Raw genomic sequence first — 109,170 nt, 5'->3', positions numbered from 1 at the left:
ATATTTCTTCATAACAATCTTGACAGAGTTTACGGCAGTTTGGGGCCAAATTGTTTCCCTGAGTGCTGAAAAAAACCCAACAATAAATAATAGTTGCAGTAAACTGCTTTTCCATCCAACCAAAACCACAACACCCCCATCTTTATAAGGTAGAGCTGTTACTCTGTGAGTGCAGGTGAAGCTTTGCAATTGGGCCCCGTGGGCTCTGCTATGTATTGCTGTTCTACTGTTAAATTCACATGTACTTCAAGCTGGGTGAATTAGGAGGGGTCTAAAGAGGACTTGATGGTGAGATTGTATGGTGGGAAGGGGGGTGAACCCTGTAATAGGGCAGCCAAATCATGTATTACTATATAATACCAAATATTATGTCCCTATAGCACTGCTGGAAACCCAACCAGTTGGATTTAAAGTTTAAATGTTGAATTGCAAACGGTGCCTTTTCTGCACACTATCTGCAGACAATCCTAATCCCTTCTTATCTGTCTTCGGATACAAATATTAACAGGCTCTCCCACTCTGGGCAGAGCACCAATTGCACCATTGCATGAAGCTATCGTCCCCCTGCTGACCAGATCATTGCTAGGGTAGCTGTCATTCAGAGATAACGGGATCTCTAACATTGTAGATCCTGGCTCATCTGTGTTCAACTTGTTCAACTCACACTTGTTTAAATTATGGCCAAGACAAAATATGTTTTCAAGACATCGTCATAGCAGTGAGCATTGTGTCAGAAAGTCAATTCATGGAGGCCATCCTCACATATAAAGAGTAGTTGGCTGTAAATGGACATTTGTCAACCTTGAATCATTATTTGAATTTAAAAGCTTTCAGATCAACAACAAAAAAAGTCTCCTACTAAACTTTTTTATGACTTTATTATGACACAAATACTATGACATTTTTATGAAATACTATACCATGAGTTTTGATTACTTACTCTTCTGTGACATTTTAGTGACATACTATACAATGACTATTTTTTACTGTTTATGATATACTAGAGTTTGACTTTTTATGAAATTCTATACTGTGACTTTTTTATGGCTTATTAAAAAATACAATGCTATGACAGTTTTATTACTATCTATACAATTACATTTTTAAGGCAAACTATACTGACGTTTTATAATTTTTTTCATGATATACTATACTAAGACATTTTTATAATTTTATTATGGCATACATATAAAACATTTTATGACATAATATTGTCGGGTAACAGAAGTTCAGACTGGGCCAGTTGATGAAGCCCAAATTACTGCTCCAACTCTTTTACTGATGAAAACACTGGAAACAGGCAGACAGAGTTCGATGCAATAGAGTTTATTCTTTAAGCAAAGAAATAAACCCGAGTTGGCTCCGGAACTGATTTGCTTCCTCCCTGTTTTCTTTGATCTGCAGGTGCAAGCTATCTATCTTTTTTAATTGGTTTGGAAAGTCCCTGACCGAAACTTGAACTTTTCTATGCATATTATTCTCTTGCATGATGTCATTTCATATAGGTTGAATTTTGTATTGCTAGTACCAAATGTATGCTAGTTTGTATTGCTAGTAGTCATTCTCATAGGCTGAAGTTTTGTTAGGCCTTATCTTTTTTTCCTTCCTCTCGTAATTTTGGAAAGCTGAACTTTGTGTGTCTGTGTCACACAGTTCTACTCTTCCCTGCATGTCGTATGCTGACGTGTGTTTGTGTGTGTGTGTGTGTGTGTGTGTGTGTGTGTGTGTGTGTGTGTGTGTGTGTGTTTTTCAACAGCTCTTAGTCTTTTACTAAATAAAACAAGTTATATCTTAAACCATGCAAATCACTCTATATTCACACCCATTTCAGTATGCAGATGCCCTATATATATACGTTTCAAACATTTAGGTAATCGATAGTGATAGTCTATTATGATTAAATCAAACTCCAACAATATACTATGTCAATGACCTACTACTCTATGACATTTTTAACAAACAATAAACTATATCTTTTTAAGAATTCTCATAGTCATAATTTACTTAATTTTTTGTTAATTATTTTTCATATATACTATACTATAACATCTTCAAGACTTTTAAAAAATATAACATGATTTTTTATGACACACTTAACTGAATATATACCTTTTTTGGCATACTAAGCTTTGACCTTTTACAAGATTTTTAACATTCTATTACTTTGAAATACTATACTATGCCGTATGAGGTACTGTGGTTATTTTATGTGTTTTGAGGAGGCAGACACAAAACTTTGTCCAGAGAACAAAAGCTGTTTATTTACAAAAGTGACCCTGCTACACATGTAACATATATAAACATATATATATAGTTCATATATATATATATTTATTATATATATATATATATATATATATAACCACTGACATAGGCATGTCAGTGTGTGTCAGTGTGTAAGTGTGTAGCTGTGGGTTAGGTTAGGTTAGGGTTTCTGTTTCTTTGTATATATATATATATATATATATATATATATATATATATATATATATATATATTATATTTGGCTATATATACAAATAAAAGAAACAGAAACCCTAACCTAACCTAACCTAACCTAACCTAACCTAACCTAACCTAACCCACAGCTACACACTGCTTGACACACACTGACATGCCTCCTCTTGTAAGTGCCAAAGGCCTCTGCTTAAATAGAGCCTTCCATTAGCAGGATCTGTTCGTACCATGACTGCAGGTGAAACTTTGTTACCTCCTCAAACAGGTAAGTGACAATGGCTTTTCCTTACTACAAACCTTCTGATAGAACCCACTTTTAGATAATTCACCATATATACAGTTATACAGTTGCAACCATGCATAAGAGAACATCTAAACTAAATACATACCTATACATCATCTACTCCCCCCTACTTGGTTTAACCCCATGACATCACTGCTGATGTCATCCAGTGTATAAATAGAGGAAATGTTTGGGCACTTCCTCCTGTTAGACTCTGGAACACATGGTGGGTATGGTAAACATAGATGATTAGCTATTTAACTGCAGAACTGAATCAATAAACATTACCTAAACCGTACAATACATGTCTGTGTTTTACTTTAACCAGTGTTCTGTAATTTAATAAAATACAAAAACACAAACAAACCTGGGATAGTTACTGTCTGCAATTACAGATCTTGATGGACTATGGCTAAACAAACAATTGACAAGCATGGTTGGATTTGATACAACATGGCAGTTAAATATCCCTAAATAATGGGGACAAATGATGCGTTCAATGACACTTTGTCACACAATGCTATGACTATTTTCCCACACTATACTATGGCCTTTTTATGATTTTTATCAACGTATACACCATGACTTTTTTTCAACAAATTTATGACTTTTTTTTTTTTTTCATCATAACAAACTTACTTTAATTACTTTTTTGAGATGCTAAACAATGAGTTTTGAATTACTAAATTATGGCTTTTCCATTTTTACAAATTTAGGCCTGTATCACTGACTTTTTTGAAACAAGATTATTTATCCCAAGACTTTTCTCAATAAGCTATACTATGACTTTTTTGACATTCTATACTAGGACTTTTTTTGGACATACTGTAGTATGATTTTTTTCCAACATACTGTACTATGACTTCTTGGCTTTTCAGGAGATACTAATGACTTTATTTCGAAATAATATACTATGACTTCTTTGCTTTTGTGGACATACTATACTATGACTCTTTACGTAATACCCTAATTTGACATACTACACTATAACTTTTTCGACATACTATACTATGACTTCTTTCGACATACTATACTATGACTTCTTTCGTCATACTATACTCAGATTTTTTTTTCCGACATACTATATTTCTACTATACTGACTTTTTTTTTTTAACTTTTCAACATAAATACTATACTATAAAAATTTTTTACACTTCCTTCGACGTGCTATACTATGACATTTTCAACATTATTATACTATTACTTTTTCACGTTTTGGACATTTTATACCATGGTCCTTTTTAAATAATATACTATGGCTTCTTTGCTTTTTTCGACATACTATACTATGACTGTTTTCGACATATTATACTATGACTTTTTTCGACATACTATACTATGATTTCTTTTCCCCGACATACTATACTGTGATTTTTTTTTTTCGACATACTATACTATGACTTTTTTCTTCTTCTGTCAGTTGTCATTTTAGCACAATTAAGATGCGACCCTCCTCAACCCCAGTCACCTCCAGTCGTCAGCACAGTCATGCTCTTCATGCATCATGAGGAATTCAGGAACTCCCTTCACCACCACCACCACCAGTGTCTGGATTCGAGGGGGATTGTGCCTTGCTGACCTCAGCGTTGCTGCTCCTCTGTTATACGGCTTCGCTATGTCCAATCGCCAAATACTTTGTATTCATTTTAATGCATCTGTAATAAATTATTGGGGAACTTTATTAGTCACTCCTGATTAAAATACTATGACTTTTTAAAACCGTTTTTGAGATACTATGACGTATTCACTCATTCCTCCACATGCTAATACTATTACTTTTTTCACTTTTTTGGACATTCTATTTTTCAACATTATATACAATGACTTACTTGCTTTTTTCTACATACTATACTATGATTTTTTTCCTCCACATAGTATACTATAACTTCATGACTTTTTTTCAACATACTATACGACTTTTTTTGACAAACAATACTATGACTTTTTTTTTACATACTATACTATGACTTTTTACGACATACTATACTATGACTTTTTTGGACATACTATACTATGACTTTTTACGACATACTATACTATGACTTTTTTGACATACTATATCTATGACTTTTTTGGACATACTATATCATGACTTTTTTGGACATGCTATACTATGACTTTTTTCGACATACTAAACTATGACTTTTTTTTTTCACTTTTTTGTGACAAATTTACTATGATGTATTCAATTTTTTTTCAACATTATTTTTACTTTATTCTCTGACATACTATACTTTGATTTTTTTCCACATTACTATACTTTGATGTATTCAAATTTATCCGACATACTATATTATGAGTTTTTGGGACATACTTTACAATAACTGAAAAGATTATATTTAAAATGATATTTAAAAACTCCATATGTTTCTTGATGTGATTTCATATATTGATGAAAAAAAAGGTAAATGAGATGTAAAGAAACCAATACTGTCATTTGAAGCATTGTTCCATCAAATAAAAGTTTGATTATCTAAACTAGCTTGACATGTAAAAAAGGAAAGACTCATAGTCATTGTTTGTTTTTCACATTGACATTTTATTTTGCATCAAAGGATTGAAAAATGGCCCAACTTTATGTGGCTGCGTATTCCTGAGGGCAAACCAATCTGGCAGGTATAGATTCATCAAAGGGCGAGCCATTACCAGAACAATGAACAGAACAAAACCATTCAAATAAGTGCGTAGACAATGCATTGTGAATCTCGTTGGCAGAAAATACTAATTGGCTGCATTATGAAACTGAAAAAGGTTTTCAAAATATCTTCAAATTTGGCAGTTGGTCAAGTCTATACATCTTTGTTAGGTGACAGTGTAAATCCATAACCATTCAAAACTAATGCATAAGAAAAAATCTAGTCTCATCGTGTTCTCAGGGGACAACAGGACATCGTGGACTGGACATTACCCTTTACTGTCATACTGACTTTTAAATATTGCACTAGTCACTATCTCACTGTATGTAATTGGAAAATAATTACCATTTTCTCTTTGTTTTTTGTGAATGGTAGGGAAGAGACACAAAACTATATCTCTATGTCTTTGCTTTGGATATCACAACTGATGTGTTGCTTTGTTACCATAAAACAATGTTTTGGTAACCCTTTGCTTAGAACCACTGTTAGTATTATGCATAATAGGATTTCAAGCAAGTAGTGTGATACACAGTTACTTACATTGGCATATTACAAGTATTAGCATGTGTTTTTTCCTTGTAACTCTCAATATCTTAGTGTTTCTCAAAACAATGATAGCACAGCCAAGTATATATATGTTCTGTTTAGGTTCTGTTTAACATAGACGTCCCTCTTTGCCATTATGATTCTCTGCCTCAGCTCAGCTGACAATGGGCTTGTGCTTATTTTCACCAAAACGCTCTGTGCAAAGTACAACGATACAGTAGCTTCATCAAAATAAGCTAACAGTTTGAGCAGTAATGAAAAAATCATTCACAGTAATAAATCACAAAAGAAACAACATTAGGTTTGGCTTGCATAGCAAAGCAAAGGAAAGAAAAACATTAAAAAATATATTTACAAATTATGCAAGTCCTTTTCATATTAATTTGTCATTTTGCTGTGATTTATCTTCTTCATCTCCACTGTGTGAATTTTAGTACACCATGTGACAGGAAAAAGAAGCGGACATATAACATACTGTTTACTCTTTTGAAGAGGGGATGAAAATAACACTGTGAGACTGGTGTCTGTGTCTGTACATGACATTTACAACTCTGCATTTTATCTTGCACTCTTTCCTTTGTCTTCATTCTGTGTCCTCTCCATCTTCCAAACATCATTCTGTGTCCCTCGCAGAGAGGAAATCTCATAGCGCTTACAAACAAGGTGTCCTGGGACAGGAAGCAACTGCAGGAAATGATGCTTCACAAAGACTCTGGAAGAGCAGACACACCAAAAACAACAATGTAAAATCTGCATCTCCATTCACAATCCCAAAATGCATCTCAGTTTGGAAAATAAACTTGTGGGATTCTACACTGTTCCTTCTTATTGAAAATAGTGGAGCATAATTCTTCCATATCTAGACTTTTAAATCTCTATTGAGTGGTATACAATGTGATGGTGTCACAACTGACTACAAGAGGAAAATCTGAGTTGTATTGTCTTTATTTTACAAATTGATAAGAAGTGACAGCCAACATTTACAAATGATTATGTGCTAATAAAACTATAAAATGGATTATACAAATGTCAAGAAAGTTTCAGTCAAGCCTGTTTATTATTTCTCTCTGTAATTCATTATGTTTAATGTGCATTCAAATATGTCCTCATGAGGATTAACACCTACAGTGTTCCCTTTTCTCTGTGCTGCTTGTTGAAAGATGCCCGTTGTGGGTGGGATCTGTGCCAGGTCTCTTGTGGGAACCCCTACTCAGGGTGGCCCTGTTGGATGTTGTTGTGCCGCTCCAGGAAGCCATATGCTGCCGCTCTAGCGTCGACACGGTCACCATGCACTCCTCAGAGGGGTCTGAGGCCGCAGCTGCCCATGAGCTGTGCATGCGGGAACCCAGGCTGTGCAGGGCCGGTGTGTGGGCTGCTGAGTGGATGGTAGTTTAGGGTATTTGGCAAAGGATATAAATGAGACATCATGATAGAGGCACCTGCCGTTGAATTGACTGTATTAGAGGATTCTCTGGCAAGTAATAGCTGGGAGTGTAAAAGACTTACCTTCATTGTTGGTGTCTCTCCGTCTGGGCAGAGTCCCGACCTTGCCCGTCTGCGGTTTGAGGCCAGTCAGTGTTGCCCTCTTGTGGCCAAGGCTATGTGTGCCCTGTGCACCATGGTCTGCTGAGCCAGAGCTGTCTGAGCGACACTGCTGGGAGCCTTTACCTACAGAGAGGGAGTTAATGATGATAAATATTTGGCTAAGCTCGCCTGAACAAGTATTTGGCTCACACGCAGTGGATCGAGCTAAACAGCAAAGAGTGATGTGGATGTACAAAAGTTATCATCCAGTGTCAAAATAAAAAATAAATAAATAAAGGAATCAGATGAATTATAAGTTATTGTGTTAAACTTGTGTAAATTATACAAGTGTACATGTCATGTCTTTACAGGAGGTTTAAATATGATTCAAATTTTACTTTTTTTGACTTATTTGCTAACTGTCCTGGCTCTGTCAGAGGAGTCTATTTTAAATATTTTCTGGTATTGCTCAGCTATAACACCTTTTGGGAATATATCATTCAGATTCTTGGACTTGTAACAAATCATTAATCTAGTCAAAGCACTTCCCAGCTGCCCTGCTCTTTTTCTGATTGGTTACAGCCCAATTTATTGTTATAATTTAAGGAGAAACGGATAATATTAGCGGTCTCAACTGCTGCTAAGAAAACTATTATCAAGAGCAAAATAAGTGAACACAAAAAGGTGATTCAGACACTGTTTCTATCACATAGTATATTTGTGGAAACATACAACTATAACTCCTTCATGCTTACTTCTTAGGGTACATTCTTAGAGAACAGTATTACTGAATGCTTAAATCAAAAGGCCTAAAAACTATTTTTCTTTGTAGATATATAAGCAACCCGTTGTTCAAAACCTAGATGAGCGTTTAAATTTTTTATTTAAATCAGACATGAAATTATTTATCAACAAACGTAACATTTAAAGCATCTTACTACAATATGGAAACCCCTGTGGAAATACTGCCACCACAATGGCTTTGTTCATGATTTGTTTCACCGGACTAAAGATGTTTTCTCAATCTGCCTGTTGGTTCTTCTAATACTAACAACATCAATATGTGACAGCTAAACATAACACGATAAAATGTTTGCATTTTAAATGCTTGTAAATATTTTTAGCCACAGTGACCTGTATTTCGCCCTGCAAAGGGTTATTAAAAGTGTTGAAAACACATATTCTCAATTCACAAGTCAATCTCTTAACCTGTCAAACAATGGAGTCTATAAATGGTACAGTTATGTCCCTGTGGGAGGAGACTTCAAGTTTCGCTATAAAGAAAGGCTTTCAGACAGAACCCTATTTATAAATGCATCAAATCCTAAATGCTAGACATGTGGCTTTTAAATAGAGCACTTCTAAAGGTTTTTGAAACATTCTATGTTATGGTTTTGATGTCTATGCAAGAATTGCTTCAAGTCACTTTTCACAGACTGTGAGAATATTTCTTTGAAAAAGAATACTTGCAAAAAAAGAATACCTTTGATTAAGACTAGGATATCTAACTAAAATGGAAGGAGTTTTTATCTATGTATGTTCTCCGATTTTATTTTTTACTTCACACCTTTGAGTGTCAATCTCTGTCCCAGTTGGCTACATAGACATGTTCCTGATCTACTAGGAAATGTTCTAAAACACAACCACCAGACAAGTGTGTGTTGGGGCTTGTATGCATGTGATCAAATGGGCTGTTGTTGTTCTTGGACTTTGTTTGAGCAATGTGTCTGTAGGTGATACTTCAGCCAGACAAAAAACTGCAAAGCGTTTGCTTCCTCAGTGTCCAAACTCTATTGGCAGACAAGAACTTTGATATTGGACAATTCTGCGAAACCTGTGCATGGCAACTAAAAGGCTTTGTTAGGGAAAGCATGTAGTCATGGTAAAAAAATAGCCAACATTGTTGGGCAGACACACGTCCACAACCCTGACCTCCACACACCACACACACACACACACACACACACACACACACACACACACACACACACACACACACACACACACACACACACACACACACACACACACACCTTGCCTTGCTACATTAGGAAGACGCTTATTCCTGCACTGGCACTGGACATTGCCATGGGAGTTAAACCGTTTACTGTAAAATCTCCTTATATTGATGAAATTTCTAAGCGCCAAAGAGCTGCAGTCTCATCAACTTCATATAGAAGGGGGAAAAAGCAATCTGTCTGCACCTTAAATCCACAGCTATTTGACTTATTGACATTTGGGTAGATAGCCATGTTCCTAAATGTGGTGCACCTTTAATAACAATAAATCAAATACCAGCTAAAAACAGTGTGGTATTTTACCTTAAGTTAAACTCATACTTCTGTCATACACAAAATGTTTCATATACATATAATATATTTACACATGCTCATATCTTGTATGTTTGCTCTATCATGTTATCTATGTACTTACGATTTATCTATATTAGGTTGCAGCTGCATTGGCCAAATACTCTTTATCATATTTTGTGCAGAAGAACATTTTTACTGGTGGTCTACTGATTTAAAGCAATGACTTCAGTCAAACTTGTTTCAACATATGTTAAACATACCTGAGCCCTCAAGGTTGTCTACGCTGTGACCGGGAGTGTATTCAAAGCCACACAAATTCTTTGACACCATAGCGTATCTTTCCTCCTCCTCCAAATCCTCATCTTCTTCAGAAAGGAGAGTTGCTCCCAAATCAGAGCCCAGCGTACTGGACATGAAGTCCACAGGAGGGATGGGGGTGGTGGACACGTTTGGACTACCCTTCATGTGCCTAATTATATGTGGAGAAATACTGTATATTAGTGAACAAAATACATTTTAAAAAAAGCAAAGGAGGTCAGATAATGAGCATAAATACTGCAAAACAAGTTTGTAGAATAATTTAGAATCAGTGCATATTCAGAAAGGTAGAGATGCTATGTGCAGAGGCTATGAATGCCTGCAGTGATTTCACTGATTACTTTCTCAGCGCTTGTGTGTGTTGTGCTAACACAATGGAGTTGTAATTGGGCTGGATAAAGGATATCTGGATGGGCAGGGCTGTCACCAACATGCCTGTTATCTCCCCCACAGCTGTCCTCCATGATGGCTCACATCCCGCCATAGAAGAGATGCATGCATAATTACCAACTCTATTTACTGATGTCAGAACAGCATGTTAGACTAAACCTAGTCATTACCCTCCAACACGTGTCGTCTCTGCCTTGTCAAGTTACCCAATGCTCCATCAAAGGTGCAACCAATTGAGAGCTGTTTCTATGGCTCGCAAGAAACATGGTCCGCAGGATTTGGGTGACACACGTAAATACCAGTATTATAAGGCGCTCAAAATTGGCCATTGATATGCAAAATCCTAAACTATCAACAGAATGAAATGAATAAAATTACAGGTATCTCTCCTAGAGTGCAAAGCAAACATATTTGAAGAAAATTGTAATGCATGGGCACATTATAAAGCTTTGAAAGGATCTAACAGTCACACAGGTATTTTTGAATAACCAAATAAAGGCATTAAATTATATAAGGAATGTGATCTCAAATGTAGTTAACTGGAGCTTTAGAAATTCCATACCATGCTTGCTTGGCCACCTCGTATTGGTAAGCTCTGGTCAGCTCATCCAAGTGGGCCTGCAAAATGGATTGCATTTCCTCATGGTGGGCAGAGCTGAGAGAGGAAGATGAGGGCTGGCTGAAGGAAGATGCTGCCGGCGAGGAGGATCTTCCTCTCAGGGGAGGAGTGGGACCTCTCTCTTCCTCTGCCTCATTATCCAAACTCTGGTGGCGGTAGGTCTGGAGAGACATTGGTGGGGCCCAACTGTTGCTGTCATATCTGGCATATGGACAAATGTTTTAAATATTAATCATCACATTGACTTTGCTGAACAGTTGATTTCCAAATAGTTGAAGAGGACAGGAAATATGTAAGGATTTCAAAGGAAAATATGCCACCTCTTATGTAGATGTTAAGTTAGTGTTGATGGTAAATCTACTCCATCAAAGCATTAAAATGCTCAGTGCGTGCTATATTGCATTCCCCTGCTTGTGGAGTTATGCCAGCGTTGCCTACATCTACCAGGATGCATTGTAAGTGAGCTCTTGATGCCTCAAAGTCGGCCGACCACTGCTTAGGCCTCTGTAAATTGTATATCTTGAGCCATATAGTCTGGCTCGAATAAATACAGCTCAATATCTGAGTCAGCTAAAACACACTAAAATGAATCCTCGTCCATAACATCCTCTGCACTCATGCTATTTTCGCTGTTGGAAACTTAGGAAGTTTTCTTTTTGAGCAGCATCTAAAGCATGCCCCCTCTTTACTCAGAGGCAGAGGCCAGAAATCAAAGCTGAAAGAGCCTGCCTTTTAGTTCTTCCTTGCATCCAACTGTCAACCAACCACTGTCACAACAAATCACAGCGCTGGATGTGCACTTATTTCAGTCAATATAGCAACAATGACAAATGTATTACTTCAATCGACTACATTTTCCATCAACACTGACTTCCACATCCACTTAAAAGGTGGCAAATTTTCCCTAAAAAGATATTCCAAAATTGATCAGTTTAATCAGTTTTTCTTCTATTGGCAAGTTTAATGTGTATAACAGCTCAATAAAATCCAAATTATGTTTTTTTTCTAAATCAGGAAAATAGGCAGCTATGAGTCTATTTTGTGAACTATGTGAAGCTGTTCTCAAAGCTCTCTGATGGAAAACACAGACATACACACACACACACACACACACACACACACACACACACACACACACACACACACACACACACACACACACACACACACACACACACACACACTCTGGGCACAGGTGCAACACATTGTGACCCACGTGTTTGCATGCGTTTCTTCTGTTGACGTGTGTTTTTGTGTTTGTGTGCATCTGTTCCGAGGCAGAGACTGATGAGATATGAATGCATCTTACCCTCCTCCGTGGTTTTCCTGAGGGTAACGGTCAAGGTCAACCTCAGTACCAGGGAGTGGGTGCATGGGTGGTGGAGGCAGGGGCATGTTAGCCCAGCACGTCCCATTTGATTTAGAGGCCTTCGTTCCACCCTTCACCTTCTTTTTCTTCCCAACCTTTGCACCTGGAGGGAAGGTAGAGATGAAAGGAAGTTGAGTCCTCTCTATACAATGCTAAGAAATCTCTGCACAAATAAACATTATTCTACACTGAATTCACACACGCTAACACATACCATGAAAGCTATCTTCTATCTTTCTCTGCAATCTGAACTTTTTCAAACCTGTCTCCTACCCAGTGTTCATTATTTTTCTTTTTGTGTGCTGACAGCGCATTAAGACTTTTTTCTAAATGTTGACATTTCTTAAAGAGGTTCCAAAACCTGCGGCGAACCACTTTATGTTGCCTCCCCACTTGCTCTACTATCTCTGGTAAGCCTGACATTTAGCTGAGCACACAGGCTATTGTGCAAAGCTACCAAAGTACAGACAAAAATGCCTCCATGACTTTACTAAATGTACATTGCATAAATAACTCAGAACACTGAGCGATTTTCCGCCATCGCTAATCACGTTAACCCAAAGAAATGCGTCATGATTGGGTGACATTTCTGGGCTAGATGAGCTCCTGGGGAAGAATTGTGATGAACACAGAAGAGTAATTAAGAACATTATCCTAGGGGTCCATATTCAGATAATATGTAAATAAATTCCCTCCTTTTCATTTTGCTCTTTCTCTGGTTTAGTTTTCCAACTCCCTTGTAGTAATTTCAGAGAAAAAACAACAACAACTACCTGTCATTTTATTGCAAAATGGGGCTTTTACTGGGCTTTCAAACACTGCTGCAATCAATAGAGACGCACAATACATACACATGAGTGCAAACATCACAACACAACATTTAAAAAAACCCAACAACTCATAATTGAGCTTTGTCTTCTAATGGGCCCGTACCACTGCCAGGGCGTCTGTCAGTTAGCGAGTAGCCCAGGTTTGCTATTTCCTGCTGGGCTTGAAGAGAAGCCTTCCAGCGGGGATCTGGCCTGTCCACAGCCAGCTCGTGGAAACTGTTGGACTGGAGTATCTGAGTGGTGGCATAGGGGGTGGGCTGACTGCCTCGTGCCGGGCTGCTGTAGCCTGCCTTCCCCATAAAGTCAATACTGCTGTAGATGGCACCATCAGACAGCATGGTGCCCGTCTTCTCCACTGCTGCGGACGGTAAAACATCTGAGACAAAAGAGGATGGTGACAAAGCAAGGAGGGAAGGGGAAAAAGGGATCATGGGGAGATAAGTTGACATGAAGTTAACGATCTTTAAGGTCATTAACACTCCCTGCTGCTCTGGCACTCTGTATTAGTTAAATACAGGTCTCAAATGGACTTGATATAAATGAAAGTGATAATCTACTACCACAATTAGCATGCAACATGCTGTGGAAGCCCGGTAGATTGTTCACATGAGGGATATTCAAACAGCGCTAACCTTCAGCCCTACTGTCTGGCTCACATAAAGCCTGCAGCTCAACATGGTTCCAATAAGCTGAGAGAACATGCATACACACAAATGCACAATAAACACATATACTTTAACTATCAATCTTATACAATCTCGAAAAAAGGCACAATGGCAGGGCATTAGAAAGAACGAAAATAGAAGTCAAATATCAGGCTTGTCTAATCAAATTAGCAAAGCATAGCCCCCAAAGGCTCTTTTAATTTGCGTGTATGTGTTTGTTTGTGTGTGCATGCTTCTGTGTGATGTCCTGTCACTGCGCTTCCCAATGGATGAGCATCAAAACTGTCTGACCAGGCATTGCTAAAACTGCATTTCCCAACACCCGGGCACAGCCTGTTTATGTTTCTTACCTCCTCGGCCAAAGTTGCTGCCGCCCTTCGGACTCCCTAAGCCGCCGTTAGCTGGGAGGCTCGTGGAGGGCCAGGAGTCAGCCAACCAGGGGAGGCCTTGGTCACCCGACTTCAACAGTCCTGGACGGCTGTGAGAGGATGTTTGTAACGAGAGACAAAGAGATGAGAGGGGGTAAGACACAGAACTGTTGACATAGTTAAATATCCACAAGCTGCAGCGAAACAGCATTGCTCATTTTCCTCCTGCTGCATCAACAACAAATTGATGTGAAAACTCATTCAGCATATTCTCGCCTGTGGAGCAGCCTCGCACACAGGCGACAATAAACAACAAAGAGACATAAAATGGCAAGTCTATAAATCAGCCTTCTTTCTCCCCTTCACTCCACCACCCCTAATTCTCCCTGGAGAAACAAGGCAGGCCTAAACACACACTAAATCCACTTTAGAGCCTTAGCACAACAGAAATTTACATTTTAAATTGAGAATCATGGACAGCCTCTGGCAAATCGGCTACACTGGTGCACCGTCTCCATGGCAACAGAGACAGCAGAAGCCCATTAGGTGGTTTAGGACAGCTACCGTGTCATTTTGTCTTAGTGAAATACAACGGTCATGAATACAGGCTTTGACTTCAAGGTAGGAAAGTTGTGGGCAGCAATTCAGGGACAAAAAAAGGAAAATTTACAACCACTTTGTATCAGCGGCTGTAAAAATGGCAAAACATTCACATGCCTCGTGCACCCTGTTCACATATGTTTGCTTAATGTGTGGGTACACCGTGAATATTCCACTGACGCTGTTTAGCCAAGTGCCAAGGGAATTGTTCACAGCTGACTTGGTGATGGCTCAAAGGTGTTCAAACAATTACTTCAATAATTTCCATTTCAGAATACACAAGCACATACATAGATTTACATACATTTGCTGAGAAACACGTGCCAAACACTGACACAATAACACATACGTGAGTATACAATGCGGCGAAGCGCACTCATACAAACAAAAGGGTTAGGCAAGAATTTTTTTATTTTTAGTCCATTTGCTCTGGGCTTATCTGCTTGCTTAGGTGTGACAAAACGGAAAGAAGGAACAAGGAAGAATAAAGAAGACGAGGACGTTCATTCTTTCACTTTCTGCAAAGCAAACCGCCCCCTTCTGTTATACACCTTGATTTTTGGTGGATACAAAGGTAAACTTCACTTTGTGCATTTTGAGCTCACAGGAAATTCTCACAGCTGCTGAGTGGAGTCTCAAGGTCCAGTCCTTTTGTTGTTCCATCCCCACATGCGACCTATCAGAGTGTACTGTACGCTTAGCATTTTCAAACAGCATATTCATCACCTCTCCCCTCCTCCCACGACCTCTCGCTCTAACAACCTCAGACGAGCTGAGAGAGAGCCAGTGAATAAAGCCCTCACCTGCATTAATTGGTAGCACTCACTTCAAAGGAGTGATTAATGATTTAATCAAAAGTACATCAGTGCAAATCCCACACTGAAATGAGTAAGCAGCAGGAATATTGGAAGAAATTCCGTTCATCGAGAAATAATTCTTCATTACAGGTATTGCAATAGGTTCTTGTCACTAAGAAGGCAGTCTAAGCAATTTGCTGCGTAGCATTAAAATGTCAGTGGTAAAGCTCTAGCTGAAGGGTTTCTTGGTTTTATAAGTTCATTTAGATTCTTACCTTCCATTTCTGATCAGGCCTCTGTCTCTTTGGAATGTAACTTGTAGAGAAAAGATGGAGGACAGGGGGAAATAATTGCAATTATTTTGTGTAAAAATGTACAGCACCACCATCAATTCGAATTTAGGCAGCTTAATGGGGATATTTTAATAAATAATGCATAATGTAAAGACATACCTGCACGCGTAAAGGTGAAGGATTGAACTGCAATTCAAAACGAAGAAGAAAGTGGATAAAGTGTGATGAATCATACGTAAATATGAAAAAAAGATTCAGCCATATTCTCATTCTCCAAAACATTTATGTTTCCAAAACATTTAGGTGTGGAACTATGAAATCATTTCATCTTCGCTTTGCTTGTTCATTTGTCAATTATGGTATGCCTGCTCTAACCATTTTTGATGAAACTAGGGGCGCTAATGCATCTAGCCATTGCATTCCAGCTTTTTCTGAATTATGCTGATTGCCCTGAGGGAATCACTTCAAATGAAAGTGACACATTTGACCCGTTTTGCCCTGGGGCATCTTCATCATCATCATTTTATTTAGTAATTTTTTTTCAGAATACAAATTGGAACCTCTTTAAAAGAGAGAGGAACAAGAAAATATCAATAAAATCAAACCGAGTTAAAACATATTTAATATTCAACATCATAGAATATTTTAATTCTTAACCAATCCTGTAAAACTTTGCAATATTTTCAGTAAACTGAAATGTGATGTTTTGGTGTTCAACTCAATTTGTTTTGAGAGAAGGGATCAGAGAAGCAGCACTCAATCTTGTAAATCCCTATTGAATTAGGAAATCACAGCACTCTCTCCCCAAGTCACTGCAATGAAAGCTGCAATACACATTACGATAATGGCACACAGCTATATGCTTGACTCACAGAGGGATAAAATAATATTTCATACGTAAACCTAGACGCGCCTCCTAATGTGCAAACAACACCAGCCATGGTCTGATAATGGAAGGGGATGTTAAATTACTTATTTCGCATGAATGTATTAGACCGCTGAGGTGCGGTGCTGATGGAACTCAGCACAGTTGATGCACATCAGTGCACAGTGAATTAAAGTAAATAGGGCCTATTTCCATTTGTGCTGAATACATTTCCTTTGTTCTGCATTTTAGCCAACTCAAATGGAGTCACATCGCTGATGACATCAGCTTTTGTTGGGGAGAGAGACCTGGTGTGCTTTGAGATTCTGTCTTGGTGCAGAACCATGTAAATTGATTTTTTTTTTTTTTTTTTTTTTTTTTTTTTTTTTTTTTTTTTTTTTTTACCTGCATAGTTGCTAAGTCCCTTCCTCTTTTTTCTCCTCCAGTACAACCAGGCACTGAAGCCCATGAGAACAATCCAGCAGGCCCCTCCCAAACCAGCAATGAAGGCCGGCTGCTTCACCACGTCCGAGATGCTATTGTTGCCCTCCGATCCCGTCATCTCGTCCCTCAGTTCTGCACCTGGAGGCACACAAATGACACACACAAACACACAAAAGATACCAAATCAACCACGTATTATGTTTTAATAGTTGCTGTGTTTGAAAATCATTTGGGAAAAAAATGAAATCAATTCCATTTCCACTGTGGTCCATAACATGCCTTTTTTGGTATAACTCAGTAGACAACAAATAAAACAAATAAATAGATGTTTTCAATAAAAGCAAAAGATACATTGTTCAGGTAATATTATGCAATTCAAAAGGAAAATACAGAGAGCATATATTAAAAACACATGGACCACTGGAAAAGCTAAAAGCTGAATTCATGAATAAATGAAAAAAAGAAAAGACTACGCGGAGGGGGCAACTGTGGTAAAACCACAAAAAAATCCTACAACAAAAAAAAAGGCATCAGTGCATCCAATATGTAGGGAGAGTAAATCAATTCAGCAGTGCACTTATCAACTTGAGCTGCAAGACACAAGATTGACAGAGCAGCTCTGACAGAGTTTGATTTTCTGCTGCAGCTACTGTGCTGTGAAATTAGATTCACAGTCTCCAGCAGGAACTCCCCCCCATCATTAAGCTTCAGTCCACACGCCTGTGTTTCCCTTTCTCTGTGCGTTAAGGGTGTTATTATATATCAGTCAAAAGTCACAGATGAAGAGCATCTGGCCTGGGCTCCGATATTGATTCTGGGCTTATATACTCTGGGCATCCTTTAGCTATTTGATAAGATGTGATAGGCTGATAAGCTCCAACAAAAACACTGTTGACTTTGTTAGCGCCAGCTGGCCACATATTGAAGAGTATTATTGATATGGCTAACAGTACTGGCACAGTGTTACCAGACAATGCACTTATTAATGAACCGCAATTGATTTCTCAGTAGGTGTCTGCGTTGTAAAGTGCAATCTTCTTTCTTCAAGTCTAATAAATTGATAAATCATTTTTACAGACCCCAAGTCTGTGATGGAGACCGAGGTACCCCATTATGAGGTCATTTGATTTGACTCCAAATTTGGTGTGTGTGTGTGTGTTTGTGTGTGAGCAGATTACCCAAGATGATGAGCTGGGGTTTGCTCTTGACCCCCACCCCTGCACTGGTGCCTGCAGCCACCTCCACATGGTACTGCACTCCAGTCTGCAGCCCCCCAACAACCACTGAACGGATGGTTGCATCGACAGACTTATTGACATGAAAGCGGGTTTCGTTGGCCAGACACCAGATCTGACAGAGACAGACAGGCCAGACAGAATTCATTATAAGGGCACAGCACATTACTAAAATATTAAATTTGGTACAGCTGATCGGTTGCAGAGTTTGATCCCACCTTGTACTCCTGGATGATGCCATTCTGTTGGTCCGAGGCAGGAGGGTCCCATGACACGCTGATGGACGTGCTGTTATGGCTGCCTACTGTCAACACTGTCACTTGCTGTGGAGGCGCACCAGGTGCTGATGGGTCAAGGGGGGATCAAAAGAATAAAGAAACAAAGGAAATACATAAAAGAGTGAGATGATTTAGCACACTGTTTTTTACAGAAATGTGTGCCTGTTTTTTTTTATCATCTCAAAGGAGAATTTGTCTCATCCACTACCTCAACTCATATACAGCAAGCCATACAACAGAGTCTTTTCTAAGCCAGTGTGGCAGATGGCTACCAGAGCACTTAATCTCAATTTCCTATCTTAATGATAGGATATTTTGGGGGGGATGCACTGGAACATAAAACAATGGACAATTCTTCAATTATACCAAATTTAAGATTCTATAATCTTACTGGCGTCATAAGTTATACACACAAAGTATTTGAGGTCCAAATTGCGCTCGACTAATTGCACATACGATAACCATTCCAACAAAAACATTCCATTCCAGCAAGTTCAGATATGAGCGGAAGTCTTTCGGCAAAGGAAAAATGGCTGAGCCTAGTGGTTAACATTATTCCCATAATGCACTAGCACCATTATGACCATAAGTAAATGCCTGCAAAGTAGCTGTATTCAATTTTGCATATCTTATCTTAATGAAAATGGTCAGTCATGCCCACTAACGAGGATTCTGAGACGGCTTGTCAACAGAAACGTGGCGCTATGCCTCATGGTGCAAAATTCGAAGTCTCTGTCTAATGGGTGTTTTTTTTTTCAAATGTACCAAACTGGCCTGATAACCTGCATGGACAGATTGGCAATTTGAACTGAAGAGACTGCAGGCAGCAGGAGGCAAACACCATGTCTATGCAACTGAGCAAATCAGCATCTCTCACTCAACGGACTACACAACCACTTTGGGTACACAGTTTCTCATGATTCCCATTAAAACTATCATTATGTTCTGACTGAATGAATAAAATAACTACTCTGAACCCAATTAAAGAACCGAAAAAAATAATACAATCTGCAGTGGGTTCATGTAAGCAAGGCGCTGAGTGCCACAGCAGTGCAGAAAAGCCAAAGCAGGTGGGCCATGACGGGATTGTCTTGTTTGCCACCTGGCCAGAGAGCAACATTACTTCTCCAGATGGGATAAGTTCTGGAAATGCAATGAACATGTGCACATTGCCACAGTGAAAACAAACAGTGATTGTATTGGTAGATCAGAGAAATAAAGCCAAACCATATTAGGAGTATAAGAAAAACTGTCTCTGCCAGTCTTCTGACATCTGGGAAGCTCTCAACATCTGGTTCAGTAAACTCATATAATAAATGATGGCAATACAATGGGTGTTTTTTAAGTTGAAAGATGAAACAAATCTTCCCAAATGATTTAACTTGTGCTTAAAAGAGAGGCTCTAAACAGATATGGCATGTCGGCAAAATATTTGACAGCTTGGCAGTACAAAATAATTAAATCTGCCATATGAGAGGCACTTTATTTCTATTACATTCAACAAATTGACTGCGCCCAGTTTGAGGATATCTATATTCAGCCATTTGGACTGTATTGACTTTCTGAGGTAATTGCTGTTAAACCGACTCATGTGGATGTACTGTCACACTATAGCGATGATTCTACTGTTCAGAAAGTAAAGTTACTAATTTATGACAGCCAAATGAAAATTTCTACACTTATAGTATATATTTATGCTGAGAAATCATCAGGCATGGACACAAATAATCTGTGCTTTAAACAAACTGCAGGATGCAGGTTGTCTGTAGTAAAAAAAAAAATGAGGCGAACTGCCACCAGTCTGAGAGCATTCTCCAGTCCACAAAGCTTAAGCCAGGAGATCTATCATTTGTCATTTTGATTTGATTTTCCCAAAAATGAATACAGAGATACAACACTGTTAAGCTGTTGGAATTTGCTTTGGAGATATGAGTTCAGTTTCACACAGATCTAACTAAAATCATGCTAAAGAGGAGAATTTTTAGGGGAGAACTTTAACTATACATATTTTGGTAAGCAGATGTGAGTGCACCATCTAGCAAATAAGCTCCTGTTTTCCAAATGTCGTTCAGTGGTGCTGTTTCCGCAAACTGATGGATCTTGCCCAGTCTGTCAAAGGTTTACATTAGGGGAAGACAGGAAGCATTAAGTGTAGTTCTGCAATTTCCGTATGTACAAGAACAATCCCTGAGGATGAATAATGGCTACCATACCAGTAATGACTCAGGATAACATTACAATAAATGGCCAGAAGAGCGGAAAAGGTCAAAGAGTATGCTTTTAAAAATGTGACTTATACTTATATTAAGACGATGATGAACACAGCACCTAGAGAGTTATTCAAAGCAATTAATACTTCCGATGTCTCAGGGAACATTTCAGTTTTTACTCACAGCTGCACAATTAAACAAAAGGCACATAAGCTGCTTAATGTCCTGCTATACAGGGTGTAAAATAGTAAACATAACCTGCTATGCAAATTAGTGCATCAGTTAAGCAAATTGATTCATGAATGAGCAAACATTTCTATGTCAACATAACTGTCCTCATATAACAAATGTGTATTGTAAACTAAAGTCCATCTAGTATAGGACCAGGGAGTTCTATTCCACACAGGATGGCGTTGTCTTTTCCCTTCATTTACCCTCTTGCTCATAATATCAATATCTCCTCATCTTAACAGTAACTGCCTCATTCTTAAGCACACCACCCTTGATTTGCTATCGGCAATGGTGGAACCCCTGAAGATACAATGGATGATAGTAATGACTGTGATGTCACAGAGCCAACATCCACTGGCCACATTGCTCACACCAACAACTTATCGAAGGGATGTGAGAATCATTAATCTTAATGTTTTTCCGCTGTATTCCGTTGGAGACATCAGCTGTTTTAACCTCAGAGACCCTTAAGACGCCCTCTGCTAGCATTTCACAAAGACAGTAGCACATTCCCAATCTGCCTTTGATGGATAGAGTGTATGCTCATAATTCTGCCGAACAGCACATTTCTGGTCTCAAGAGTATCAATATATCAAGCCAATATTCTGTACCACAACGGCTTGTTTCAAGGATCCCAAGTAACAAGAATATGTGCCCGAGTCCACAAAGACCTCTAGTGATCCTGTGTGGCTATTTTAATTGGGCTACAGTGAGGTGAATTTTCCTTTTACAGCCCCTGTTCATAGCCATCCTTATCCTCCTGCGAGAAAGATGCATTAATGACCATATAATGACTTGTTCTCAGTTCAGTACGCCATGTTTCGTGCAGTCCAGCTTGTGGGGCACATGAATGCAATAAACTTCATGAAGAGTTCCCCATGCCCATCTAGCAGGCAGAAAAAAAGTGTTTATGAAGTACAGAATGCATGTTTATTCTTGACCTTGAAAATGGTAGTTTGAGAATCCCATCTCAAGGGCCAGCTTTTTCTTGAGTTTTCAACCTTGGTCGTCATCGGTGGATGGAGTTTGTTCGGTTTTATGAGTGTTGCTATAGTGACATCCAATAGCTCCATTAGGACTTAGAAAAAAGCTATTGCAAGGACTCTTTTCTCTCTTTATTGAAGGCTTTCTTTTAATCAAATTTGAGACCCATTTTTATTTGTTGACATTTTGCAAACTGGCACCATTAATGGTATGCCAAAATAGCAATTTGCAGTTCCTGTTTCCAATGTAGCCATGAACATAGAAATAACTATCACTGGTTTACATTGATACTAAATACAATTAAGAATAATTGATGATTCTCAGGCAAGTCCTAGAATCTAATATAATGAAAAGGACTGTAGTACTGTATCACGTCATGTGTATAGATTTGATTGAGCTGTGACTCAATGTAAGCTATGTCGCTGTGTGACAAGGCTAAAATGAGTTAATCAAATTATACTACAAATTGTCCATTTTGCAAATCAAGTATGCAATCAGTGATTTTATGTTGAAGTCATTTGTGCAACAAACAGTCAACCTAAGAAGAACCAGTAGCAGATCATTTGACTGCATGATAGGAGGACAAGGAGAACCCCAAGAAGTGTTATCACCAATAAATTGGAGTTTGAAACTATGTGTGTGTGTGTGTTTGGGTTGGTAAAGGGGCGTCATGTCATGCAGCTCTGGTTGGTGTGTGACGGAGACATGGCAGCAGGGGTCCGCTGAGGAGCAGAGAGAGAGTTGAGCTTATGTCAAAGGAGACAGTTTATGCCCTCCCCTTCTGCCCAACAACCCACAGAGGCCCAGGCTTGTCACAGACCCCCACTGCGCTGTCTGGGAGACCTGTTTTCACACATAGGGGACATAGCACTGCAGCAGTGTGCGTGTGTGGGCGGGTGTACTTGAAATGCCATTATCCATTACTATTTGGCCATGAAGCCATTACTAGCAGCAACTAAATATAAAAGTAGGTAGAACCATCCAAGAGCGTCTGCTCATGCATAAGTAACTAAATCTTGTATTTCTTTGCAACATAAAGTCGGCAGAGAAATTGATTTCTGTCAGAAATGTGAATTAAATTGTCGCTTACCTTCTTCCATGGTGCGTGCTGTCATGGATTCACTGTCTGCACCCTGGAACTCATTGAAGTATGGCCGCACTTTAATCTCATAGACGATGCCTTTCTTCAAACCGGAGAGAGTTATGTCCCTCTCTGAGGCGACCTTCAAGTCCTGCATCTGCCATGGCCCTGGGGAGGGCAGGCCTGACGTCTGCCGGTACAGAACACGGTAGCCTTGAATAAACTGGGATGGATTCTCCACCTGAAAGGAGAGGAGAAGGAGAGAGAGTGGAATGAAGACAAGCTGTACGGTAATGATGTGGGAGGTGGCGTACATCTGTGCGTAAACTGCTCTGGAGCTGTGGATTAGCATTCAGTTACTGTCCTCTGTCAGTGACAATGCATGCTTAGTTAATCATACAGTTTAATTAGCGGCAGAGGAGCAAGAAACCACATGAAGAGGGTTGTAGTCTATTTGCCAAAGCTTAACAGCACCCCTGAGTCAGACCTTCAGCACAATTTGGACTCAAAATACTGGATCAAAACAGTTCGACCTTCTTTTTTTCTTTTCTTGCTGGTCCGTTTCAGGAGAGGAGTAAAATATGTAACATACAACTCATAGTAATGGCTTGTTAACAAGGGCAGAAGCAAGGAAAGGCTTTTACAAGTGATTTAAAGCAGCTGTTTATCATCAGACCAGTCAAAATATATTAGGATGGATCTCTTTTCTTCTCTCTGTCCCTACCTCTCTGTAGCCTCAGTCAGCATGTCATTAACAGAATGATTTGATAATCTGAAAGCCTTATACACATACGATGTAGTGCCACTCATGGGTTGTTCATCTCTGCTACTGGAAAAAAAAATGATGTGGTTAAGGCCATAAATCAAAATAAATTACCCTCTTCTTTGTTCACTTTCCTATAGTCCAAGAAGATAGCCACTTTGTGAATCAAGATGTGGTCTGGAATAAGGGGTTATGGTTCCAACTTGTGACACTTTGTTTAGCATCTTTGTTTTGTCATCTGACATTTAGTTGAGTAGTAGATTATCCAATTAAAGTTCACTGAAATATGAAATTTAAAACAGGAAAAGCACATTTGTGCAAACTTTTCCCACAGGACATGCACAGGGCAAAAAAGTATTGGGAACATATCCAACAGTGCACAGAAACCACTTTAAGACAGACACTTTAAGTTTCTCGCAAATGGAGCCAGGTTGAATAACATCCTCAGACTTGTTCGAATGGACCACAAAGGCAGGTTTTTTCCTGTCACTATGTCAGTCTGCAAGCAGCATACATGGTTCACGTTCAGCAAGCACGAAATAGCAGACTAGTGTAAGCCCAACCTAGGTGTGTCATTAACCTACAGCAGCAGATACTAGGGACACCTTGCTAACAGACAAAAACAACATTTGCCAGATAAAGGGCCGACTTTAAACTGCCTCCAGAAGTGACACATGTAGCACCTAATGGTGATGTATTTGTCCTGAATAGAAACATTAGTCTCGATACCAGCATCACCTCAAACCATTTTAAATTGATGGAGCACCAGCTGCTCAGACTATGAATGTGTAGCCATCCCTCAAACAATTTACTCTGTACGTTTGCAAACTAAACCAAATGTAGGGACATGCCAAGTATAAAGTTCCCAAAATAAGCCTAGGCAAGATTTGTTTTGCTGCTCTGAAGGTAAAACTACTATAATGTAAAAGAAAAAAAGATATATAAGTACTCACAGTCCATGTGACCTGCACTGAAGTAGAGCTAAGGACCACGGGGTTATGCATGCTGACCACCACATCTCCCAACTCCTTCTGCACGCGACGATGGTCCACTCCCTGTGCTGTGGGACTAATGTCTGGGAGACAGAAAGAAATGCAGGCATGTAGAGTGGAATACTGATGCGTATATCAAATAATTCTTTACAACACGTTCGTATTGTTTTACCTTGAGTCCGGACTGGCTCAGACATGGGGCTGGGGTCCCCAAGCCCTTGAGCATTGACTGCCCTGATGATGAACAGGTAGACAGTATTGGGTCGTAGGTCCTTGACTGTGAACTCAGTGGTCTTCACATGGTCTGCCACTGTCTGCCAGCTGTTACTCACTGACTGACTGTAAAAAGAGCATGATTAAATTGAATTCATTTGGAAAAATCTTATTGTTACTATAGAAGTAATCTAGACAGTTTATTTAGGGCAAAACTGATAGGACGTGTTTTTAGAGACTGGAAGCAAAAATCACATTTCACACAATAATAACATGCCGTACTCAGTTGTGAAATCTTTAGAAAAACTTCCTGTCATCCTCAAAAAGAATAATCAGGGTAACAATCATGACAAACGCTAAGCCTTTGTAGTCTTTTCTTTTAGTCAACTATTTGGTAAGAGAAGAACAAAAGCTATTTCTCACGTGCCAATCATTTTCTGATTGAACTTAGCTTTTATTTGCAATATAATCAATTCGCAGAACATTTTTTACTCTTTTAAAAAGAATTGTAAGCGATTCAGAATATTCTGCTTGAAACTGCCCAGGCTAGATTGAACGCCCACAGATACACCCAGCAATGTTACTGCCTTGAAATTTTGGGGTCACTAAATGTATCTGGAGGCCATAGGTCACAGACATACCCAAAGGCCTCGATGACATAGGAAGACACTGGGGAGCCCGCCTCTGGCCCCGGTTCCCATGACAACGAGATACTGCTCTTGGTAACATCAGTGACCTCTGGCTTGGAGGGCGGCCCTGAGAGGGCCGTTGCATTGTGAGGCATGAAGTCCACGAGGTCAGTGGAGTCTGACAAAGACGGAAACGTAGAGAGAGAGAGACAAAATGAATACCTGCAACAGCAAAGAACATCAAGCAATTTCATGCTTGATATGCATTTGTATGAATTATTTGTTCTGAAGCAGACCTCTGACATCCAAGTAGGCACTCCATGATGTTTCTCCACTGGAGCTGGTGGCAACACAGGTGTACAACCCCAGATCAGACAGCTAAGGAAGACAGATTATGATATTATCATAAAACAAGCCTCCATTGGCATCGGCATCATTACAACTTTACCATTTTTAACAGAAGCCACATTCAAAACTAAAAACCAAAGAATTAGGTGGTGCTGTCTCTTTGAACTTGACCCATAAAGATTTTCTCCTCAATGCAGATTAAACTGTTTTCTCAAATGTTATAGTTTTCATTCTGTGCTTGGTTGCTGAGTCCAATAGTCTGTAAGTCTGATCCCAGATGCTTTCTACCAGCTCTTACGTCACTCTGGGCTTTTGAAGGAGGTTCACAGCTAGTAGTACAGTAAAAATGCATTAACCTCCACTGGCCTGCACTTGGCTCGAGAAAAGCCGGAGAGTGGATGAGGAAACTTTAACACCGGCCAATGAAAAAAGAGCCCAGTAAGAGCTTACATTAATTTTCTTAATTGATTTCCTTCCAATAATAGTCACCCCCTATTCCCAGACCATCAACATTATCATCATCAGTGCTGACGCGGGGAATAAGAGATATGACATTTATTGTATATTGGAAATGCCTTAGGAACCACTCACAACTATGCTATCTCTCAAGAGAGAGCAGAGGAGAGAGTGACACAGGATGAGCACTTTGACACTGTGACAGGACAGTGTATATGGCACTTCCTCCATTATATAAGCCCACTCACTTGTCCCTGTCCTTGAGTCCTTGAGTCTAACTGCTGCTGAAGAGATTCAGACTAAATAGCAGCATTTAACAAGTTATAAAAATCAATACAAAATCTTGCTATTCATCTTTTAAAAGCAACCTGACTGCACTTGTCCATTAGAATTACATTCAGCTGACATCAGCTGGCAGATGAGAGTTTTTCTTTTGTCATTCACATGCAATAGAAGAACAAACGTAACGTGTGTGTGTGTGTGTGAGATTTTTGTTTGTATTTTTATCTATGTATGTACAATGTAGCTATTACCCTTTTAAAAGCTGTTTCTATTGACAGTACAGTGAAAGGTAGGTCATTAAAAATAATAAAACATAAATAGACCCCTTCCAATTAAAAAAGGGAAATTGAATTGCACTGTATACATGTACAACTTGCAGGTAGGTAAATGCACAGGGTGATTATTTGCAGGCAGACTTCGGGGTGAATCATTTTCTGGAAGAGAAAATCATAATCCTTTGTTTTTACTAATTAATCCTCGGGTCCTGATAGAAACATTGCCCGTGAAACATGATTGCTAAAGGCCACTTCAGGCATAGCAAAAAAGGCGGAAATATAAACTTAAGCTTCACTGTGGTAACGTCGACGTGTTCCAGGTTCTAACCAATATTTTAACATAAGCAATTAATGAAATAAATTACAAAAATAGGACCCAAATGGCCATACCCTGGAATTATCCTGGAACTATCTACAGTATATAAAAGTTTTAGGCCATTTTGCCACGTGATGCTACATGTACAATGCTGCATGCTAACTTCTATGTCCATCCATTTCTCTGTAACCCACTATAACCCACCCTGGTACTCTGGATCTGAAGGCTGCCATGCTCCAGCAGGGAAAATCGTGGGTCCTTTCCAAGCAGATTGACGCCATTCTTTCGCCAGGTGACCGTGGGCTCTGGGTCCCCTGATGCCTGACACTTTAGTAGGGACACACCTCCCAACGCCTGCGTTTGGTTGGATGGGCCTTGTCGGATGATGGGTGGAGGGCGATCCTTCAGGGCTAAGGATAATAATCAAGGAACAGGTGTTATTTTTTTCCAATGCACATTCCTAACACTGTAATTTTGATGTCACGGTCTAGGCATGTAGCACTGACTCTCTATTCTTACTCGTTAGATTTTGTCTGATTTGTGGGGGAAAAAAACGTGACCTTATCACAAGGTGTTAATTTGTGATTGCAGTAATTGCATTAGTGACTGCAGGCCCAAGATGTTAGGGTTCAATCTGATGGATTTGTTGTGAGAGGAAGTGACTGTTTTGTGAGCCTTTTCCACAGTAAGGCAGTGCGCTCATGGCACTGCATCACACCTTTGAGCTTTAATTACTAGGTGAGGATTAACGATGCTTCACCCGTGGTGCTAATTACCATACCTTCTTTATAACACCCCTCAACACATTCATGCCTGTCCTCTCTCTTCCTACTCTCTGACTCATGGCTGTACCTCCAGCCTCTTGCCATCTCCCCCCCCGCCACGCACACCCATACACACACCTATGTACACACACACACACAAAACTTAACTCTGAATTAGCATGCTATGCAGAACAACAATACATCTATTTTAAAGCTTTTTAAAGCATATCATCCAGAAAACAGCCTCTGCACTCTGCAACAGTAATTTCTGCAGTGTTAAAGCTCTTTAGGCCTTGTAACTACCCTCCGCTTCCAATTTCCTCACTGCTGCTCTCCACTGTTATCAGGTCTGTCTCCAGTTGTACAAGTGTTTACAGCAGCTTCCCCATGCCTAATCTTTCATCACACCTCCTTCAGCACAATGGAAAACGGCACTTCAAGCAACTGGGTGAAGGTACAGTTAGCAGAACCACATGTGATATGCCAATGATTACTGTACAGAGGCTGAATTGGTTGCATTTATTTGGCAATACAAACATCATCTACATGGTGTTGCTGACAAGCATTTATTAGGATTTTTCACAGAAATAAATGCTTCAATAATGAGCCTTCATGGGGAACTTCAGTTGAGCATTATTCTTTATATTGGCTAAAGAAGAACAGTCTAGCATTTCATTTTCAGGAAAACATCTACTGTATATGAAGCTATAATTACCCCCCCAAGCGATTACAGAGCCAACAACAACAACATCATATTGCTGTTCCTTATTTAGCTGTAGTCCAGTAAGAAATGCAATCATACAGACCAGGCTTTAGTGACAAAACTGATAATAAAATGTTGCTTTTCGAGTTTTTCTTAATCCCTGCTGCAAAACTAAATTGTTTTACAGTAAGTTTGCAGATAACGGGATGCTGGGAGAATTAACTAATGGTTGTATGCCTGCTGCTGAGTGAATGTTGGTAAGTAAATCATTGATAAGATGAGTGTATCTAATCCAACCATCAATTTCTATAAAAAAGCCATTACACCATTGCTTAAGACTAGAGTTGAGAGGTAACTATCAAGGTCCTGGTTTGTACTCTTTGATCAAGCATCATACAAGTGGCCACTTAAGCCTTCAGGCATCCTCAGAGTCCGTAGGAGTCAGTTGGACAGGTTGAAGCGATACTACACACAAAATATTCTAATATCAGATATCCATCCCCTGTAGTCTTGAAATATAGCTTTGAAGAGAGTGTAGCTTGCTCCTATGCAAACTAGCATATGCAGTAGTGTGTGTACATTAGGGTACATGGCTGCTGTTCTTATAGTGGTCAGGTGAACTGCCCTGTACTCACCTATTCTGACCAAAAATCACTACAGCATGTACCATTGTCAAAGGTGTGACCGGATATTTAATAAACCTGTCAGTCACACATCTGCATTAACGCCCAGAGTGGAGCAATATACGGACCTTCAGAAAATGTACATTCAGTGCAGGACCCTCTTGGACACCCCTCATCTTGAGTAATGTTAGAAACATTAATTACATTTGGTATCACAGCAACTCTCCATTTACAGCCATAAATAAACTGCATTTCTCTCTTCCCTCATGCTCTAAACCAAACATTTTGATATTGATCCATCTCCTCTGAGTGACAGAACAGGAGTCATTTCCTCTCCAAAAACACTTCAACAGATGTCAATTTAATAATGTGTGGTAGAAAAAACCAAGAAACAAATGGAGAGAAGGGCATAAACAGGTCCCAGCTGGCGGCGGCACAGCACTTAATGTTGACATTAAAGCTTTGTCAAACGAAAAAAAATGTTAAAGTGTCTCTCCATCAAGGAGGCAGTTTTATTTTTACACAGTTTTAGTCTTTTCAAACCATTCACATTTATCACAGCGAGGTGATAATGAAACAGATGATTGTGTGGGCTACTGGCTTTTAGAACATACTGTAAGATGCATCTTTGCCGATCTGTGTGTGGGCAGACAAGTGCTTGATATTCACTGTTTTATTAGGTCTGGACAATGCTGCAATCTTATGTGTGTGCTTTTTTTTTTTCTTTCCATAAAAGCCCAGTATGAATCAAAACGAAAAAGCATCAAATACAAATGCAGAATGCTATTGACAGAGCCATTACATTGTAATGCGTGTTGTTAGTACCCTACACCAACAACATTGCTAAAACAAACCTGTGACTTCAGGAAGCAAGGAATAATATATGTGATGGTTCCACAGCCTGAAGTTAGAATAATGTAATCATAGGAACATGAAGATACATTGGCTTTTGAGAGCAGTTGTGACTATTAATGTATGTCATTGCAAGTTTATAATTTGTCCCTAACTTTTAGAAATCATTGTTAACCCTTATATAGCACATGTCATCAAAAATATGCATGTGCATGTTAACAACAAAAGTAGTGTTTTGCCCCAGCCATCCAGACGAGATGTTCGGTTGTAAGAATCGATATTCTAACTGCAGACTCAAGTTCTACAGAATTCAGTCAGGATTACGACTGTTTCAGAGCAACAAGTGTGTCAATAAGGGACGTGTTAACTGGTGACTTATGTTATGTTATGTATTTTAAACTTACTGAGGCTTTTACCAGGACAACTACATGTTCTGGTCATGTTTTCAACAGCTGTAACAAGGTTTATCCACCAAATACATGTATTCATCTGGCCACCATATATTGGCCCACTGGTTTATGTATTGGATCCACTCACATATAGCACACGGTTCTGGCAAGTCAATTTGTTTAGGTTGCATTTGCGATCTTTGGTGATTGATGCCCTTGCATAGCTCGACAAGCACTCTGCTGTACTTCCATTGCAAAAGAGCATGTGAACACTTACATTCGTCATTATTGTTTACAAACCGTAAAAGGGCATATATAAAGCAGTGATGTTTCTGTCACCTTGCAGCCATTAGGAGTAATCCCTCAATATGATACCATATAAGGGAAAAGTAATGCTCCATTTTGGGGAAATTACCTGTATATTGAGCATTGCAGTCATTCAATAATGTTTTGTATTCACAATACCATGTATGTTGTTTTCTGTGCATAGAGTAATTAGCTTAACAGGTCGTAACAATAGAATGTTGGTTCAAAACATTTAAATATAATTACTATTAGTGCATGTTGGTGCTGTTAAATTACATCCTTTAACAAAATAAAATTAGCTCTTATAGTCATTACGTGTGTCCAGTCTTACCGTCTGCTACCTCAAGCTGGGCCTTGGCCAGGATGCTGCCAGCTACAGTGAGGGCCTGGCATATATAATACCCTGCATCAGAGCGTTGCACTGATGAAATAGTCAACTCTCCATTCACTGACACAGAAACACGGCTATCTCCCTGTTTTGGCTGGTTGGGGAACAGAAGATCCTACAGGGAGAAAAAGAGGGAAGCAAGTAAATAAAACTGGATGGCATACTTGCTTTTATAGCCCAAAGGTATAACATTCCTTTAAAAATTAATTTCATATTGACAAGCATATTATCCATTTGAAGGTGACATATTCTGTAAAAATTCAGTATTGAGTTGTTTTGGGCAGATTCTGTATCTTTACAAACCCTCATGAAGTAGATATTGTTTGTCACATAAACTTCTACACCGCTTTTAATACATTTTTTTGACTATTATTGCAAATGTCCTTCAGATTGTCAGAAGCTCTCTTGGTAAAACACAAGAACTACAATTGCTTGCTAACTCCTGACTAGTTTAAATCATATCTTTCTGACCAGGTTATGCTCATTTGTGTTGTACCCAAAGTGTCAATTTTGAGACCCATGTTTTTCTCAATTTAAATGTTCACCCTTGGTAATTCACATATATTATTTTTTTCATTTTATGACGATGATATCTATTTCTATCTTCCTGTCACTGATAGTGACTTTAACTATTCCAAGTAATCCCTTCCCCAGATTAAGTGTTGGCTGTTTTAACATTTTTCCAATGGGGAAATAGACAAAATCAGGCGAAATTGAAAACATTTTAATTATCTGCGGGTAAATTTCCATGGTGTCAGTCTGAACCTGTCAGTAGCAAAAACAAGCACTTTTAGTGGACGTAAAGTGACGGTGAGAATTTGCCCTAAGAGATTACATTACAGTCTATTTAGCGACTGCCAACTCAATACTGGGCTAATTTTAAAAATTGTGGTCCCCACAGAAAAAACATGGGGAAATAGGGCCCAGGTTAACAAATACCAAAGTTACCCTTTAGTGTATTTTATGCTTTTCAACTTAAAACATCTAGGAAACAAAACTGACTTCAAAGTAAACGCTGCTGTATTCAAGGCATGTCTTAAATTTGCTTACATATTCCAACAATTACGATGATTCAATTGGAAAAAGTGGGTCAATGTCTTTTTCCTACTAGATCTGAATGGCAGTTTACCCCCCGAGAGTGATAATCCTGCTGTAATAACCTGCAGTCATGTTCATGAAATTGAGGCATCAGCTTTGTCCATTTCTGCACCCCAAGCAGACAAGCTGATGGGCAGGAAAGGACATTAGCCTGCTTTCATTATGTCTAATGACTCTAATGCTGCATATGACATTGTTTCTTGCTAAGTGAATTGGCCAGTCAGACTTGGGTAGATTGGTGATTAATGACCATTCATTATCTGTATATGGAACAGAACCACACTGCGCTTTCTGTTTTGATCCTTTTAGTTAAACCCGTGGCCATTTCTTTTTACATTTTAGATACTTAAATCTGGACGCTGCTGCAGAATTTATAATTATTTTATTCTAAGTTGTTATAGCAAGGTTGGCCTATAGGATATATTATTAATTCCCCATCATGCACACATATATACAGCTACAATTAAACAAACACATTTTTCCAAAATCAGTATCCTCACCTGGCTACCATCTCGCTGCCAAAAGACAGTGGGCTGAGGTTTACCTCTGGTCTCACATGGAAAGGTAGCTGTTCGTCCTTGTGCCACAATCTGGTCACGGGGTCGCACCACAAACTGGGGTGCCTCTGAGGATAAAGATGAAATAAACCATAACACGATGGCAACACAATTGCACAGACTTCCATATTGCGTATGATAGAAGGACTAGTTTAAAAGGAAAATGCTTGGACTGAAGGTCCAGTTACAATCTAAAAAGTTCATGCAGTAGGTCTTTGTGATTTCTTTAAGAACTATTTCTTGACTATGCCAATCACACAAGTCATTCATCCAGCTGCCAGAACATCAGAATGAATGATATCAACTAATTAGCAGGGTGCCATAACGTCCTTTTCATTTCAAGTTTTGGAATTGGGGGGATGAATCATACTGTATCTGGACCCCTTAAATAAAGTGAGGTGGTAAATCCAAACTGCCAGGAAATGTCAAAGGTTGATAGCAACAATGTGGATATGCATGTACATTATTAGTTCGATGAATGTTTGTGGAATGCCACATCAATCCATGCATACGTGTGTGATCAAAAACAGAAACAACGAAGAAGAGCAACGCATGCATAATGGGATCAGCTCTTACTTACCAACAGGGCGAGCTGGTGACACAACAATGGTGTGAGTGAGATTAACACACAACACAGAGAGAAGGAAAGCAGGAGTAGAACAGAGGGACAGAAAAAAAGAATGAAAATCAGAAATGAATGAGATGGAGTTTGGTTCTAACTTACACAAGCTCTTCCCTTTACTGGATTCTATGGGTAATACTCTCCTCCAATCACGAACATGCATTTGGTCACTGAAAATTTGCATATGCATAGCCTGCCAATCTGGACATGCTTCCTGAACACACACTGACCAAACAGAACAAAAGGCAGCACAAACCCTGCCGTCTGCCCTCATTTATCTATTCAGCGAATGAAGATTTTCCCACTCACAGCTCATCTCAATGTCTGTTATCACTGCTTCAAGAACCTCAAAAGTAGGTATTTGGGTGGGCACGTCTTGATTGGCCAGCTAGGCTTATGCAAATTTCCAGTGGACGAATGCAATCTGAGAACTGTATTACCCATAGAGACCAATAGAGGGCTCTGCTGGTGCTTATAGAACTAGGGTTACAATATCGTAACCTTCGTTTCCATCCATGAGGTTCAGGTGGGGAGGAGAGTTGAGCTCAGTCACCAAAAGCAGGTGATGGCATGGGCCTCAAGAAAATGGCACCTTGGCAATAATCGAGAGAAGGGTAACCATTGCCAAAAAAAAACACTGGCTGAACTATTTTTCTGCAACCCATGTCACCTGAAGAGCACATTCATACACTTAACAGATCTGTTTGTTGTCAAGTGTTTCATGTAAGTGAAACAGACCTTTGACAAGGACAGGTTTAAAATATATTACATTTAAGGGACTGAATAGCAAAATATCATTATTACAAAATTCATGATTTACTTTTGTTGCACCAACAGCCCAATATAAACTTAAATTAGTAAAAATAATTAAAAACATATAGCAAATATAAGAACATGAGCACCTAAGGTGAAACATCCTTTTAACGATTATTTTAATTGAATTAATTATGATTGATAATTTCTTCTTTCTTCTTGTCTTTCTGAAAATATTCAGACCAGTGTTTACTGCTTTAGTGAAGCTTTTGTATTAGTGGTCTGTGTTAACTCACCAAACATGTCTAATACCATTTTACCCAAGCACAAATCTGGCTTAACATAAGGGATATATTGGTCAAAATAAGTCTTGTTTGTTCACACCATCTTAAGATTGGGTCGGGACATCTTTCAGGGTGTAAAACAAGTCATGCCTGAGTCAAATGAACAACAACAATAATCCAATATAAAAATATATAAAGTAATAAAGAAGGAATGAAAAGTTAATGTAATGAAATCTGTAATGTAAAGTGTGAATTATGATGTATGGAGTACTCATCCACGGGTTACGATTATGTTATGGGTTGGTGCCAAGTCAAGTGTTACTTCTCTCTGTCTGTCTTCTATCTCAAACAATGTTTTCAGGCTTTTATAGTGCCAATGTAAAGGACAGAAAGCAGAGGGGGTCCAATTTGCCATAAAGAAATATATTATTTTTAATTGTTGCAATTTCAACATTTAATATGAAATAGCTTCCTCGGAGTGATATGGTGTAAGTATGGAGTGAGTGGGCTGGATGGAGAATGAGCCCCCCAGGAGAAGTCATAACAGTTCACTTAAAGCTGGTTAGATTGTTCATATCTGGAGCCTGGCTGGAGATCTGGAGCAATCAACTACATCAGCCCTGCTATATGAAAGAAAAGCTGAGGCCAGGCCCAGCCTTTTCAGCAGGGGGGCAATAACGCTTGTAAAGTGGGCAATAAAGGACTGATTGTCCTGTGGCCTGCTTTGGGAGACACAAAAAAATATCATGGATGGGTTATGAGCTTTGCTTCAAGTGAGTCCACAAGCAGTTACCCACCTCTGATAGTCAGGTAGCCAGAGGCCTCCAGTTTACCCACACGGTTCTCTGCTACACAGGTGAAGGTTCCTTGATCACTGACTGATGCTTTCTTTATCCTGAGCAGGAAGTCCTCTTTTTCATATCTGATGTCATACCTGGAGACAGTGACATCAAGTCAAGTGAAGGGATCATAGGTCAATTTCCTAAAACAGGAAGATCAATGACAGTTATGCAAATATATCAAAATGTTCATTCAAATAACATAAATACAATCAGCAAACACTCAAATTGAATCAAGGTTGCGTATGCTTTTGTGATGTTTTAGATGGAAGCTTTTTTTTTAGGTTGAGTCATTTTTGATAGAATAAAGAGACACTTTCTTAGACAATTAAAGACTCCCTGCTGCACACACTTTGCCACAGAAGCAGAAAAAACGGGAGCAATTATGCTGAGATGAAGGCATGGCAAAATGAAAGGTGCTTTCAGCTGGAACCCTGACTGTTCCACTATTTCAATATTTATAAAGACGAGCCACCCACTGTGGTGTGGGCTGTGCAGTATGCTATACTATGTGTGTGTGTGTGTGTGTGTGTGTGTGTGTGTGTGTGTGTGTGTGTGTGTGTGTGTGTGTGTGTGTGTGTGTGTGTGTGTGTGTGTGTGTGTGTGTGTGTGAGTGCATCCGTGGGAGAGAGCAAGGAAAAGAGAGTGAGACGGAGACAGAAGGAGAGATAGACAAACAGTCTGGGAGTAAGGGAGTGGCACAGTCTGACAAACTGAATTTGATGAATGAGCCGAGCAGTAGGAAATGACTAATTCATGGATGTGTTCCATGCATCAGTGTGCATCTACCAGTGCAGCATACTGCAAGGCAGCAGTAGTGCAGTTAAGAGTGGGAAAAACATCTCAGCTAACAGAGTTTAGATAAGCGCCTCAGAGGGGCTACAGACAGAAAGAGTAGAAGAGCAAGGAGTTGGGTTCTCCCTCTCTGGGGGCCCTTTTGGCGTTAGAGATCCTGTGAAATTGTCCAGCCAGCCATACTGATTCAGAGATGGGAGACAAGTCAGGCAGAGAAATGGCACAAGGGGTGAGAAAAAGTCACATTTGAAAGAGATGTTCTAAAGGGTGTGGGCAGAATATCGATGGAGGTTGTGGGGTCTGTCCAGAGTCTGCTGAGGACTCCATTCACAGCACATCTCTGACCCAGATACAGACTTCCCAGGAGGCTGACGGGTTTACTAAAAGAATGAAAGCAGTGGAAGGAGGGAAGTGAGGCGAGGCAGGTCTGAAAGTGGGACATGTTTCTAGAGTCAAGGGGTGCTGAGGTAGAGGGCACAACACAGGTGGGCAGACATACTGCCAGACAGAGAGACAGGCAGTTGCCCAGTAAAGGCTTGTAACAAGTGTTGGTTTAACTTGTTGCACATGTTAATGTTTCTCTTTGTATAGGGGCTGACCTTTTTTTAGTAGTCCTTTCAAATAAATCCTCAATTTAACATTTGCAGATTCCATGTAAACTCAAGTTTTATCTTTATAACTTGAATTTGATTTACTTGGTGCTTGATAGCAATTCTAGTAGTGATTAAATAAAAAAAGAAATTCAAAATACTTAATTAGTTTTAGTTGACACAATTTTCATCAATCTAAAGCATAAGGCAAGAGAACAGCTGATGAATAAAACAGTCAAACTGATTATAAGGAAATACACTGCAACAGTATAGTACCAAGTATTGTACCTAGTCTGATTTAATATGAAATTATTTATGCATCTTGAATAAATAGCCACTTGTCTGTGTTTTGGGATAAAATTGAAGTGTTTGTTACTGTTTGCTTTGTTATTTGTTAAAAAAAATTGGATTCATTGCTCAAGTCAATTTAGTTGTAAAAACATTTTAAGTCCAGCAGAAATCTCCTTTTGTCATCCCCTTTTACAGCCTTAAATAATGGCAACATGTTTAAAATGTCATGTTAATCGTTTTATATTATCAAAAGCAAAGAAAAAGGGTCTTAAACTTATACTCAGACCTCAGCAAAGGAATTAAAAGGTTTTGATGGATGGCCAGATTGCATAACGAGACATACTGTAATTAAAAGTATAAAGCGCTGAGCAGTAACTATTAAGACCCACATGACAGGCCGATTATGACTTAAAAAACAAGTGCTCTAATGGGACTGCAAGGCAATTAATATGTTTTTATGATGTGGGTATACAAGGGTGAACCAAACCACAGGAACACCTTTGAATATGATGCAATCCATTACAACAGCATCACAAACTACCAAAGAAATAAATCAACCCCTTTTTCCAACTGATTGAACATGACAGCTTCACATAGGTACTATTTCTTGTAGGACTTCTTTAATGGATTGTTTTCTATTATATATATGCTCTTCTGCACATTTTAGTGTCTCATGTTCACACACATGAAGTGCAGGGGTACTTGAAAATGAGAATTAGTCAAAAGCAGCCAATGGACATGCTTTCATCTAGTAGTTCAAATAGCAAATAATGAGATTCTCTGAGTCTAATAAATGATTTTTGCCACACTAATGAAAGTCTTCCATGTGTATTATGTTGAATCTTTTCTTTTTTTCGAGTGGGACTCTTTTATCTATTATGCCTTTTACTGCATACATATGCACACAAATATGCATGCATCCATATACATATGCACCGCATAAATTCACACGAATCCCTCACCTGCCGCGGGGAATGTCCACGTCCTCCTTTTTCCAACGCAGTGTAGGAGGCGGGTCACCATGAACCTGACACCTGAACTCCACAGTCTCGTCAACTAAGACCACCTGGTTCACAGGCCGTTGCACAAACACTGGTCTTTCTGGATGTGGGCAGTACACATAACATGGATGCTAAATATACTTTTGACAGTGTGGTAAATACTGCATATGCTAGTGTTCAGTAAATACCGTAGGGGAAAAAAGTCATGCTTTATTGCTTTCTGAGCCAGGCAAAGAGTGTGTATTAGAGTTCTTACCAAACACTGAGAGCTGAGCTTTTTCACTCTCTCTCTCCCCAACCATGTTGGCTGCCACACACACATATATCCCCACATCACTCTTCTTGGTATTTGAGATGGTTAGCTTTCCTCCACGAACCTGAGAAAAAAAAGGCATGTTAGTACAATGAACAAGTTCAGGGATAAGTGCTTTCATTGGTAACAGCTCCAGGTAAATGTGAACAGGTGAATCATTGAGCATGTGATTCAGAGTATAAGGGTAAGTAAAAGATGTTCCCTGAGGAGTTACCCACCGTGATTCTGTCATCTTTGAGTTCAAGGCGAGCATTATCTTTCCTCCAGAAGGTGGTGGGTTCAGGATGCCCGCGTGGAGGCTGACACTCGAGAATGGCGGTCTCCCCGACCGACACCACCACATCCTGTGGGTTCTGCCTGAAGTCGTCCCGTAACACTACGGGATAAGAGGGAGCAAAAGCGGTTACTCCAACTGTAAAAGTGGCTCATACAGTTGATTTGTTTGAAGTTTATTAAGATTCTATTATGTCAAACAGAAAGTCGCTCTAGGACTGAGCTTTCTTGGGCTTACCGACCTCTTCCACCTTTTTTCTAATGTGAGAGTAAAAAATAATAAAATCGAGAAGACTGCCTCACAGGACCCTCAGCAATCTCTGTCTTTAATAATACAGCTGTCCCCCTGAGGATATAAGCACAGGCTCTTCTTTGATCTCAGTTGCTAAGTGTAAGAGTGCGTAAAGCCAGGTAGGATTAACAGAACAATATGGGAAGGCATATAGCAGAAGAGCAAGACACATTAAAGGAAAGTAAGACTTAAAAGTAACCCAAAAAGGGATGTCTATAAATCAACACTGAATTTCTACAGCCCTATAGCGGCTTCCTAACACAAATCTCCGTACATCCCACATAGGGAAGGTGTTGGATAGAACAAATGACACTGTTCTTAAAACACAATTAATCACAAGTGCATATTGTTGTTGTTTTTTGTAAACCAACAAGTGGTGACAACAATGGACATGTTGGGGAAGGCGGGTATACAATTTGACCTTAAGCAGTCCATTATGGAGTCCATAATGAAATAGGTTGATCCTCTGGGGAGTGTGAATGAGCTCAGTCCATTAAAGTTAAAGTAGTTTCTTGTGTACGAGTACCAGAAGTTAATGATATAGCTATTGCCCCGATAATTGTGCAAGAAGGAAAGTCAGAGGGTCACCAAATCATTCAAAATTCATCCTCTGGGAACCTGGAATAGCCTCAGAGAATTTTAAAACATATAAATGCAATCCAATGATCAATATAATCTAAGTATCAAAGGCTGCAGTTTGGGCTCTAAAAGATCACATTTTTTAAGTTATTATTTTACCTTATAAAATACACCAGTTTGAAGGAGAATTTTTTTTTTTAAACCTTGGATGAAAACAGCATTTTTGGGATTTGTGGGTGTACTTGTCACAGGCACAGGGTCAGATCTTTGTTATTTGAAAAAGAGGCTGAATCACCCCGATGTACAAATTGGAATCACCAGTGACCAGGGATATTGACTGAATCACTCCTTTATAAATCCTGATCAAATGACAAGGGATCAGGTGCAAGGTCTTATTTAGGTCCAGGGGTAAATGGTTTCAGAATATCTCTAAAAAATATCTATCTATAAAAACAGCAATTGTTACTGTTTCTTTTAAAAATGTTGTTCACCAAACTTTTCAGTAGAAGAATCATTATTTAAGCTAGAAGACGGGCAGCAATTCTATGATACTGAAAAAAGCCTGAATTTATGACAGCTACTTTAAATACAGTTGGTGAAATATACCCAAAATAGCTGTTTTTTCTTATCTTGAACGTACACACCTTTAGCTCATTAGAATTCCATTTCTGGGTAGTTTTTTTCTGCATTCTTCCACTGTTGGACAACCGTTTCATTTTATCAATGGCAAGGATGTCTGTACTTGAGTTTGAGTGTTCAAAGGAGCAAGAACATCAAGAATTGTCAAGCAATGCCATACTCATGCATTTTGAACAGAGCTATGAGCCATCTGCTGCTAAGTTAAAAGGTTACAGCTTCAATATTCCCTGATTCTGTCACAACTGTTATCCCAAATATCAATTTAAAAGCTACTGCTTTAAGTAGCTACAGGAATGAGTGTACTGTAAATCATCACTGGAATTAGGTTTAAAAATAGAGATTGAGATTTGGATCCAGCAATGAGTTGCGCAGCTTTGCATTAATACCTTATGACATGTTGTTTTTGTAAAATGTCTAACTGTAGGCCAATTTTTAACAGTTAAAATACAGTGTGAAAAATAAAAGAAATGGTTAAAGAATAAAAAGATTTTGTGTCAAAGAAAATCTTGTGAATGAATATTAGCTTCTTAGTGTCATTTCGGATTTTAGATATAAGGAGTGACTAATAAAATAAGGGAACCTAATTATCTCTTGCTGGATAACAATTACTATTTAGGATATTTTACAGTTTTGTATGTATTTATATACACCAACTATTAAAATTGTAGTACGAGTAAGTGGTGTGATTGGTTTTCCTAGAAAGTTCTAATGTATATCAAAAACATGGTGCATAACTAAACAAAGTGATTTTATTTTGTATAACTCAGAGCAGCACAGAACGGAAACACTGGCTCGGTGCTCAGTTTGCTTTTCATCCTCATTACAGCCATAAGCTGTTCTGCTGATATACTGTAGCATGGATTCCAAGTCCCAGAGGACACCTCTAGTGGAAAAGAAAATCAGGAAGGAGCCAAAGGCCCTTCGGCCCAGCTGTCAATCACATCCAGTCTGTGCGGGAGTAAATGAGGCTCAGTTGCAGACACTACCTTGGCACAGACATATGCACGATACGCTTAGTGACCCATTCCATGCAGAAAGCATTCATCCAGTCACACAACTACCTTCCTGTTCCTGTGTTGTCACATTAAAGATGTTTCTGTAACAGCAAAGCTTGTCCCAAGAGACTGTGAAACCCAGACACACAAGGAAAAACAGGATAATTCAAGACAAGTGAAAACCCAATTATACAAAAGTAAGGCAGAGAATGGACATTGTGTCATATCAAATTGTGCAGATAGTTTAACTGAACAATAGAGGCTATGTAACTGTGACATAAATCTAAAAAAAACTGTGCTAACAAAAGAGACAAATACTAGTATGTTATCTACGGAGGTATTATTGTTCAAGGTCTCAGTCTTGTAAATTATTTCTATCTCATTTAAAAGTCCCCAAATTCTTCATTTCCCCTGTACGTTTTACTTATTGTTTCAATTTCAGGGGATATTTCCAATTTCCCCCCAATATTATAAAAATAGGGTATTCATTTGTTTTATGATTGATGGTGTACATAATAAATCATGTCTAAATAAATTGGAAGTGACTTACTAATTATATACAATCTCTTGGTAATAGCTACTGCGAATTTGAAAGGGTAGGGGGTGGGGTCTTTGTCCAAATACATAAATACTGTCGGTTCTGTGGTTGTGATTTATTCATTCTCGACAGTATGCATTACCCTGCTGCAGTGGCAGCTATCCCACACCCCGAACACTGCTGTGGGTGTCCCCTTTCCTTTTCTGTTCTCACTGAGAGGCCTCTGCAGGTTTCCGTAAGTGGTGTTCGTCAAGGCATGTGAGATGCGCAGTGGGTGTTGCGGGTGGTGTGGTTCTAATCTACTGGTCCCAAATGTGGAGTCCCTGTGGAGGCAGCACCCATGTGTAGTCTGTTGTCTGGTGGTAATTATTTCAGATGGCGGGGCCGCCACCACTGCCTAATGTTGTCTGATTGAGTACTGCTCAATTATTCAAACAAGCCATTCAGCGGGCTCACTCATTCACCAGTTTAATATATCAAATCTGATTAATTTATCAAATGATTTGTAAATGGGCTTCATTTGATGGCACAATGGGTGCTAAAATAATGTGAATGTAAGGTGGAAGTATCTGAATGCAAATAACTATACAGGGACTCATTATATGATTAATAAGAAAAATAGGGGGGAGGGGGAGAGTTGTGTGGTTGTCAGAAATGTTTAGATATTACATCTTAGCATCCTGATTTCTTGAGACCCTCTTCAGCTAACACACATATTTCATTACACCATATTCACCATCAGATCCATGAAGATCCCACTTGAGATCTTGATGAATGTTGCTCAGAGCAAAAGCCCCCGACGTCATTTAAATACAGAATATCAACCCTATTTGGTGACAAATACATGGATTCAAAGCCGCCTGTTTATCCCTACACAGGGGATGGAAAACATTGCAGTGCATTTATCAGACAACGCATTTATTATCTTGTCTGGTACACTTTATGTCTCATGTATCCATTAAGCTTGCATACATTCACAACAGTGTCTTTTTCCAAGGATGCAAGTCAGAGTTGCTGAGTGTTATGACTATCACACAGCAATAACAGGAAAAGTTTGTAACAATGCAATTTTTTTTGCCATAGCTGAGGGATGACAATGTTGGGCTGTGGTTCCACCACTTTGGCCCAGGGTGTAGTGCAATGCCATGAAATTCGATTCAGACATTGAAGGTCATGACCTCTACCTCTCCCTCAGACCCTATCACCCACAATATATTTGTTTTAAGCCAAGCTAGTGGCATGGCCTTAGGGGTGTCAATGTCAGTCTGTCGGTCAGTCAGTCCATCTCTTTAGGTCTATAACTATTCAAGTGTGCTAGAGTGGAAATCCTACTGACTTTGTTGATCCCCTAACTTTTCCTCTAGGTTGATTTTTGTGTTGTTGTCTGTTTTTAGGGACATGTCTTGACAACTACTGGATGGATGGCTTATTGTCATGAAGTTTGGTACTCACATTTATAGCTTCCTCAGGATGAATAACAATAATTTTGGTCTCCCACCGTTTTTAAACGCCATCACCAATAGTTTGGTTTACTACCAAAAACTACAATTCCATCATCCTCAACAGCATTTTGTATTTACTGCCTTTAAGCACATGCTAGCATGTTAATTTGCTAAACTAAGATTTGTTAGCATTTGGCTCAAAGTGTCAGTGGGCTTTTGTAGACTCCTAAACTTGTGTTAATATAAATATTTTTAACTAGCAAGCGTCTCATGTGTGACTCTTTGGAGTTCACCGCCATCAAGGTGAAGTTTAATAACAACCAGGTTTATCACTATCCCTACTATAATTGAATTTGTTGTGTGGTGTATAATGTACACGACAGCCTCACAGGAGCGCCATTAAAAATCCATTGGTATGGTATCAGCGTATTAATACGCAGAGGTAGTAATCTGCCTCTGCACTATACTTTTGCTCTGGCTTATGCTTTGAGATGCTTGTTTAAGAAAGGAGATGCACTTATGACTTCTGGTGACTAGTAGTTCTCTTGAATACCTATGTTGAATACACTTCCTGTAAGTCGCTTTGGATAAAAGCGTCTGCTAAATGACTGTAATGTAATGTAATGTAATATTGAAAGGTAAACTGTATAATGCAAAGTTGATACAATTTGGCCAAGAAAGCATTTACATTTAATTTCACCAAATATTGTAAATGTTTCACCACAATTATTTTAAGTGTAGTACAACCAAAATACTAAATACCAAACTAGTTATTTCCCCCAGTGTATCCATTTAGTGCATTTGTGAAAGAAACAGGAGATGGTGAGATGTGATTAATCATTTTTTACCTATTAAATTAGCACTAATAGAGTCAGTTCTGAGCATCAATTAATACACTTTCACTTCATCATACAATCTGGTAAATAAACAAGGTGTGACAGATGATGATGGGTGACAAACTTACAACCCAATTAACTCATGCAGCATTTTGTTTGCTTTGAAGCTATATGCTTGTTTGCTTGTGCATGCTTGTGTGTGCCTTTGTGTGCTAGCAGGTTGATGTTCCAGCAGGGGAATATATAACCCCACCCAAAAGAAAACTGCTGTGGTGTAGTACTGTAGGGCAACACTGCAGAGGCAAAAATAAACAGAATTTCATATGAGGAAAGATGAAGACACTAACACCTTGCGAGTTGTTGCGTGTAACAGATGGCTGTATTTCCATTCGGGAATCACAGATGCAATGAAGAATTTATGAGCTGCATGTGGACAAAGCTCGCCACATAGCAGGTTTAAACAGCAATCAGGTGGTATTATTTTGTATATATTTATTTTTATATCTTTATATGCAATGTGCCTGAGTCTTATGTCCAATATTGTGACGCTGAAATAGTCATGAAACTATAGTAAAGCTTCATACAGTTAGTGATCCAGTGTCCCAAAATGCAAAACAACAGCTAAGTGATTTCTCATGACAGTGGACTGCTAAATTGTATTTTTGAGTTTGCTGAAGATTCTTTTTGAACACGATAGCCTGTAGGGGTGCGTCACTTTCTCAACTGCGTCAAGGATGTCCCATATCTGTCACATGCATAAAACGGACACTGACGCATTAACACACACACACACACACACACACACACACACACACACACACACACACACACACACACACACACACACACACACACACACACACACACACACACACACATGCATAAACAGAAAAAAAACAGCTGCCCTGTTCTTATATCACCAACTTTGCTGATGACCACAACATATCATCCCTGCTCAAGAGACAGACACAAAATGCACGACAGATATGCCGACACACAATCGGGGATGGGAGGATAAATATAGAGTCAAGAGAGCTATGTACATTGGGGATTTTTTGAATAAATAAACAACTTAACATGTCTCTGCCCTAAAAAAGTCATCAGCAATCAGTCAGGACTGCGATCAGCGGGGAGATGGGGAGCGTTTACACAATGTCCCCCGAGGCTACGAGTCCAGCACAGATGTACATTACCTATTATAATCCTGTATTACGATCGGAAGGACACAACATGAGTAAAGCAAGGAACGTTTTCACAGAAAGAATATGGTGCCAGCATGTAGACTACATTTCAGTTGTTGGCATCTATTTAGGGTATGATTTTTGGGACAATATGCTTATGGAGAAAAACACAAAGGGCACAAAAGGTAAATCAATATTGGGTATGAATGCATAAATTGATTTTCGTTATAACTCATTAGTTGTAGGAATTAATTTCTAACTCTAATTTGCATTACTGGGCACTGCTTAAGTGTGAATATGGGTAAAATGTTTTTTTATTTTATTCACAACATATTTCTAAGCGATTGGTACAGCACATGGACCAAATATGACCTGAGTTCATTTCCATTTTTGAAACCAAACTCAAAGTGTTATCTCTAAGACACCGTGTGGAATTCCATGGTAACCGAAGTCAGCAGTGTCCAAAATTATAAACAGGCAGCTAGAAAACCTAGCACCGCTTCCCTTTGCTTTTTTGGCATCATTAGTGTCGAGTCCAATTAGCGTCAATATGAAGGTTTGAAATAGATGCGCAGTAAAGAGGAGGCAAGCCTCTGGCAACAGAAAATTTAGCAGAGTTTTAGATGCAATAGTTGCTATAAAGCCCCGCTGTTTATTTTAGAATTATTCTCTTTATCTTTGGTCCTAAACACGGATATGGCTTTTTTTTTTCTTTCCATCCAATTTTGTACCACACACAACAATAGGGGCCATTTTATGCATATCTTTATTCATAACCCTTTACATGAGATCATTTTATGGGAATTTACACTTTGGGGTAGACTAAAACACATTTTTTATGCATTCTTTGGCCTTTGATTTAGGAGTCAGTCAACCACCATGAAGGGTTAACAATAAACGCCCTACCATTGTCATGTTTAATTAACCTCCATTCTCCTGTCATGTAATGCAAATTGAAGTTGTGGATGGTATAGGAGGAGGGTCCCTCCCCCAACTTCCACCTCCGCCATCTCCATTCCCTCATCTCTCACTTGCCATGCCTCTAGTTACAGAAACAGCATTCCCTCAGACCACATTTCCACATCTATAATTAATTACTCCTGTCTCTGTGCATTTCTTCACTAGAACACATTCTTCTTTCTCTCAGACTAACCTTTGTAAATCTTACTGCCCCCTCTACTATCTCGCATCTACTTACAATTGCGAATCCGGATGCATATTTCTGTAAAATGGCATTATGCAAACATTTGTACATGCCCTTAGTTCACGATTTTGCATTTAGGGATGTTAAATTCCTCATTAGTTGTGACGTTTTGTCTTACTATCTTCTTGAGCATTTAAAGGAACCTTTCCCAAGTCTGCTTGGGCTGGGAGGCACATATGACCCGTGTTCATAAACCTGGATACTGCTCTGGCTCTTACTGGATGAATATATACAGCGGGTAAAATAAGTATTGAACACGTCACCATTTTTCTCAGTAAATATATTTCTAAAGGTGCTATTGACATGAACTTTTCACCAGATGTCAGTAACAACCCACGTAATCCATACATACAAAGAAAACCAAACAAATAAGTTCAGAAATTAAGTTATGTGTAATAAAATGGAATGACACAGGGAAAAAGTATTGAACACATGAAGAAAGGGAGGTGCAAAAAGGCATGGGAAGCCAAGACACCAGCTGAAATCTATCAGTAATTAGAAAGCAATCCTGCCCCTTGTCAGTGCAAATTAATATCAGCTGGTTCAGTCCCAACTGATGGCCTATAAAAAGGTGTCTCATTACCAAGGTGTCACACAAGAAACATCTCATGATGGGTAAAAGCAAAGAGCTCTCTCAAGACCTTTGCAACCTTATTGTTTGCAAAACATACTGATGGCATTGGTTACAGAAGGATTTATAAACTTCTGAATGTTCCAGTGAGCACTTCCGGCCATAATCCGGAAGTGGAAAGAACATCATTTCACCATAAACCGGCCACGACCAGGTGCTCCTCGCAAGATTTCTGACAGAGGAGTGAAAATAATTATCAGAAGAGTTGTCCAAGAGCCAAGGACCACTTGTGGAGAGCTTCAGAAAGACCTGGAATTAGCAGGTACAATTGTTTCAAAGAAAACAATAAGTAATGCACTCAACCTCCGTGGCCTGTATGCACGCTCACCACGCAAGACTCCATTGCTGAAGAAAAAGCATGTTGAAGCTCGTTTAAAGTTTGCTGCACAACATTTAGATAAGCCTGTGAAATACTGGGAGAATATAGTCTGGTAAGATGAGACCAAAATTGAACTCTTTGGATGCCATAATACACACCATGTTTGGTGGTCAAATGACACTGCACATCACCCCAAAAACACCATACCAACAGTGAAGTTTGGAGGCGGGAACATCATGGTGTGGGGCTGTTTTTCAGCATATGGCACTGGCAAACTTCATATAATTGAAGGAAGGATGAAATGGAATGGAAAAATGTACTCTACCAGGATGATGAATATGAAACGTGGGTGGACATTTCAGAAAGACAATGATCCCAAACACACAGCCAAGGAAACTCTCAATTGGTTTCAGTGAAAGACAATAAAGCTGCTAGAATGGCCCAGCCAATCACCTGACTTGAATCCAATAGAAAATCTATGAAAAGAACTAAAGATCAGAGTTCAAAGAAGAGGCCCACGGAACCTTCAAGATTTGAAGACTGAGCAATGCATGCGACTAGTTTCTCCATACAGGAGGCGTCTTGAAGCTGTCATTACCAACAAAGGCTTTTGTACGAAATATTAAATAAATTTCAGTAAGCGTATTCAATACTTTTTCCCTGTGTCATTCCATTTTATTACACATAACTTAATTTCTGAACTTATTTGTTTTGTTTTCTTTGTATGTATGGATTACTTGGGTTGTTTTCGACATCTGGTGACAATTTCATGTCAATAGCACCTTTACAAATATATTTACTGAGAAAAATGGTGGCGTGTTCAATACTTATTTTACCCGCTGTATAAGAGTAAGGAGTGGGATAAAATGGCAGAAAGCAAAATATAGAAAAAGACGATCACATTATTTCTCCTCAAAGACCATGGATATCATAGACCCTTACAGCAATATTGCGGAGATGTACAACATGAACTGGGAAATGAGTAAGGGATCAGAATCTATCCTTTTATCCGCCTTGTTTCACTAAAGCAGTGGTCACCCAGAGAGAGGGAGCTTTCTTACATGCACTCGTCTTCTCTAACTGAAATTATGCACGCTGCTGTGTTTCACAGTCATCATCGTCATCATCACAATGGAATGAACTGGACAAAAAAAAAAAAAACTAAATGCATTCTCGCTCAGACCTTTAAAGGTTAAAAAGGCACAATCTATTTTTTTTTCTGCGCCTATCCAATAAATCTCTATAGGCTATATCATATTTCCCCATCGGCTTGGCTTTTGTGGAATCTAATGGAAGAAAGTGATGTTGAGAAAGCAAAATAATCTGTGCGTCTGCACCATCCTGCATGATCAAACAAATCTCATGATGGCCACCAGAGATGGTAGTACTAAGCTGTGTTTGCCACAACATCCTGGTTATATCCTTCTTTGCATGGGTACATACAGATGGGCCACAATATGTGCATGTTTGGATAGTATATAGATATGTGTGAAAGCATTTGAATAAATGCTTGGAGCTATGAAGCAGGGCGCTGCACCCCCACTACTGCTGACATTCGGCACAAAAGAAAACTAATTAATATGGTAATGCCATGCTACCACATCAACTGATAATGTATGGTACATTTGTTTGCACTGATTTGACCTTTGATCTCTAAATGAGAAAATGGACCGAAATGTTCAAATACGAGTGTAGTGCACAAGGTTCATGCCGCTCTGGAGGTGAGGGCATTCAAAGACACAGACACAATCCCCCACCCCCCAAGACCCATGCACCATGTTACACACAGGACCAACAGACTGGCATCAGGAAGTATCAATATAAAATCTGATTTTGTTCGGACACTGATGTCAATGTTGGAGAGTATAAAATATCTGATAATGATATGTCAGACAATATTTTTCTTTATATAATTAAAATGCAGTTTTGACCGAGTAATGTCCTGAGTTGGACATTTTACAGTTAAAAAATAAACTTGTGGGTTTCTCTGGTGGATGAACTATGTGATGTCAGCAAACAAAAAAGTTTTTTTGCACCCCAATTTCTGGTTACTTATTGATCGACATAAATCAGCAAGCTAAGGATCGATTATCCATGATGCTGATTTATCGGTGGGGTCCTATTCAAACATTCAAAATCCACAAGTCGCCTTTCCACAGGCAGGATCCGAGTCCAGGTATACGTCTCAGTAGCCCTAAGCTTCTCCCATCTCCACCCCAGCCCCCATCACCACTGCTCCACTGAGCGGCTTAGAAGATTATTCACCCCAAATCTCTGTTAATCACATCTATGCACACACCCCTGGTAAACCCAAGGCCACCCAGCTCCAGTACGTACATACGGAGCAGCTGCCACCTACCTGCTGCTCTCCAACATCGTCCCAGGATCTCTTTCTACCTCTTCCATCACATAAAGTGTCTACGCAGATTAAAATGCACTATTTATCAGAAGGAAGCCTGTGGTGCCACTTCAGAAAATGGCAAACATTTTTTATATATGGCATCTCCATAGATAGACAGTCCAATTTTCCAGTGATGGCCCATCATTGGGTGATCAGTCTCTGCTGAGAGAGCATGTCGTTCGCCTTGTGAACACACATGCATATTCATGCGCTTGCCGGTGAAGGTAAGCACTGACACACACACACACACACAGAGGGAAGTGCGTGTGCAAACACAATCACACACAACATACCTTTCTAAAGCTGCTCAATCCATCAACATCATAATGCTGCAGAAATTCAGGTTGGAAGTTAACCATCATTTTTTTCATCCCCCTTTTTTACACCCACACACCCCTTTCATAGTACATTTTGGGAAACAAAGGAGGGTGCTTATTCCAACTCTATTTATCCAAAAGTATTAGTCTATAATCTACCCTGTAAATCTCCACCACACTGCATCTCTCAATCCATCTCTACCTAAAGACGAAAATATATGCAGTGAATTTCAGAGTGAATCTAAAGCCATGGTCCAAGTAAAATAAAAACAGGAATTCAAATATTGCAGTTCATTATTTGAGTAGAGCGTGCGGTGAAGTGGTTGACAAAATAACTGTAAATACTGACATGGCTAATCTCAGCACAGCTGTTAGTATTAGGTCCTTTAATCCTGGTCCAGATCGGTGATGTGCTCACACTGGCTTGGGGACAGATGAGCAATAGCCACCAGGCTGCCAAGTGGGCTAAAGGCAGCAGACTGGCCTGACGCTCACTTTTAGACATGATAAGCTGTGAAGCTGTGGGTCCTGGAGAGCAGCTCCAAACAGTACAGTCTTTTTGTTGCATCATACAGCATTTTGACTTAATGTGATTCTGCAGCAATCTCACACCAAAAGTCAGGAAGCCCATAAATTAAGAAAAATAGGGGTGGCTGACAAAAAGCACTCTGCACTATTTTAAAGAAAGGAGACAATTTGATTCTTAAAAAATAACACAAATCCATTTATTTTCTGATACAATAAGCAATAAATTTGCAGAATTACAGATGAGATTCTGGCATTTTTTAAATTTGCAAAAATAAAACGTCTAATGTTGTGACACAACAAACTATTAGTTTTACTACTAGTAGTCACACCATTTTCAATAAAATGGATCCTGCAAACATTCTCATTTTCTTTAATTTGTTTATAACGTGTGCACTATTTTGATGAAATATCGCTATATGTCTTGAGTCAAGTCGTATCATAAAAGTGAACCAGTGCTATGATTGATCACCCACTTTTCTTTGTCTCTTTCTTACTCTCTTTATATTTGGATCACTTTATTCAAACACAGACAGAAACAGCACACAGCACCTCAAGCAAAACACACATATTATGTGTATCAATGCAGTTTGCTCAGATGTTCTTTATACAAAGAGGGCTCTGGCTCATTTGATTTTCTAACCCCATGCTTTATCTGATTTCATCAGAATCAAATCATATTTGTTGACGCTTTCATAACCTGCCAATCAGAGTTCTAACTGACATGCTATCCCTCATCACAGACAGCTCCCCCTGATGAAATACAGTGCACAACACAGGGATGTTTCTTTTTTTCCTGGAGGCAATGTAATAACCCTTTAAATCATTTTAAGAACGACTGCTGTGAGAGGCTGACTCTGCAGTATGAAGTGCTGCACTTCTCTGTTGCTGACACACTGGAGCCAGTCTGCACTGACTTTACTGTCTGATCTGCATACGACGCCATGTGCCAAACCCAATCCCAGTCTGTGGTCAGGTGAACAAGAGAGAAAACATCTGTGTAGTGTATCGGAGAGATGAAAGGTCAGAAGTGTAAGACATGTAAAAAATGAGTGACAGATGCAAGCACATACATGGATGCCAAGAGATATTCTCTAGGTGCAAGGCGTTTGGAAACAGACGATCCAGTTTTAATCTTCTGGATAAGAAAAATCAACCAACACTCCCACAGCATACAAACAGACTGTGCAAACAAAGTATACCCATTTGGCTTCCACAGCCGTCTTTCAACTCACTATTGAAATTCAAAGATAACTTATTATATTTAAACTATTTAATATAATCATGGTGTCAAAACTTGAAAATAAAAATAAATTCCTGCCAACTAAGAGTGTCCTTTATTTACCTTAAGTTAGGTTCATGTCACTGAGCAGAGATTATACAAGAAAATCTGCAAATATGAAATGGGATGACATTGACTAACCCATTGCTGGCTTTCAATAAACCTAAATGGTATGTGCAGGCACCAAAATGACTAAATGATTAATAGATTGATAGAACAGAAAGTTCTGAAAACGCAAAAAACTAATTAACAGATTGTTTTCCTTTCCCTGCTTATTATTATATCTTCTCATCTTCTATTTTAGCACCCAGATCGTTTCAAATGCATACTAAAAGGGACTAGAATGTGAGGATATTTTCTACTCATTATAATGTCCTTCTTAGATGGTCAGGGTTGTTTTTCAGTGTGAAGTACAAAAACCCAGAAGCTCTAAGATGTGAAAAGAGGAAAATTATGGAGGCATGAATAAGGGGTCAATCAATAAAAGTTGGCTTTTCATAGTTAATAAAGCTGTATTCGGCCTGTGCTCCCTACACTACAAAGACTGCACTTATGATTGTTAAGTTGCTCCAATTACTGGCTGGCAGAGGCGTTTGAGAAAAGCACCATTAACCTCGGCATCCGAAGAAACAGAAAACAGCCGGGTGTTTTCTCTCAGGGAATGTAATTGATGAGACACTGTAGAACAACACACCCACTGGAGCATCCAGTCCCATGGCAAATTATTACTTGGCTTACAGTACGTGTGGAGTCTGCAATACCTGGTTGCTGTTTTCATGATATTAGGTGCCTGACTATAGCATATTGAGAACCAGAGATGTCAAATGAATACAGTACATTCAATGTCACAAATATACTTCAATTAAACAACAACTTTGTGTTCCTTTTGTATAAGACTATCAAATTGAATAATAATAATTAGTAATAATTAACATTTCAGAGTTCAAGATTAACATTTAAAAAAATGTATGTGCATTTCGGCATTTCACTTGTCATGGCAGCAGCAATGTGCGTAAACACAGCTGCATTCAAAGTGTAGACAGCCTAATCCACACAGCAGCAGAGGAATCATCCTTCAGACTGACAGACCGTGTCTAACGCCCCCACACACTATTAAAGCCTTTTTTCCCCCAAATTCTCTGAATCCAAGTCTATGTAAAGAAACGATTTCTGTATTAAATATGTATATTGAAGTTTATTTTAGAATGAAATCAACAGGGTGAGCGATGTGAAAAGTTTACTCTGCTTAAAGACCTGTTAGGGCAGCAGATGCACTAAATGGTAAACACTGTCACCAAACAGCAAGAAGATCTTGGATTGCAAGTTCCCCCCGGTCTCCTCTGGTTGCTCTGGGTTTTCCTAGTCCAAAGTCATGCAGGTTGAATTGGAAACCATAAATGGCCAGTAGGTGTGAATGTGCTTGTCAGTCCATATGTGTGAAAGACTGACGACCTGTCCAGAGTGAAGCCTACCCCTTACCCAATGTGCGCAAGGATAGACTCCATCCTCTTTAATTTATCAAATGAAACATCTACTGGGAGGATTGGCACAAAATGTTGTAAGAAATGGATTTTCCTGAGAGGCCAAATCCTATTCCTTCTGATGATTTTTGGCAAAGTAGTAAAATGTCTCAACATATATTGGATAGACTGCCATGTGGTGCAGACAGTCATCCCTTGACCTTTCATCTAACGCCATCATCAGGTCAAAGTATTCATTTGTAGAACACTTTGGTTAAAGACCAACTATTTGCAAAAAGCATAATTGATATTCAGCCTCACCTGTACCTACTCTGGGTTTGTGCTAAATACCGAATCCTATCATGCAAACATAGTACACATACTTGTAAACATCAGCATGGCAAAAATGTCATTGTGATCATGTTAGGTTGCCGATGTTAGCATTTATCCCAAATCACAGCTGAGCCCAAAATACAGCTTCATAGGGTACATGATGTGTTTAAAATACACATATCCTGCGAGTTTGTACAAATTTCACTTGTGTCATGCTTGTTTGTCATAATGACATTGGCTTCGTAGGGGTAGAAACAGGCTAGAACTATGTGCTAACTTCGGTAAAAACAGACTCACGGAGGTGTCTTGGCAGGAAATGAGCTGTGGAGTAGTATGAAGCATTGAGAGGGTATTTTGTCACAATCTCTGTTGCATTGCTTCTAAAGAATAGTTGAGGAGACGGCAGCTTTATGTGGATAGAAGGCCAAAACAGAGTTCTCAAACTAGTGAGTGTGACACATTGTAGAGCCCCATAATGATGTGTGTTTTCACCCTAAATAAACAAACAACTATTGCCATTTTCTTTTACCCTAGTCAAATGACCACTGCAAAAAGGTTCAATATCCATTCTACTCCTATTCCATTTCTATTGGTGACTCTGTATAAAGCGTTCTTTTGGAAGTTAACAACATTTTATCAGTGAAATTCAGGTGCAAGCTATTCATGGATATGCTGGGGTCCTGCAAGATTACTGTGGAGCTTAAAAATCTGCAATATCCGGAATCACAACTCTGCCCTCATTGGCTAAATGGACTAAATGGGAGCCTTCGCTCCTGTGTTACTCTGCTGCACCACCTCTGGCTCGACAAATGCAAAAAATATTACAGTATAAAGGTGAGAGGACTCCACATTCCCTTCAAAAGTTTCTAAAGGCTATGATTTATCCTGTAAGAGTGAGAGTTTTCTTTCAGAGCCTGCTTAAGAGCTTGTGGAATCTCATCCACCTCGTCAGCCATTTGGTGTAGGTATTAACCCCCCCATCATAATCTCTATGCTGGGAGATATGGGCAAAACATAATCAGCTCAGATAACTAGGCTATCACAGAGGTGTAGGCTGCAATATCCATCATTTCTGCGTTATATTTCTCTAAAACGAACACTTTTTTCACTGTAACATTTTCACTTAGCTAATTTGTCGTCATCCTATGGAGGCTGTCAAGCAAACAGGATTTCTTTGTTTCTTTATCATTTAATTGATCAGCAGAACCATCTGTAATAATGAATTGTTTCGGAGCAAATTCCTAAATTACAGAGCGCTGCGTGTAGTAACAACTTCATTAGCTGCGGCTTGAGGTTTCGATCAGAATGAAACGTTCATTATAGTGTAAGCTTCAAGTTTCAATCTGCGATAGGGATGTCAAAATTAGAGCAATATTTCATAAAAATCAACATATTCTTTTTTGAGCAAATACAGCTGAGTAAATTCACCCTATACTGTTTTTACTCTTAAGTCTTTGTTTGAGGAGTATGTATGAATTAGTAATAAGACCAGGGATCCCCTTGCTACTAAATAGGTTAGAGGAAAGAATACATAATTGTGTTCTGTATGAGGGAAGATGGGGGAAGATGGGGGATGTGAGAGACAGATCTACAGATGGAAAACAGAATGCCAGGTAGCAAGATATTGAGGGGGATACAATGTAGAGAGAGAGAATGTTTATTCTGGATGGGTAGCTGTATAGTTTCATCCTTGGTGGGTGTGCTGTTGAGCACTGCATGGCTGAGTTGAGCTGCGGTGCAACTCGCTGTGGCTCACTCTCCAAACCCTCACCCACAGAGAGTTCCCCAACTGTCACATGCCACTGAACCACGGTAAACAACACACACACACACACACACACACACACACACACACACACACACACACACACACACACACACACACACACACACACACACACACACACACACACACACACACACACACACAGCAGAGCCATTTTCATTAACAGAACCACTGGCACACTCAGCCCAGCTGGTCCCTGAGTCGACACTGGAACTGCACATCTGGTGTCATTGCTCTGTTAGAGGGAGGCCATCTGGTTGGATGGAAGAAGGGGGAGACAGGAACACAGACGGGAGAGTCAAAAGAGATTGGGGGAGGCAGCGAAAAGAGTACTCTCATCGATACTGTGCCATTCAACGCTTCCAAAGAAAAAAATAGATCTGATTGTTGGATGTACTGTATACTCTGCGTGCATTAGTCCTCTTCCGAGTAAGAGGATTAGTTGTCAAAGTCAGGTTTGCACTCTGAGCATTTGGAGCTAATGGCAATGAACAGATAGCATGTTTAATGGCTCTCAGCAAAACACACGTCTTCTCAACATGAATTATGCGGCCTCTGTATTGTGTCCTTTGGCTTCCACGGGGAACTTAATATTACATAATACATAGAAACATTAATAATTGTTAGCTGTTTCGGTGTGACGTTGCAGTACATTTCAACTTCCCTGTTCTTCTTGCTGTAATGTATTATGTTATTCAGTGTTGCAATGCCTACCATTCTGTTTGTATTAGAAGACTGGCTGTTGAAGGCATGCACATATAGAATCGGGGCAACGCTCCAATTAACTCCGTTGAGCTGCGTTTATACTTCACTGGAAACTATGCATGCAGAGCTGTGCAGCGGCTGATTGTGCATGGTGTTTGACAGTGTCGCAGAGATGCTCCATCTACGGCTGCAAGCATGAAGCCAATGTGTAGACGCAAGAACAAGCCATGGCAAAATATTCTTTTTTTTTAACTATTGATGCACTATGGCACAAGCTCAAGAAAAGTGAGGGCCTTGAAGTGGTTTGTTACCACACAGACGACAGGTGCAAAAGCAGAAAAATACCTCTGCCCCTTATTAATGACTCATGATATCTTCTTATTAATTTGTACAGACCACAGTTTTACCCTGGCAGAGACATGTGACGCACATTTAGGTCTCACATTTCTGTCATTGTGAGGCAAAAAGTGAGAAACCCTTGAATGCACCACCAGAAGCAATGCACTTATACTTTACGTTAAGGTCCATATACACACGTGCCTGCAAACACACACACACACACACACACACACACACACACACACACACACACACACACACACACACACACACACACACACACACACACACACACACACACACACACACACACACACACACACAAAGTGCCTCCTGCCGCCAGTGGCTGACTGAATCATGCTCTTATTAAACCTTGATCGGAATTCGAGCTCGGGCATTATCCACTTACAGTTATTAATGCTGCAGCTCTCCTGGGAGGGCAGAGCAGGCAGTGAGGGAGGGACGCACGCCACACATACAGATGCTGGCATAAAATCTCTATAACTGGAGGTAGGATTGTTTACGTTACATGCATGGATGAGGTTCGCATTGTTGCAATGACTAGAAAAATGCCGCTCCTGTAAGGTAAAGAATGCACATGCACTATGAAAAAATAAATAAAAAGGCAGCCAGCCAAATGTAATCCTTTAACAGACACATTATCATCAAACCAATCAGTAAAGTGGCGAGTTGAAATGATAACCCTGCACTAGATGCTTGATGAGATATAACAAAATTGCTCCTAAAATCCTTGCCTCAAGGGAGACAAAGAAATGGAGATTCTCATTTTACTTTTCCAGTATACTTAAACCTCAGCCCCTGTTAATTAGAAATCCAACGACATCACTTCTTTTGAAAAAGTTAATTAAAAATGTGCACACTTCACCACTGCTAAGAAGAGGTATGTTGAAAGAAACATAAGACTAAGAGGAGAGTGAATGAGAGGGGAAAGGAAGGGAAATGAATGGAGAGTTCTTGTTGTATGTACATTAATGGCAGATAGAGAGGCAATTAGAAGATGTTAAGTTCTGTGAAGAAAAAATGGACTTATGCAACATGTATGTATGTTGCCATGGTAAGGGACTGAGATGAATTGTTTCCAGGTATATGAGCTAAAAGCTTTGTCCACAAAACAGAACAGGTGCAGAAGAAAAATACTTTCAGTCTGTTTTTGTGTAGACTGGGGAAATTGTTGCTTGGAGTAATAATCAATAGCCTCAAATCTTAACTTGCTTTCTTTTGAAAAAAGATGTAATCCTTTTGTGTGTCCATGGGCATGTTGGTCTTAAAATGAGATGTAGTCAGGCCGATTGTTGGCGCATTGAACTATTGACCACAAAAACCTGGTTTGAAGTTGTGTGCAGTTTTCCTGTTATTTAAAGGCCGCATGATTAAGAACGTAAGATGCGCCTACATAGACGGATAAACAACGCACATTCGCTCTGCTTGTTACAGCAGCACCCCTTCGCTTCAGTAAATAGACTATGGTGCATTTGCTCATATTCAGTAAAATGGAATTGTTGATGGGACAGAAGAGTGGGAGAAGGTGGACACAGACGGTCTGCTGCTCCCGTAGCTGGTTTGCTTGCACGCTTTCATTTTGCATGCCAGCAGAAAGCATTGCGTCAGGTCACCTGGCTTTTAAAGGGAATGGGAGAATACCTGGCGATTGGTTTAATTCATGTTGTGCCTAAAACACACCTCTGATTTATGCGCCAGATTATGCGTGGTTAAAAAAGTGGAAATGGACACACCCAGAATGCACTTGCTCCATTATCTTTAACGGCTTATCCTGTTCAGGGTATATGACATATATGGGCAGACAACCATTAACCCTCACATCCACAGCTACGGGCAATGTTAGAGTCATCAATCAACCTAAACTGAACGTCTCGGCACTTGAGGAGGAAGCCGGAGAACCCACGCTGACACGGGGATAACATGCAAACTCCACACAGAAGACTGTCTGTACCTGGAATTTAACTTGTGCCCATCTTGCTGTAAAGCAACAGTGCTCCACACCAATGTGAGATGACAGTGCTCCACACCAATGGACATTCGCCAATGCACTATAGATTGTTTAAATTGGGCCCTTTATTTTGGATAATCGATTCATCACGATTTTCTGGATCTTTGAAGAAGAAAGAAGCACTTTGAAGATATCAACTGCATTAAAACATAGTGATGGTACATTTTACAGACCAAACAATGTATTGAAAAATAATCAATAGATTATTTGATAGTTGTAGCCCTATTTGACACCACTGCGTATGCCAAAGTCACCTTGTGTACTAAAATAGGAAACTCCTGCCTGGCTATTAGAGAAGATTTAAAGAAAAACACTTACAATATCTTAAGATGTATTTTTGTTTGGCATTTTGTTGAGATGAGTTTCTTCTCTTTGTTGTTCAGATTTAGATTTGTGGCTTTAATTAAAGTTCCTCTAAACTGCATTGCCGTTTATGAGGGAATCTGTTTACAATGGAGGACAAAGGCTGACTGGAAACTAATTGAAATTGTGGCCACCTACACAGATGCCTTTTAATTAGATAGGACTGATAATGGTGGTGTGTTTGTTGTTGTTTAGGGAAAAACACATTTCCCGAATTTACTGTAATGTGCACAAGGGTCATTAGTGTTCACATAATAACAACCACAATCATAAAATGGCTTGGATTTGATAGAACTTACTGTGAGACCCATAGCCAATGAATGGGGCCAAAATAAATATCCTTCTAAGCTTATTCGCTATTACTTCAGTCAGCGTATGTAGGAGGTATTGCACATCAGATACCTGTGACTTTGTTAGCTTAAACATGTGATTTGTACCTGTAGTTGGCAGAAAAATATCCTTCCCTACTGTGCTAACTAACTTTAGGATTTGTGCTTCACTTTGTAGTCCTTTCTAATCCTTAATAGGGCTTCCAAGAGACACAGCACCTGTGCCTACATCCGCCAAGCCGCATTATTTTTTTTCCACCGAGGGATGGTATGATACCAGCAAGGTCTTACTGCCTGGACAACACAGTGATACAATGGGAGTGGTGGCTGTTGAACGCGAGCCAGACCAGTTAGACAGGGGGAGGGGAATGCATGCTGGGAAAGGGAAGCGACAACTGTGGCTGGATCTGGCTTTGATGAGGAGGCATGAGAAGAGGGGAGGCTCAGTCTTCGAGGGAAGCAGGTGTGTGAGGAGGTGATAAGAACGCTATGGCAGGCACTACACACAAACACACACACACACACACACACACACACACACACACACACACACACACACACACACACACACACACACACACACACACACACACACACACACACACACACATACATGCGTGCAGGCAAACAAATAACAATATTCCTGCAAATACAACTTGCTGAAACCATTCATTCAACTTCAACACTAAATTTAAATGGCACCCCTTCAGAAAACCTAAGCTTGCACTGGTGCAGTGCCTAACTCCCTGTTTGCTCGCTTCATAAAAAGACAGAGAATTATGGTGTAAGAAAAGAAAAATCACAGAGTGAGATGAAGGTGATGAGAAAGGGAAAAGTGGGAGAGAGGTTGATTTAAGGAGCTAATATTGTGGTAAACGCTTATTTTCAGGAGGAGAGGATGTGTGCGTTATTTGGTCCTACTGTACAGTGAGTGGTTGCGCACATACACCACACACATATACATTAATGTGCGAGAGTTGGGGAGTTCTTTGTATCAATGTGTGGTACGAAACAGAGAAAAGTAATTTATGGATACAGTTATTTTTCTTTTTTTCTGGCTGCCGTTTTTCAGAATCCATTAAGATTAATTAAGTGTTGCTAAATGTGGTGCTATAGAGTTCAGGATTCAGATGCATTCTAATCATTAGCTCACAGTTTATTCAGCCAGCTTAACAGCTGCTAATAGCCTGAGTGAAGCCAGACCAGAGTGTTTTAATGGTTGGAGAACCGCAAGCACCGCTATTGGCATGGTTGGCGGTGAATTAGTGATTGACAGTGTCTATTGCAGCGTTAATGTATAAACCATGGTGTGTGAATGTATATCCCACCCCCAAACACATCAATATAGTATGCACCTGTCCGTGCTTGCTAATCAAAGGCAGCGAGCGAGTAAGTGAGACAGAAAGAAGGCAATTAGACACTCTGTCATCAAATATTTGATTTGTTTGGCAGGAAGATTGCATTAAACAGTGAAGTGTACACAGCCAAGCACGTTCAGCCTACTTCATAGCCACTGTTGTTTCAGAGAGACCTTCCACGAGCAATTAGCTCCAATCAGGGATTAATTGAGCTGACACAGAAGGAGAAGGGTGGTTTTGGAACTGTTCTGCTTTAGCATTCGCCCTAAGTCCAATTAAAACATAATTTCATTGATTGCTGGTCTGTTCACTATAACTGTGTCTGGATTTGTCAGCATACACATGTTTAAATGTGTGTGTTTGTGTGTGTGTTTCATTTGTGCATATATGCCTTCAATCTCGACAATCTTTTTTTACTCGGAACAAAGCGAGTTGGTGGACCTCGAGTTGAGATTGTCAACTGCCTTCTCCAAGGTCAAGAATTTGAATAAGGTCATGATTGCAGTGCATACAGTAGTGTTTTCACTGTTCTTTTTGTTTTTGTGGGAGGTGTAACAACCAGACAACAGCCAACAAAGGTGATTTCCAACATATACAAAACAATAACAAAAAGAAAATGTATTTGAGTGAGATGAAGTAAGGATAATTAACTAAGCAATCTAAGTTTCCTTAGGCAAGGCATTCCTTAAAGGATACTGATGGCAACAGACCTGATAACCTCTGATTATTAAACCTGACATCAGAATGGACATCAGAGCTGTGCTTGACAAAATCAGACTGCTTTAATAAGTTGTTCAAATCTGAAAAAGCCTTTAAAACTATTAATAAAATCAGGTCAGACACTCACCCACATGATGAGCAACGACATAAATTGTCTTAATAATCCACTCTTCTGCATGGAAGTTAATAAATTCAAAGACGCCTACATAAGTTAAAGTAAATTTGTCAAGCGATAAGAATTATTTTGGATATTTATAATAGTTCCTTGTACTGAGCCTGGACAAGATTATAAATTAATCCATTTTAAGAACAGAACTAAATATTTACAAACCTTTCTCTTTTTGTGGCACTCAACAAATTCAGTCTGGTAATAAAAAAATCTAATATTGTAAATACTTAATGAAAACATGAATTAATTCCATAAATCATGCAGAACAGACAAGATAAATGTCCATATTTGATGGTGAAAAACGTCCTGTGTGGATGACTGCACAGGATGGATTTATGTTATCTGAGGCAATCTGAACCAAGCTGGGAGAGAATGTGCTCTCACACAAACTTGTTCCCTGAATTGCAAATTATATGAAATTAATACAGTCTGTACCACTTAAGCCATTTTTTTTTCTGGACACATTGAGCTCTTTATATTAGTCATGTCAATTCATCAGTGGGCTATAATTATGGTATGTTAATGTTGATAATGGGGACCCATGCGTCATGATCACCCGTTACGTCATCTTTGTTTGGAACAGAGGAGGGAGCTAAGTGAGGAATCGAGCTGGATGTGGGCTGTATTAAGCAGTAAACAAAGGGACTTATAATTGGTACTTTCAGTTACTCAAAAGAAAGCCTTAACTTAGTAGAGAAAGTGACCATTACATTACCAGGATAAACAATTTGTCCCCACATATCAAATTAAATCAGCACAATCAGGATCTTGGTTGGATCTTTGATTGAAAAAAATATATTTTTTACATTAATAGCTACAAATGATGGCATGTCTGCTGTGACTAAAATCACATCTCCCTACATAACCATCCTGTATTGTAACAGATAAATCATTAAGTATCATGACGTCCTATGTAGTACGTATCCTTATTAATCTTTTTCTTTACCAAAAGCTTATTTTTTCACTACAACATGTATTGAGGTAGAATCATTGGCTCTAGTTGATTTCTGAACAAACAACTATGAAATCCAGGTGAAAAGAACAAACCTGCACTTTATGTCCTACAATAATGAAAAGAAGATCAGTCAAACTTTTTTGAAATATGAAGGAATTTCATAGGCCCTCATGTACAGTGAGAGAAACAAAAAATTATCAAGATTAAGTTTTGTATATAAAGCCATTTTGCCTGGCAGAGAATTTACCCAATTAAGAACAAAACACACTTTTTGTCGAAATGTTGCCCCATTAACAACTGACTGAACATAAACGCCTAGAGATCCACATCCATTTCCTCACAGATAAAACAGAGATATTGTAGATTTGATTTGCTTTGCAATTAAAAGGCTGAAAAGTCAACCTTCATCTTCAGTCTACCTAATTTCCTCCTGTCCTTTTCCGTTAGCCATTGGCATTTTTACCACACAAGCGGGTTACTAAGCACACCACTTAAATCCACACAAACAGTGCTTTTAGGCTAAGCAAATGACATGAATGGAGTTATTTTGTTAATCTTCTCATCCATTTTCCACTAAACAAGTGACACACCTTAAACTACAAATTAATTATGTTAAAAGCCCCCAAAAACTGTGTGCCTGTGTTCTTTCGATGTCATGGATTTGCAAAAATGGCATCTAAACATGGATAGTAAATTAAATTATTTTTAAAAAAATACCAAAAAGCAGCAGCACTTAAAATTCTGACTCTAATAATAATTAAAGGTACTACAAGGACATTTCATTTTGCAGTGGTTTTGGTGGTCCCTGTGGACAAAACTGGTAGTGTTCCCCAGCACCAGGTTCCATTTAGAAAACCTCTCATTGTACCTCAGATGGGACGGACAGTTCTGGTTCTGGTTCTCAACAGCCTCCTGCCTTTTGTTGTAAATCGTTTTATAAAGGAATCTGACCATGATGACAGGGATTAACGCAAGACACCAGAAGCAAAAAACATTGATTTTCATGCACTCTTCGATTTTGAAATGTTGGAATTTTCTTTCAGACTAGTGGGGAGAAAAACGTTTTTGTCTACAAATTTCTCTTTAATTCACCAAAAGTTAGCATTAGATAATGTTTCAATTGCACATTTAACCATAACATTTAAGAAAACTTGTAAATAATCATCTTAATGTAATTAATCAACTGGGGAAAGTTCGTGGTGATTAGCTACTTTTTAACCCTACCCACTTTTAAAATTAGGAATTCTTACAATACAGATCTTATAAGGCCGTTTCCTCGAAATTTTGTTTTTCTTATATTCTGAGCAAGAAATCTCCACTTCAGTATACTTACTTTCCAATGCCATTCCTATATATATTCTGAAGGTTATTACAATGGTTTGTTCAAATATAAATAAAAACATGGCCAAAATTCACTTTTCCACAGCTGTTGACAGTATTTCGTAATTTAGTCATACGAAGAGATATCCAAAATTACTTTATAAAAACTTTAAAATGTAAGCAAAATGAAACAATAACTTTAAACCTGACTTTGTCCAATTTCAGATTTCTGTTCAGGAAATGTATGCAAATCAGCACAAATTTACATATTTAAACATAATTTCCTTGCAATACAACAAATAACTGCCTTAATGTCAGTTATCAACTGGGGAAGTTTCACAGTGATATCTAGTAGTGAAAATTGAAAATTTTACACATACATTCATCTTAACTAAATCACAATCAATCAGGTCTTGATTCACACATTCAAGCCACAAGATTTTACTGACACTAAGGTTGTATATTGAATGAGACATGTTTTTCTTCCATGTCAACCAAAGAAGTAGCCCTCCAGATCCAAACATATTTAGATTAGAAACACCATCCATTATCAGGATTAATTGGTAAAATCGGTCATGAAATACTGCTGCAAAGAGAAATTACAACTCGATTATTTGACACTCACTGTGGGAATGGGTAATCCATCGCTGCAAGCAAAAGCTGTGGAAATGATGCATGCAAAACTGTTTGAGCATATTGCTTAGCAGACTCTACGTAAATTAGGTGAGTGTGTTCGATTCAAGTTTGGACAGTTCTTCAAAACAGCTTTTACAAACTGTTGACTGTATGACCTGAATTTACTCCAGTAGATATTTCCATGAGAATTGTTTGCATCAGCTCTAGCAGTAACAGTGCGTGAAAGAGGTTTAATAAAATGTCTGTCATCCATTTGTCATTGGTATTTGTGTAAGATCTCGATCAAAACTATAGTATATGGCAAGGCTAAAAGAACACTACCCACCATGATTTGCTTCATCTGTTAGCTACACTACGGAAGTGTGTGCCACCCAACAGGCAGAGGATGCGGGGAGGCAACACAAGCCAACAACCTGATTGTTCCATGGGCTTCATGACCCCTTGTGACAACTGCTTCCCCACAAAACATCCATCATGGGAAATTATGAGGTCTATGTTTGTCTCTACTTTATATGCATTTCTGCACTCTCTGACAGAAAGCTGTCAGCTGTGGGGCTGGAGTGATTTTCCACTGGCATCCATGGAGAAAATCCTGGCTGGATTCAGAGCTAGCTTTTCTGATGTGTAAGAGTGCTGGAGACAGGCCTAGCAGGTTTAAGCAGATTAATTAGGGTGTAGCAAAGACTGTGAAGAAATCTCTCTTCCATAGATGCTATATCCACTGACACAGCTTTGCATACCGACAAGTCCCTGAAATGTGCACACTACCCCCCGCATCTCGCTCGAACTTTCTCATTGACACACAGATATACTGCACACACACACAGGAGACACTGTTGGAGGGCAAAAAGTCTGCCATGGCCCCCACTCATCCTCCCTCCCTCCAGGGTTAGTCCGATAATCATACCCCTCTTACCCCTCCCTCTTTCCCTGAATGTGTTTATCCCTCCTGTTTCCCCCTAACTCTGTTTTTGCTAAGAACACATTTCCCCTTGTTAGCGCACTTGCAAGAAAAATTCTATTCTATTAGGGATGATTTTCACTCCCTCTCTTCCGCGGAACATGGTGTTCATGTAAACATGGTTGCCGATGAGGTGAAAAAAAACAAAAACAAAACATTCAATGTGAGAAGCAAACAGACAACGAAGGGATTAGCAGCTTTGGAAAGTGGTGCAGTTTAAAATTAAAAAACTGATGCAACGCCGACAACAATGGAAGTTGCTTCTTTAAGTAGCAGACTAGTGTTGCTCTAGAGATATTGAGAGTGAAAACACAAAACTTGTTATTCCTTCTCCACTTTCTGCGAACACACATTATCTTCCATCTTATCTCACAGCACTGATTGATATTGAAGAAAAGACAAGGGCAGAAAATAGAAGCACCCCCCCCACCCCTCCCTGAATCCTCATCACCATCATCATTTTCATCATTACATGAAATATGACCGAGAGCATAATCCCACAATGCCGTGCAAATGTCGACGTGAGTTAGCATCAAGAAGACACAAGAGATATGCATGCATCATCTGGCCAGGAGAACATCACTTGTGGGGAGACAGCCAGAGGCCCTAAGGAGAAGAAGTGGAGAGGAGGGGGAGAGTGAAAGGGGGAGAGTGAAGGGGGAGAGCGAAGTGGAGAGGAGGGGGAGAGTGAAAGGGGGAGAGTGAAGAGGGGAGAGTGAAAGAGAATAGTAGAAGGAGAAGGAATAAAGGGTGCAGAACAACAGAAGGGGAATTGAGAGGAAAGTGAAAAGAAAATGAGGTTCAATATTAGGGAGGAAAAAATTGGATGAAATGAGCGGGATATTCACCGTAGCACAAGCGAGGGAAATAATACAGAGGCAATCAGAGAAAATGGAGGCATAATATCCCAGCGCCTCATAATCTCCACAGATTCAAGCATAATGCATAATCTCCACAGGTCCAACAATACACCATGTGCCCTAATTCTGAGCCAATTACAAAGTGAGTGCTGTTTGGTTGCTTTGCATGTGTACAGTGCATGGGTATGGATTTGACTGGGAGGAGCTTGAATGTGGATTTGAAGGTGGGTGTCCTCTGAAGGGTGCAGACAGCTGGGGTCCCCATGCATGCACCATCCCTCCCCTTTGCCTTCTATATTCTCTAATGCCCTTCACTGACCAGATTAAAGCCCAAATGACAAACGCACAAAGGCTGGAAACATCTGTTCCGGAACACACTGTCCATCCCTCCCCATGCTGAGCTCTGTTGGTCACTCCTTAGTTCCAGTCCCCATGCGGACAACATCTGCAGCAATGGACTAGTGCACATTACCTACTGGAGCATGAGACCAAGCTAACCTAGTAACAATGAGAGCACCATCCTTTGCACAGGAAAACAAGTGCTTTATAAAACTGCTTTCCACATTGTTGCTTTATGTATAATCAAATGGATGTTACCTGTATACTTTAAACTAAAATGCCGATCTTTACTTTTACAATACTGCTATGGTAACCATTTAAGTACAGTCAAATATTGGGTTGCTACGAGGAAAAGGTAAAAAGAGAAAAGGGCAAAGTGTTGTGGCCCCTACAATCTACCACATGCTGATATTGTGCAACATCCACTTAGCCTTTTTGTGTCTGCTTCACATTTACACAGAATTCCGCATTCAAAAACCCTTTTCCTGCCGTGTATAGCAACGGCGACATTCTCATACGAGACAAAAATACACTGGTTGGGAACGAAAGAGCCTTTGAGTCTTTGCCAAAAAAAAAAAGTCTCACTTCTACAACAAACGCAATTACATGGCATGCCATTCCTCATTGTGAACTAGTGTAAAGTGTCTTAAAGTTTGAAGTTAAGCCAGTATAGGCCCTACAGCTCACGACGTGTGCCTTCTATCACTTTTAATTCAGATAAGGGATTTTTGCAGCTGCAGCTAAGGACTTAAGAGTCCTCACAGCATACAGTAAATGGAGCATGGTGGCAGTGCAGGAATTTTCATGAGCTGGAAGGCATCAGATCCATACTAACAACCTAGAAACAAAATGGGTTTGTAAATTCCACAAATACTAAGCTAAGGGGGTCACAGATCAACAAGTCTGTGGGTTGAGAAAAATTGAGGTCACCGAATGACATGCTGTTTTGAATGTTGGAGATGAGGCAGTAACGTAAGGAGGGGAGTTGTGAGGGATGCATGCAATGGACTTAGTCAGAAAAGGCCGATCTATGTTTGTCAATGAGCGATCCAAACTGATTATTTGCTGTTAAAGACAGAAATTTAAGGCATGCGTTGCAGTAGCTCAGATAGAGAACCTTGGTACGCTGGGTCTGAATCTGCCATCCAGCCCACCACTCTGCCCTCACAACATCGACAGTAACTATTGCATGCTTTACACAAACACATGTAAGGTGTGGATGGAAGCTGCCTTGTTGCAGTTATATCCTGTACAACAGTGGAGAATGAATTGACACACATTGAGGTGCAGGTATAAAAGGCAGTGACAGGCCATTGAACGGTGCTCTGTCTTGTATGGAGCACTTATTTATGAAATAACCATGCCCAGGTAGAAAGCATGCAGAAACATATGCTTTAGTGTGTGCACTTGGACATAATAAAGACACTACGTTAGGTGGATTTCATGAATTAATCAAGCTTCCGGATATTTCCTATTCCTCTTTACTCACTGAGGTGTACACTGGGAAAGTTTGATGTCATTTATTTTTGCTTCGCCCTGGCACTCTCCACTTCTTGTGAATCAGAGGATACGATGGATGGAGTTGTTGACGATATCTGCGCAAACTGATGTGGTGGAGGTGAATAAATGGGCGAACGGAAGTATGGAAGGTGACACTTAGCAGATATAACAGCGCTTTGGCCTAGATTGGGGGAATGTTGGGTGGGCCACATAAATAATAAACCAACTACAGAGTCCCACTTGCTGGCTGGTGATTCTCTTCTCTCTCATCACCCCTCTGCCAGACTGGAGACCACTGAAGGGAGTAGATATTAACTTACTCAAATCAGTGGCATAACACCATGAAAAGACAAGATATTTCAACTCAATGACTAGCTTCCAGTCCAGCTTAATACACCAGAAAAGATGAAGATACAACATTATAATACTAGTGCTTGTGAATGTGCCAATGTCCTTGGGTCTTTTCTTTTTTCATTAGAAGCAAATCTGCCTGAAGATACCCTCTTAGCCATGTACCAAGTCAACTCTTTATGCAGAGATTGCACATCAATCAGTGCACAGCAACCATTATGAACCATTATAATTTTGCTGAGAAACACATGACTTAGCTTTGTCACACTCACATGCACACACAGTATCACACACGAGTAAAAGCACTCACAACACACACATACATGTGGTATGAGCACATGGGCATACTAGGGGTCAGTTTGAATGTTACTAATGCAATTTTACTTATAATCCGATCTGTTCATCCTAATAATGATACCTGGTATAATGGTTATAAAACACGACTGGATGTAGCTTTCAGAAAACAGAAAGGCAACACCCAGCCGCAGTGTCCATAGATGACAGCCGCAGTAAGTTACAGCTGTATCTTTAGTAGTGTGAAGGCCTCATTCAAGGTCTGCTAATGGAGAAGCTTAAGCCAGCGCCAACTCATCTAAAAGGAGATGTATAGCCATATTTCAAACTCAAATGCTGAAACACAACTGCATTAAATTATAGCCAATAATGTATTACTGTGTATGGCATCACAATATACTACCTTGAAAGGTAGCGGCGTGTAATGAATCATTTTGTGATCCTTCATATCGAAAATGGATTGTATGGTATGGTCCGTCTTTGCCAAGTCCCAGCCCCAAACGTGTCCACACAAAATACAATGATCAAATGTTTCTGTATGTACAGCATGGGGATATGTAAATCTATCAGATATGATGGTGATTGAAATTATTTTATTGGCTGTATTCAAAATATTTGGTTGCATTTTTATCTTTCCTCCAACTATTGCAGTAAAGTTTTAAAACTCAAGGCTACTCTGACAGTAAATATGTTTTTTTTCTCACTGAATGAGAGTCGCTGTCTGTCAGATAGGGACGGAGTAGCTGGCAGCTGAACTCCTTCACACTGTTTTGCTGGAGGATTTTCAATCTGTGGGCAGGACATCTCAGGCGGACAGGAATATTTGGTTTATTCATAACAGGGATCCTCAGTCACAGGCTATGACAGGTGCAAGGGAGCAGCTTGACCCATTATGACCTTTTAGTTTTGCCAGTGACTTCCTGAACACAACCACTGTTATACTAATGGATGGCACTGACTGCTGCTGTCATTAGACTGAAATTTACAGTGATCACAGGCTAGTTTCAGCAAATTATCTTGGATTTGAGGTACTATTTCATGAATACTTTTACAATACCTTTTATCAGGCACCAAGACAGTACAGGTTCAGTTGTGTCTTTTCATTTTCAACAAATTCTAACAATAGCCCTACACTTGATGATGCATTTAATACAACAGCATATCCAGGAAGGTGGAATCATTTATGAGAGCACATGAAAAAAAAATCAAATCTACTAAGCACAACATTGAGCCATTCAATACGATTTAATCATACTTTTTGCTTCAATAGACTATTTTCTATTTAATCAGCACTTTAGGTTTTTTCTTGGTAAAATGCTGATTAACTAATATCTTTTGTTACAATTTTCCTTGAGAAACTTATCATTGCTTCTTGATGGGGGGGGGGATATATAATGCTGAGTTGGTGCATTATTGCAATTGAAATGAAAATTCAATACACTACTTGAAGGGGGGACGTTGATTAAGTAGAAATATTATAGAGAAATATAGATTTAAATTAAAACCACCTTCAAATTAAAGTCAACTTGCCTATGGCCAAAGCATAGCCACACAATTTAATTTAAGTCAAATAATAAGATTCAAGATAGTGACACGATCACCTAAAAGCATTTACCAGGGTATATTAGTGGGCACTTTTTATGGTTCATCTGTCAATATAAACCACTACAACACCTGTTTAACAAAGCTCATCATTTTCAGTTTTTGCTTACATAATCAGAAATGTGTTATTGCAATTTTACATTTATTATTGAGGTCATAGCTTAAGGTGGTCTACTGAGCTACATCATACTGAGAGGCGTTTCAATTTTTTGTCATTTCTATTTATATATGTAAAGAAGGAAGAATATTAGAAAAAAACTCTCATTATAATGCACTCCAACATCATCACTTACTATGAACTTAGTGCCTAAACATATCATATAATTAATTTATGACAGTGTCAATAAAAACTGAACATTATAGGAAGCACAAAAATAGACTTTATGGAAGAACTGTTGTATTGGCTTTCATAAGACTATACAGGTGCACCTAATGAAGTGGCTCCTGAATGTATAAAACCTATTATGAAAGACATGTTAAAACTTTGTTTAAATTACATTAATTTACTCTAAAATGTAACATGTTGAATAATGTCTTGAATTAACACACATACGGCTGCTTCTTTAGAGAATTACAGCGCTACAACAAGCTTCAACACAGTAAATCCATTTAGTATGCCTCTTCACACCAGGCATATGTTTCTTCCAACCAACTGTAAGAAAGTGCACCAGAGCTCTTAAAGGTGTTTGCATGGCCCAATTAACACCAGATGCTAGCCCTTAGCTAACTTACCGAACCTCGTAATGCACAGACCTCCAAGGAGTGAGCATGGTCCAGTTAGCACCAGATGCTAGCCCCTTATCTCACTGTCTTCAGCCAAAAAATATGCATAAATTAGTTCCACTTGCCTGCTCTGGCCACCTCTATATTTGCACTGTTTAAAGCATGAGACCACCTTAAACTGAAGAAAACAAATCTCCTATATAGTGGTATTGTTTTATTATTGTCTTACAATAAAAACAACTGATGAGACATATTGAGCTATTCAAAAGGTTGTATGATAATTTCTTCAGTCATATTATTAGGGCAAATATGCAATTATAATCAGCCACTGCACTGGACAGCAATTACAGAAAGTATGAACAAAATGGTCCACTGTGATTCTACTCTAACTGGAATGAGAAAATAGATAGTAATACAGTGTACACTCACATTAATTGACTTCCTATGTGACCTTATTGTATAACAGCAAGCCATTATCCTAAGACCTAACTGCAACTCTAACTTTCCTAACATTTTCCCCATCCTCACGGACAGAATTGAAAAAAGAATCGGTCAAGATTGAAGACACAAGCACGAACAGCTACCAATTCGTCTTTTTCTAATTAATTTCAAAGGGGTTTCAAGCATTCTGTGCGTATCTCATGTGTTTTTGTGAGACTTTGAAGAAGGGCTCTAAGTGCCCCGAGTTGGAAAAAGTTCCACTCTGAACATATAAATGCTTTTCTCTGCCGCCTAATCGTAAGAGCTCAGGGGGTGTCCTTTTCTACTGCTCTGTCAACAACATAAATGGAGAAAAAGGCGAGCAGTGCTTATTACTGACCACCCAGAGCTACCGTATCTGATTAAACGGACAAAACTTGCTGCGACATACACAAAACACATCAAGCTAAGAGGAACATTAGTGGGGCATTTGGACCTTCGGGTGAATTCTTTGATTTCTGTTTCAGTTACTGTTGTGTTTTCGATTGCCTTAACATAGAGTCTGTAAATAGTTATGTGTGCTTGGTGGCACACACAACACTGATAGCGGATTATGTGCTGCCCAGCAACAACAAGGTACTACCACTGCAAAAAAATATGCCTCAGTGTTATTGTACTCAGAAATGTAGGGTGGAAAAAGGATTTTATTCCAGTGTGATCACCACCTAAGGCTTTTTAGAGAATAATACTCTTAAAGGTATATTGACAACTTTGCAGGTTGAGTCTGTGTTTGAATGGTAGTGCTCTTAACCACACATCCAACTAGATACCCATCATTCACAGTAAATAAAATGATAGTGTTCATCTCAAAACTCTACTCCATTCCTATAATTCACCTAATCATGAATGTTTAAACTCCTTCAATGTGCATGGCAAGTTTACATAAACGTTTGTTTTGTATGTTTTATATATCACAACAAATTTCACAGATTTGGCTCAAGGGGATAGAATTTGCCATTCCATGTGTCATTCACAGTATCACCATTATTCAGCTTTTAGTGAAACGGCAGAGTGAATTTTCTCCACAGTTTATTTGGTTTATCAGAACACACTGAGAAGAGAAGACCACCATAGAAGACAACACCTAATTGTATCTCTGTTGCACCATAACGTCAAAATTCTGAATCAATTTAGTTTTTCAACTGAAATTTAGGGTTGCTTATTTTCTTAAAGAAAACATTTTGCTATATTTGTTGACCTTTTCTTTAATTCCAGATAGCAATCAATCATTCAAATGCTCTCACAAAAAAAAAAATGTGGGTCAAATGAAATGATTGGACTGGCTACCTGCCTCACTACCTACCTGCCTGCACACTCTCTGTCCATGCACTCATTGCACATCACCTGAGTCTGAGAAGCTGCTAGCTTGACACCTTTGATGACTTACAATAACCATGTTCATTATTTATATTAATTATGACATGTTTACTTTCCTAATGATACTCTTGGGGTATTGGTTTGGAGGGAGACCTGAAGGGATGGGCTGTCAGTGTTTCCAACTTGGCGACCTTCCCTCTACATTTAGAGACTTTTGGATCTAGTGCTGCTAGCTACTTTCATTGGAAAAAGGTTGGCAATACTGGGCCTTGGTTTTGGGTTGAATCATTTTTAAAAAAATCTAGCATATTCTTGCTTGTTTCTCAACATTGCCAACCTTAGCTTTAAGTCTAATATTTATATATGACAATATGTTTGATATGAAGATAACTACTTATGGTAAAGGCAGGAAGAAAATAATGAAGGCACACACATCATCAACACCTGAACAGCTGAGAAAGATCAGTCTTGATAAGCTGGGTTAAAAAAACACCATACTCTTTACCGGCTTAACGAGAGCAAGGCAGAGGAAGGCAAACAGGGGATAAGTACACAGGAGAGCTGTTGGACTGGCAACAGATGGTGAAATGTGGCCAACCTATCTACCCACAGAAAACATTGACAATCTGCCTGGGAACACACAGGGCTGGCAGCTACTAAGTTTGGACGCTGTCAATGGGTAATAGTGAATTGCATGATTGATGGCAATTTGCCACTTTCCAAAACACCAGAGAGTTTCCCGTCCAATAGAAACCCTATTGAACCTTACTGTAAGTGGTGTGCTACATTTTCAGAATCTCTATAGCACTAAACTGTCCTAAATAATATTAATGGCTAACTACAATCACATTTCTGGTATCACATCAAAAACCCCAACCAGAACCCAGGCCTGTCCAAACACAAATACTTTTTAATCCACTATCCACATGGTGTATGCCAGTTTTAAAGCACAAATATGGAAGTGGGAAATAATTCCTTCCATTTGATGCACTTTTGGAGTGAACTCCATTTCATGCCTGGAGAAAGCACAGCTTTGACTCTCAAATTATGCCAATTAGGCTAATGTTGTTTACTGCGTGGTCTACAGCGTTGAATGGCTCAAAGGAATGCCCATCACTAAAGATAAACACAGTGACAAGGAGGCAGGGAATGAGGACAAGGATGACTTCTCAACAGGGAAGAGACGCAACACAAGCAGAGGTCAAATCTAGTTCAGTTAGATTAATTGAAAAATGTTGATAATTGTACTCTCAATTAAAATTCTGTTTCTTTGCATATTTATTTTTTTGCATTTTGTGAGTAGAAGTATTGTGCAATTTTTTTAGCAGTATGCAAAATACAAGTATCTTGGCTTTTGAGTTGTAGGTTCTTCCAAAAGTTACTTAAGACCAGATAGACATGGGACAATAGCACTCTCATCCCTTTTATTGTACAGTTTGTAAACACACATTATTAAGTGCTAAAGTTTTCTCAGAAAACCCCCCCAAAAAAATGTTGCATATTGGGTAAAACAGGCACCTGGTGGCCAAAACTCATTCTTTTTGTTAGTAACTTGTGCGGGTCAAACGGAAACTCTTGGCAAGCTAGGAAGAAAAATTGGTTTTTATTACAAGCACACCACAGCCGAATGAATCTCAAGCATTTATTCCACATTCTATTAGCATTTCAAATAAATGTCCGATGTGTTCTCTCTCATTAAAATAATTACCACAGTGCACTAAAAAACACAATGCAGACAGTAGATTTATCTAGCATTGTGAATGCTCAGTTTGCTGGCTGCCTGTAACTGGGGGGATTTAATTGATGATTGTCTGGCTGAGTGACTATTCTAATTCACTTAGCACAGTCAAACAGAGGGGGACTCGTCTTGCTCTTGAGTTTTGTACTAATGAACACCCTTGCATTCGCTGCCCTTCCACCCACACCTCCCTTCAACACATCACTGTTTATGTCTTTCTGTCCCTTCCTAATAGTTTGCGGGAGCTGTTCTAATTCCATCAACAGCCACTCGCTCTGATGATTAGTGCCAGTCCACTGGTGGCCTGGAGGTCGCACAGTTGTTTGTTGACGTTGCTCTGAAGTAGTGCTCAGCTGCAGCGTCTGAATAAAACAGACTGAAGATGTGAAAAGCTGGCTCGGCGGTTGGCCATGTGTGATTATACACACTGACAGCAGGTGACTGTTGAATATTAAAATGACATACTTGGATGTGAGAAACAAGTGACATGCTGCAACAGCACAAGAAAACACAATGAGTCTTGTTTATCAAGCAGAAAATACAAGACTGTCTAATAATAAACAGACATGGCCTCATTTCACAGAGAAATGGCTGATGTTATCGTTTGTGTCAAATATGCACCCAACAGTACAGGAAATAGAATTTCAACCCGGGTGAGAATACTCCAGATTTGTCCCCGGTGATGGTCTATCAGCTGATGCAGTGCATGTTCCCTTGCTGGCCTTGGATTACATTTGCTACTCTTTTTCTCTGCTGGGTCTTATTTTTGGCTTTCTTATTTCCAGCCTGAGAAAAACATAGTTGAGAATTCTTATGTTGTGTTAGTTCAGTCAATGTCAACTAAAGCAAGACACAAGTTCAATGTACAAAGAACTTCTCTTGAAAATCAACCATTCTGGAAAATAGCTACAAAATGACAAATATTTAGCAAAGATGAAATAACCATGCAGGTCGCATTAAAGTATATCCACACTGTCCTAAGAGACACCACAATTCTACCATAGTGAGCCTGACGTGGGATGATTAGGCACAACAAGAACAAGCTTAATTCTAAGAAAGAACCTTAAAACTGCATAACAAATTTGTTTATGTATAAGGCAGCAAATAAAAGGGGGAATGTATGTTTTGGAAAACGTAAACAATTTCTTGAAATGTATGGAATACTGACAGTTTTATGACATATCCTGCGTTTTGCAATCTTAGGGAGTCAGTTTAGAAGAGCAATACAACACCAGACACACAATATGATTTTGCTGGGTTATTGTCTATTGATTATTTGTCATGAGCTCTACTGTGCAACGTGTATAGAAAAACAACTGAGTAGAAATAAGTGTTTTTTTGGTAAGGCTTAGTTAGTGTAAAAGACAAACAGCTGTTATGAGGTATATTATTTGTTTTGGAAAGGCTTCCAGATGTAGATTTCTGGCATATCCACATAATTAACATATTTCAAGCTTTGCTACCATCTTAAACAGCTGAAGTGTTTTGCATCACATGGAATGAATAATTCCCCTTGAAATTTCAGTCAGACTCGAGCTCATAAAATGCATGACGAACCACCAAAATTGAGCTTGTACAGCACAAATGCACCCAGGGGAGCAGCACCCCTCAAGTTAGCTACATTTTCTAAGCCAGTGGTTGAAATACAATGCTATACACCATTAGAAAATTTGAGGATGTGTGTGGACTCTAAGGAAACAGACCATTTTGAGCCATGGCTCACTGTCCGAGCATCCCCACAGCACTTTCATCTACCCGCTTGCTTCCACCCGCAGCATTGCATGACAACTTTGGCTGCAGCAACACTGGCAGTATCCTGCAGCCCCTGAAGGAGCCATGCGAATATGCATCCCTATAGCCATGTTGTTCTGAATTACACAAAGAAGACTAGAGGCTGCTTTGGTCAAACTGTTTTTTATGTTAGAGAGGCTCCAGAAAAAAGAAATAACCTATTGACTGCCTTTTTTGCACAAGAGGAGATAACAAAGTATAAATTAGGTTAGTATCTGTTATTTCGACTGAAAAACAAGACAGGAATAGCTTAATTTCTGGGTAAAATTGTGGGCAAGATATCTGGATGTAGCTTCAACCTCTAGGAGGTGAACATCTTAATATATGGGGTTAGTAAAGAAAACAATGCAAGCGGTAATTAAATTTGACCACTAAATTGCAAAGCCTACACAGTCATTATGTTGCCATCCCATTTTAGAGGAGACATCACAACAAGCAACTGAAAAATCCCAGAGCAGTCAAACAGCATGTACTTGATACTGAATGTACACTGGAAATGGAGTATTTAGGTCTGTGGTTGGTCGGCATGGTCAGGGAAAACAAAGACTTATGAGGTGCACCCCACTGTGCAAACACTAATCCCTCATACCCCTCATACCCCAAAATGATACTGCTCCCATATCTTAAAATATGTCAAAAGGATCTTTTTCCTTAAAGTCAACACACATATATATATAGCAAAATAAAAACAAACTCCTGAAGATCTCTAAACAAGGCTTCAAGAACGATTCCATTTTCTACAATAAATCATTTGAGACTCCAGTGAAAGCTGCTCTGGACCAAAACTTCAAGCCTATTCCATTTTCCTGAAATTTAGATTTAGCTTGTGTATGTTTGGTATTTGATTTTTGCAAGAAAATATCATTTTTTACCATCATATTTTACCCTCAATATGTGTTGCTGATACATAAGTAGCGTACCTCTCTTCCGACTTCAACAATAGGGGGAAAAAAACATGATTTGTCAATAAGCTTTGCAGCTACACTTACAACGCATGTGACAATTAACTCAGAAAACGAATTCAGAATGCCTGTTTGAGTTATAAAATACAAATGAGCTTTATTGTGTTTAAGGAGAACCGGAAAACCCCGACAAAATCACCCTAACACAGTCATTGTTTTCATAAAGCCGGCCTCTATTCAGTCAAGGGAATCAGCAGAGCGGCTATAACATTTGTCTCTTGACACTATAACGACAGTTTTGGGTCTCTGGTTTCTTTATGAGGGAGAGTAAGTCTCTATATTAAAATACAACTGTGCTGTTTAAGAAGTGCAATGTAAATGTGACATATAGAGCAGTGTAGATTATGATTACAGTGAGACAGGGATACTGTTTTATCAGCTTTAGCACCAGATAGTATTCAACTAAATATCAAACACCACAATGTCTCATTTTATATGTAAAAGCCAGTGCTTCATCCTGGCATACACACACATTCCTATTTACCCAGAATCTCCTTGGCATTAGTATTTCCAGGACAGTTCACCGCTTTTGATTTGAGAGAAAGGAGAGGAAACAGCACCGGTAAAAGAAGACAATAGAAAATATAAATGTCTAATGTGGAAAAGGCAATAAGACAAAGGGAGGACGTGGTGCACAAAACGACACAAAGATCCCAGATAATGTCCCGAATGAGTCGCTATTAGGTTCAGGGCTCTTATCTCAGTCTTTTCTTCATTCTTTTTTTTTTTTTCGCCTTCCTATTTCATGATTTCCCCATGAAGCCAAATACAGAATCCAGAGTGGGAGACAAGTCTGCAGAAGGCACAATAGCACCACAAAGTCCATCATTCTGTTGGGGAGAGTCCCTTCCAATTCTTATTACAAGTCATTAGGTCCAACAACTCACACATTTTATGATTCAAAAACAGACATCTATTTAGAAATCATTCGCCGGCTGAATGTTTTGTAAATTCAAAATCGAATTGAAATATTATGTTTGCCTGGAATTCCCTATTTGCTGTGTGTGTACTACACCTCTATGAGAGTGAGAAACAGAGAGCAGGAGAGACAGTGTGGGTGTTTGTGTGTGCATGATGCATGTATATCTGAGTGTGTGTGTGTGTGTGTGTGCGTCCGAGCGTGTGTGCATCTTGTTCATGGCAAGAAATCAGCTCAGTTTAGCACATAATGGAAATGCGAATAGCCCAGAGCACCTCTCTCCCACACGGGGAGAGAACTGGCTGGGAGCTGGCTGCATCTTTCCAAATCCAAACAGTGAGAGAGAGTTAGCTGGGTTAAAATCCTGCTCCCTTCCCTCTCTGTCCCTGGAGCGATTCACAGCTCTGCCCATACATTACTCAAACAGGTCATCCAAACAGGTCCCACTAGCAGTCTGAAAACATATTCGCACAGATACGCGCACACACGTTATGCACACGGGTAAGCATACACACACTCACGCTTGTAGGTGGAAAGGTGACGTTGCTCGTATTATGACAGATGGCATCTTATATATGGATCTCTCAGCACAGCAGACCCAAAATGTTATGCTTAATTTAACATAAACTCTACCTTTTTCAGATTCAACATTTACACTTTTCTCATGTTCTTTTACTCCACAAAAGGTTACCAACCTCAATACATACTGCTAAACAATTTTTCCATTGTGTTGTCATGCAACACTGAGATTGCCTTGACCAGGGCAGTACCTTTGTGCCCAGAGGGATATGATGAAAACTCAGACTTACATGCTACTACTAGAGATGCGTTCCGGCTTTTGGCCTCTCCCAGATAGTTCCGGGCCAGACACACGTAGCTGCCATCATCGGGCTTGCTCCGTCGGCCGTGGATGATACGTAGGAAGAAGAGGGACCCGCTGGGCAGCAGCATACGGTGGGAGCGGGGGTTTTCGCGGTCCGTCTCGACGCGCTCTCCGTCTTTGTACCATTCCACCGTTGGGGTTGGACGGCCCTCGGCCTTACAGTTGAGAGTGGCTGGTTCCCCTTTAGACACAATGAGGTCAGAGGGGTGCTCCACAATGCGGGGAGGGAAGTCTTCCTGGCGGAGACGAGACCCTGGAGAAGAAACGACAGGAAAAGTCCCATTAAAGAAATAGTCTTAGATCTGAAACGCGGCAACCAAAAAGTATCACCAAACTAAAAATGGCACATGAGAGGGAGTATATCTCTACAAATAAGGAAAACTTTTATATTTCCCTCCTTTTAAAACATTTGATGTACATTTGTAAAGTAAGTAAGTATAATTTCATTACAGTCTGTGGAAGGAAAGTTGATTAGTGTTGGGTTCTTAGTGGCTGCTGTGTAACTACACTCAGGCTCCCATATTTACTTTCACAGACAGGAGCTGAGGAGTTATTACATCTCATTAGCTTTTTCATTAACACTTTCCATCAAACACTGACATCATCAAACATCTTGTCTCAGTGGGTGTAGAACAGCTACTGCAACACTGGTTTTTTATCACTTAGTAATGAAATTTTGTGGATAAGCAAAGTTTACAATTCATCCTTAAAGGTTACATTATTATATTAACATGAATAATATTAACTGTTTGATAGTCAATCCTCAGCAAATGTCATGAGAATGATCCTGACTATGCTGATAAGAATAACATGGTAATTTTTGTAACTGCGACCCAGTTAACAAACCTTACACTGCACATTCCTTTCATTTATTTGGCCATGTGAACACCTTTAGTGCTGTTCTTAAATTCTACCTCTAAATGTCACAGAGGAATGACTAAAATGCAGTGGCACTGTGTTTGTTGACAGACACGACAGCATCACAACTCTCATCTGTTTCATGGTTTATGAGCACATTATGACATCTGTGTTAAAAGGTCTTCCTTTTCCATTTTGCAAACAAACCTAGAAAGGGATTTTTGAGTCGCTAAAGCAGACTTTTTGGACAGCCATAAACACGAAATAAATAAATAAAAAAGATGTTACACGGTTTCTTGTCTTTTTGCGTTTGATGGTGACAAATCATACAAATTGCAAAGGCAACCGTGATAAGTGTCTGCTACACGGCAACAGAAATAAAGCTGTAAATAATAAGTAAAATTGATGTGACTTTCTTTAATGTTAAGTGGTTTGTTGACAGAAAGCATTCCATTAGCTGGTGCCAACACACCAAACCGTGTGGATACACTATGTTTGAAACAGCCTTTTAAAAACCTAAACGTATGTCTCTCGGGTAAGTAACGTTTGTGTAGATCAACAAGGACGCACAAACCAACACACAGTCGGTGGGATATTGACTTCTTCTAATTGGTTGTCCCATTACCCTGTCTTCACTGTCACTAATGTACGGTCTGACTTGTGCTGTCAGACAACAGAAAATAAATGTGATTATTTAAGTTGTGGGTGCATCCCTGGCTCAGTGGTTGGTACTGTCATCTAACAGCTAGGAGGTCCTGCGGGGTCCTGTCAGACTGTTTGCCCCATGTGGACTGGCAGCCCATCTAAGGGCTTTGCCTGCTTTCTGCTCAATGCATGCTCCAGCACCCCATGACCCTGAATATAAATAAGTAGGGATAGAAAATGGAAAGATGGATCCGTTTTTTTTCTATTTGACTCTTTGAATTCAATTACGGATTTTTGTTAGCTGAATAGTCTTGAATTTATAACGTTTGAGGTTATAAATTCAATCGTGTCTTAAAATAAAGTTTGTTGGTATGGTTAAATTCAGAAAATGCCCAAAAGGTGGCTTTTCTTTTAGCCTAGGACTGCCTAAAGCTGTTAAGCCTCAAGCTCTGTGTACACCCAGGTCTTTTTTTTCTCTGCCAGTGGGTCTGTTTAAGGGGATCTGTCCATGGTGCTGGAGCTGAAACCTAAGGTCTGGCAGAAAAAGCTGGTCAGGGACATGTTGGGGCTTGTAAACAGGGACGACTCTAATAAAAGTCACTTTGAGGTGACATCTGTCTAACAGTCAAGTTCAGAGGAACTCAATTGTTGTTTTATAACCAAAAGATTACTTTGATTGCCAAGCGCAGAGCACTTGTCTTTCAGGGTTCTTAACCACTTGAAAATTAATTTGGACATGTCACAACCATAAAAGTCCGTCCGAGCTCAGCAAATTCAAAATTACCAAATCTTATAAAAACCTTGTATAGATAGACACAGTCAAACAGGCACATAGATCTGTGCAATATGAATTGTATTGTGCACAGACTGAATACTCTGAGCATTTTACCCCCTAATAAATCACATTACAGATTGCCACAGGCATAGTCAGTCAGACACTAACAATTGGGATAACTTGTGCCTCCTTCTCATAGATGATTGAATTTGAACTGCTAAATCGAAGAGATTGAAATGTACACCTAGTTTTCTGTTTATTACATATGTGCAGAATACATTACCAGCTGCAGTAGCCCTGCAATTAATCCTATTTTGATGAAGCATGTAATGTTTTTGTTAAGACTGTGTCAGATGTGCTTATTTTAATGTATTTAAACTGGGGGTATTATTATTGAACTCCTTTCAGCAGCAGTCAAATATAAATGAAAGCCTCCAAAATGAAAGATAATAATCAACACTTCCCTGAAATTACGCCAACAAAAACTGATCAGCTTCACAAAGATACTGTAGGAAGAACTGCAGAGCCATTGTAGTGCTTTGGCTTCACAATGCACAGATGGGCTGTATTAAATAAACTGGCAACACAGCAACTCCAGTGTCCTGGAACCACCCAAATCCACACCTGTAATTCATTTACTCCACTGACACAGATTTATGGTATATGGGCTACAGGGGACTAAAGAAGAAGGCTACAAAACCCATTTTGAAAACACTTACTGTCAAGAAGCTTAGATATAGCTATTAGGTGCAGCTGTAGTGGAACATATATGTACAGTCAGTCCATTTATTGTAGACACAAACAGTCATGGGGTGAATTTCCACAATACACAATGTGAGTAAGCATCTTCTCTATGGCACATTAGCCATTTCAGCTATAGGACATACAGTTAGCTCCATCATCTGCCCTAGCAACCTTTTGCATGATAGGTCACACAGAATATGACCCACGCTAAATCCACCACAGAAAAACTGTGAGCACAGAATGATAAATGATGTGTTTGCAACACTTTTGAAGGACTATACAAGTACAAAGCAAGCAGCATATGACATTCACGGAGAATCAACCAAAAAACAAATTAAGACCATTTTTCTTCGACAGTACAAAAAGTTTAATGGGCTTCTGTTTTTTGGGGGTTTTTTTTATGCCAGCACACATTTCATATCACAATGCTTGCGATAATACAAGCAATTTTCAAACTGCCAAAGGGTAACAAATGTGTTCAATTAGGGCAGCCCTTATGAATAAATGAGCAACTTTCGTCTGGCTGAGCCTTTTAAACAGTTGGCCTGGCACAAAATATTAATCAACACTGAATGAACCAACTATATGGCGCATAGGCATGGTGCATTTATGATTTTAAACACGAATTTGAAAAAAAAAAAAAAAAAAAGAACAACACATTGACTGTAGACCATGTGGGACATCATAATCGGTATATCTTCTTGATGCACTTGCACTGACAAGAACATGGAATCGAATAATACGCTTCAGGTCACAGAGTGTCTTTCTGGAGATAAATCTGAGGGAAGATATCATCCCAAAGATAACATTTACTAATACAATTTTAAACATGAACTTACCGTCGGTTTGGGTGTACAGAAGTCCACAGAGAAATAAATACTGTAGAGGACCCATTCTGGCATATTGGCCCCGTGAGCTATCGGCGCATGAATTCCTCCTCAAGCGAAATAAACCAGTCAATTAATCAATCAATGCTTGTTTCCACTTGTGCAACGGTGAGACGAGTAACTGTTTTGAAAAGTTAGCGAACTCAAAGAACTAAATCAAGTTCTTTTCCGCCTGTGAAAGGAACCGTTCACATGTCCATTCTTCCTCTCGGAGAGCTCGCCAGTAAAAGCGGCGGTCTGTCGACTCGCCGACTCGTTGGAAATTTCTGCAGTCGCCAAATTGCAATCATCACCGACGCCCCAAAAAGACGCCTCTAGTTACTGACGGTTCCCCCGTCCGGCCGCATTCGTCTGACACTTCACCGGGTCCGACCGCAGGGTACACGCATCCATCCCGGGACAAGTTGAGGAATGAAAGGTGGAGATGGGATTCAGTCAGAGGTGAGTGAGCTGCACGGTGCAGCAGCAGCAGCATCAGCAGCAGCAGCAGGCAGCATCAGCATCAGCCCCTCCTTTCCACACCGCTGCCCTGGGAGAAACTAACCGGCAATATATAACACACACACACAATAGATCTGAAAAGCAAAAACTCAGCGGCACTTTGCATTCTGGACAATTAGGTGTTGATAATGATGCTCATTAGTGTTCCCCCTCCCTCCCTCCCTCCCTTTTTTTTTCTTCTCTGGGATGCAATTTATCACAAACAGCTCAGAAATTCTCTACACACACATGCAGCATGATCAATAATGTATTCAAATTAAGGTATGCTTCTTTGGCCATTTTTGTCATATTCTTTCTTGGACATATTAGATGTCCTTTACCTTTGGTGGGTTTTTTTTTTGCAATCGTTAATTTATTGCATTTTATTGCATCGCTCTCCAAAAAGAATCTATAAATGTCCTTTTCTTATACTGAATTGTTTCTGTGTTTTGTTTGTTTTCATCTGCTCTTTGCAATTTATTAGCATGCAGCATCAGGACACATGTTCTGTGCACACACATAGGACAGGCGAACAGGTTTACTTTTACTCTTAAATCAGGAACATCTAATTAAACAAACAAAAAAAAAACACCCCCAAGCTAATGCTCTGGTATGCAACATGGCAACTGTAACTTATTACAGTTTTGCCACTGGAGCCATTTTGTTTGTCCAATAAACAAACATCCCACAGAACTGGTGCATTATTTCTGTACTTTTTCTCCTTTTAACCCCAAACCCTTGTGCACTACCATCCTGCCAAAAAAATTACAATGTGGCAAGTCAAATTATTTAACCAGCCCCAGTTTTACCACGTGGCATTTTATTGTTAAGGTTGAAAAGCTTTCACAAAAAGGTGTATATCTGTAAAGAAATTTCACTTAATTCACGTCCACAGCCTGAGGTGCTTATCCTGCTCAATATTGTCAATAGCATTATAAATGCAGTGGCTCACTGTGAGAGGAGAATGCAATGGGCTGAATCAGGTGTTATTGATCCAGAGAGTGAAATTAAACCATTTTTAGCATTGTGTTCACAGCAGTATATTGAATAGTAATTGTGGACGATGGCTAAATCGAGACTGCATGAAGGGGGTGTAAAGTGAATACATTCATTTTAATTGGACAGATCTCATCCATCAGTGAATGATGTCGTCAATAGCATTTTCCAGTCAGATTGTACTTATGGCAGCTCAGCTCAGTTCATGGTGTTGTGAAGACTTGCTTCAATTGCTTTTTATTTTCAAATCAATAATGCAAGAAAACTGAAAACTTGAATTTAAGTGACGTTTAAAAAAAACAAAGTACAGTAATTCCATTCCCGAAAACCCACAATGCAGTCAGTGACTTATCACTAACTGTTTTTCACATTTTAAGCAGAGGGTGACCTTAACACATTGCACAATCACGTCATGTCTTTCAGAAGTGCAAGGAGATAATAAATAGGCTTTTGAAGAAATTAATAACCTCACAAAATCCATCAAGGTGAACTTTAATGATCTGAGAAGGAAACTTCAAGAACACGTTAGTGCTAATTGTACCAAATGACTTAATACACAGTGATGCTGCTATTCATCATGAGCACTTACTGTTGAAAAAAAATGTTGCTATCAATCTCATATCTCTTCCCGCAGAGAATTGGGAGCGCACGTAACAGACATAGTGGAAGCCAAAATGGTAATGTCAGTGTTTAAATGCAAGAGAGATATTAAAATATTCAGTCTAGACGCTGAGACGACTTAAATGAACATCAGCTCGAGACACATTTAAGAGTTATAGACATGAAGTTTGAGGCGATATGAACACTTCTCTGTAAGGTGTATAAGCTGTCAGGTGAAACCACTGAAACACATGTATTTTGAGGTACTGTATGCAACACCAACCGATTCTCTTTGTTCTGTTGACATAGCTGGGCCGGCTGCGTGTGCGTTTAGTGCATGTTCATGCAAGTTGGTGTGCCCCACTGGCTAGCTTACAGCCGCTGCTCTACACTGTGCTCATACAGCGGTTACAGCTGATAACGGCATCATCGTGGACGTGTAACACCCAACCTCCAGTTCCCCCTCAGGTAAACACTGTTAGTGCTGTCAGCACCTTTGCCATTGTTTGCACTGTTAGCACCGTTGACTGCGAGCCGCCAGCTCGGCCACCACATTGAGAGCCATTGAGAGGCAATCGCAATAGTGCTAATCTCTTATCACTGATTTTGTTTTTATGTTATCTTTCTGAAAAAAGCCCAGAATATTTTTCATTAAGTTAAGTGATATAATAAATAAATAAAATGAGACATATTATCACTCTTTACTTTACTTAACGCATTATGGTTTATGAGCTGTTTAATTTTTTGTCAATATATATATACAGTATATATAGTGAGATTACAAATAATATTACAATGGAGAAATACAGAAGAAAATGGCATATGGCATAAGTAACTGCGTAATGGCATTTAATGCCTTGTATGAGGTCAAAAAAGAGAATATACGTTTATAGAGGGAGTTGATTTGATGTTTATCTTTGAAGTTGAGTGAGATAAGAGAGGCAGAGAAAGACCCCATCTCTCATCACACACTGAGACAGTCAGGTTTCCAGGCAACGTGGGACTCTGCTGCCTTTCTCACACAAACCAAATTCAAAAGGGTTTCTGACTCTCATCAATCTATCTCACTCTCTCTCTGTTGATCACACATAGGAGACAGTGTCAAGGTCACAAGTTTTGTCCGCACCATTACCTACTCATAACCATGTTTGTCCAAGCCAGGAGTGTTGGAGGTAACAGATGGTGTGTGTGTGTGTGTGTGGGCGTGTGTGTGTGTGTGTGTGTTTGACAGTGTGTTCAACACCAGGCAAGCTCAGCCTTAGTGAGAGAAGACAGAGTAGACATGTGTCCTGACCACAAAGTCCAAACCTGTACAAGTGACAAAGCTCTGTCTTACAGCTCACGATGTTAAGTCCAGTGAATGCCTTAAACAGTGCCCTGAAATATACACCAATGATTTGAGAATTTTCATATTATGTACAACTGAGAAATGTAGAAAGCCACAGTAAACCGTTTCTTTTTTTTTTTGTCCACACTTTATGACACAGCTTTTTCAATTAAATTACAAAACCATAGATCTTTAGAGTAACATTGCCTTTTCCCTTTCTGTCAATATACTACACTTTTGCTCCCCTTGTACTTTTATAAAATACAAGACAAATCTAGATTGTTCCACTGTGGTCAATCAGCTCCAAAGACCAATACTTCTCACATAAACATTAAAAATGGTTGATCAAAGGCATTTATACCATAGCACCACCAATCCCATTGAGGCTACTGGTTGCAGCTCATCATTTTGGATTGTAGATCACTGAGTCGCTCTGGCTCTCAAATGGCTCCATATGATGAATAAAGTTGTATTGTATTGAACTGTAAATTGCTCCATATGAGATCAATTTTGTTGTTATGTAGTGAACAATCCATTAGTTGCGGTGACTTGGGACTTTGGTGACTGTGGTTAGTTTCGAGCATCTCCCCCTATTGTTCAGATTGGCTGAGATCCATATGACAATATGTTGAGGTGTTCTCATGGCTGTCAGTGAAACTGCAACATGTGGTGTCAGGGGCTGAAGATAGCGAGACACTGCAGGGTGAGTGTGGAAGTAGGGAAGGTGTAGCTGACTGTTCAAACCCGATAGGGATTTGCTCCCTGAGTAGTCCTGACACAGCACCCCTCAGTGAACTTTGAAACAAGCCATGGAAATTGATGGTCACATTGCAGACTGTTGGATTTGGACTGTGTTTGTAGTACTGCAAAGCCTTATAGAGTAAACCCAACACAAGTTGGCGCCAATGCCTTGTCAACTGGAGCAAGAGAAGGTAATGAATCAAAGGGCTGACCAGTTTTATTCCAATATCTCACAGATGCCTCTAGGTTGTTTGCAGCTAAAAGCAAACGCAAATTTTACAGGTTGTGTTGTCAGTTAATAAATCATTACGCATCAATGGCCTGATTAAGGCAAAGACAAAATTGGATACATGTGAAACTTTGTTCAGAGTAAGAGGTTCCCCCAGCAGGACCTGCTTTAAGACAGTTGGGAAGAGTCCAATGGCATTGGCGCCACATGCACTAATGCTGCATTCACATGGAATCAAGCACACTGTAGACCGCAAACCGGATATGATGTTAGTGGATGAGAGTAGGACGGTAAAATCAGGTGAGGCCTGCAGAGAAAACTGACAACAGGTCACATTAGACGTCCAAAGTTAAAACATTTTATCTTGTTGCCGTCCTCTGCAGTGGAATTTAAAACTGAACGTTATATAGCTCCATCACACCGGGGAAAGTTGTTTAAGTTTGGAAAAGAATATTAAGAGAACGTGGAATTTAGCTACATGCATTACTAGAATATTTACATAAAATAGTAGACATTGAACAATTTAATTTCACAAATTGTATTCCATCCTCATAGCAATATATTGTCATGAGTGTTTCTTTTTGCTGTCCTGCCATTCCTTCCAGTTTGTTTATTTTTCCTCTTGTGGATCTAGGCTGTTCTTTAAATCTTAAACTGTACCATGCGTCTTGGGACACTTTTGAAGTAATGTGCTGAGGACTCTTGAAATCAGAGCTAGACATCACAAGATGTCTCCTCTCAGGAGATGCCGTTTGCTTTCTTGGAGGTGAGTGGTGTTGTCAATGCATTACTATCACTTTATTCTCTTGCACTGGACACAATGCTTCCTCTATATACCTTCACGCCCCACAAAACACCATTGAACTCCTGACATACCTTGCTAGAGTGGAAAGAGAAGGGCCCAATGAAACCATCTCCATTTAAATGCTTTCAAGGTGAAAAAGGCCCCATTCAGCTTCTTGAAGTGGAAGCAGTACTTTGGGGGACACTGGTGAGGTATCTCTCTCGCTGGATAGATGTGTGGGAGAAAGAAAGAAAGAGCTTGAGTTTAATCAGGCGCAAGGACATTTACACCATTTGTTTTTCCTCTGGATGAGCACAGGAAACAAAAATAGAAAAACAAGGGAAATGCTGTGAGCAATATGAGGGAGAAACCCAAGGAAGCACTGTACTCTTAACATTTTCAAAATGGCAGATAATAGTCTTCTCTCATGCGTGTAAACATTGCATTTCCATAGAAATGGCCTTTTTCTGTCCTCAAACGGGTAGTCATGGGTGAGAGAGTTATGTAGCACTCACCTCTTAATCTTGTTAGATGTTTCTAAAGCAGCACTGGGTCTCTAGTTTAAAAAAAGGAAACAGAAAAACACCCAGTAAGAGAAAGCGTGTCAGTATTGGCACTGAATTACTGCATCAATCAGTATTGTACTTTAATAAATCAGATTGATCTGACAACAGGCTACAGGCCTGATGCCATATTTCAATAACTTCCTTTTATTTCAATATATTTACTAGTGTTACATTTTAGAAATTAGTCTAAGTCACTAAAAGTATGAAGTCAATTATGTATTAAAGTATTAAACAAAAAGTTTGACCTTAAGTTCATACATAATCATTATTCAAATTCAACATTTGCATGTACAGGATCTTTTCTAACAAATGGGTTGCCAAACTTTATCTCTGCAAATGTTGAATTCTGTCCTCTGATTCTGTTTAAATAAATACCTTCTTTTGCTTTGAAACAGTTGATGAATAGCAATAGTCAACTGTTAAATATAGTATTCTTTGACGAATTAATAGATAATTCATTTGAATAGTATTTGGTCATTTAAGACATGTTTATATACAGGTTACATTTATGTTTTAATTCAATCAACCAAACCTACATTGTCCAACTGAGGTTAACGGAGTATTATCTTTCAATAATCAAGTTATATATATATATTTTTCATGTTGATACAAAATTAAAGATAATAAGTATAGTTCTATTGGATTTCAATCAAGAATTTTATCCAACATCCATTTTCCACTTTTAGACAAAACTAAATTATATGATGATAAGTAAAGTGAGTGATGACAATTATAATTTGCAGATTCTTATTAGTTCAGTAAGCCAATTCAAGTTTGTCTTTATCATCATATCCTAACGGCATAGTTCTGAAAATGTAAAAGTTTTATTAATAAATATAGCTCAGTGATTCCAATTCATAAGAAGAACAGAGCACAATGTAATGAAAGACGTCCCTCATTTTAGAGTGGTGTGGGAGTTTATATGGCATCTGTCTTTGTAGGCACAGTCTTGAGAACATAATAACTCAAGAACAATACATGCCAGAAACTCAATACGTACACCACAGGTTTCTCCTGGAAAAACTGTCATGCGCTCCTTTACAGTAGATGATCTGATTAGATTTTGGAGAGCTCTTGCCGCATAAATTTGCATTTCGGTGAGGAAAAATACATTAATTTTAGACTACAGTCAGGCTCAGGCAGCAACTCCATTTCTGAGGACATGGTTCTCTCCTGACTAAATGCTGGGCTGCTCCATTAACGGGGTCCAATGATCCAAACAGAAGAGTTCAGGTGTGTCAGGGAGTGGGAGTCAGAGGGACAGTGAGTTTGCTCTATGTTTTCTGGTCAGTCTTCCGTGTGGCCCTAACCTATGGTCATGAGGTTCTGGGCAGTGACCGAAAGAATGAGATTGTGGATACAAGTGATCGTGGGTTTATGGCCTGCACTCTGCCTGACAGGGTGAAGGACTTAGTGATCCAAAAGGACCTTAGTACTGTTGCTGCTCCTTCACATTGGCAGAAACTGCTAAGGTAGTTCAGGGTGAACTCAGGGGCGATGCAGAAAACAGTAGGAGATGTGTTGAAGACCTTTCTCTCCATAATAAAAAAGTGATTTTGTCATTGTCGTCCATATTTTCTTAATCAAACTGATTTAATTCTAAAAAATTAGATGCAATACACTTCCAAACCTTTCACTTCCAAGTTTAATAATTAACTTGATTTGAACTAATTGTGTATTTAAACACTTAATGCACGTTTATTGTCATTGGTTTGAGGGAGAATTGGATAAAGGAAAATACATAATGAAATAAACCATCATCATTTTTCAAGCAATTCAAATATAAACCACAGAACCGATTATTTACTGTCAGTAAGAGGAGGATCCTATCAACTGGTTGTCACCCTCACCTGATTTGCACAATGTGTCAAAATAAGATGTATTAGAGAAAATGAGTGGCAAGGACGATCACTAATATGAAGTACTTGATACCTGTGGATAACTGCTAACGTTTTGGTCTTTTATTATACACACTTCGCCAAACACAGGTTTACTAGGTTTATCATGTACCATATGTAACTGTTGACTTGTGCTTAAGCCTATTGAACTCCAGTGACCTTTCAGTAAAATGCTTTATTTTACATCTTGAGTTCATACTAGCGTTTGATATAGCATATTGGTGCGACAGAAAGCACTGACATAGCTGTTGTTGGAGCCTAACATTATTAGAGTCGATCTTATCCCCAGTGATGACAGGCACATAGAGATGAGATGGGGCTGAGCTTACATGTGACTCACACTATGTGTGAAAAAAATTCAATACTCTCAACCTTGAAAAAAACCATTCTGTACTACACAGCCAAGGACACTGTGTTGTACTGTGTTGCTGTCGGTGAGACAAATGGCAGCAGACCTATCCTCACATGAAGCCTTCTACATCGACACTGCCCTAACATTACTCAGACACTTGCATCAACACAGCATTGAACCCAGTCATTTCTGATCCCACCATCAGTCTTGACAAAACTGATTGATGGGGTTTCCAACAGAATTGGGGGTGATATATGACTCCTGATCAGATAGTTGTGACATTGTTTTGTACACAAAAAGATTAATATCCCATGAAAAAGGCCCAGTAGTACAATTCAGCTGCTGGATATTAAAATCTAAATGAATCGAAGAAGTGGATATGAGTGTTTGGAACAGAGCGTACAACCCTACAGCACTTTTTTGTCCGCCTAAAATCAAGTATTTAAATCAAAAGTGTTTGCTGAAGGAATACTTATGTCATTAATGAAGTGATCTAGAAGTCAATTGCAAATGTCACTTACTTACTCGATTTCACAAAGAAGCGGTTGTCTGACATCACACAACAATGGAATCTCACATTGCAAAATGGTAAACCATGAACTAAAGGGAACTTATATTTCCCTTTATTAATTTAAAATACTACATACTGGCATTGAGTAAAACTTGTTGTTTGTCAAAATATGTTGCCATGTTATAGGTAGCTGGTTACGGCCTCTGAAGTTATCTTCTCTGCACAATAGTTAATCGGGAAAACGCTGAAAGATTCTACATAAAAAATGTGGAGGGTGCACTGCTGTAAGTTTAATTGTGTGTAGACCCTGCCAAAGAAACATCAATTTATCACGGTTAGCCATGGTTTTACTTTTGGCATAGTGCAGTTCAAACGCTTGGAGGTCGGTTAGAAATTAGCAGTTAGAAATTTCAAACGGTAAAAATTCCAACCTCAGAGTTTTCTTTAACGCAGCACTACAGTGAATATCACTATGTAACCTTAAACACAAACAAAGAATAGGAAGTCAGTTTTTTTTTTCTTTACTGAATTTTTCCAAAGGTGGAAGTAGAGCAGTTCACATAAATATACCATGCTGAAGGACTGGAGTTCATCATGCTGTGAGTGTGACCACACTGCAGAATGTTTCTCTTACAGGTTCCCCAACCCAATCAATCCTTATTATATACACTTGCTGAATGTCTGTAATTAACATCTGATTCATTTTGCTGGACAAGATGTTCATGAAACAAAATGATACCACTTTGAATGGCTATCAAAGCAATTTTTTCCTGATTGTCTAACTGTACTGTACACAGTAATAGTAGGCTTGGCATTGGTCTCCTTGTCCTTGCTATGGGGTTTTCCTTGCATTGGGGAATGTATACCAATGGAGCTCAACAGGTAAGGTTGTGATAAAGCTTGAGGGTGGTGGACAGTTAGAAATAGATAAACAGGTCTTGTTAGATCTTCATTAAAGAGATCAGTGTCCAAAAAGAAGCACATTATTGGTGGGTAAATTCTGGTATAAACTTAGAATGACAAGTGAGTGATTAAGCTTAGAAAGAAAGGTTGTTAGGCACATGAACATGAGACATTTAAACAGGCCAGCAACAAGCGATGGATGCCTATTTCGGTACGGGAATCTGAATCTGTGATGTGTATCTTTGTTCCTGAACTTAGCTAATGTTCTAACTTCATTTGTCATCTCTAGTAGTAGACTTAGCTACAGTGATGCCCCCAGGTGTCACTGCAGTAAATCAGTCAAACTATTAGTTCCTCCACTATCCACAGGCTGATGTCAGAAGCAACATGAAGTGAATGGCAGAGGCAGCCTCTACGGCCGGCCATAGTGATAGAGAACGTTGTCAAGTATTGTTAATGTAACATGCCATCTCTAATACTGTAGACAAGATTAAATATTGGCTGAGTGAAGTCCTTTGAGAGCCTATTACCAACATAGGACTGTTGATTTGTATGATGAGTGATATTTTTGGAGGCTATGCTTGTGAGAGATGATGATAATATGAGCAGGCGGCTGGATTACTCCTGCTGCTGTCATTAGGCCTCATTTTGTTTTGTTGTTGTGAACTACCTGAAAAGCAAAGCAATCTCTGTACTTGGTATAAATTATAATAATATAATAAAGTTACTTTTAACCTACTTTTAAGTTACTTTTTAAAACACCACTGAACATGTGGTTTCTTTCACAAGATTTAGTGTGCCTCCCTATCCTTCACGGGGTATATATCTTTTGGTCAACATTTTATATTAGTGTTGAAAATATAATTATAAATATATATATATATATATATATATATATATTGAAAATGTGAATCTAGGAGAATATCAATACAAATTTAAAGAGCAATGTATCAAAAAGCTAGTGAACAGAATGTGAACCCTGCGATATGATATTGTTAAAGCATGCATATGTTGTAAATAGGCCTTATACAGGTTTATCATTTCAGTACAGAGATCTGTGTTATCTTTTTATTTATTGTTCGGAAAATCGTCAATTATCCAAATATCCAATCAAAACGTCGCCTGTATAGTTTGAAACCACCCTCTGTCTGACTTGCTGCAGTCTTCATCGTCTGCAGTGGATTTACATGTTTGCTTCAAGGTGTAGCTAATAAATTCAAACCACGGGGGCTACCACGACAGGCCTGCTGCTCAAGTATTATTCCACACCTGTGTCTGTGCGCTAGCTGTAGTAAAGAGGGCACTTTTATTTGGAGGGAGGCTCGATGGAAGTGTGGTAAAGGATAGACATTCGGACAGGATTTAACCCCTAAAGAATTGGCAGTGCTGATGCTGACCCTCAAACACTGTCTAACGACTAGTAGAGCGAGAAACCTTTGTAGATAGGCTACTGCAAATGTAATTTTTCTATCTAAGCACGATCAGGGGAGTTTTAAACTGGTTGAGTTTTTGATGAGAGTTGTTCAATTTTAAGTTTGTTTGAAAAAGCTTAACTGGATTTAACTGAACTGCTTTATTACTATTGTCTACTTTACCAATAGAAAAGTGAATAAATTACTGTTTGTACATGTTTTGTATGGTTTCACCTGGCTTGGACTATAGTTAAGCCTTGCACGTTGTTTTGCCAGATTTAAAGTTCCCCTACTGGCATGTTTTATGCTAAATAACACTACTCTGCTCTAAATAATAATTGGTGTTCAAGTGCGGAATCTATCAATATGCAAATTGTTTTCTTTTCAAAAGTTTTACTGCTGGACATAGTTTGTCTCCTTTAATGAATAGTCCATTCTCAGGGTATGTGCATCAAGGTTTAAAGTTTCCACTTCCCACTTGTGTAAGTTGGATACAGGACTACTAAAGGCTATATACAAATTTTAGTTTTAGAAATTCCTGCTAGTGCATCTTCATGCTGCGATGAGTTTTTGACCTTTAATTTTGCTTCCGCGCTGGGTTCTGTGAGTGGGTGTCTGTTTGGATTGTCAATTTTGTGCATTTTCATGTGCATGAGAACGTTAATACACACAATACACAGTCCTGCAAATAGTTTCACAAGACTACAGTACTCCACAGTCGAGGTAGACGCTTTGATGTAAACAATAATGGATTTTAAATATTAAATCAGCTTTGCAAATATTGAATGAGTAAATAAATGATTTCAATAGATTGTTAGAAGTAAAAGATACATAATGTGTTTTGGTGAATAACACTGAATGTAAACTCCACAGGGCTCCTTAGGGTGAAGGATAAACTTTCTTCCTTCAGCAGAATGATTTGAACAGCCTTCTAGTGCCAAGCTCTGCACATGCACCACCCTGCACTATAAAGCTCAAACATCACAGTCAATGAACAAGTAGAAATTACACAGTATTGAATGGAGAGGGACTTCAACTGACTGATACCCCTTGAATATGAATGTAAAGCTCATCCAAAAAAAAGCAGTACCCAAGATTTATTGTGCCCCTAAACCCTATTCTCCGCAATTTAAAACAAGTAAATAAAACACACATCATTACCGCTTCCTGCAACAAGCTACTGTATTCGACTGTAACTGCTCTGCTTTCCCGTTACCTGCCTCCCTGTGTAAACTGAGGCATCATCAAATCCAGAAGACTTGGAAGATGCACTTCGAGCATCACATTTTTTGGATGTGTGGACCTTTAGCAATGCATGGAGCAAAACGATCCACAAATATCCATACACGAACCACAAATTATTAACTAGACATGGGTTTATGTGTGGAGTCTGAATTGCGTCCATTTGGCATCCCAGCTAAGGAGTTACAACCGGTTCCCATTTGGACCCTGGCAAGTCCTAGGTGGAAATTAAGAATTTCCAAATTCTTTGAAGAAAAAAGGGGCAAATTGAAAACCCCAATATCAAGCTTCATTTGACACCCTCATTTGGTGTATCCACCTATGCTGTAGACTTCCAATCTCAACAATACCAGCAATTTATTCATAGAGCTTTTTGGTCGGAATAAGTCCTCTCTTTGGCCACCTGCAAAATCATTCCAGCTAATTATTTTGATGCAAAAAATAATTATTACTTGAAAATGCTTAGCAGGGATAGGCTCTGTGTGGTATGTACATTGAGTCTGCCTCTTGACTGCTGTAACAGTACTGCATCCTTCTTGTGGGTGTTTAAATGAACTTAATCACTTATTACTGTAGGTGGACACTCATATGCCATACGTTCAATTTCAATGTTAAATAGAGATGAAGAAAGAGTGCAGATCTCTACCAGATGTGTCTGTAACGGCCATCTTAAAAGACACTTCACCCAATCTTTCAAAACCTCAGATCAGATGCACCAAATTGTATGCCAGCGTTCTTTCCGAAGGTTGGTGAAACTATTCAAAGAAAGACACAGCAGAAAAGCTCTTTTAAGTAAGTTTTCATGGTTATTATTATGATTCTGCTGTCCAAGAGTCCACCAAGGTTCCCTCTGCAAACATTTAATTTCAAATTGATCCTTGGGAGTCCCCCTGAATATTATGCTTACATCCTTGAGAAGCTGCAACTTATTCTCCATCCTTGCAGCTGAGGGATCTTAATTTATTTGTCGCAATGGTGACATGAGATGTTACCATAGAATATGTATGAGCATACAATCATGCTGCTGACCCTAACCCTAACCTAAACCCAGGTTAGGCATGGTGATGTTGATGAGCTCTGGAGGTTTCCTTGGTGTATGAAAGATTTGGGAAGGATATCTTTTCCCCCTTCAGGCTGGATTTATTCCTCAGTGAATTACAGTCTTTTGGCAGTGCCAAATCTGACCCTGAAAACAAACTGATGAGCAACCTGTGAATATTCCTTTTAGTTTAATCTCCTGGGTTTAAGGTTTTGTTGGAAATGTGGGGAAGTTTGTATTTTGTTTAAATGTACTGAATTAGAGTTTACTCAATAGTTGAACTGTTGAACTCATAACACTGTACAACCAACACTCTTTTTCTTGTTTTTTGTCTTGCACTATCTGGAGAACTGCATTGTTATTGCATCACTATGTTTTGTTGTATGTTTTATGTGGTTCGACTTGAGCCTTTCTTATCATCTGTCTTGCACATCTTAAACAAGGGAAAGCTAAATGATCATTTTTAGGATGCTAAAAATGGCAATTGATAGACTAAACCCTTTTTATTTTGAATTTTCCAGAGGATTGTTCTGTTGGTTCATGTATCTGTTTTAGGTGGTTATAGTAGGAGGCATGTTAATAAAAAGCTGCTTTGTCATATCCGTAACCACATTCATTTCTAAATGGCAGAGAAGAGACAATGCGTAGACCAAAGTGAAAATGCAGTTTTTAGTTGGGCATATTAATTAATTGAAGGAAAATCATTTTAGATATCATATCTAAATGTTAGTCAGCACCAGGTGGCAAATTCCGGGTCTGAGAAGTGAAGCCAAAGTGGAAGTGCCTTAAACTAGCATTTTTTCAAATGACCAGCAGGGGGCAACGCCTCTGGTTGCAAAAAGAAGTCCTATTGTATAGAAATCTATCCTACTTCTCACTTGACTTTTTACCTCAGTAAAGATTGTAAGCGTGAGTTTATGGTCTCAATCGCTAGTTTCAAGTCTTCTTCAATACAGCATGACGTGCATCTAGTGAATTATGGTCCCATTTAGAGTAAAATAGACAATAAAGCAGGGTATACTATAGGGCTTGGCTACCTGGTGATGACAGGTGGCTACCACAGCGCTGTCAGGTCTGTGAGTTGTCCCTCTTTGTCTTTCTTTACGGTCATTTAAGTTCATGAAAGTTAATTGTACATTTTTGATCAACTAAAAAGGCCTTTCGGTTGTACTTTGCTCCACCACTGGGTCACGTCATGGTCCGTCAATGGTCAGCTTGCTGTTCTGCATGGAAAATGTTTACATGTTCTTTCCAATTAAGCTCCTTTTACTTAATAGTAAGTGCCCAACTTAAGCTCCGGGCTGCAGAAGATGCATTTCTACAGTGCTGAATTTCCTCTCATTTTTCGTCTGACATAGAGTATTTGTAAAGACATAACTAAGCCCTACTGTATGTTTATAGCACTGGAATCATGTTTGTGTGCAGCACTGAGGATTTTAGGAGGTAATCAAAGAGAATGTGCCACAGCTGTGGGTGCTGAGCAGCTGTTGAAGTACTTATTTTAAATATCCGTATTCAGCTTCAGAGCAAATCATATTTCCGACCAGTCTGCTTCTAGATTTCTAAAATGGCAATATTTATAATCAAACTCAAACATTTTCTTCTGTAGGCCAGGTTTGGATATGACGGTAAGTCAGTTAGTGGACAGTAGCTGCACATTTGTGATTAACAGAATAGCACATACTGTTTATCCAACCTCTGCCACAAGCATCTGCCCCGTCTACCACGTTTTTATCATCTTTCCAATTCAGCAATTACCAAAAGCAGCTAACTGTCTGTACTGCACTGCTGCCCCCTACTTATGGGCTGTGGTAAATAAACCATATTGGGTGAAATTTGACAATCTTTTTGTGTATACAGTCGGTGAGAAAGGCATCCGTTTCTCAAAAGCAACACATTTGATGCCCCTACCACCTCAATGCCCTCTAAGTTGTACAAAATAGTTGGTAGACTTTATTTGCAGTTTATAAATATGCAAGATTTCAGAAATATCTTCTGCCATTTCCATAAAAATCATCCATTCTACTACAAATGATGTACAAAAGTAAGAATGACAGAAGCAGTCTCCAGCAGCCTCTAGACGTGTTTTCATCCTGTACTGTTGTTTTGGGTGTCAAACAGACAGGAGAAAAGCTGATACATGATATACAATAGATGCCACTCTCAAGACTGCAAAGATACAAAGGAATATATATCCAACACATTTGCATTAATTCCCAGGAGATGCTACTCACTGCACAGCTAGCTGAAAAATCTGCCTATTCATAGATTATTCAGAAAAGAGGATGATGTGCCTCTCACATCCATAAAATGTATTGTCTTCAGGAACAAGAGGTACTCTCACCTTGTGCTTTCACATTTAATGGTGAAATATTCTTTGGACAAAATCTGCAATTATTCTTACATGAGTAGGCAGTTCAAATAGTTTTAATTTGGATAAAAAACACATTCTGTTTCAATGTATCTCCAGGTGGACTTTGAGAAGGAAAAACTGTGTTTGAAGAGAATACATGTTGGACAATCAATACAATCTACTTGCTTATAAACCACCAGGCTCTGGTGTTAACATGCAACTCGAAGATGGGGGGAGGGAGCTTTAGGGGTCTGCTTGAAATGATCAATGCACATGGTAGCATCAAAGGTAAATAGATGGGTGGCAAATAGAGGGAAAGGGGGTAGTGTGCTGAATCTACACAGCAGCCAATACTAATAAGGGAAAGCTAAGCCGTTAGTGAGGCTTAAAGCAGCTTACAGATGAAGAGAGTCTCAATTTGGCTGCAGTATTTTTTTTTTCTTTTTGCTCCAAACTCTAAAATCTTGTGTGGCTTAGTAATTTCTTCACATACAGTGAATGTCAGACAGAATGAAAGGATATCCAGCTCTGTTGAAATGCATCCTGTGCTGCCCGCAGCTTAAGTTGAGCACTTAATATGTAGTAAAGGGAGCTTAATTGGAAAGGAGATGTAGACACTTTCATTCCTTGCTGGTGTGATTTTAAACAATGTTAACATTAATGCAAGTGTACCATCCATATCCTCACATGTCTTTGTGAGATTTAATTTTCTCTAGGTGAGATATATATTTCAATTCCGATGGAAGCTGGCTCTGAATAACACACTATTTATTACAAATCTGCAAATGAGCAATTTACTTGCAGAGAAATGCCATCAAAGTGTTTAAATTAATTGAGGAAGTGAAGTTATGTGCTGTTCTTATATAGTTTTCTTTATAAATTGCATATTCTGTCCTGTGCAGGGTATATCCGTGACGTCGCTTTCATCCGCTCACCTTGTAGTCACTGGTTAAATCGGTAGTCCCACTGCTGCCAGTCATCGTGTTTCATACATTTTAACATCTAAAAACAATCTTACCCACATTTTTTTTAAAGTGGGCCATGCCTATTCAACCTAATCCTGTAATGGAATGATGCCATATAAACAAACTGTGCAATGCAAAAGCAAATAAGCACATTCTTAATCTTCTCAATTCAACCCAAAGCAAATAAAAAATACATAGTATTTGTAGTTATGTTGTCTAAATTGGGCTCAAATTTAAGATATGCATGTAGTCTCTGTCTCATGTTTTTTTTATATTTTTCATAACTTCTGGCTATGTCTTAATTGGCATTCCTTTATCTAATACCAGCTGTTTACATCTCTCTTATCAGTGAGGGTTGCAGCATTTTGTCACATTCTCTCAGCCAGTGAATCTGCATATCTAAACAACAGCCCAGACAGATTTAAGACCTGTCAGCTTAACCAAGCTGCTCATCATTTTCTCTTAGTTTCTCTGAGTAAACCAGGTGTCGCTCTCCAATCTTTTTTTTTCTGTGATGTACCAAAACACTTTTCATTTCCTGCAGATTTCAAATACGCAATAGTTTTTATTTATTCTCTATTTCCTTAAATATATATATATATTTTTGTATCTACAGTTTGCTTTTGAATGTGTTAAATGTGCACATGAGGATTAAAATTGATTCATCTCTTAATGAGTTAAGTCTCAGTATGCACATTTTATGAAAAGCATTCATGAGTGATGTTCAGAGGTGTTACATTGTTTCACTCCTTCTTACCTTTATTTTGCAAATAGAAAATTCTGAGGTATTACTCTGGATGCAAAATGTACTTACTAGTTCACTGACGCATGTCTGGAAAATAAGAAATATATTTTTAATTTGTAAGCTGTCTGGGGAAATTGAAATTCTTCACTTGGTGTTTTACTGTACTCATATTGGAATTGTGAACATTTTTAGCCTCTAGCATATTTTTCACTAACACCACCATGAGGTTGACATTTTGGGTTTTGAGTGAAAGGTCTTGACAAATGTTCGATAATATTACCATGACATTTGGCACATATATTGGTACATATATTAATGTTTCTTCACAGTAATACTTAGTTGATATCTGACTTAAAATCGAATTACACTCTCAGGACAAAATTTCTATTTGTGCAATACTTTGATGTATGACCAAATACCTGAAAAACTAATGACATCCCCAACATTAACAATGTCATCCTATGAGCTCAATCGCTGTACCTAAACAAAAAAAAGCTTTCTTTTGTGGCGGTAGTATCTTATTCTTGTTTATACACGTTTAACATTGGATATATCAATCACGTGTTTATTCCAAAAGTCTGCACCTCTTTTGGCCATTTGTCGTACCAGTTTGCTGCTCCGAGTGACCGGAACATGTTGCAAAAGAAGCTTAAACTCAACACCCTCATTCCGTTACCCTCCTTTAATAACTCATTACAAACAATAGTCTCTGATCACTGCACCTGCTTCTGAATTTGCTTCTCAGGGAACACGGTTGTTTTATACACAGAACATATTGTGATGATGTCATTTTGCTGCCTTTTTTACCAAGTCGTCATTGTAAATGAGAACTGGTTCTCAATTGACTCATCTGGGTAAATATAGGTAAGTAATATTAATAAATAATCGTTCACTTTGTGATAGGTCAGTTGAGGTTTTAGTACACAGCGTTCTTAAAAGTGCAAATACTGAAGGAAAAAGTGGTTTCCAAAATACCAAGGGAGAAACAACAAAGACCGTTGAAAGGACCTTACTTTGGATGAGCAGAAGTCACACAAAGGAAAAGACAAACCCAGACGGCTGTAATATAATGTGCGTTCAGATAGGCAAAGTGTATAGTGCTCCGTCTCAGGCAGCATTACAGGGAACTAGAAATAAGAAAGGAAGGATAACAGGGGAAATGACTTCAGCTCTCCTGGGAGAGACCACATAATATCAAGACACTACACAGAGAAAACTCAATATGATAAACATTAAGTAATAGGAAAAGGGTTAGGAGGAATGTAGCATTAATATAAACCAGAATCCATCAACCTCCTTCAGAGTACGTCCCTTGTTCCATACCCTGCCAATTTGACTCTCCTATCAAGCGTGACAAGCTGCTGGGTATATGCTATCAAAGAATTTAACTCATGTGACCTGCTACCCCTAAGGATGAAGTAGCACCCTTACAAGTGCACTTAGAAGCGGGAGATAAAGCACAACACGCACCCTTCACGGCGGGACATGAAACAATGCTCCTGCTCCCCACAGCAACAGCCTCCACTGCTTAATCTAATCAGTTCGAATTAACCTTAATACACAGTGTGCCGCAGGCTTTTGACTCTGCTGTATCTCGCTGACACACCTTGTACAACTTCACCACGTTCCCCCCGCTGAATGACAGCCACAGGGCCTAACTTGGGTTGACACACAGGGCTTGGGAAAAGTTCATTTGCAGATAACTTTGACAAAACTAAAATCAGGGATCTCAAGGAATCACTGGAGTGTAAAATGATGGAATATTTTGATTTACAAAAGTATCAGGAACCATTTTGGGGGGGATTGTTCATGCCTATTCTTCTTATTGTAATTTCTATTACACAAAAAATGGTTGATGAACAACAATCAGGCTGAAATTGCATGTATTCTGGCACAGTGTGGGCCCACAGCTAAGAGAAGATCATTTTGGCCACGAGGAGAAAAGTTGGTGGCCTTAAAAATGCCCAAGGGTTGCCCACTTAGAGATATCACCAGCTCAAAACATTCCCTGGCTAGTATACTAGGTACATAATTACATTATATTACACTCATCTTGCACCAGACCGGACACCCCACTGACCCCAGAGCAGCCTGACATCTTCAGGGCAGAGATTCATCCAATTATCCCTGCCAAAGCACTGCACAGATAGTAGCAGGATGCTGGTCATTTTATACAGCGCCAGGGTCATCTCGCTGCATGCTGATGACATTCATAATGAAATATTCATCTTAGCAAAGTACACAGTGCTCTGTTTAACATTAAAACTTGGCCAGCAGGCTGCCTCTAGTCTTCATGACACTGATGTTGACTGCCTCACAAACTGCTGTTTACCATTTCAAACAGGGCTGTCTGCTGGACTTCTCTTGCTCTACTGAATAAAGAAAACACTCAAACTGAATATGCTACAGTGCCCTGAGCGCTTGAAAAGCCAGGAATATACATGATTTAGCATCTCTTTTTGTTTTGCCTTGAAATAAGCAATACATATTTGGCACATTTGCACATTCAGCGGCAAAAATATCGATAGAATGTTGTTTTTTCCTCCTGAATATTCTTTTTTTGATCCTCTGAACAGCAGATCCAGGCCGCTTGAGGTGCTCCTCCTACTACCATTGGGTTTCTCTGTTAGTCTCACCATTCTCATGAGATTTGTAGCATTATCTCATCTGTTGTGTGTATGTCCTTTTCACATATTTTGCCAAATAAATAACTGGTTGCCTCCAGGCACAATGGGTGGCATTTTCCACAGTAACACAGGTTTTCCCTTTATCATTTAGGCAAATGCAAATGTACACAGTTACACTGCCATCAAGTGGTGGAAAAAAGCAGTAATCTGGTGTTTAGTCACTAAACAGAGATTCACGACATGTTTTGTTTTTCCCAGCATATTACTCTTTCAGTATAAATAATTCCAGGTCTTTAAATTGAACCTGCATCGAGGGTTTAGGGAAAGTAGGAATATATTCAACCAGGACATGGGAGAAATATATATTATGAAGATGTGCTTGAATACTGCTTTATTTGTATCTTTATTGAGTGTATTTGGTAGTAACAGATTCATGAAAACATAAATATGTGCATATAGTCAAATAAAGTGGAGGGGGGCCTGAGTACATTTTAAGGAATAAATGAATTTCTGTACTTAATTAAAATGGGGAGACTGATCTGCCATCACACACCCACATCCAGTCAGAGAAAGGGAGGGGAATGATTTTGTCACTGAAACTAAGTTCTGCTGCCATCTCCTGGTACAAAGGTCTCAATACATTACATGCAGCTCAAATTCCCTCATTTAATACAATTCACTTTGCTTTGAAATGTAACAGCTTTGAAGCTATTAAATTGTACCAAACCCCTCCAAATTCACACTCTACTTACTATACTCCACTTATGAAAACCTATTTTTATTTCCTCCCATGTCACAAATTCTCTTCTATGGTGCAACGCCCAAGTAGCTGTAATGAGTTACTATAGAAACACCAGATAGTGTCTGGCCTAATGTTTAGTCTAAGGTAAAGTTACATTATGAATGCACAAACAACCTTTACTGAACATCTACACTCTGTCACTTGTTCATTACCAGCACTTGAATATCCAGATCCAGAACAAGATTTCCCCCCATTTCATCCTCACCACGAACCACACCACGTCTTCAAACCTAATAATTTCAACAGTAAGGCTTTAAGGCAGTCTTATTCAGTAGAAGAATCAATGTGCAGTAGCTTGAGCCATTGTTTAGCTCTGAAGAGTGTTATAAGGCCTTACCTTGCGGCATTGCTACATTGAGTTTGGATTTTACACTTCTACTGCCCACAGAATTTAAATGATTTGAACTTTAACCCTTCCCTCTGCGCACTGACCTTGCAAAGCGTGTCCAGTGAGATTAAAGCTGACCAAGAGGCTTACACATGAAGAGAATGTGTGAGTTTGTAGAGATGTACAAGCCCTATATGTAAGTGCATATTGTTTATTTGGAGTATACTGTACACACGTATCAATACACTGCAGATATTACTAAAATGAGAGTATTCAACTTAAATATGAGTGTTGATACTGACTCTGTGCCAAAACCATCTGCCAGCACATTCGCACCCTTTTATAATTTATAGACAGTTTAGGAAGGAAAAAAAAAAGGAAGGAAAAAAAAAAAAATCATCAAAATATTCGATCCAAATCTTTTGTATGGGGTGTTATGAATATTGCAGCATCTTCAAAACGCGATTGGGACTTTGGATTTATATTATTTTTAGACTCAGTCATACAGCCTTGACCTTTTGCCTCGGATCTTTTCATATCGTTTAATGCTGTGTTAAGTTCGCTGAGACACGTTTGGTAAAGAGTGTTGACAAGAAATAATAAATCCAAGAGGATAAAAATGCAGGGGGAGTTCACATCAGGGCAGCATCCATAAATAGGAGGTTGATTGTTTTTTTGTGTACATTTACTGACGTTTAATTGCCTTAAAACCCATGTGGGAAAAATAAGGTAATTGGATCTGAGGACGTGGGGATCGGGGGAGGAAGCAATTGGAACTGACAACTAAAAAGTCTCCTATTAAACATGTAAGACCAATAATATACAGAGTTAGGCAAAATAGCATAAATACTTCAGTAAAGCACCACAGGTGGACCAATACTCCTGCAGTTGGCCACGGATGATTTTGGTCCTTTTTTGGAGCTTTTATCGTTGCAATATATAAATCAAAGGACTGTTTGATTAATGTTGCCAGTTTGCATTTAACCTAATAAGATCCACCTTTGCTGCAGTGTTTAGTGCTAATGATTGTCACTTTACAATTGAGGTCCTTGTCCTTAAGGTTTCAAGATATCATCTGAAACAAATAATTATCTTCAATTACTTTGAAACAATTAAAAAAAGGTGAAACTAGATATTCATATTACACAATAATAATGATGATAATAATAATGATAATATTAATAATAATGGTAATAATAACAACAACAACAACAACAACAACAACATGCTTCAAAGTAAGCAAACCATCATCTGAACAATCAGCTATTAAAACTGAAGATATGCACAGCTGGCTCCCATTAAGTCCCACTCAGCGAGATTCATTTACCATATTGGATCACAACAAGCAAATTAAGAAATGTGCAGAAACATTGATGACACCAACGTGAAGTTATCAGTTAAATGAAAGTTTCCTTGATGATGGGTTTTTACAGAACTGTGTCGAAATTAAGATAGTAACCATGACACATTAGTGTTATTATCTTCTTCTTTTTGGTACATTTTGTTCTCTGTTGTGAGCAGCGTTAAGAGAAAGAGATGGATCGTAAACTCTTGGGTTTAATGCAGAATTGACTGTATTCAATGTCACTCTGCACAAGTAATTCCCCTGCACCTATATGCAATGATTTATTGAGCAGGCAGCTTTAGGTTTCTGTGAATCATGTTGATGTGCTATTATGTTATAAAGGCTAGGTGTCTGGCTATGTGCGATGTTGCTGACACTGAGCTGAACCTCATTAACATGCTGTTTTGAAAACTAATTCCACCCAATCTGGTCCAAGAAAAGTGAAGTGACCACAAGGCGCAGTAAAAGAAATTGAAAACCCCCCGGAAAAAACATGAAATTGTATATATATAGAGGTTACAAGTGTTCACAATCAGAGATATGGAAGATTGGAGAGACCCTTCCTACAGATCCACGTACAATGCCTTCCATTTAGATTAAAAAACTCTTCAAAACCTATAAGCAGCTTCCTTTCTGTTCCGTCATTATACGCCTTTGGCAATAAAAAAACATGATAAAACACTATTTCTCTCACAGGCAATTTGCTTGCTCAGCTCGACTTTAATCGTATTGTGTTCAGTTTTTTTATGTAGATGCTGCAGATAGTTAAATGCATGTATTACTATACACACATCCAATCAAAGTACTTTGCACAGAGGGTATGATTTACATGTGAATGAGCACATGTGAGTGGCCGTTCACGTGGCAATTGCAGTTGATGAAATGGTGTTCCTGTTTTCATGCAGAATTATGCAGTACATGTATCCACCATTAGGTCATATAAGCTGGAAAGATAGCAATCTTCAGCAATTTTTCCCTCATTCTTAATGATACCAACTTCAAAGAGTATGAACAAGATAGACCCACGTTTACTTTGTCCAAGTTATGTTTTAGCACGTTCAAGTACACGGATGTTCAAGATATGTTTTAGCACGTTCAAGTGCGGTGGTAATCATACATCGTGGTCAGACGTGTTATGGCATACAGGACGCTGTGCAGTCTCACACTGCTTTGCAAAGAGTGCTCTTTTTTTCCAGGTCACGAGCCATTTGACAAACTGTGACATTTTCATGTCTTTGTGCTCGTTCATATCACAACTGCCTATAAATCCCAAACTCTGCTACCCAGCCTTCTGTAAACAGGCAGAATTAGAGGGGAAGAGATGCTATTGTGCCGCCTCAGCATTTACCAAAGGACAGTGCTACCCTTAGGTCTTATACTTTAATGTCATACTGTAATTTAGTGTCTCGGGAGTAAAGAAAAATGCTCCTGCTGTTATCCTGATAACACAACGATATCAACCTGTTATCTTTTGTGTCATGATGCTTTCAATATTTGAAATGTTCAATGCCACAATTTGCTTAATTGTATTTTACCATATTTGCATGGATGTCACAGGGTCAATAAGGAAGAATAGTTCAAAACCCTATAGTCATTGCTTTTTTTGATTAATATTTATACTTATACTATGAAATAATAATTATCAAAGCACAGTCTCTGCTATGTATAAGATAGATCACTGTATTTAATGAGGATTGTTTCTTTAAAATCGCTAGTGCGGTCTGGTACTACTGATAAACTGGCTGTCAAATGGCTTTTAAGGGTTGTTAATATCAGGCTGGTATCATTTTGGAGACAGCTTAATAGAGCAGGTGAAGAGAAGGGCCAAGAAGACAGGAAGGCAGCCTCTGTTGAGATGAGGATGTCTAAATAAGTCCAGACATTAAGTTCAGATTCTTGGTTTTGGTTTGCTATCGTAATTGAGCTCATATTCTCTGCCCTGAAGCCGAGACTGAAAAATATTCTCTGAATAACTTATCATGCTGAAAACAATAGCTGGATACCACAACCAACCACACCACCATCTTACTTGAATGGAGTGCGTGTCCATTTGGAGCGGGCCGATTCCTGCTTGGCCCCCTGCAGTGCTGCTTGCAGCGTTCTCTAGAACCGCTCATCGTTTCTTGACTCCAGTGAAGTGAAGTAAAGTTTTGTTGCACTTGAACTGCAGTCAATGAGCCGCGGCCTGTAAAGGCCCGCTGCATACAACATGCTCGACTCAGTTTGCTGATCCTTGAAGCCCCGCCCCCGTTCGCTGAACAGAGCGCTAAAGCTTTTTTATTCAAAGTTTGTTAATATCGGACGTGTCGCATGTTCGAATTGCACCAACTTCGACAATGCACGTCCTTTGGTCCCAAAAAAGAACCTATCCATGTGTGCAGTAGAGCGGATTAACTGTTCTTGAGATATGGGAAGGAAATAACCACATACACACAGACAGACAGACATAGAATCCTTGCTTTATAGTTAGATCTTTCATTATTTGTCTGCAACACAAAATAACTGATGTGTAATAAAAGCCCATTACTGGTCAGACCCTGGTATAAACATAGCAGGAGACAGCAGAGTAGCCCTTAATGAGGGGCAACAAAGCATAAATTCCTTTCACGGTCAAGCGGGTGCTGAAATCAGTTTGTTGAAAAACGTAAGCAAAGTGTCATCTGGAGGGGACTGAAACTGCACCCCCCCAAGTGATAGAAAGTCACACATGACTTCAAATGACGGAGAGAGATAAACCAAAAGACCAATTTTATATGGCCAGCTCCCTTACTGTCTGATACACACTTGAGTTAACAGAGGATACAGTACTGCCCTGCTGGGGTCTCATTCCAAGCAGCGTTAAGCAAAACAAAGGGTTCTTCAGGCCTCGCTCAAATATCTCTGCTCTCCCAGGCTCCCGCTCCTTTCTCTTCCAATTGTCTTGCGTACAATTGCCTTGTATGAGCTCATGTGCTGACTGAGAGCAATCAGCTCGGAGTGAATTTTCATAGAAAGCCAATGAGGGGGGGTTACACCTAGAAAGGAAATGCAGTAATGGAGTTTTAGTAAACATTTTTCATAATGAGATTGGAAATTTAAAATAAGCAAGAGCGACTCACAGTATTTTTAACTGTGTCACTATAGTGTTTGTGTTCATGCACACGGACAGATTGTCAATATTAATGCAGAAAAATGTGAGTAACATTTTGCTGTTGTAGCTGGTACAGGTGGAGCTAGTTATAACAACTGTATATACAGGTATATAGTTTATTCAAGTGGTTCCACACCTGGGGGTTGAGCCCCTTCAACGGGTCACAAGATATATTGTGAAGGGTTGTGAGATGTTAAATGGGAGAGGAAAGAAGGAAAAATAAAGTGCCGCAACACACAATCTTTGCTTTTTTGCAATGTATTGTTTAAATTAATTAAATAGGCTTCGAGAACCTAAAAATTCCCCTCAAGTGCAGAAGGCTACTTGAGTTAATGTACTCAGTTACTCTTCACCATTGCTGCAGGGCTAAACGTTACTTTTCTGAGACTACCCAAGCTAAATGACAAAAGAGAAAGAGATATATTCAATTCA

The 109,170-nt window shown here is 39.2% G+C and overlaps 1 protein-coding gene across 1 annotated transcript; it reads right to left on the bottom strand.

The window, feature by feature from the left end:
- Positions 1–7,038: 7,038 nt before the first annotated feature.
- Positions 7,039–83,370, bottom strand: LOC129113934 (roundabout homolog 2-like). The gene is made up of 27 exons (XM_054626419.1): positions 83,316–83,370; positions 79,381–79,707; positions 38,997–39,154; positions 38,722–38,842; positions 38,427–38,565; positions 35,747–35,883; positions 33,871–33,882; positions 33,234–33,358; positions 31,579–31,750; positions 27,815–28,020; positions 26,230–26,311; positions 25,946–26,111; positions 25,264–25,430; positions 25,053–25,174; positions 23,346–23,577; positions 18,771–18,895; positions 18,496–18,667; positions 17,279–17,455; positions 16,168–16,194; positions 15,991–16,030; positions 14,301–14,428; positions 13,389–13,661; positions 12,396–12,558; positions 11,030–11,287; positions 10,020–10,228; positions 7,430–7,591; positions 7,039–7,295 (listed from the first exon to the last, which is right to left on the bottom strand). Exons 1-27 carry the CDS (start codon positions 83,368–83,370, stop codon positions 7,039–7,041), a joined length of 4,212 nt encoding a protein of 1,403 aa, XP_054482394.1.
- Between the last annotated feature and the right edge of the window lie 25,800 nt (positions 83,371–109,170).

Source organism: Anoplopoma fimbria, chromosome 24 (assembly GCF_027596085.1).
Source record: "Anoplopoma fimbria isolate UVic2021 breed Golden Eagle Sablefish chromosome 24, Afim_UVic_2022, whole genome shotgun sequence".
NCBI lineage: Eukaryota > Metazoa > Chordata > Actinopteri > Perciformes > Anoplopomatidae > Anoplopoma > Anoplopoma fimbria.
Note: the sequence above shows the minus strand (reverse complement) of the source record. Positions and strands in the feature narration are given on the sequence as shown.

Coding starts and splice junctions, on each gene's coding strand:
- LOC129113934 (XM_054626419.1), bottom strand. CDS start 83,370: ATGGGTCCTCTACAGTATTTATTTCTCTGTGGACTTCTGTACACCCAA. Junction 26,312..27,814: donor TTCAGATCCAGAGTACCAGG/GTGGGTTATAGT, acceptor TGTCTTCCTTAG/CTGTCTGATCTGGGGTTGTA. Junction 17,456..18,495: donor ACCCCAGCTCATCATCTTGG/GTAATCTGCTCA, acceptor GTGTGCCTCCAG/GTGCAGAACTGAGGGACGAG.